The 132,926-nt window shown below is 47.0% G+C and overlaps 2 protein-coding genes and 1 long non-coding RNA gene across 4 annotated transcripts; all 3 read right to left on the bottom strand.

Moving 5' to 3' along the window:
• Positions 1–26,095: 26,095 nt before the first annotated feature.
• On the bottom strand, positions 26,096–36,752 carry POLE4 (DNA polymerase epsilon 4, accessory subunit). 2 transcript variants are annotated; one of them, XM_059188168.1, is made up of 4 exons: positions 36,488–36,746; positions 35,869–35,953; positions 35,165–35,206; positions 26,096–26,418 (listed from the first exon to the last, which is right to left on the bottom strand). In XM_059188168.1, the coding sequence occupies exons 1-4, from the start codon at positions 36,695–36,697 to the stop codon at positions 26,405–26,407; spliced, it is 351 nt and encodes a 116-aa protein (XP_059044151.1). In that variant the 5' UTR covers positions 36,698–36,746; the 3' UTR covers positions 26,096–26,404. The 2 variants fall into 2 exon arrangements, with proteins under 2 accessions (XP_059044151.1, XP_059044150.1); XM_059188167.1 differs by lacking the exon at positions 26,096–26,418 and having other exon boundaries at positions 35,164–35,206; positions 36,421–36,752.
• Positions 36,753–62,681: 25,929 nt separating this feature from the next.
• LOC131840347 (uncharacterized) lies at positions 62,682–68,535 on the bottom strand. Its single transcript, XR_009357319.1, has 4 exons — positions 68,438–68,535; positions 67,494–67,588; positions 63,452–63,540; positions 62,682–62,742 (listed from the first exon to the last, which is right to left on the bottom strand). It is a non-coding gene; the product is annotated as an uncharacterized LOC131840347 (long non-coding RNA).
• A 6-nt stretch (positions 68,536–68,541) lies between these two features.
• HK2 (hexokinase 2) lies at positions 68,542–129,201 on the bottom strand. The gene is made up of 18 exons (XM_059188165.1): positions 128,589–129,201; positions 110,275–110,437; positions 94,318–94,466; positions 89,256–89,375; positions 88,328–88,423; positions 87,366–87,465; positions 86,866–87,049; positions 84,357–84,512; positions 82,816–83,049; positions 81,340–81,644; positions 79,576–79,724; positions 79,195–79,314; positions 75,615–75,710; positions 75,068–75,167; positions 74,801–74,984; positions 74,341–74,496; positions 72,913–73,146; positions 68,542–70,787 (listed from the first exon to the last, which is right to left on the bottom strand). The coding sequence occupies exons 1-18, from the start codon at positions 128,649–128,651 to the stop codon at positions 70,643–70,645; spliced, it is 2,754 nt and encodes a 917-aa protein (XP_059044148.1). The 5' UTR covers positions 128,652–129,201; the 3' UTR covers positions 68,542–70,642.
• Between the last annotated feature and the right edge of the window lie 3,725 nt (positions 129,202–132,926).

The following is a 132,926-nucleotide window of genomic DNA, read 5'->3' as shown; positions in this document are numbered from 1 at the left end:
TGCCTCTGTGAGTTTCCTCATCCTCAAAATGGGATAATGCTAGTACAACCAGCATGGGACCATTCAGAGGATCAAACAAGATGACATCTATATAGAACCTGGATTAGGGCTGACACATAGTAAGTATTCAGTAGGTGTTAGGTACTAATGTTAGCATCCTAGATCTGCCAGCAGAGTGAAAAACTTTCTTTCCATTTTCTTTTTAAAGATATCTTTTATCAAGTTAAAGAAGTTCCCTTGTATTGAAAATTGAGAGTTTTTATCACAAATGAGTGTTGATTTTTGTCAAATGCTTTTCTCCATCTACTGAAATGGTCCTTTGATGCTTCTCTTTTATTCTGTTAATGTGATTATGGCATTGACTTCTTGAATGTTAAGTCAAACTTGCATTCTCAGAATTAAATCCTACTTGGTCATGATATATTAACCCTTTTTATGTTGTTGGATTTGATTTGCTAATTGTCAAGAATTTTTGTGGCTATATTCAGGGGGTTATTGACCTGCAGTTTTTTTCTTGTAATGTCTGTCTAGTTTGGGTATCAGAGTAATGCTAGTCTCATAAAATGGATTGGAAAATATTCCCTCCTAAATTCTGAGAGAGATACACAATTGATTTTATTTCTTCCTTAAATATTTGCTAGAAATCACCATTTAGGCATGGATTTTTCTGTGTAGAAATATTTGTAATTATATGTTCAATTTACTGAGATGTGTAGGACTAGTGATTTTATTCCACTAGAAATAAAAATCTCTGGGGTGCCTGGGTGGCTTCGTCGGTTAGGCATCAGACTTTTGATTTCAGGTCGTGATCTTGGGGTACCGAGATTGAGTCCCACATCAGGCTCCTCACTCAGTGGGGAGTCTTCTTGTCCCTCTTCCCCGCCCCCCACCCACTCAAGCACTCTCTCTCTCTCTCAAATAAATAAATAAAAACTTGGAAGTAAGAGAAATAAAAATCTTAGCATCTGTGAAGTCCTACCTTCACTCTTCCTTGTCAGGGACACTCACAGTTACCTGAACCACCTGGCCAAGACTTGCTCTGTGGAAACACACTGCCTGCTGCAATACTGTTCACTGGAATCCAGGTCCTCTGTTCAGAGTCCAGATAAGGAGAAACCCCAGCCAGGTATGGGCTTGAATGCAGCCTCCCTACCAGCATAGTTCATATGGGGAAAAGATGAACCAGGAGGCTGAAAGTAGGTTTACTTGGGCCCCAGCTAGAGCCACAGATGCTACTGAGACACTGAATATTGCACAATTCTAAGGGGCCCCACTTGCCTTTGATATATTATAATTTGCATATTCTCTACAATGGTTTCCCAGTGGATGGCAGAGAAGGATCTCCTCTAACCGGTGAGGCCTACAGCAGCCTTGAAGAGGCTTCTGTGGCTGAGGCTGCACACAGGGTCAACCAACACATTCCATCATTCAACGAATACTTATCATGTGTCTCCTATGTGTCATACACTGTTCTAGGAGGTGGTGTTTTCCTGCTGCATGTGTTAGGAAAATAATTCATCTCAAAATAAACCCAGATATATTACTGAGTCAAAGCACAAGTCAAAAAACTTTCAAGATAAAACAGAAGTCTTCAAAAATGGTTATGTTCCCCCCTCCCCAACCTTGGGCCTCCAGACCCCTAAGAGGCAACAAATCCTTCTTTGTTTGAAGGTGTCTGTAAAGGAAAATTTCCCTAAGGGAATAATCATCTACAACAACAACATCAAAAGTTTATGGAAATCAGCCATCAACTGTAGTATGAATATTTTATCTAGTACACATGGAACATTTGCCAAAGTTGAAAATTTACTAGGCCATAAAATAAGTCCCAATCAATCTCAAATGTCTGAAATCATAAAGAATATATCTTCTAGCCTCAGGAAAATAAAACAAAAAGAATTAATTAAAAGGTAATGAGGAAAAAAATACAAATTAAGCAATATATTTCCAAAAAAAAAAAAAAGAATAAAAACACTAGGTCAAGAAAGAAATCACAGTGGAAATTAGAAATCATTAGAAATCAGTGGGTTAAAGCCTCTGCCTTCAGCTCAGGTCATGATCTCAGGCTCCTGGGATCGAGCCCCACATCGGGCTCTCTGCTTGGTGGCGAGCCTGCTTTCTCCTCTCTCCCTCTCTGCCTGCCTCTCTGCCTACTTGTGATCTCTGTCTGTCAAATAAATAAAATCTTTTAAAAAATTATTCTGAATGAAATGATAATTATAATATAACATATCAAAATTTTTAGGCTGCAGCTAAAATAGTACTTAAAAGAAAATAGCTTTAAATACTTGATTTTTAAAAGGCTGATTAACTAAGTATATATTAACCATTGAACTAAGTATATATTTCAAAAGTTAAAAAAATTAGCAAATTAAAACATATTCAAAGCAGGATTTGCCTGGTACACAGTAAGTACTATACATGTGCTAGCTGTTATTATTATTATCTAGCTTAGGAGGGAAAAATGGGTGCAACATATGTTACATGGTCTATCGAAACTTACCAGACTCTCTGCATTGGAATTTGGGTTGAAAGCTCTATATAGCAATAAAAAAACAAGTGTATTTTTTTTTTAAATTCAGTGAAGCCAGGAGCAATGGCTAAGATGTACAACAAAGCTAAACTGCCTGGGTTGGACCCCAGGATCTACCATTGATAAATTACATGACTGTTTCAATTATCTATCGCTGCATAACCAACTATCCCAACACTCAGCAGCTTAAAACAACACCACTTCATTTGCTCACATTTTGCAGGCTGGGCATTTAGGCAGTGCTCCACAACCAAAGCTCTGCTCTGTGTGGTGTTACCGTGGCTCCGACAAGATGACCTTCCCCACAGGACCCAACTTAGGTAGGGCTGTTGGCTGGCACACTGTGGGTCTCCTCCTCGTGGCTTCTCTCTCCACATGGCCCATTACTGTATGGCCTCTGTCTCCAGCAGGAGAGCCTGGACCTCTCGACACAGGAGTCAGGGTACTAGGAGAATAAAAACCGACACTGCAAGGCATCCTAAGGCCTTCATCAGAAGGTGCGCCATATGCTTTCACTGCATGCTATTGGTTAAGGCAAGTCAGAGACCAGTTCAGTTCAAGAAAAGAAACAGACTCCACTTTAGAAGTGACAAAGTCCTATTGGAAAAGTATGAAGAGATTGTGGTCAACATCTTTGAAAATAATACACCCCGGGACCTTGAGCAATTTACTCATACTTTCTGTACCTCGGCTCCCCATTTGTTTGAGGAGATAACACTAGGAGATAATTGCTAGGTTAGGGGTTGTAACAAAAATTAGAAGTGAGAAAAAATACGAAGCACCTAGAGGTGTCTAGTACAGTGACTCTCAAAACTTGGTGTGTGCAAGAATCACCAAAGTGGGGAGGGGACACTTATTAAAAAGAGATTCTTGGATCCCATTTCTGGAATTTCTGACTGAGGTGGTCTGGGGTAGGACCCTCAAATTTGCACTTTTACCAAATTTTCAGGTGATGCTGATACTGCTGGTGGTAGACCATACATTAAATAGCACTCGGGTATATATAGTAGGCACTCAAAAACTGTTAGCTATTTTAATTTTTTTTTAAGATTTTATTTATTTGACACATAGAGCGCAGCAGGGGGAATAGCAAGCAGAGGGAGAGGGAGAAGCAAGCTTTCTACTGAGCAGGGAGCCCAACGTGGGGCTCCATCCCAGGAGCCAGGGACCATGACCTGAATCCCAGGAGCCAGGGACCATGACCTGAGGCAGATATTCAAATGACTGAGCCAGCTATTTTTATTTTAAAAAGAAAGAGGAGAAAAAAGATTAGAGACAGCTTTGCTATTTAGACTCTGAAGGCACTTTCTCCAGGCTCCAGGAGATACTTTCTGAGTTATAAACAAACACTTGAGGAATCTCCACACTGTTCTCCAAAGTGGCTACACCAACTTGCATTCCCACCAACAGTGTAAGAGGGTTCCCCTTTCTCCAGGAAAACTGGAAGGGGAGGTAAACCATGAGAGACTATATGGACTCTGAAAAACAACCTGAGGGTTTTGAAGGGGGAGTGGGGTGGGAGGTTGGGGGAGCCAGGTGGTGGGTATTAAGGAGGGCATGTATTGCATGGAGCATTGGGTGTGGTGCAAAAACAATGAATACTGTTATGCTGAAGAGAAGAAAGAAAGAAAGAAAGAAAAAGAAAGAGGGACTTAGAAGCAATTCAAAAGGCCTGGGGGCGTGCCTTGCAGGGCTGGGGCTGGGGCTGGGGCTGGGGCAATCCAGGAGGAAGGCCGTCCTCAGAAAGCAGGCTGAGAGGGTTGAAACTAAACAAAGTGGAGGGCCTTCGTAAAGGGAACATGCGATTAGGTGTTCATCAATCACAGTCACTGTGCAAACTGTTTAATTTAATGGATTATTTTTTTTTAATCAGGCAGTGTGGCAGAACTATGCAGGAATAAAAGAATATTCATTCTGACCCAACTCCAGGCCTCCAAAGCCCCATTTTTCTCATCTAGAATCAGGATGCCAAGCTTTGTCAGATCTCGGTATCATCCACCAGCCTGGGCCTCTTCAGGTTGCCATGGTAACAGAATACCCTCATCCTTCTGTTTTTTTCTCACAAAGTATTCAAAAGAATGAAATGCCATGACACCAGGATTTCTCCCATTTCTCGGCTGAATTTCTTTAGAGCCTGCATATTCTCAAGAGCAGATTCACAAGTTATCAGGGGTTGGGCCCCCTTTGGCAGGTAACCCTTATCAAAAACCCACCATTGTATTCTGAAGGAATGTTTGACATTGCATTTCAGCTCTGGGAGGCCTTGACTTTTGCAGACTGAGTCCCATGTTCCCTGTGGCTTTGAATGTATCTTGGTTTTCTCAATAAGAAAGAAGTATATGCAGTTTTACACCAAATTTATTCCAGCCCTATGCCGTATCACCCTGCTCAGTAAAAATCCCAAACAACGAAAAGGAAAACACAATTTGCCTTAATTTCTGACACTGTAAAAATTGTTTGTTTTTAAGAACCAGTCTTCATGTTTAATTCTATTCTAAGAGAATCCTCAAAGTTGTGTTATTTAGATCCCCTATGCTGGTAGCTCTCACATTTGAGCCTACAGCAGAATCACCGGAAAACTGGCTAAAACCCTGCCAGGATGGGTGAGGAGGATTTCTATTTCTAACAGGTTTCCAGGGGACGTGGATGCTGCTGGTGTGGAGACCACACTTTGAGAACCATTGACAGTCACTGAGGCTGGTTAGGAAGGCTCTGAGTAACCAACGATGGGCAAACTCCTGGACTGTGCCTCTGGAAAAGCACGAGCAGGCGGGGAAAGGGCTCTCACAGTTATTATGTGCAGGTAGAAGACACTGGCTGCACGTCTGCACTCCCTCCTCCCCGACTACATAATAGGTCACCTGAGGCAAGTCAGGGAAGTTCTCTAAGCCTCAATTTGACTTTAAAAAAATAATAGTAATATCCCCTTACTTAACCTTGCAAAGTTATTATTCCAATTAAGTAAGATAAACTGTGTGAGGCTGCTCAGTCAGCGGGAATAGCCATACAAATACAAATCGTTAAGAGCTTTGCTGCCAAGACTGATTATTTTTATAAGAGCTAAAGTGAAATTCTAGTCATCCTTCAAGGCTCAAAGGTTATCTTCCAGGGGCGCCAGGGTGGCTCAGTCGGTTAAGCGTCTGCCTTCAGCTCAGGTCATGATCAAGCCCCACACTGGGCTCTCTGCTCAGCAGGGAGCCTGCCTCTCCTCCCTCTGCCTGCCTCTCCCCCTACTTGTGCTCTCTCTCTCTCTCTCTCTGTCAAATAAATAAATAAAATCTTTAAAAAAAAAAAAAAAAAAGGTTATCTCCTCAGGCACATGGTCCCTAACGCCCATGGAGAGAACTGATATCCTTTCCTCATCAAAACGCTCATGTTACCTGATTTATAACTCCCTTTTGATGATTTTTGTCAGGTGTAAAATGCAATGTTAAATGCCTGTCTCTCCCATATAAATTCCGAGCTCCCTGAAGATGTGGCACTTGGTATTTTTTACCTTTCTGTGCCCCAGACTCCAACTTCCTTCTTAGTACAGTGTTGTACACTCTTAAGCATTTAATATACTTGTTTGAACTAATAAATAAATGAGTGAAAAGCTTAAGATTACATATCCCTGATTTCAGATGAGATTGTGTCCACCTACATTCATCCAAACTCACCATCCAAATATATATATAAAATATATGTGCTAGATACAAAATTATGTGTGTGTACGTGTGTGTGTGTGTACATACACATATACACAAATACTAGAGTGAGCTCAAGAAACAGAAAACTGTGGGCATCATGGCTGGCCTGACCTGGGCTTCCAGATCCAGCATGGCTCCTCTCCTAGTTGCCACAGCTCAGGCACCCTCAAGGTAGACTTTTTGGAAGATGGAAGCAAGCTTGATAGTAAGCAACTCCTGTCCCCAAACCAGGTGATTGACCTCAACCAGGACCAGCTCTGGGCATTGGCCTTGCTATGCCGTGGGCATTGGCCTTGACCATGCATGCCTAAGTGGGGTCAGAGAAACTAGAATTAGTGAGGACTCTGGTTTTCAGCTGTCTTAGCCACTAGAATTCTGCAAATGCAGAACTCCACCCCACCCTCTTCTTGAGGATCTTGGTTATAAGAGAAGATTGAGTGGAAAGTGAAGATCAAAACACTGTAATTAACATGAAGCCCATCCAGGAGTTACCAGACGCCTCTGACTAAATCAGGAAGCTCCCACATCTTGTCAGCATATTGGCTTATAGAGAAGAAAAGCCTGATGAGGCCCTCCCATGAGCAAGTGTAGATGACTTGCCAATAACCTTGGCCTCAAGCTCATTAGAGAACACCAGCTCAATTACACAGTCCTGACATAATAGGGGTTGCTTCTTTCTCTCCATTTCTGGAAACATCTTCCCCTAGGCAGCATGTTTATCTGGAATGTTTGGCCTGGGGTTCAGAGGTTAGAGTCTGATGAAAACCTAGGCAATGCTGACCACAGAAGTTTGAGAAATAGGGGAGATAAGTCCTTCCAATGGCCCAATCAGGAACCTTACCTGAAGGAAGCCACGGGTAGACCAAGAGGGGTAGACCAAGGGCCATAACAGTGGACAACAGAAGCACCTGCTCCTTATCCTTGCCCACAGAATTATGCAGGGGTAACCTCCGCAGTCCTCCCTTCCACAAGGCTATGAACTATCCATATGCATAAGTCTTCTGTGGATTTGTTTTTTATGAGACTGTCTCTGACTTTTCAGCACACAAAGACCTAGCCATGGACAGCAGGGCCTAACACCTCTGGGACCCTGACCTGAGGACCTAGATGGCCTTCCTCCCTCTCACTCCCACTGCCATCCTGTTTAATGGCAACAATGAACAGAAACTACTTAAACAAAATTTACAAATCTGATTTACATTTTTTTATATTTTAATTAACCCCATTTATATCACCTAAAGTTGAGCACTGCTGTGTTACTATTGTATAAATATTCCCAGAAATACATTTCCACATTTAAAAGACCAGAAAATTGAATACCAAGGAGGTAGCTAGGAGGGCTGTCATTTGTAACTGTCACTCGACCCTTCTAAATCCAGCAAGATAAATGAGTTATGGAGAATTTTCTTTATGTTCTGTACTTTCAGTATCTGTTCACCTAAAATAATTCTTGCTCTGTGCTGTAAAATATGAAGAAAGAAAATGTTCTGGTTATTTTTTTTTAATTTAAATTTTGTTAGTTACCATACAGTATGTTCTAGTTATTTTTTCAAGTACATTTCTGGTAATATTTAGTATAAAAATCTCTATAAGATTCTCTCCCAAAAAAATGTGTTGACTGGGGCCCTGAGGGATTTTTTCAATCATCCTCAGTGTCCTGGGTCCTCTGACACTTGTCCAACTTTGGTAGATGCATTCCCTGCCGCCTTGTCTGCCATCTTACAGCCTTTAAGGAACTGGCCAGAGGGATGCACAAAGCCTTGTGGGTTGTCAGAGCCTTGATTTTTTTATTCTATGAAGTAATTTGAAAGTTGTTTCTTCAAACCAGCTAGAAAGCTATTTCTGAATGTGACCCAAATAAAAGAAGATGAAAGAGAGCACTTTGATGGTATCCATGAGAAGAAAACTCATCCAGTCCAAGGCACTTTTGATCAGCTACACCCTACTTGGCCCAGAAGAAATAAGGAAGAGAAATAAAATCATTAGGGATAGATAAAATGCGCAGCATTTTCTGGCATTTTGCCTGAGAGGAAAGCAAGCATTAGATAGCTACTTGATACTTTAACTGTTAGAGCATTTCTGGCTTTCCAAAGTCATTTTACATGTCTTATTTCTTTGTATTCTTCTAGGAAGAATGATTGTTATCATCCATGTTATTGTTGTCCAAATTGTTATTTCTGTTTCATGGAGACCAAGGTCGAGACCAGAAGAATCTGGTAAATTACCTAGCGCACCTCAGAGCAAGTGGCTTCATCCTCAAGGACTCTTCTATTTGATGCTTCTGTTTTACACATTATGAAGTACGATTTTCCCCAGGTCCCTCTTAGTGAGCTCAACTAAAGATGGAACATGATTGGAAAGGGAGGAACATAAAGGACTGGGCAAGAAATGGGGTGTAAGGAGAGCAGAACAATGGTTCAGCATGCGGGCTATGAACAGAAGTGACCCAAGCATGGCAGAGGCCATCACGTGGAGCCAGATCAGCCCATGAACCTCACAGCCAGCTGGACAGGGGATGGTCAGGTTGTCTAGATCTAGCCAGGAGATTCTAAGAAACATGGGGTTTGCTGGGAAATGGTGATATACCACTCACTGTGCATCCATTTGTGGTCCCCCACCCAGACTAGGGTATATTAGCGAAAACTCTTTTGGTGGCAGACAGAAATTTTTCATCATTATAGAACATTTTGGACAGTGCTGGTTTAGACCATGTTTGCAATTATCTAGGCAGTAGATGATAACAGGGCTTGAAGGCAGTAGGGTGACTCGGAGCTAAGTCATAGCACTTGCTCATAAGAGAGTAAGTAGCTAAAAAGAAACTACCTAGTGAACACTGGAGGGACATCTTTCCCTTTTGCAGACAGTGCAATTCTAATTCAAAAGTCCTTTTACAATCTCTGCATTGCTGGTGCCCATCCACTCCTAAAGATCTTAGAAGGTCATCTGGCCATCCTGACAGGGAGGGAGAAGGGATAAGGGGCTCCTCAAGGAAGGAGAAGGAAGGAAGACCCTGCTCTTGCACCTGCCTCAGGATGTGAACCTTTCCCCCCAAAGCCTTGCGTTTTCTTCTCTCAGAATGAGGGTGAATGGTAGAAAGGCTCCATTACCCACTTACTGGGAGTCTGGTTTGGAGACCACAAAAAGGTGCTTGCTGGCTTAGCACCAGCCTTTTTTTTTTTTTCCTCATGAAACCCTATATTTCTTAGACTCTTCTGGCTAGATCTTCACAACCCAACCATCCTGTGGAATATAACATCTCTCCTTAAATCCTAGTTGCCTTTCCCATATGATTTTAACTCAGCTCAGGAAACTCTTTGGCCTACGAGATCTAAGCAAGTGCCAAGACACCAGAGCCAAAACCCATGATGGTCTGTGACATGACTATGAAGGCTGGAGTCAGAAGGAAGCAGGATGGTACTGAAATAAATAACTAAATAAAAATACATAGCTATCCAGGTGTGAATGATTAGAAACAGAAGATTCAGTCAAGAAATCAGAGTCCAGGACCAAGCATGGAACATGGGAAAAAACCGGTATGGGCAGCCTAGATGCAAGGTGGGCAACCAAACAGAGAGCCCAGCACCCCTACACAACAGGGCTAGGGTCCAGTATGTCAGGGTGGTCATCTGCCCACAGTGCCTCTTCTATGTCTGTGGCCACACTGCCCTTTGGCCATAACAACTGATCACCTCCTGGGCCCAGTACAACCAGTCAGTGATACCAGAAACTACATCGGGGGTTTCTCTTTGCTCCCCGCATCTCCTCTCTGATTCCACCATAGCCATGTTCCTTCACGAGTACATAGCCCAAACTCCTAGATTATTTGGCCACCTCATCTACTTGGAATATAGCTGAAAGTCAAGTCTGAGAAAATATAACCACACACAACCAAAATAATAAACAACCAAAATAATAGTGTTAACATTAGCTCACTCTACTTATGGGACTAGTCTTCAATCTCTCACTCAGAGTTCATCAATCTTACTCTACACCGTACAGTAACAAGCTCACCTGTCTGAATTACCAGTCCAGAGCAAACAGAAGCAAAACATCAGGAGAGAAAATCCAGCGTTATAAAAAGCCAACAGGAGGTTAACTCGAAAAACGCAAGTTGAGGCCATTAGCCGATCATTAAACTGTTCCACTTCACAACAGTAGCTCCTGGTAATTAATGCACAAAATGACAAAACTACCTCCAGTTTTTCTGCCCACATCACAGATTTGGCATACATAGTCATTCAGAGATTACAGACACTGGCTTATAGGCTAAGCTATATCTCTGTTTTGTTTTCTGTTTGGTTCTTTATGTTAATCTCGAAGACAGGAAGAACAAGCTGCTTGGTTCCATCAAGATCTAGAGGGGACGGAAGCTCCAACACTGCATATGGAGACGTCCTGAGCTACATTCTGTGAAACGAGGCCCCAGCCACAGAGAGCGGGATCCACAGCACCTGGGGGCCGCGGGGAGGGAGGTGTGGGCAGTTACTGTTTAATAGGTGTAGAATTCTACACAAGATGATGAAAAAATTCTGGAAATGGATAGCAGTGATGGTTGCACAGCATTAGAATATAATTAATGCCACCAAATTTTATACTTAGAATAGTCAAAGTGGTAAATTTAATGCTATGCATATTTTACCACAATAAAATTAATTAATTAAAGATAAAATAGTGGCCCGGCCAATGGGCTAGAGACGGAGGTGGGGGAAGAAAGAAACCTCCAGGGAGGAGACCTGCAAGGCACGATCTCTACCATGCAGTTTGAATGCTCCTTTGAATGCTACCTAAGAGGCAGGTAATTACTGCCTCTTCTCACTACATTTCCAGTGAAAGACTGCCCTAAGCTGGGGAGCAAAAGTGGGCCGCTCTGGGGCTGTCACGTAACAGAGTACAGTGGTCACCTGGGGAAACCGTAAAGAGATCCTGACCAGCAGAGCCTCTTTGCACAGGGGCCAGAACACAGGCTGAAGCTGCAGGTAGGAACAAAGGGCTGCGGAGGACACACGGGATTCCCTGGAACCTCATGGGAATGTTAAGGGAAAGGATTATTTCAGAGGCTACACCCCCAGAGCCCCACAGGCCATGAGCCAGGGACCGAAACCTGCACACACTGGCTAACATCCTAACCTCGTCCCTGGCTCCAGCATCTTCTCAGATCTTACCAGCTGGGGCCCCACTACCCGCCTCACTTGCAGTCTCTTGGAGATGCCCTGAACTTAAATCCAACGTTGCCCAGTTCTCCTGCAGCTGAAACATTCTGGTAACCTCCCTCCCCCAGCCATGCCCTCCCACTCATTCCCCAGCCCTTCTTGGGTCCTTACTTCCCTCACTCCTGGCATAGCCCCCAGAGCCAGCTTTGCTTGAGCCCTAAGAAGGGCCACAATGCTGCACAGTGGCTGTCACCTCTTCCTCAAACACTGAACACCTTTTGGTCCAGAACTCCATTTGATACGACCCTCTCAGCTCCGTTGCTCACCAAGGGCTCATGTGCACACTGGAGCGTCCCGTGGCCCAGGTGTCACAGCCTTTCTCCGCTTGGTCCTGGAAGCTCTCTGGGACAGCATGGAGCTGACTGGTCCCTGGTACTACTCTCTGTGACCCCTCCTGGGTGTGGCTGAAGCCTCTAACACAGCCCTAGGTGCTGTTCCATCACTTTTCTTCCGACTTAGGTCCTAATGGATGCAGCCAACCACAAGGTGCCTGCATCAGTCGGGGTCCCTAAACTGAGAGGACACTTCCAACTTCAGACACTCTGTGAGCTGTTTGTTAGGACTATTTATGAAGGTGTAGGTGAGGGGTAGGCAACTCACAAGGAATAGAGTGATATCCCAAAGTCACCAACAGCCTCTGTCTTGCCCCTAGGCCTGGAAGGGTGAGGGAAGATGTGGTTAAAGGAACCCAAAGATGGGGTGGCTGAGTTGCAAGGGGGGCTGCCAAGAGTGAAGACATTTGGCAGCCGATGGCAACCCCACATGGAGAGAAGAAATGTATACTGGCTTCCCTGTTCTTCCGCTCTCCTGTGGGGCTCCTCACCAACTGAACCCAATCAGTAGCTGGAGGGCAAGCAGCCCAGTGAGGTGGGACATGAAGGCTGGCTTCCCAGGGCACAGGCGAGTTGGGGGGGAAGGGTCCTGCCCGGTGCCCCTCCACTGGCACCTGACCACTACTTACCTGCATGGTTCTGGCTCCTATGGACCCAGAGGGCTTAGTGCCAGGTAGGAGGGGGACAGAAAAGTAGGGAAATCAATGCTTTGCAGAATCTCAAACCCAGATGTCTAGATACAAACCCAAAGGACAAAGGAAGGAAAGAAAGCAGATTAAAGATCCTGGCCACATTCCAATGTCCCCTCGTGGGCTTCAGCTCACTCTCTCATTCCTCACCCACTTACTCACTGGCTGACTCAAAAACCTAGCTGGCAACACATTTTTTAAAAATTAATCTATAAAGACATATATATGCAGTTTCTAGAAAAAGAAATACAAATGACTTACAAACCTGTGAATAGATGCTCAATCTCATTTATTATTTATGAATCGCCAAGGTACTTTTTTTTTTAACCTCTCATACTGGCAAAGATTAACACATTTGATGATACACAATAGCTGCATGGTTATGAGGAAACCGTTGGAAGCAATACAAATTGGTGCAATTTCTTTGGAGGATCATAAATTTAAGATTTACATAGTGGTTAATTCAGTCATCTTACTTCCAGAAATGTATTCAATAGATACCCTCCCCCATGCAAGCAAAAAAATGAACAAAGATATTCACTGCAACATTGTATGAAAAGCAAGGGTTGGAAAATCCTCATTGTTTACCAATATAGGAATGGCTAAATAAATATGTTTGTACAGACAGTTGGACACCACATAACAGACTTAAAAATAGGCACATGGGTGTGCTGGGAGGGAAGGGAAGATCTCTAAGACAGAGTACTAGGTAAAAAGTAAAGGGCATAATTGTGGGTATGATATGGCCCTATCTGTGGAGGCTTTTGGGATTTGGGGGGATAGGGGTTGTTTTTTGGATGGAGCCAGAGTCAGTTGAAATAGGGTGCATGAAGAAAGTAAGTTAATTCTTTCCCACCACTTCTGCCTAAACTCACACAGTGGATTTCTTCTTACTCTGCTCTTCTCGAGCCACTGCTAGATCATCGAAAAGCCACCAGTCACATTCACTTCTCAGGAAAACCTCATTTTGAAAATTTAACAATCCATTCAGTGTAAAACTTCTTCTTTGTCGGGCCCAGCTGGTTGTCTGCAGGTGGGTGCTATTGGGAGTGGGGGTGAATTTGATTATTTCCCTTCCCCCCATCTCACCTCTCCAAACCACCACTGGCTACAATTACTGCATCCCAGCCTGGGATGCAGGGGAAGAGGGTCTAGAGTGAGAGGGTGGTTTCCACAGCCGGTACAGAGGCTCAGGAGCCAGTTTCTCTGAGTGTGACAGAGACAGAGCTTCCAGATGCTGGTTTTATAGAAAGCTGTTATGGGTTTTGATTTTTCTTTTTGGAGCATCTCTCACCGGGGACCCATGGGTGTGGAGCCCTTGAACAGGAGCTGCATCTTGTCTGGCTCCGGACAACCCTTCCCTCTCACAGACTCGTTCTGTTGGGATCACAGAGTCCCACCAGAAAAGCCTCCAGGGTGGGACCCAAACCACCCCAGGCTGCTCCCCAAACACAGCTGTACCCCCAAAACATGCACTTTTGTCCCACAGCTACTGAAAATGCATCTCAACTGGAGCATAGCTACCCCTCTTCACTCAATGCCCTGGTAGACAGTTTCAAATTAGCCTTTGCACCATCTCCAGGGAGAAATAGGTACTACCTTTCTTTCTAATAAATGGTAGGCAATGGGTCCGGCTCCCTGGGAGATGGTCTTGAAGCCGTGCTCACTTGACCAAGCACACTGACAATACTCTCCAAAGAAATCTCTCAGCCTCTACACCTTATTGTCCAGAGGGAGAGTTGCTGAAGCAGCCAGTGTTCTCTTATGATCTCTTAGCATGACCTACGAAGGCAGTTAAATCACTGCAAACACAAGGCATCTATGGTGCTGTTGCAGGCTTTAAGGATCTCACTCAAAAGGGAGAAAGAGAGCCATTTCAAGATCTTTTTGCATGTGCATATACCCATGCATTTTTTTTAAATGTTCTGAAAGGATTATACAATAAATAATCCACAGTAATTATTTATTATACAATAAATAATCCACAGTAGTACCAGTAGGGGACCAGGATGAGAGGGAAATTTACATTTCATTGTATCTGCTTTTATATTTTTAATAATTTTTATGTTATTAAAAATTTAATAAATTTTATGCTGTTAAATATTACTTTTCAAACTAAACAAAAATCTAGTTGATACATTTTAAAATATGAAGGAGATTTATACACATCAAGGTCAAAAACACTCCTGTGATAAAATGGTAAGTGAAACACCAAACAGTTACAAAGTATATAGAAGAAATGATCTCATTTATAATAGCAGTCAAAGAGACAATATAAGACATGAGCAAAATCTGAAGGAAGCAGACTTTCAAATTCTAGTGAGGGATATAAAAGAATAATTGAATAAATGGAAAAGTATATTCTGTTCTCAAAAGACTCAATAATTTAAAGATGTCAGTTCTTCCTAAATTAAACTATAAATTTATATGATCTCAGTAAAAATGCCAATGGCTTTTGGGCTCAGACAAGCTGATTATAAAGTTCATATAAAAAATAACAGTGAAAGACAGACTAGGAAAACTCTTTTAGACCCAGCAGATAGCAGAACGTTTGATAGTGTCCTGGTAATTAAATCATTTGGGAGACTCCTGAGCAAATACAGCCATTGAAACACCACCAAAGGACAGTGAAATAGTAAACAAATGTGTAAACTGAAAATCCAAAGAGAATGGTAGGAACAAGGGAAACTATAACCTGGGTAGGCCTTTATGGAGTAGAGGGAGTTAAAAATGAGAAGGGTTTGCCCCTACAGACCCTGGTAAAGCCTCAGGACACAGAGGAACAATTCCTGAGGAAAACAGAAATCAGGCAAAGGGCTGAAAACATGCAGCTTGGTTGAAAGTCTATTTACAGGAAGGTTAGCATCCCCTGGGTCCCTTCCCCAAGCCTGCCAAGATAAGGAATGTCCCTAATCTCCCACCAGATGCCATTGATTTATTCTCTAGGAAAACTGAAGTTAAAAATGAAAATGATTTTCATCTAGCTGAGCATCTAGTCTATACCCAGCAAAACTATCAAGTCAACATGAGGCTAGAATAAAGATATTTTAAGACATCCAAGGACTCAGGGAACTGAGGAAGTGCCCGTGATATTGTGATTTATGAGAAAATATGTGTTTTGTTTTTATCTCTGTTCCTGGCACAGCGTTCCTAAGACCCTTAGAATTTCCTGAATGAAAGCAGGATCTTTGTTCTAGTGAGGGCACTCTTGGTGAGCTGCTGCATGGGAGCTGGTCACCAGAAAGACCAAGCCATGATTAGAAGCTTGGAATTTTCAGCCCCATCCTCCTTCTCCAGAGGTGGGGGAGCTGGAAATAGAGTTAATAATTGATCAGGCCTATGTGAGAAGCCTGTATAAAATCTCAATAGTAGGGGTTCTGAGACCTTCCAGGCAGGTAAACACACCGACATACAGGAGGGTGACACACAGGACCCTCCCAGACCGTGTCCCATGCATCTTTTCATCTAGCTGTTCATCTGCATACTTTATCATATCCTTTAATAAACGGGCAAACATAAGTGTTTCCCTGAGTTCTGTGAGCCACTCTAGCAACTTAGTCAGACCTGAGGACGGGTCATGGGGACCTCAGATTTATAGCTGATCATCGTCAGAAGCACAAGACCTGGGCTTGTGATTGGCATCTGAAGTAGGAGGCAGTTTGGTGGGACTGAGCCCCCAACCTGTGGGATTTGATATGATTTCATGGTAGATAGTGTCAGAATAGGAGGACACCCACCTGGTGCTGGAGAATTTCTTGACAGTACCTCACACACACCTCCCCGTGTGGGACGTGAGAAGGGCTCTGAGTGTGCTAGTGTGTGAGAGGGAAGAAGACACATGCAGGGGGAAGGACTGAGGATTTTCCTCAAACAGGGCCTCTCAGGCTTTCCTGAGCATGGAAACTACCTGATCATCTTATTAAACTGTACATTCTGATTCAGAAGGTCTAAGAGTCCACATTCTTATCAGATCCTGGTGATATTGGTGCTGCGGGTCCCTGGACCATATTTTAACAAGAGACCACAGTAGCAGTAGTACCAAAATGTGGCCAAGGGACTTCAGGGATCCCTCAGAGCATTTTAGGAATCACTGAGGTCTTTGTTTTTCCAGCTACATCTGTGTTGAGACCAGATTTTCTTCATATGCTTCAACTATGAGCATCTAGCTGTCTTCTACCAAGCCAGACATCAAAGAAATTTTCAAAAACTATAAAACAAGGGCTCTCTTCTCAGTAATCGTTGTTTTTTAAAAAACTATATTTTCATAAAGAATGTTCTTATATTAGTTATGCAGTGTTTTTTATCACTGTTATTTTGAAATGAACTAATGAACATTTTAAAGATCTCTCTGTGGGCACCTGAATGGCTCAGTTGTTAAGTATCTGCCTTTGGCTCAGGTCACAATCCCGGGGTTTTGGCTTAGGTCATGATCCCTGGGTCCTGGGATCAAGTCCTGCAATGGCCTCCTTGATCAACAGGGAGCCCGATTCTCCCTCTGTCTATGGCTCCCCCTGCTTGTGCGCTCTCTCTCTCTTTCTCTGACAAATAAAATCTTTTTTAAAAATAAAAATAAAGATCTCTCAGCTTTAGCTTCTAACATGGTAAATATTGATAGATATAACCACACTGATGAATGTTCTTTTGGGTCCCCAATAAGTTTTAAGAGTATCAAAGTCTCCTGAGACCATTACATTTGAGAACAGCTACACTAGAGAATACGTTCTAGGAGGAAGACAAGAGCTCTAGGAAATGGGGACCCCAACACAAGGAAGACAAGAGGAAGCCCATGGCATTTTTTACATGATGAGAGCTGTACTACATTTTTCTTGCTGATGTACCAAATTACAACTTTCATGGCTTAAAGTAACACAAGTTCGTTATCGCCCAGTTCTTACAGAAGTCCGAGCACAGTGTGGCTTAGCTGGCTCTCTGCTCAGATCCTCATAGGCCAAAACCAAAACATTGCAGAATGAATTTCTTTCTGGAGGGACTCTGCTTCCAAGCTTACTGAAGCTGTTGGCAGAATTCAGTTCCATCTGGTTGCAGAACTGAGGCCCCTGGCTCCTTAGGTTCAGTCTCAGCTTCCAGACCACCCTCCAGAGACCATTCCTTGGCTCGTGGCTTCCCTCCCTCACCTTGAGAGCCTGCAACAGCAAGGCAAATCCGTCACACTTCTAATCTCTTTGACCTCCCTGTGGCCCATCTTTCCTGCCACATCTCTTTCTCTGCCCCCCTCTTCCATTTTTTTTTTTTAAGATTTTATTTATTTGCCAGCCAGAGAGAGGGGGGGAGAGAGAGAGAACAAGCGGGGGAAACAGCAGGCAGAGGGAAAGGTAGAAACCGACTCTCCACTGAGCAGGGAACCCGATGCAGGATCCTGACTTGAGCTGAAGGCAGATGCTTACCCAACTAAGCCACCCAAGTGGCTTTTAAGGGCTCATGTGGCTACATTGGGCCCACCAGGATAATCTCCTTATGTTAAGGTCAGCCGATTAGTGACCTTAATAATACCTGCGAAGTCTCCCAAAGTAATACCTTGAGTTGTATTTGCCTGAATAACCTGTGCATGGGAATCTTGGGGACCGTCTTTACAGTTCTGCCTACCACAACAGTGAAGGGAAAGTTCCACATGACATCAGGTAGCTGGTCTAGGCCCCAACGTTTCCAGATTGGAACGGGAAGACAGAGAAATATAAAATAAAGAAGCAGATATGTTTGAGCATATGAAAAATTTTAAAGAAAGTCATGGTACATAGATGTTACAGTGTCTGGATAAACTTAGTAAGAAACTTGCAGATAGCTAGGCAAATGAAAAACCAAAATGCTTATTACTACAAAAGAAAATGAGGAATTCAAAAAGAAAAGAGGCTCAAGCATCACAAACCTCTTGGCATGGCAGTGAACAATTTTTGCACACTCATAATACTATAAGCACTGTCTATTGACTTAACAACAACAAAAATATATAATTATGATGGGAGAGAAAGAAGGGGAAAAGGTAGAAAGAACATCAATTGATACATTTTTAAAAATTGTTTAGAAATATGGAAATAAATACTAAAGAGAGAAACTAGAATCACTGTGGGTGGCTGTCTCTGAGGAACAGAGCTGGAAGGGCGTGGATGGGCATGGCTGCTTCTCATTAGAAGTTTATCCCTACCCTCCACTCTTCACCCTACTCTGAGACCTACTCTGAGCCCCAGGAAGCTGGCCTTGCTGTTCTTTGCCCCTAATTCTGCTTGAACTCAGCCAGTGGGAGTAACTGCAGAGATAAAAGTGTGGAAGGAGGGCAGAGGATCCTGCAAACTCCCCGCTCTGAAGGGTGTTTCTGAGCAAAGGATGCAATTTCTCCGCCAAGCTTTGGCTCTCACCAGCTCTCATGAAATGTCCCCTCCCCTACCCCCTTCAGGCCTAGGGATGGTGAGAGTTTCTCAAAGACCCTTGTGTCATTTAATCCTGCCCATACCTCTGAAAACTGTCCCTTTACTAAAGTCTCTTGAACTTCCTGAGGGCCTTTGTTTTCCACCAGGACCTGACTGATATGAACACTATATTATGTGACTTTTTAAAATTTTGTACATGACCACATAATATTCTAAAAAAAAAAAAAAAAAAAAAAAAAGGGCCATTTTTTTTTTAAAATGCCAAAGTCATGAATAACAAATCTGAAGATCTGACACAGATCGAAAAAGACAAAAGAGGCATGAAAACTAGATAAAAGGAATGATCCTGGATTGCATCTGGATGAGAAAAAATGATGATGAAAATTACCTTACAGGACATTACTAAGACGACTGACAGAATTTAAATAAATCCATAGATCAGATAATACCATTGCAGCAATGTTAAATTTCCTGATGTTTGTCATTGTCTCATGGGAGGTATCGTGTCTGCAATCTACTCTTGAATGGCTCCCAATAAAAATTATACAGTACTAATATGTAATAAAGAGAGTGATAAAGCAAATGCGAGTCCAGATGAAGGGAATATAGTTCTTTGTACTAACCTTGCAACTCGAGTCTGAAGTCACTTCAGAATGTAAACTTCCCAAAACATAGATGGGTTCTTTTCACAAAAGTTTTAAATACACAATTTGGAACTAGTACACAAATAGATGGGTCAGTGGAACAGCACAGAGAATCCGCAAATACACCTATCTATCCAAACACGTATGAGAGGTCACACATTTAAAGGGTGGCGTTTCAAAACACCATGTGCTGAGGGTGGTGATGGGGATGGATAATTTTTTACATGGCATCTGGAAAACCGAGTAGCCATCCCGAAAAAAAGTAATGATGGCTCCCAAGTCCCTTGATGGACCAAATGCCAGATGGATCAAAAACTCAGGCACTAAAAGAAGACAGAAACTACTAGAAGAAAAACCACGAGAGGAGAAGACGAAGCGGGAGGCAGAGGCCACCTTCCTAGGAGACAGCGTGCAGACGCCTGCAGGTCCCGTGCCTTCGCAGCCGGCAGCCAGCTCCCACCAAGCCACAGTCAGTGCCCTGTCAGGGCGTCTGCACAGAGAATGAGGGAGTGGAAGAGCAGAGAGAGGCAGCATTTCGTGGTAGGGGCAGCTCCAGCAGCAGTGAGAGGCGCTGATGGAGGCGGTAGGGCCCAGTGGAGGAGTCGTGGCTCAGGGGACAGCCACTTGTCCCCAACAGATCTGCCCTGTGGGGGTCTCTGACTGTGATGCTAGTCATCCAGCTTCACATTCTTCCCACTTTTCCATGCTTGCTTCTTCAGCCTCTCATCAATTCTATGAGCTACTGGACATTAAATTCCTTTTCTGTTTAAAATCACTCCGTTTTATTTCTGTTGCTTACAACTTAGAACGTTAATGGCACACACACACACATAAACACTTATAAATGGGGTGTGTGTCCATATATATATCCTATAGATCACAGCTGTACTATATTATATGGTTTGTTTTTTCCCTTTTTCGCCTTAAGATTACATCTGCATGAATGAGCATGCATACAAAATTGACAGGCGAGCACAGCAAACTGGCCACAGTGGACCCCTACAGGGATGGGGAGCTCAGTGGTGGAGCTGGACTAAAGGGAATGAGACTTTTGAACTGATCTTCTGTGTTGTTAAGGGGTTTTTTGTTTTTTTTTTATCGTAATTATAGATTTACATACGCTTTTTTAAACTATAAATATTTTAACACAATTTTTTCAACAAATCTTTTACCTATCTCACACCAGAGCCAGAGTGGGGGCACTGAGGCCAGAACAGAGTGGCAGGCAGACGCCATCCCCCCTCACAGAGCAGGCCGTCTAACGGGAACACAGACAGGGCACCAAGCACTGATTCCAACAGTGTGATGAGCTTTAGGATGGGGAGAGATGGGCCCTGTGAGAGCCATAGGGGAAGGGCACCCACTGTCACCTAGAGGGAAGCCAGGAAGTTTCCCAGCCATCCATGTTGGGCCAGCAAACAGAGAGAAGAGGATGAGCAGAAATGTACAGCAGGTAGAAGGAACAGCACCCACCGAGCCACAGAGACCACAGCTCCCTCAGGAAATGAGGTGGCTGGAGCCAAGGAGGGCAAGGAGGAGCACAGAGGGACAGGCAAGGTGGATCAGCACAAAAACCTCATGACGACCTTGTAAAGTCTACGTAAGCAGCTCGGACCCTACCCTGAGGGCCAATAGTCACAGAGGCTTCCGAGCAGAAGAGCTGGTCAGACCTGGCCTTTGGCATGATCAGCCCTAGGATTTCCCCTCCAGTTTACATCTGCCGTAACAATTCTTATTATCAGTGGAGCACACCTGCAGTTTCCTCTTGTCTACCAGAATACTGGGCAGGCTTTTCATTTTTTTCTTTTTTTTTAGATTTTATTTATTTAATTGACACACAGAGGTCACAAGCAGGCAGAGAGGCAGGCAGAGAGAGAGGAAGGGAAGCAGGCTCCCCACCGAGCAGAGCCCGACGCGGGGCTTGATCCCAGGACCCTGGGATCATGACCTGAGCCGAAGACAGAGGCTTTAACCCACTGAGCCACCCAGGTGCCCCTGGGCAGGCTTTTCTTAGTGTCACCTGGAGGAGGACAATGCAACCATCCCAGCCTGTAACCCCTGGCTCCCCCTGCCAGCCTCAACAGGCACCTGCCTCAGGGCTGATTATACCATCATTCCTGAACCACTAGCTATATAAAGTATTGAAATCAAACCTCAGATAAATCTAGGCCCTTTCCAGAAGCTTAACACAGAGGAAGCCCCTTGTGAAATCCTCTGAGGGGAGGACTGTTCGGCCACTCAGGGCCCCGTAGGCTACATTCCTGAACCTTAAGGCACACCACCATCAATACCTCACTCATCCTTTAAAAAAAAAAATACATGTATGTGTGTATATACACACATACATGTATTTTTATATATATATGTATTTTATATACATATACATATATACATGTATATATATGTGTCATGTATATATATGTGTATATGTATATATACATATATACATATATATATACATATATATATACATATACACATATATATACACATATATATATACACATATATATATATGTATATATATATACATATATATATGTATATACATATATACATATATACATATACACATATATATACACATATACATATATACATACATATACACACATATATATACATATATATGTGTGTGTGTGTGTGTATATATATATATATATATAATTTATCTTACAGAGTGAGAAAGAGATATCACGAGCAGGGGAGGAGAGGTAGGGGGAGAAGCGGTCTCCCCGCTGAGCAAGGGGCCCAATGCGGACTCAATCCCAGGACCCTAGGGGATCATGACCTGGGCTGAAGACAGACACTTGATGACTGAGCCACCTAGGCACCCTCACTCATCCTTATTAGCACAAATACTGATATGCTGGCACCTGCTGGCATATTTGCTCTCCTCTCCGATCTCCCAGTGCCACCCTGGCTTAGGGTTTCCTTTTGTCCTATGTCTAAGTGTCTACTAATAGGCCACAGTCTATGTCGTATGCTCTGAACTTGAGAGTTTCCCATGACAATGAGCTCTTCAGGATTTTCTCTCCCCAACTCAGTTATGTCTGGCATTTTTCTCTATTAGGACACACTTCTGACTTACAGACCTTTTCACATTTACAAAATGCTTCATGAAATAACTGTGATTCATGTCATTCACAGTTAAGGATGACAATTAGATGAAAAAACAATTTGGTTTCTTGCTTTTAGCTGCACCATACAGCAACAGTGGCATAAGGAGGAACCCCAAAATTATCCCTAAGATTTTCAGCCAGCAATCACCTGGTGAGTATTTTACTATTCCAAAGCACCAAAGGCTCAACGTTTCTTTTTGTAGATAAGGCAAATAAGCAATGCAATTTCCCATCATTTTGAAATACAGTTTCACAGTTACTTGCTCTGAAAGGGCACATTTCTTTAAAATGCACTGAGAGTCTTTAGTAAGTTCATTCGTTTTAGTGTAATTTAAAAAGTCAAATTTTGATCTCTGCTTTGTGTCACTCTGACATGACATCCCTGAGATGAGGACAGATGATTTCTACAACTCTCTCTGCCCAGAGGAGGCCTGGTCAGTCTCCATTTATCATCTCTAATAAGGTAGAGATGTGCTAATTAGCAGCGCCTCAAGAAAACACCATGAAATGATGGGCGCAGACACATTTGAAAAAGCATGTCTTTCTCCACTCACTGTACTAGACTCAATTAGGGAGCAGAAAGCAAAAGGAGCTTGTTGTCTGTCTTGGGTAACAGCTCCCTGGCATCTCCAAAGAGGTCCTTCACATTGACATTAATAAGTTCAGTGAAGATGTCTCAAGCTAAGAAACCTGGGATCGTCAGCACATCAAAATGAACCTTTTCCTCAGAAGCAGACTCTCATTAATGAAGCTTGATGGTGATATGGAGACACATCTGTTTATGGTATTTCCCTCACGTGTGCTTGATGGAGCCCTCATTTCTTATTTAGAGCTTTTGTTACCATAGGTGAGCGACGTTCAGAATAAAAACGGCTTCACTGCTCAGTAGCATTGCTGAAGACGCTAGTTGGCGAAAGCTTTTTTAACAATGTCTAGTGTTGACTTAGTACTATGTGCCCCACAGTGCTGAGGGCTTTACCGCAACAATTCTGTGACCCTCCTTACGGAATAGTGACTGTTATTGTCACTGAGGCTTAAAAACGTTATTGCGCCCACAGTTCCACAGTTTAGAGTTCCAAGGAGAAGATGCTGTGGCTGAGACTTCTGGCTATTTACATGAAGTAAAATATAAAATTTATACTCCTAAAGCCAATATTACGCTATGTGTTAACCAACTATAATTTAAACAAAAACTTGAAACAAAATAAATTTTTAAAGTAAAAAAATTACAATTAGGTTTAGCTCCACATTTCAACTGCTCAGTGGCTACTGTGGCAGGTGGCTACATTACAACCACCTGGATGGACAGAGAACATTTCCATCACCACAGCAAGTTCTCTTGGACAGTACAACATAGAAGGCAATACAAAACAGTAAGATGGAAGGAGCCCAGATCCCACAGTGACCCCACAGACAATGGGAGTTGGATGGGACTACAGTGCTGAAAGGCACCTGATGGGACAGGCTGACACAACTTATCAGTGGGACCGTAGGACTCTGAGCACTGGCTAAGTTTCCAGCTAACCCTACCTAGCAACTGGTCTCTGGAACTCCTTCCTCTCTCCCATAACTAACCACTGCCCTCTGCTGACTGGTACACTATTCTTCATATATTTGATCAGATCTAGTTGAGTTTTGGAGCGATTCAGCCTCTGAAATGTTTGACTTAGAGGTTCTACTTTCAAGGGGCAATGTTCCTAGTTTATGTCCAAATTCCTGGGGCGATCTACCATCGCTCACATACTGGAGCTTATCATTATGAGAAAAGGGCTTTGATCTTACACTTCTATGCAGAGCCTCACACTTGTTTCCATCACATTTCACCAGATCTTGCAAACAGGAACAACATGTTTCTGAGGTTCAAGCAACCTGCAGTCAAAGAGCAGCGAGAATTCTGTATTGCGATGGATACACTGCTTAGAAAGAGTCTGGAGGCTTCTGGGCCAGAATCCATAGGAAAAGTGGATTCATTTCTTAGGAAACTCAGTTAATCCCTAAAATTGTCACAGCCTCAACCTGATCTAGCAGAACAGAACATATCCAGGAAGTCGTGGTCTAAGGGTGGCTGCCTTCACCAAGGGTTCGGGGAGTCAGCCTCCCCCTGCTGCTTACGGCCCAGGAATGCAGGAGCCTCTGAACTCCTAGGCCACCTGAAGGCTTTATGACAGCATTCCAAACCACTTTTTACCAGACATGGCTACTTTATAAATGATGAATCAGTTCAACCATGAGAGGCCCATGAACCAGGCACCAAGCATTATGAGGATTGTACAGACAAGGAATGTTGATATACTACTAGAGATCACACTGAGTAGATTCAACCAACAGCTTTGCTGACAGTTATCACTGAGGTCCTCCTTTGGTTTTGAATCTTTCTCCACACCATTGTGTCCAGTCCTTTCCTTGATGACCTTCACCAGATGACCTACAAAATCTGGTACTCCCCTTACTTCTTAAAGAGTGGTGGTTGTTATTTTCCTTGACTTCCTTTCTAATCCAGACTTTCTACATTCATACTTTATTGCCCTCTGCCCTCCTGTAGATCTGTGGACAAGTGGTAGGAAGGAAATTACTTGGGGAAATTTATTTGAAAAAACTAAGAGATTCTTGGGGCTCCACCCTCTGAGATTCTAATTTATTAGCCTGGAGGAGCAAGGTCCAGAAATGGGCATTTCAAACAATGGCCACAGATGAATCTGAAAAATGGTCAAGTGTTTCAGTTGGTTTCCTGGTGCTCTCCTTAACCACTACTTTGCAAGTACTTTGCCTCCCTCTTGCTAGATCACCCAGACCTTCCCTTAAAAACCAAAATTTAGCCAGGATCTAAGTGGGGGAGGCTGGGAGTTATTGTTTAATGGCTACAGTTGCAGTTTCAGAAGATGAAAAATGTTCTGGAGATGGATGACAGTGATGATTGCACAATAATGTGAATGTACTTGACGCCATAGAACTGTACACTTAAAAATAATTTAAAAAGCAAATGTTAGGTTATGTATGTTTTACCATAATTTAAAAGATAAAAGGAATGGGTACTTCTACATGCTATAACATAAACAACCCCTGAAAACATTACCTAAGTGAAAGACACCAGATACATAATACGACAGATCTTATGATTCCATTAATATGGAGATATTTTCAAATTAACTGTGGTAGTAGTTGCACATATCTGTGAATACACTAAAATACACTAAAAACTATTGAAATGTATACTTTAAATGGGTGAACTGTATAGTATGTGCATTATATCTCAATAAAGCTATTAAAATTTAACTGATTTTAATCTAGGATCACATTTATTTGAACTTCTGAAAACCTTAAGTGACATCCCATAAATTCTGAAATCACATTCTGGTGACATATTGGGAAAAAGCATATAAATCAAAGGACTGGGGTTTAGAACAGCTGGCAAGAAAGATCAGATGGTCTGTGGGCATGGTGGCTCTCCAGTCATCATGGCAAGGACAAAGGCAAGATTATAAAACACACTAGGTTGAAACTGATCAGAGACCTTTATTATGGTCCTCATCATTCATTAGGCAACCTACACAAATCATTTTCTTTTCCTCTGCCTCAAAAGAGGCTGCATCCAAGCCTGAAATGGAAGACATAGTAGTGGAAGACCGTGTAAAGAAAAGCTAACAGGTGAGACCTCTGTTTATCCCAGTTTAGATGATGGTAGAACAGGAAAAGCATGTAAGTACAATATTCCAAACAGTCTGTTCTTCAAGGCAGAGGCCTGCAGGAGAGGGGCTGGCCAGAGGATGCAGGTGAAAGCTCACAAAACTGCCGAGCTCAGCCATCAATCCAAAGTTCCTAAAAAAAAAACAAAAACAAAGAAAACAAAGAGCAACAAATAAAGCAAGGTACCTCAAGAACTGGATAAGTTTAACAGACTGGGCAAAGTTCAAGGGGAAACTGCATTGGTACTGGCAGTTCTCTAAGACCAAAATACTCATTTTGAGGAAGAGCCATTCAAAAGATCTCAGAGGATAAACATGTCACTATGGAAATTGGGCAGCTGGGAATTAAGCATACTGGTCCAGAGTTAGAATTAGAGGTGGGGAAAGGGCAAAGAAGTTGCCATGTTAGTTAATGAGCACTTGAGAATTTCATACAAAGCATGATACAAAATAAAAATGAGATTAAGTTTTCTAAGCCAAAAGTTTATAATCTTCTGAGAAAGTTCCAGATCAAGATGGGAGACTGAGCCCACAAGTTTGTATGTCCTCCCATCTAAGATTCCATTCAAAAGAAAATAAGGTTTTAAAAAGTATAAATAATAATGGGGTCTATCAGCAATTAAGAGATTTCATCAAAAAGCTGAATAACAGAAATCTGATTGAAGTATGTTTATAAATAGAGCAGGGAAAAAACATAAGCCTAGAATGAATAGAAGGAGCAGCAGAGGTGGGAGCCCATCTGCCCAAGAGACTCATGGACAGTCTCCAGGCAGACACAGACACCAGGAACGACAGAAAGCAGCACAGGCTAGAAAGGATTAATGACTTGAGGGTCGACATGAGAAATAGTTGGCCCCACTTCCCTACATCCCTTCCAGCCTGTAGCATTACCAAAAGGACAAACATTTAAAGCTAAATGGAAAAAAAAATCAGATGGCTCTCTTCCAATAAACTAAATAAATTATCTGCAGAACTGTCGAAGCCTCTGAAATGCTACTGTCCCATAGTAAGGCATTCAGGGCCCCAGCATAACATCTGGTCCCACCTCTGCCCACACTCAAGTCCCATTGCCAAGCAAAAAAAAAAAACCACCTTCCCATGTATATACAGCTTCCAAACAGCCTTCTTACTCCCTCAATCCTAAACAGTATGAAAATTACTGGGCAAACTGCAAAATGAAAGGAAAAACTAAAATTCATTTAAAAAAAACACCTAGAATAAAACAGATAATGCAGAGAAAAGAACATATAAGAAAACAAAGCAAAAATACCTCTAAGTTAAAAAAAAAAAAAAAAGAAACAGCTTCTTCTTGTGATAAAGGCCAAGTTCCCGCTAAAATCGAATGATAAAGCTGACTGAAATAAGAAAATCCTTCAAGCACTGAAAGCATCAATGAAAGTAAAATCCAAGATCTAGAGAAAGCAAGAACACAAAGTAAACCCAGCCTCCAAATCTGCTTTTACCCTGAGGTCATTTGCCAGTCCAAAAGACAGAGCTGAGAAATGTTAGCTGAGTCAAATCTAAGATTCTGCCCAAGTGGGAAGGTCAGATTTTTTAAAAAGTGCAGTCCCAAAAGGTTATACCCCCAGAGTAAAGCTAGATTAGAATTAAATCAGCCCCCTCACAGACTTACAGTCAGGGTTCACATGTATTTATTAACACAGTGAACCAAGAATCCTCAAGTCTTGGATTAGGATTAAAGAGATCCTGAATTTGGATTAAGGAGATCCTGAATTTACAAACTCCCCTAGGTGCCTTGCAGCAGCAACTGAAAATCTTTGGAGAAACATTTCATCATACAGGCCTCAAACTAGCCAACAAATAATTTTTTCAATTACAATGACCAACACACCAAGATAACTAAGTATAAAGAGGAAAAAAGACCATGAAGCAATATCAAAAGGAACAAGTCAGGAAAAAAAAAAAATAAGCAGCCTCAAAAGACTGTGGATATTAGACTGGACAGAGACTATAAAACAATTGCATTTACTTTGCTTAAAGAAAAAAAAAGACAAGCTTCAAAACATCTGGAGCAAATACAGTAACAAGAGACAAAATAGATTTGAAAAAAAAGCAAATGGAATTCACAGAACTGAAGATACAAAAACAAAAGCAAACTAAGAAATCAACAGGAAAATTTAAAGGAGACAAGACCATGAGAGAAAGAATTAAGCTAGATCAGAAAAAAAAACTACACAGAATGCAGCATGGAGAGGCAAAATTATGACTGTGCTTTAATATACATTCAATGGGAATCCTAATGAGAAAGAAGAAAGAACAAAGCAGAGCCATTATCTGAAAAGATACTAGCTGACACTTCTCCAAAACAGATAAAAGATATTAATCTATAGATTTAAGAAGCCTAAGCAGACCAGAAAGGGTAATATGCACATAGCTACATCCAAGAGAAACTACAGAGAAATCAAAGACAAATACAAAATCTTCAAAGTAACCAAAAAATGGGGCGCCTGGGTGGCTCAGTCGGTTAAGCATCTGCCTTCAGCTCAGGTCATGATCCTGGAGACCCAGGATTGAGAAGTCTGCTTCTCCCTCTGACCTTCTCCCCTCTCCTCTCATGCTCTCTCTGTCTCTCTCACACACACTCTCTCTCTCAAATAAATAAATAAAATCTTTAAAAGTTACAAAAAAGGACAAATTAGCTTCAAAAGATTAACAGATTAACAGTGATTTCTCAACAGAAACAATGGAAGCCAAAAAACAGAATGAGAGCTTCAACATGATAAATAACTTTCCACCTAAAATTCTATATTCAGCAAGACACCTTTTTTAAAGACTTTATTTAATTAATTTATTTATTTGACAGAGAGATCACAAGTAGGCAGAGAGGCAGGCAGAGGGAGGGGGGAAGCAGGCTCCCCACCTGACCAACTGAGCCACTCAGGCACCCCAGCAAGATGCCTTTAACAATGAAAAAAAAAAAGGCTTTTTTATACCAACCCCCCACAAAAACACAGACTCATACTAAAGGAGTTCTAAAGGATTTACTTCAGAAAGAAAGAAAACTATCACAAAGGGAGAAACAGAAATATAAAAGGGGCAAAGATAGTATAAATATGTGGATAAATTCATATATCCTTGCCTGTATAATACAGCAGTAACAGTGCCTTATGTGGATTGACAAAAACAAAACAAAAATGCATGACAATAATAGCAAGTATGGGGAAGAAGGCCTTGTATAGAGTTAATAGTTCTAAGATCCTGTTTTCTTGAGGACAAGTATAAAGGTACTACCTTTGGGCTCTGATAAAATAAGAATGCATACAGTAACTGATAAAGTAACAATTAAAATAAAGTATATAATTTCCTGAGGGAGGAAAAAAATGAAATAATAAACTACACTTAAAAAGGGCAAAAATTTGGAAGAAAAAATGAAACATATACGAGGACAAATAGGAAGACAAAATAATATGGTAGATTTAAACCTATATATATTAAAAAAAAAACATATATATTGCTAATTACATTAAACATAAATGAACAAAGTGCTCCTGTTAAAGAAAAAAAGACTGTAAGCCTAAATTCTAAAAAATAACCCCATTATCTTCTGTTTACAAACATGGACAGGTAAAAATAGAAAGATTAAAAAAAAATACATACTATGCAAATACTAACAAAGAAAGCTGGTAAGTTTTAAAAGTATTAGACAAGGTGCCTCAGTGGAGTAGGTAGCGTGTCAGTCTCATAAAAGTATTAGAAAAAGTACTCTTTAAGGCAAAAAGCACCATCAGAAGTAACAATGGTTAACTTACAAAAAGTCTCAAACACTTAACTACTAATAGCCTACTGTTGACCAGAAGTCTTACCAATAACATAGCCAATTACACATATCTTATATATTATATGTACTACATACTGTACTATTACAATAAAGTAACCTAGAAAAAAGAAAATATTAAGAAAATATGGGGAAAAATACATTTACAGTGCTATACTGTAAAAAAATCCCCACATATCCACACAGTTCAAACCTGTGCTCTTTGGGACACCTGGTTGGCTCAGTCAGTAGGGTATATGACTTTCTTCCTTTCTTCCTTCATTTTTTTAAAGCATTTTATTTAGAGAAAGAGTGGGCAAGTGAGTGGGGGCGTGGGGGGAGTGGGATCTCAAGCCCCATGCAGGGCTCAGATCTTACAGCCCTGAGATCATGACCTGAATTGAAATCAAGAGTTGGACACTTAATAGACTGAGCCACCCAGGTGCCCCAAACATGCGACTTAGCCCAACACTGGGCAAGGAGCCTACTTGAAAGAAAAAAAAAAAAAAAAAAAAACAGTCCACTTGGGGCGCCTGGCTAGCTCAATCAAAAGAGCATGCACTTCTGAACTTGAGCTCATGAGTCTGAGTCCCATAGTGGGTATAGAGATTACTATAAAAAATAATAAAATTTAAAAAACAAAAAACCTATGCTGTTCAAGGGTCAGCTATATTATGAAGAACTTTATGCCAACAAATTTGAAAATTTAGATAAATGTAAAATCCCTAGAAAAACCATAACTCAAGTGGGGGGAAACAGGACAGGACTGCCTCAAAAAATAAAATAAAATAAAATCAGAAAGATCCCAGTATCATCCAAAAAAATTTAATCAATCATAAATCTTCCCACAAGGAAAATTCTACCCCAGATGACTTCACTGGTGAATTCTACCATTCAAATAAGAAATAATGGGGTGCCTGAGTAGCTCAGCCAGTTAAGCATCTGCCTTCAGCTTAGGTCATGATCCCTGAGTCCTGGAAGCTAGCAGGCATCAGGCTCAGCAGGGAGTCTGATACACAGAAAACTCAACTGTAGTTTTACGAAAGACAAGAAAACTAAAAAAATTTTAGCATATAGGAGAATGACTTCATGATCTTGGGGCAGGGAAAAAAGTCTTAAACAGGAAACAAACAGCATTACCTATAAAGAAAAAATTAATACATTTGACTATGTTTAACTGAGAACTGATTTATCAACAGATACCCTAAAGGGTGAAAAGACAAGTCATAAACCTGGAAAAGATATTTGCTTCCCATATGATGAAAAAGATTCACATTCAGAAAAAATAAAAAACAAAAAGCATACACACATACACACACACATATAATCACAGATACAGTTATAAATCAGTAAGGAAAAAGACAAAATATCCAAGATAAAAATAAGACACCACCCTACCTCAGAAAAAGGACATGCATATGAAAAGATGTCACCAGTAATCAGGGCAATGGGAAATAAAAGTACTATGCAATTATCATTAACATCCCTACCAGACCGGAAAAACTAAATACCAAGTGTTGGTGAGAATGAGGAGTAATGAGAATTATCATATACTCTAGGTAGAAATGTGAATCAGGTATGCAGGAAGTTCAGCAATATCTACAAAAGAGGGAGATATACATATACTATGTCCCAGCAATTTTATCCACACACACATGCACACTCCCCTAAAGAAATATGTGTAAGAATGTTCATAGTCATGAGGGAGGAGAAGGCAAGCTGAGGACAAAGCATTAATAGTGCATTGTTAGTAACAGAAAAAAAAAGTTATCCAAATATCCACATTAAAGTGGTTCAACTGTAATACTGTCACACAATAGTATGTCACACAGCACAGAAAACAAGAGATATGTGCAACCACACAGATGATCTCATAAATGCATTAACCTAAAGAAAACAGCCCCAGGACAGAAGATGATCAATGAATACATACAGTGGTCTGGTTACATTTTTAGGAAGTTCAAAAAAATATTAAACCAAATCAACTGTTTAAGGATGCATGCATATGTGGTGAAACTATAAAGAAAATCAAGTAATTACCAAAAAGTCAGGAAACTGTTATGTCAGGAAAGGGGATGGAAAGATCTGCCATGAAAAAAGAATATATATGGAGTTTCTGGGGGCTGACACTATTCTATCTCTTGACCTAGCTAGCGGTTGCAATGGTGTTCGTTTTGTTATTTATTGACTTTACATTTGTCATCTGTGTTCATAAGGAAAGGCTTAGGAAAAAATATACACATAGGGGCGCCTGGGTGGCTCAGTGGGTTAAGCCGCTGCCTTCGGCTCGGGTTGTGATCTCAGGGTCCTGGGATCGAGTCCCGCGTCAGGCTCTCTGCTCAGCGGGGAGCCTGCCTCCTCCTCTCTCTCTCTGCCTGCCTCTCTGCCTACTTGTGATCTCTCTCTGTCAAATAAATAAATAAAATCTTTTTTAAAAAAAAGAAAAAAATATACACACATAAACTCATCTGCATAAAATATCTGGAAACTTACACAAGAGACTAATAACAGTTGCCTGCAGGGAAGGCACCTCTATGAGAGATGAAAGGATAGAAGAGGTAAAGGAAGTTTCCCATGTTCGGAGAACTGTTCACAGTACTGGTTTTCAACTACCACACTCAACTGATATGTAAAGCATGGGAGATTTAGCTAGGATAACACGGTACATTTCAGTCTTCACGATGTCAAAGTATAGTATAGATGACACCAAGTAAAAGCTACAAGTTGGCTAAAAAATGTGAAAGGAAAGGATGGGTCCACTAATAGTCATACCTTCCAAAGTGGGGAGTTAACAACAACAACAAAAAAAAAGAAGATATTTTAGTATGTTATGTAAACTGTAAAAGTAATAAAGGAACTAAAAATAATGATAGAACTTCCAAAAATCAGAAAGGAAGGATTTATGGAGCAGTATAGGTTACCTAAATCTTCATTTATCACAGCAAGAAGTTAATATATAACATCTGGAGTTGAAAAATCAAGGATGAATCGTATTATTTAGAAATTTAAGTCACCACCTGAAAGCTAAAAACAAAACAACAAGAGTGTGGAGCAGCAGCTGTCTTTCATTATAAGCCATTAGATAACTGATTTTCAAGCATGGATATATACTGCCTTGATAAAAAAAGAAAAAAATAATTTTCTACTTAGAGCATATACATCTAAGGACATGAGAACATTTACTTTACCAAGTACAAAATATAATACTGACTGAATCTGCAATGGCTAAAATGGCCAAAATTCAGATCTACTAATGTAGGCAGAGCAGATGAATGTAATTACTGAGATTATTGGATCAAAAGATGAATGAATACATCTACCACTCAATAAGTAACCATTTATTAAAAATCCAAGCTAAGTACTATGCCATAGTAGAGACCAGAGTAGAAAACTACTTGAGATCTCTCCACTTCTATGCCTGGCACCTTCCAATTCATTATCCAGAGGTCTGCAGTGTTAAGTCTTTAAAATGCAAATCTGATTGTATATCCTTTGAAAAGCTGGTAATTAAAAATGAGGAGGTACAGTAGACTCTGAACAAGTTTGGAGAACTGATGGGAAGTCAGTCACAAGAAGCTGCCTTCCTCAGGGAGGCAATTAACAAGTTCTTTTTAAGAAAAATGAGTAAGTAGGGACGCCCAGGTGGCTCAGTTGGTTAAGCAGCTGCCTTTGGCTCAGGTCAGGATCCCAGTGTCCTGGGATCGAGTCCCACATTGGGCTCCTTGCTCAGCAGGGAGCCTGCTTCTCCCTCTGCCTCTGCCTGTGCTCATTCTCTCTGACAAATAAATAAATAAAATCTTAAAAAAAAAAAAAGAAAGAAAGAAAGAAAAATGAGTAAGCAGAAAAGTGTTAAGAAAGATCTACAAATTGGGGCGCCTGGGTGGCTCAGTGGGTTAAGCCGCTGCCTTCGGCTCAGGTCATGATCTCAGAGTCCTGGGATCGAGTCCCGCATCGGGCTCTCTGCTCAGCAGGGAGCCTGCTTCCCTCTCTCTCTCTGCCTGCCTCTCCATCTACTTGTGATTTCTCTCTGTCAAATAAATAAATAAAATCTTAAAAAAAAAAAAAAAAAAAAAGAAAGATCTACAAATTAAGGGCGCCTGGGTGGCTCAGTAGGTTAAGCCTCTACCTTCGGCTCAGGTCATGATCTCAGGGTTCCGGGATCAAGTCCCGCTTCCTCCTCTCTCTCTCTGCCTACTTGTGATCTCTCTGTCAAATAAATAAAATTTGTTTAAAAAAAAAAAAATCTACAAATTGAAAGAATACTCAATAATCTAGACTTAAAGCTAGCCATGGGAATGTATCTTCAAACACATTTAAAAGAAATGTAACAAAAGAGTGAGAGGCCCAGGCTGATATACAAAACAAACGAGGAGAAATAGTGAAATAAATATATCCAGAAAGGATTCCTGAAGGTAATGAGGCTTTAAGGAGATAATGAGAATGCCCCGGTATTGTAAAGGTGAGAACGAACTGAAAGTGCATGGCTCTCTCATATTCAATCAGAAAATGTGCCAGGAAAAATAAGCTGATCAGATTTAGGAATTATCAGAGAAACAGATATCCATCTGAGAAAAGATAGCTAAAATAAAGTATCTCAAATATTTTTTACTTCAATGACAAGACGTAGTACATGAGTTAACCCAAAGTTCTTTAGACAGAAGGCAATTACAATCTCCAGTGGCAAAATAATGACTTTATACAGATCGCTGAAGAAGAAAAAAGAGCAAGAAGCAACCCTTTAAATGTTGGCAATTGTTTCTGATCTCTAGCATTATGGTGAAGGGAAGATTATATATAGCATTACATGAGGGGAATGGTGATCAAAGTAAGAATCTTCTTAATCCACCTAACCCCACCAGGATCTTTATATACCCTCTCATTTTTTATAATTAGCAATTTTCAGGGAAAAGTTCTAGCTACCCATGAGAATCAGAATTGCTAAGTCTCACTAGATTCAACATTAGTTTTTCCCAACTTAATAGAAAATAGACAGAAAGAATTATCCCTAAGAAGAACCAGGTAGCAGTTTTATAAGGTTTTGAACTCAGATCATGGGGCATGAAAGAGACAGGTGGAAATGGTTACCAACTGACAAAGAACTCACCTTCCAGAAAAGCAAATTCATCCACAGCCTCTATTGCATTATCTGAAACACACAGTAAAAGGACACTTGACTAATTCTGGTCATTTGGACATCAACCCCTTTAAAAAGCCACAACCCACATAAAAAAAGGGCATGACGCTTTATGCAAATAAGGGCATTTATAAACTTTGTCCCTTGCTGCCATGAGGTCCATTTCTACTCCACCACCAAATCTTACATATCAGCTGTCTCTCTATAAAAGTAGGAAAACTCTAGGTAAACCCTGTTGCGTGGGGGGAACCTTTTTGCTCTGAAAGCCATCAAAGAAGAATCTAGCAAAATAGAAGGGAAAGCAGGATTAAGGTATACGAAAGCTTACACAGGCACAGGGGTTACCAACTAAAGAGACAGAAATCAAACTCCCGGCTTCTAGGGGAAAAAGAAGTGCCCAGCCTGGTACAACATGGCAAAAGGTACAAAGCGGTCTAGTTAGCTTTAGCAACACTTAGACTCCCTTCATTACCTACCCCACCACCTCTCCTGCCACTCAAAAGCATAGGGACTCTAAAAGCTAGGTCTTTCTCTCACTGTGGCAGTCCAACAGAAGACATCATAGGGAGAGACCTCTGACCTTACAGTGATGGCTTCTCCAGCAGTGAGAGGGAAACCTGCCCCAGCCCTCCCTTCTTTGCCCCCAGATACTGAATACTGCAGTGACACTCTACCCAAATCTCTCCTCTGGAGGGTTTTCCTTTTTCCTTGTTGAGCACAGCAGTAGGCATCTTTTGCAATGGTCTCCACAAACAGTTCCTATGAGGGGAACAAGGAGAATTGAATCAATGGGTTCTAGCACAATTCTGGTGAGCACTTCTATTTGAGTGGTGGGAAGGGAGTAAGGGCGGCTCTGGAGAGGTTTTCTGTCCCGGACTTCATGAGCGTCTATTATTCCCTTTCCCCCTAACGTGGTAGCCCAAGACACGTTCCCCCCTCGCCTATAGATCCCCACTCCTTCACTTGACACTCTTACAAGTTAAGTCAGACACTCAAAATGCAACTTGAAGTCGTTGTGCAAACCCCTTATGACGAGGCAGGTCTGTTACGTCTTTCTCCTAGTCTTCCCTCCGACGCTTCCTCTCGGCACCTTCCTCACTTCCTCACCTCCTGACCCGCACCTTCCTCACCTCCTCACCCCCAGTCCAGACCCTCTCCTACTTCCTCGCTTCCCCGCCTCCCCAAGTCGCTCCAGTCGCCGCTACGCCCCGCCCCCCGAAAGCTACTCGAGGCCCCGCCCCTGGCCTCCACTCCGCTCGGCAACCCCGTGTGGCCCCGACGCTCCCGCCGCACCGCGGCTCGTGCCAGAATGAAGATGGCTTCCTGTCCCGCGAGGGTTACGTCGGGGTCGGCCTTCACCAAAGCCTTCACTCGCGCTAAAGGCAGCCTCGAGAGACGAGCCCCGGGCGCGCTCGTCGGAGCTTGGGGCTGCGGAGCAGCCGCCTCCCCGCTGGGCCCCTCCTCCTCCCGGGGCGTCCCGCTCCCAGCCGCCGCCGCCGCCATCCGGGCCCCGAGCGTGCTGCGCGCGGCCGCCGACTGTGCGCGCGCAAGCGACGCCAGCCCCTTTCCCGCGCGCGCTGGGAGCCACGCCCCCAATGGGCGCGTGGCTCCGCCCTTTACGTGGCTGGACGCTCCCGGGACTCCCGGAGGGCGGAGACCGGCTCAAGGCGTGGTGGCTCTGAGTGTACTGTGCCTTTAGGCTCGCGTGTACACTTCTTCTCGGTCCTGGTGAGCGCGGTCAGGCCTAGTTGACCCCGGGCACCGTCCTTTAGTGATTGAATGTGATTGAGCCGAGCTAGTGCCTGGAGGAGCTCGTCGGTCTGGAGAAACCCAAGACCCGACCTTCAAGAGAGTCTCAGTCAAGTGATAAGCGAGTGACAGAGAGGACTGAGAAGGTCAGGGGCGCGTGCGAGGCCCGGGTGTCCCCGGGAGGTCCAGCGGGCGGAAAACAGGGTACCGAGAGGGGCGTGAAATCTGGACCAGTGCTGAAGAGAACAAGATGCCCTCGAAGGAGGTAGGACCTTGGCAAGCAGAGATCGAAGAATTTCAGTCCTGACAGGAAACCACAAATAAAAATCGTCGAGGTCACAAGCCGTCCACGCTTGTTCAGTCACGAGTTGCACCAGAGCGTTGGCTCTCAAACTTTGGGTTCGCAGGCTCCCTTTACGGTCTTAGAAATTACTGAGGACCCCGAAGAGCTTTGGTTTCTGTGGTTTAATTCTGAAATTAAAAGTTTCAGAATTCAATTTACGATAACTAATATACGTTAACATAAATAACGTTTTAAAACAGGCTTCCCCCCACCCCCAAAAAAAGTCTTTTATAGAAGACCACTGGTTTCTCCAGCTGCTTCTGTATGTTAACGTTAGCACTTATCCCATAGATCTGGAAATTCCTCTGCCTGTTCTTGAGAAATGAGAATGAAAAGGGCAAATAACCTCTTAGAATTGTTAGGAAAATAGGTGTGACTTCACAGACACCTGAAAAGGGCCTTTAGAATACACTCCACCCCTGATTAGTCCCCACACCAAAGTCTGAACCGGACATAGAGGAACATTCATATTTGCAGTAACAGTTTTAATCTAAGTCAGTTCTAGTAGCTCACATTTTTTAGCATTTTCTGTGTGCATGATTCATTCTTTTTCATGTGCTCCTACATTTATGTATTTATGTACTGAGTAACATTCTCTTAATACCCTTTTTGGAGTAGGTAATATTTTTTTTTAATATTTTACTTATTTATTTGACAGAGAGAGTGACAGAGAGACAGAGCACAAGCAGGGGGAGTGGGAAAGGGAGAAGCAGGCTCCCCACTGAGCAGTGAGCCCCATGTGGGGCTTGATTCCAGAGCTCTGGGATTGTGACCCGAGCTGAAAGCAGACACTTAACTGACCTAGCCATTCAGGTGCCCCTGGAGTAGGTAATATTTTAACTTTGCAGTTGAGGAAGTTAAAAGACACACGAGGTGGTTAATTTACGCACAACAGAATGCAGTCAAGCCAAAACGAGGTTGGATTAGATCATCTCTATCTCCACTCATCAATAATGTAGTAAACTCTACATGACTAGATTAGCAGAGGCTCCCCTAGAACAGAACAAGAGGCTTGGCCAAGATTAAAATATTCAGAAATGAGGTTGTGTCACTGAAAATTGCACCACAACCTCCTTTAGGACCTCAGTCCTGAGTCCCCCTTCAGATAACATTTGTGGACACTCCTGCACAGGGAAAGCTCCACACAAAATTCCTAAAGGCACCACAGACAGATTCTTGTGTCCCCTTGCAGTGGAACACTAAATGGAGCAAAAGTCTAACAGGGTCAAAGTAGTTAAGTACTAATGGCTGTCTAAATTCCGAATTAACACAAAACACGAACACTGTGGGGACAGGAATTTGTTCAGAAGGATTGAGTCAAACTGGCTTTCTGGGAGGATTCTCTTTAACCTCTTTTTCTTCCCAGTTTTCCCTGTTATCCATTTATTCCCTACCTTTCTTCCACTGCTCCTCTTCCTCTCACTTCTCTCCCCCAGTTCCTACTTTTTTTTTCCTCAGTAGTTGTGTATTTTACCACTTGGCCCAGCTCCATCTTCCTTTCCCTGGTTTTACTATGACTAATAAACAGAGGTTTATTTAGACCACACAGGAGTTCTTGACTATGAGCCGTGAAAGGGACTAAGTCATGTTAAAAGGGGGAATCATGGGGCGCCTGGGTGGCCCAGTTGGGTAAGTGTCTGCCTTGGGCTCAGATCATGATCCCAGGATCACTTCCCTTTAGGAGATGGCAGTGATCTATCAGGCATATTACTTAACTAATTGATCAGGCAATTCCTGACTGACTAGTTTAAGATTCCATTTCAGGGAGAGCCAGAAGTGTCTTGGTCTGATGATGTAGGGCTTAGCAATAGTGACTCCATTTGGGGCCTGTTGTCTTGTTTTAAAAACAAGTGTGTTAAAGACCCAAGATTCAGCTGAGTAAATATAAAGGTCTTACTGGCTTTATTCAACAGTTCATGAATTGGGTAGCATCCAACCCAGCAGATAGACAGAAAGCTGCTCTGAAGAGCTGTACAAGTCAAGAGATTTTTATAGACCAAAGTGAGCAGGAATAAGGAAGTTTTACTGGACATCTGCTAATTGGTTAAAGCGGGGTTAGTTTCCCTATATGGAGCAAAGGGAAGTTTTAGAGCCTGGTTAGATAACTTATACTGATCAGGCAAGCATTGACTGGTTGACCTAAGTCTTCCTTTTCCAGAAGAACCAAGCATGGAAACTAAGTTTTGATTTGCTGACATGGGGTTTATCATGAGGAACTCCATCTTGGGCCTAATCTGGTTGCTTTAACAAATGTACATATACATATCTATATATATTTATGTGTGTCTGTGTACGCATTACACACACACACACACACACACACACACACACACACATATTTATAGGGTCAAATGTTAAATAAGCCATAGGGAAAACATAGGGAATGCTAAGGTAAATTTAAAAACAAAAAAACCATCGGACTGTTTAAAAGGGGAAAAAAGTGTCATGAACTGGGCCGTAGACACCTCAGGATGCAGGAATTGCTTAAGTACTTAAAAGTCAGAAAGAGAAAAGCATTCATTCTCTTTCTCAGAAACAGAAAGCATATGGAGAAATAAAAGGAAAAGATTTTTTTTAGTCTTAAAAAAATACAAAGAAAATTTTACCCTTAATTTGGTATTTAAAGAAATTGTTTCGGCAGTGGTTCTCAATCTTTCCCCTCCAACTTTGACTGAAATGATAAGAACCCATGCAGTCTATAAAACACTCCATAAGTGGGCTCCTTTTAACCTCTCCAGGCCCATTTCATACCACATCCCCTCCTGTTGTGTACCCAAGCCACAGATTTTGTTTCCAGCTCTACAGCACTTCTGCCATGAAAGCTTTATCTTACCTTCCTTCAGATTGCAAAAGCCTTCCATCACTAACTCACCCTCCCAGAGAAGAGGCTAAGTTGCTCAGACCACTGAGCACCTGTCTTTCATAGTATTGATCACAGGTTGCAATCCTGCATTTACCTTTATAATTATTTGATCAGTGTTTGGCTCTTCTCTTCCCCCCACACTCCTTAGACTGTAAGCTCATTAGGGGAGTGCCTCTGTCTACTTTTGTTCATTGACTTTATGGTACAGTGCCTGGCACTTAGTAGGTACTCAACAGGTATTTCATGAATGAATGAATCATTAACTGTAGCTCATCTGGAATTGCTATCCCCTAATGAAGCATGTCAGAACCTGGAGAGAGAATTGTTATTTGAAAGTATCTACCAAGAGTTTCTAGAACAGTTGACCCTTGAACAATGTGGGGCTTAGACGCACCAACACCCCTGCACAATTGAAAATCTACGCAAACAGCACCTGTACACAACAGTGCTAAACTTGCCACCTACATCTATATGTTTGCCTCAGCTCGACTAGAGATTGTGAACCCATGTGCCTTCCTGGGCCAAGCTGATAATACAAATCAGAGCCCAGCAAGCTATAGACTGGAGGCCACTTTTTTAAGCCTGCTACTTTTTTTTTTTTTTTTTAAGTAAATAAAGGTGCTTGGAAATAGACCATAACCGCATGTATTTTCTGTATAACCTAAAGGTGACTGTAGCAGGGATTTAGCATTATGGAAAGAAAGGCACTCTGTCTCAGGATTGCCCTTACTGCCATTTATACTATTTTTATGTAATCTTGTGACCAAGAAGAATCAATCAATGAGCCAATTAATAACATGTGGCAATAAGATGAAAATTACAAATGAAGAAAGTAAGTAATTTAGCATAGTACAAAGATGGGATAAAGGGTCCCTGATAAGTTGCCCTCAAATACATATTTTGAACAAAGTAGGGTAAAACTACAAGAATAGAAGATAACGTGTGTGGCTATTGAGAAACTTGGTGGGACCTCAAGTATGTGTAAACTAAAGAAATAAAGTTATGCTCTTTGAGAGTTAAGTTCTACAGCTACATAGAACAGAACAGGTATAAAGTCATCTTAAGGAGAAAGAATAAGTCTGAAAATGTAAGCAAAGAAAAAGATAAAAAGGGCCATCAAAGCAAGGCTGGCTGGCCATGAAAGCATAGAAAAAGGAGCATCGCAGTGGTGGACCTCAGCAGAGCCTTTTAAGAAATGCCCACTAGAGATGGGCCCTCAACTAATGTCTGTGAATATTCTGGTGTCATTGGTATGGCCATTCTTATAGTCAAAAATGGCAGTGTCAGGCTTTCCCAGCTTAATGCCATTATAAATTTGAATCATCTAACCTGCTCCCCTTGTTCAGATTCCATGCTCACTCACTAAGCAGCTTTCTGATAATTTGCCTTTCTCAGAGGTCTGTCTTCAGTGAAAGAATGTGCTAGCCAGGGCGCCTGGGTGGCTCAGTGGGTTAAGCCTCTGCCTTTGGCTCAGGTCATGATCTCAGGGTCCTGGGATCGAGGCCCGAGTCGGGCTCTCTGCTCAGTGGGGAGCCTGCTTCCTCTTCTCTCTCTCTGCTGCCTTTCTGCCTACTTGTGATCTCTCTCTCTCTCTCTCTCTCTGTCAGATAAATAAATAAAATCTGGAATCAAAAAAAAAAGAATGTGCTAGCCATGTGGCAAGACAAGTAATCCAGACACACAAGTGGTTCTGATCCTCTTGTGAATTGGTAAGTAGACATTCTGGCTTCATGCATCTGCTCTCTGAGCTTATTTAAGAAGAAAGCAATGAGATGGATCCCCATTCATGGTATGCTGACAGATCCAGTTTCTAAACATACAGGATGGAGACCAGACTCTTGGCAGAGGGAATGCCACCATGTGAAGTACGGGGAGACGCCAAATCCTCATCCTTTTTTTTTTTTTAAGGCACCTAGGAATGTGCATTTTTAAAAGATTTTATTCATTTATGTGACAGAGAGAGAGATCACAAGTAGCCAGAGAGGCAGGCAGAGAGAGAGAGAAGCAGGCTCCGCTGAGCAGAGAGTCCGATTCGGGGCTAGATCCCAGGACCCTGGAGATCATGACCTGAGCCAAAGGCAGAGGCTCAACCCACTGAGCCACCTAGGCGCCCCCAAATCCTCAACCTCTGATATCCCTTGACTGCCTTTCCAGTGAAATTCCACTAAGTTTTCTATCTGTCTGCTAACTCTGAGAGCATTGATTTATAGGGAAAGAACTAAATGCAGATTGGCAAATCTCTGATCCAGGTTAGAGAAAGGATGATAGGTGAATTCAAAGCATATATGACCGTTTTCAATAACCAGCTACACTAACTCCTAATACAGTTGGCACCGGAAGATGTTTTTTATCTTGGCCCATTTTTAGTTAATTTTGGTTAGTAAAATGCCATTTGTGTCTCTGGGTTGTGATTACTAAATATCTTTTCATATCTTTTAATTTTCTCCACCATATAATGACGACACTAACACTTCTCATCTCATTGATTTACTAATCATTCATTCAACAAATATTTATTGAGTGCCCACCATGTGAGAGGCACCATGCCAGGCACTGGTAATATTGGGGAAATAGAGGTGATGTTGGGGAAATCAATTTCTAATGGGGAAGACATAATTTAAATCAGTTGGGTTGGTCTGCTTGGGCTGCTATAACCAAATATTGTAGATTGGTGGCTTTAACAACAGAAATTTACTTCTGGAGGCTGAGAAATTCAAAATCAAGGTGTCAGTTGATTTGATTCCTAGGGAAAACTCTCTGCCTGGCTTGTAGACAACCACCTTTTTCACTGTGTGTGATCTCTTCTTTGTGCATGCACACAGAGGGAGAGCTCTTTGGTATTTTGTCTTACCTATCAGATCAGGGCCCCACTCTTATGACTACAGTTTGTCCTTAATTATTTCTGTTAAAGACCCTATCTCCAAATATAGTCACCTCTCTAAAGACTCTCCTTCCAAAGAAGGTCACATTTTGAGGTACTAGGCTTTAGGGCTTCAGCATATAAGTTTGAGGAGGACACACATCATTAATGGCAACTGAATCAACCATGGCAACACCTTGAATTTTGATTTCAGATGTCTAGCCTTCAGACCCAGTTTATGGTACTTTGTTATGGCACAAAACTAATACACTAGTGTTCTAGAGTCCAACCGCAGTATCAATATCCTCTCTACCAATTTTACTCAAGTAAACAGAACTCCCAAAGGCCTGCTGATACACCAGCACTCTCAAAGTCCTCATGTGGATCAGCCTTCCTCTCCACCATGGCTGTTACTTCTTTGTTAATGCATTCCCCTTAATATCTATATGATAAACATCTCCTTGGGAACTAGGGATTAAATAAGACCCAAAGTTTTGAAAATTTAATGAAATCTTGGAGTATTTTTTTTGTTCTTTATTTCTGAAGCTAAGATGGTACCAAGGAAAAAAGTAGAAATGAAAGCTTAATATAAAAAATTACTGATTATAATGGGCATTGACTATTAAGGAGTAAAGACAACTAAAGAAGAGAAGAATTACAAGTATAGGGAGCAGCCACTACCCCCCAGAGCTGGGGCAGAAAACCCAATGATGGAATGAACATAGGAGAGCACCCTTACCACCAGAGCTGAAAATCAAAACCTTGGTGAAGAGGGTATAGCACTCGCTGAGCAGTGAAGTCACCGAAGTGCCTGCTGGCAGGACTTACTGGCAAGTCACTGTCCGGGTGCTCTGAGAAGATGCTTTTGAAGAGGTGTTGCACACTGCCTGCCACTATGCCCTACAAAAGCCTGCTCTGGAAAAAGCACACTGGAACCAGGAAATGCCACCTTTTCCCTCCAGTGCCCTCTACTGATGAAGCACAGCATCATGTCATCTGTCCACAGAGAAATATCCCAACATCACCAGCAAGCAATGAAGTTGGATTTCATTACCAAGAGGCAATGGACTGATAACAGCATGTTAACCCCGGTGAAATCGAATCCTATGCCTGTTCTACACTGACAGCCACCCACGCAGCTATGCGTGACAAGAGAAAACCCCACCACCAACAAAAACCAAACTGACAGGTCTCACTAGTCTTGTCAGTCTCAAGTGGGTATCAGAGCAGCCAGCAATCCTACCACATTTCCCTGGCCTGCTCACCCACGCAGTGCTTCCTGTCTCCCACCTCTTCAAACACACATCACCTCACTGTCCACGTGCTCTCTCTGCTGATGATCTCACTTCCTATTTTATGGAGAAAATAGAAACACTGAGAAGAGAGCTTCTGCCCACTCACCACCACACACCTACACACCTGGCCACCCCTGCACCCACATACTTTGCCTTCCTACCCACTACTATGCTAAGATGCCCAAGTCCCTCTTCACGGCCAACCCCATGACCTCTCTCCATAGGTTGCCATCCCTTCTTGCCCACTCAAGGAAACTGCTCTTGCTCCTACAGCATCGACTTTTCCTCCTTCTGCTGAACCATGCCCATCAGCATACACCTAAAAAAAAAGGCATATTCCTCACCCCATGCACCCCTCTAACTTCTGCCTCATTTATTTGCCTCTTATTTACAGCAAAAGTCTTCTTAAAACTTAGTCTATATTCATTGTCTCCAATTTTTCTCTTCTCAGTCCCTCTTGCACTTACTGCAATGAGATACTTAACACCACCAGTCCACTGAGACCATTTTCAAGATCACCAATGACCCAGGACACCCCTGGTGGGCAGAACCCTGGAAAGATATTTTTTTCAGGGTTCTTGTCCACCTTAACAATTTGATTTTAAAATGCATTTCCAAAAAAAATGTGTTTCAGAATTTGTGGGCCCATGTGAGATGTTGACATTTATCAATGAAGATTTAGAATCATCAGTAGCAAAGAGGGGCTTACGTGTTTATTGTTCTATCACTCCACATGAAGATTCTTTATAGAGTCCAGGCACCAAGTACTTCTATTCAGATGCAGGAAGCATCTCTTCTTGCTCTTTGGGCTAACATTCTATCTCTTGCAGCAAGACCTATTCACAAGGTCATGCTTTGAAACCTATTTGTATTGAAACAAGATGGTTTGGGGGTTGGGTTTTTTGGTTTGGGGTGGGGTTTTTTTGGTGTGTGTGTGTGTGTGTGTGTGTGTTTTTGGTGCCTCTGCAGTTCTCTAGTACTATTAATTTAGTGCTGATCGCATCATTAGTTATGACATTGCGCCATCCATCACAGCAACCATGCATGCTGGCCTCCAAAAACTCTATTGAAGGTTGTCTCTGTGCTTCACTGATGATGACCAAGAATGTAAGTCTTACCCAGAATGTGCAGAAAAATATGAATGATAATCCATTTTCTGATTATGTTAAATTTTCTGGTTGGAGTGTTATAGTGTTAGGAAAAAAACATGTCTTCAAACATGTATTCTCTAATTCTAGGCAATAATCATATTACATGTTCAGAATATTATTACTTCTAGTCGTTGCCTGTATCCCTGCTTTCACACACCACTACCAACAGGGAGGAAAGGCAAGAAGACATGGAACGAGCAAGAAAAACAAGTCTCACTCAAGTAAGGAATGTCCATTCCTTATTCAGCATAGCCTCAAGACAGACTTGGGAAAGCACAGCATGACCATATCAGTTGAAGGCAAGAGAGGACATCGTTTGGAAGAACCTATAGGTGTGGCAAAGCAACAGTCAGTATCCCTCAGAGGAGCTAATGCATAGCCACCCCTGAAGGCCTTCCTCAAAGGTGGTGTGAAGCCTGTAGGGGGTGACAACCTCAAGAGGCAAGGGAGTACACAGAGTAAAGGAAGCCTGCCGCTATCCCACACCTTTGGGTGACATAAATCAGAGATAGCACTTAAACACAGACTTGTGTAAGCTGAGGCATGGGCCCACACACACGGCTCAAGTGCACATGTTGGACTTGAATTCGCTCTGTGTCTTATGTGAGAGTCACCCTCAATCGGTGTGTCGGTGCCATTCTGGTGACCCACTCTCACACAATCCCACACCAGCGAGCAGAAGGAATCCTAGTGCCAGACTATCCTCCCAGACCAGGGTCTAGCTGAGAACCCTCTGATGACTCCACTGACACAAACCTGGAGTGCCTTGCCTAACAAGTTAACCCTGCACATAGAGTGCAGATTCAGAGAGTGCTCCAAAGGGGAGAAAACAAGGGTTGGGGTCCACACAGGTCCCTATATAAAGACAAGGGCTGCCATTTGTCTCTAGTCACCTGTGGGGTCTGCTATGACTAAATCATCTCTCCTGGAATCAGATATCAGAAAACCCCACGTTATTTTTCCACTGCCATTTATGCCCTAGCTTCCTTCCAGGCATCTCCATTTTTGTTCTGGGCTTGACTGCACCCATGATTGCTTTAAGGCCCAGATACAGAATTTCTTATTGTCAAGAATTATTTTTTATGGTCTTTGGAGAGACATAAAAATTCACCAGGAAGTTTGTTTTTTCAAAGATGCAATACAGTCACAGAATTTCTTAGCTTTAGGGGATTTGAGACATTCATGAAATCATAGACATTCAGACCTGGAGGAGCCTTAGACCAAGTCTTTCTTTCTGAATTCACTCTTTCCAAGCCTCCTCTCATTGTTTCTGTAACATCCAGTGCTCTGATTTCCCTCTTATCTCTTTGACCACTCTTCACTCTTTTTCAGGCTACTCTTTCTAGGACTAAATCCTCATACCCTTGCTCACTCTAGATCCCCAAGTGATCTCATCCAGACCCATGGCTGTAAATACCATCTATACGCTGCTGATGATTCCCAAATTTGTATTTCCAACCCCATACTCTCCACTGAGTTTCAAGCTCACATACCCAGCTGTCTGTTCATTGTTACTGGTATATTTCACAAACATCTCAAACTTTAGTACTTAAAATTAGACTCGAAATTTTACCCATCACCCATATCAACAAGTCCCCCTGTCACTGCCCTGCAGTCTTCCAATCAAAGTCTCCATTACACACACAGATGCTCATGCCTGAAACCTGAGAGTCCTTCTTGCCTACTCTCCTTTCCCTCACTCTCACATCCAGTCTATTAAAAACATTCTTTCCACCTTTCCCACCTTTTCTCAAGTGCATCTACTTATCTTCATCTCTAGTGCCAGTGTTCTTAGTCCAAGCCATCATCCTCTCTCTGTTGGACCTCTCTAGCAATGTCCTAACTGGTTTTCCATATTCCTGTATCACTTCAATCCATTCTCCATGTAACAACTGGAGGATCCTTCCTTTCAGGATGTGAATTTAAATATTAAATCTTTCTGTTGCTCCCACTGCACTTAGAATAAAACCTAAACTCCTACAGCTGGTTAATGTGGTTCTTTCCCTCTAACCTCATCCCATACATCATTCCCCCTTGCTCACTTGCTGGCCTTTCATTGCCTTGAACTCAACAAGCTTTTTTCTACACCAGGACCTCCTTCAATGCTCTTCTTCTAATTTCTTCTTTTAGTCATAGCTTGCCATAGTTTTAAACATATCCACAAATTCTTAGACTTTAACCTGTCAGAAGGTAGAGTCCAATTCTCCTCCCCCTTGAATATGGACTGGCCTTAGCCACGTGCTTCTATGAATAAAATGCTGTAGAATTGACTCTGTGTAAGCGCTAACACTAGGTCAAAAAAGATGATACAGCTTCCAACCTAGTTCTCCCTTGGGAGGCTCCCTCTGGGAACTTGCCACCGTACTATGAAAAAGACAAGCAACCACATGGAGAGGTCACCTGCAGGTGTCTCAGTTGACAGCCCCAGCTGAGATCCCTGCCAACAGCCAGCATCAACTACTAGACATGTAAATGAGGATGCCTTCAGATGAGTCCCGTCCCTAGCTTCCAAGCTGCCCCAGCTGATACTGGGTTGAACAGAGACACATTGTCCCGACCAACCCCTGGCTAAATTGTAGATTCATGAGAAAATAATTGCAGTCATTGTTTGAGCCACTAAGTTTTGTGGCGGACACCTGAAACATACCTAAGAATGTCCCTTCCTCCGAACTGTCCTCTGACCATCCTAAGTGCCCTTTGGCTCCATCCATGACTAAAAAGTGATTATTAACCTCACTGCCTAGCCTGGGGCCAGACACACAGGAGGAGCTCAGTAAATATTTATGGTATGATTAGATGAGTGAGTAAATCCTCTTGTCACATTTGAAGTTATCTGTCATTGATAAGATAGAGGTTTGTTTAGTCTTTTGCAGGGTGGTGACAACAAATTTCAATTCAACTAGAGGAGAGGATCACCATGCATCATCATGCTGTTCCAGAACTGCTGTCCAGGACTGGGGGGCAGGTTCATGACCAGCACTCAGGGGCCTTAGATGACCACAAGTCATCTGGGTCTGGGGAGGTAGGTAGGGGTGTCCCAACGGTGCTAGTCTTGATGTCAGTGCTGCAGACAGGATGCCTTATCTTTGTTGAGGATACAAGGGACTATTCTTGTTTTCTGTCATGCCTGCCAGCACTTGTCTTTCTCAGAAGTGGGCCTATTATCAATTTGGGAGACAGAAGATGGGGGGAATGGAGGCAGAGAAGTTTCAGAGAATCATTCTTGCAGGAGAGGCTGCACTTCGGCAGAGCTGAAAATGACAACATGTCAGATGACTGAGTCTCATACTGGCTCCAGGGGGGCCCATTCATGGCTTTCTGCTCTGACGTGTGGTTTCCTTGGTGACAGGACGGCTGTCGGGCGATCGGCAGCTTCAGGGCCACCTGACTAGCTCTGATGCTAACAGGCTCTGACAGCTTTGATTGGGTTGAAAGGATTTAGGGTCCCTACTGGCTTTCTTAAATTAAACCCTCCCTCCTGGAGTGAGTTTGTTTATAAATGTTGCGTTGGATTAGGAGAATTTTCCTGCGAGCACAGAGCTCCTTTCCCATAGGGGTTGTCTTGTTGGGGCTGCTGGCAGTTCCTGAGGTCAGGCCCCTCAAAGCAGCCCAGCCAGGCAGGGATCTGCCCTGGTCAGCTTCCAGACCAGTGCCTCCAAGGGTGTGTACCAGGCACTCTCGGTTGGAGCCCAGGACCCACTCCAATCATTTTAACAGAGGGAATTTAATCTAGGCAATAGGTGAGGCTGGTATTGGAGGCTGAAAAGGCAAAAAGAGACTATCAAGGTAGAGAAGGGCTTCTCAAAGGCAAGAGATGGGGGTTCCGGTCACTTAGAGGCTTGGAACAGGGGCCTGCAGAGCTGAGACCCTCACCCCCGATGAGGGGCGACTGCCTGGTATCTCTGACACTGGTGCTGGACTTGTGGAAACAGCTAGAAATGGGGACACATTGCCATGAGAAGAAACGGTCCCAGCAAGGTGGAGGCTCATTGCTGGAGCGTTGCTCAGAGGACCAGAAAGCAGCAGGGAAGGAGCAGGCCCACTCACAGCCCCTCATGGACAGAGCCGCTTGCCACAGAGAACTGGTTTGCAGAGTCCCAGCCCTGGTGCCACAGAGTAGGGGATGGAAGGGTGAGTCTGAGCTGAGTGACATCAGCTTCATCACCAGCATGGACTGGCTGAAGAAGAGTCATGGTGGGGAGCCAGATGGAACACCTGGCCAGGAACATCCACGCCTCCCCATTCACTGTGAAAACCATCTAACGTTTACCTAGCTCCTTGCACAGTACAGGCAGCTTTTTACATTATCTTTTCAAAGCTAATGGCAACTGCCGGTGTCTTCTGGCCCCGAGGAGAATTGAGACTGTCCCGTGGCCAGCATAGGTCCCTTTCCTCTCAGCCTTGACCCAGAGCTCTGACTCCCAGGCCTGGAACAGCTTGATGCCCTCTGACCTGCGCTCCCCTCATCTAGTGCACTCCCCAGATCTAGAAGTTTCCACCTTGTTCCTCTGGAGCAGGTGGACGTCCCCAGCCAGGACTGTCACCTACCCCCTAGCCCTGTTTCAGCTGGACTAGCTCCACAGCATTTGCTCCTCACATTGGCTTTCCAAGCCAGCTGACATTTGAAGAGGAGATTTGGCAGGAAACAGCTTGGGAACCCTTACCCTAGAGGAGAATCCTTCAACTCACCAGCAAGACATACTTCCCATAGTCTCCTCTTCTGAGATGTTCTCTATCCCTACCAGCTTCAGGCATATGTCAGTTCCCATCTGTCCTCTATAGAGGCCAATTGTCCCCCCAAATCCCTTAAGAGTATTCTTTCAAAGGCATGTTGGTGGGTGGTCTGCTGAGTGCTCCATCTGAGCCCATGGGTTGTGCAGTTTGTGTGAAGTATAGTCTGAAGTACTGTTTTTTTGCTCATTTGTTGATTGGTGTGTTTTTCCTGAAGAAGCCTTTTAATCCACCCTAAAGGAAGAAAAGTGTAGGGAAGGGAGTTACTCAGTAAGAAGGAAGGAATAGTAATTTTCCTTTCCCTGACAGACCCCAGACCCACACCTGCCCCTAAAATTTGCAAAGCAATCTGCCTGCATTCCCATATTTTCCTCCTACCCCCAGCTCCACCCACATGCCTAAATTCTATCCAAAGCCTTGCTAAAACCAGCTGGCCTTGGTGGTCCCTGAGGCCCAGGTGAGCTCCCCACAGGCAGGACTGATGGGGAAGAGGCCCCTACAGTTCTGGAAGAGGCTGGGGCATTTGAGCAGAGAATTTTGGGTCCCAGGTACCCAAGAGATAGGACACTCAGAAAGGACTGACCCTGTTGGCATTGACTTGGCCCTTGGACTTTTCCTGTGGGGAGGGATTGGCCCCTGCCAGAGCCAAAACAGGGCTCCTGAAACAAAGGTCCAGGACTGCAGCCTGAGAAAACAAAAGAGGCTTCCCTGGACACAGTGGAGCCCAGGGGAGGGGGTGTCTGCTGTCAGCCTCCTTCCGAAGTCCCCACCCAAGCAAGCACTCCTCAGCCAGTGGGAGAAGCAACGGTCAAGGTATGGTCCAGAGCTCAGTCGCTCGGCAGAGGGGCAAGAGTAGCTGCAGCCATTTGCTGAGAAGCCTGGGGAAGCTCTCCTCGGGCCTGCACAGGCCCCCAGCATCCCAGGAACACATGTGAAGAAGGCGGGCTTACAGAGATGTTCACTGGGCCCTGCCCTGTCTTGGCTGATAATAGGGGCAGTGCGGGGCTAGAGGGTGGCAGAGAGGAAGGGAAAGAGATACCTGGTTGCATATTAATTCTAGAAAAGCCCAAATATGATATTTCTTCATTTCGGTACACTTGCCAATTTTAGGCATCTTCCCCACTCTGCCCAACATCCCCACTCACCTACACTCAAGAGTTCTGGGGTCTACTGCTCTTTATTTTAATGCCCTTTATTTTAATACATTTCTTTAAATCTTTTCCTATAGAGAAATTCAGACAAAGGCAGAAGCAGATGAAGAATACAGTGAACCCCAATGGGCCCTTCACCAAGGCTCAGTCACCAGCAGCTCGGAGTCAGTCTTGTTCGGTCCAAATTCCCACCTATGTTTCCCCTCCTGTATTATTATTTTTTAATATTCTTTTTTTTAAAGATTTTATTTGATGTGAGAGAGAGCACAAGCAGGCAGAGTGGTAGGCAGTGGAAGGCAGAGGTAGGCTCCCTAGCTGAGCAGAGAGGCCGATGTGGGGCTCAATCCCAGGACCCTGGGATCATGACTTGACCTGAAGGCAGCCGTTAAGATAACCGACTGAGCCACCCAGGTGCCCCCTCCTGTATTTTCAGGCCAGCCCAAGTATCCTTGATTTCATCAATTAATGCTTCAGTGTATGTCTCCTAAAACCAATTCTTTAAAAAAAAAAAAAAAAAGAACCTCAATGCCTTTAGCACACCTAGACAAAGAAAAAACCACCTTAACATCATCCACTATGCAGTCAGTGGTCTCATTTCCGTGTTTCCTATATACCGCTCATGGAGCTATGGGAAGGGCATGGCAGAGGACAATCCGTAATAGGACAGCAGTGGCCCCAGCTGTGGCCCAGACCAAGCAGGTGGCAAAGCCTCAAGTGGGGGAGGAGACGGTGAGAGATGTCCAGGGAGCGTGGGGACTATAGGCCACTGCGGAACAGAAGTGGACAGAGTCCTGCCCCGTTCCTTCCCAGCCCGATGGAAAGGAGAGGCTGGAAGAAGAGGGACGGGTCAAGAAGCCCTTGTGAGAGGTGAATTCTCCCTGACTGCTGGGGAGCGGTCATCATCAGTAAATGGAAGTGTACACCTATCACCTCAGCAGGCTCTGGGGAGGAAATCGAATTTCCTCAGGAGGTAATCACTGCGCTGCGGTGGAAGGAGGGGCAGGAAGAAGAGCTGGATTCAGTGTGTGTGTAAGTGTCAGACCTAATGCTGCCCCTTTGTAGAGGGACACAGAAAGCGAAAAAGCATGCAGACTTTGTCCTCCTACCAACCGAGGCTTAACGCCTGCAGCTGCCAGTTACTAGCTGTGTGACATGAAGCAAGATCGCAACCTTTCTGAGCCTATTCCCTCCTCTCTAAAGTGATAAAAAGGGGAACATAAAGGGCCCCTAAAGGGATAGATCCAGGAAGACATGTGAAATGCCTCATCAACACTTAGCCAGAGAGAGCCCAGCTGCTTGGTTCTTTCTCAGCTTCTTTCTTCCCTTGACGTCTGGATTCAGTCACACGGGCAGCCGAGGAGACCAGGCTCTGAGAGGGCTCACTGTGACAGAGATTCTCAGTCTTTGTCTCCCATGCCATGCGGTCCAAACGGCTCTCACCCTGGTGGGAACTCCAGCCTTTCTCCTCCACTCAAGAAAGCCTTCCAGAATGCAAGTGAGGCGGGAGAGAGGTTGTCTGGGACTGAAACATTATGGGATAGCTGAGGACGGCAGCAGTAGCCGGCCGATGGAGAGGGCAGGACAGATAGCAGCTCTGAGACACCGGGGGGGACCAGTCAGCCCTGCAAGCTCTGTGAAGGGGGAATCATGTTTATGACCTAGTATCAGGGCTCCAAGACTGTGTGACTTGTGCAGTCCCACAGAGTCCCATGCTTGGAAGGGCTGGTACTTCATTTAATGCCTTGGTGTCACCATCTTGAACTTGTTAGAATTTTTTTTTTTTAAGATTTTATTAATTTGACAGAGATCACAAGTAGGCAAAGGCAGGCAGAGAGAGAGGGGAAAGCAGGCTCCCCACTGAGCAGAGAGCCCGATGTGGGTCTCAATCCCAGGACCCCAAGACCATGACCCGAGCCGAAGGCAGAGGCTTTAACCCACTGAGCCACCCAGGCACCCCTGTTAGAATTTTTAACAAAGATTTAACAAACATTTTGCAGTGGGTCCCACAAATCATGCAGCCAGCCGTACCAGGCACCAACCTGCCAACTGTGTGGATTCCTGCAGCTCCCCAGTGAGGCAGAGAAAGCCGATCCCAGCTGAAGCAGCCTGGTGGACTTCGAGAGCAGGTGTTTACATGGAGACAGAAAAGTTGAGGGACCATCACAGGGTTCCAGTGACCACCTGTGGTGTGTCTAGGATGGGCAAGCAGCGGACTGATGCATTCAAAGAAAAGGAGAGACTAGAGTCTGCAGGTCTCACAGGCAACACTAGCTGGGGTAGAAGTAGAAGTGTGATTGAGCCACAACAAGTGATTTTATTATTTACTGATAATAAAAACTATCCAGCTCTCAAGCTGGGGCATGAGGACTTCACAGGTGGAGCTCATGGCGTGGCTGGGCTGGGGCCTTGGAAACTGAGCTCAGCGGAGGCTGGGCAAGCCGCAGCTGTAGGTGATGGAGTCAGGATGGCAATGGGAAAATGTGAGGACAATGGAGGCAGTGGAGGTCCTTTGCAAGTTTTCCAGGATGAAACTGGAGAGGGGGCTGCCTGAGCCCCAACAGGTTTCTAGTACCAAGACTGGTGGAAAAAAAAAAGAGGAAGACCAATATAGGAATGGGACACCAGAAAAAAAAAGCAGTTGGGCTGCCTGGGAATACAGTGAGAAGGCTGGCATCTCCATTCCCGCCACTGTCCTGGGCATCTAGTTGGCACACACACACACACACACACCCCAACACTTTGGTCTCCCTTGACAGCCTGAGGCTCCTGAAAGGCAGATGCTTTCTCTCTTTCACCTGCTTATCCCCAAGGCAAGGGCAGGTACTTGGCATACGGCAGGTGCTAAATGAATGTAGCCTTGTTGGCTGGGCGCTAGATGGTTGGGCAGTTGGCTACACAGCTCAGGAGCCAGAGGGAAGCCATGTTGCAGAGTGGAAAGCCTGCACACATCCTGGCACCAGACGGCCTGGGGTCTATCCCTATCTCTGCTACTGGTTAAATGAGCAATCTTGGCTGAGTTCTTTAACCTCAGCACCTGAGTTTCCTCGCTATAAAATGTCAATTTTATTTTTTCTAATCTTATAATGTGCCTTTGAATTAATATATGTAAAGCACTTAGAACAGTGCTTGACACCTAGTAAGTGTGCTGGACAAGTCATGCACTTGCTTTTATCACCATTATGACCGATAAATAACATTTTGTGTGTATGCGTGTGGCAGCTGGCAGCCAGCCGCCAGCAGAGATGGGACTCCTTCGCCTGCCAGCACCAGAGACTTAAACATCACTCAAGAGGCACCGGAAGGCGGCAGCCCTCCTCAACCCTCCCTAGTTAACAGTTTCTAAAATATTTGCCAGGTCCAACTGCGTAGGCAGACAACGCACCTCTGACTCAGAAAAAGAAGTGGTGCGTCCACGCGGCCAAGGGCACCTGGCCCTGCGCCGCCGCGATACCCCGCCCCCCAACCCCACCCCAAGCGTCACCACCTCTGAGCGGCGGGCGCCACCTGGAGGCCACCTCATGATCTGCGGGGAACCCGCGGGCACTTGAGAATGTGCGGAATCCTTTCATTCTATTTTATCCTTTATTGAGCCACTCCTGTGTGTTATTCTGTGGTGACACGGGTAGAAATAAAGCTAACGTCTGGTCTTCCATGACATTTATGGATTGATGGAGACGACAGATCCTTGATAAATAATCCAGTGTGGAAAGTTAGGGCTGGGAAAGAAATGGATACAAAGGAGGGAATAACCAGAGCGCCTGGGTGGCTCAGTCCGTGAAGCCGAACTCTTGATTTCCACTCAGGTTTGATTTCAGGGTCCTGGGATCAAGTACCAAGGTAGGGCTCCACACTGGAGGTGGAGTCTGCTTAAGATTTTCTCTCTGACCCCCCTTTCCCTGCTCAGGGTCTGTCGATGTCACTCTCAAAAAAAAAAAAAAAAAAAAAAAAAAAAGGAGTAACCAACCACCCAAGATATTTATTGGTGCCAGGTGCCTTTAAAGGCACTAAAAATAAAGAAAGAAACAAAACAGCTCCTACTCTTGAGGAGTTCATCACAGGTAGGACAGCCAGACAAACTTAGAGGGAGGGGACAGAATTAAGAATGAGCCAGCCTGGGATCAGAGGTGTCCAGAAGGAGGTCAGGGACATCCTCTAGGAAAACCCATTACTTAAGTTGAATTTTAAAGAACGGGCAGGATTTCTCCAGGTTGGTAGGTGGGGGCGGGGTATCTTTTGTGAAATAATGGAAGAAAAAAAAAAAAAAGACATAGGTTGGAGAGTGGCAAGTTCTGTGTCTGAAATACAAGGAACATGGAAGCTGGGACACCGGGCTGGAGAAGGAGTTGGAGTCAGATGGTGAAGGACTCCATTTGACGAGTGAAGAAATCTAGACCAGATCTGGAGGACAGCAGGGAGTCTCCCAGCATCCACAATAGAGACCTGTGCTTGCCCCAAGATGCAGAAGTGAGGGCAGATGAGAATACTAGCAGCTCAAACTTTTAGGTGTCGGAGACAAGCTGAGTTCTTGGCACCCTCTACATGAGCCTGTGGGCTCAGTACTAACATTCCAATTTAACCAATGGAAAAAACGGGCAGCCCTTGAGCGCCAGCTACAGTGAAGCTGGGTTTAAACTCCTGGGCCAGCTGCAGACCTGGGCAACTCCGTGGACAGCAGGGCCAGCCACACCAGTGGGGCGAGGGCCAGAGCCAAGACCTGCTTCATGGGGGCCATCAGCAGTACAAAATGATTTGCAAGATGGAAAATAGGAAAGCGCTGTGAACCAGATTGTTAGGAAAAGTTTAGTTTTGAGATGATCAATTGTCAGACCTGAAAAAAACCTTATGGCTCATCCAGAACAACCCTATTCTGCCTCCAGTTTGGGCCCAGATTCAAGCCCCACGAAGTCCATACCAGATCTCTGCCTCCTACCCCCAAGTCGCGCCCCTCAGAAAGCACAAGCCCTGCAGGTTCCCAAGTGCAGGCCTCTGCCGGATCTCAGCCTTGTGTCTACTTCATCCAATGGCCCCTCTCAACTACATGAACACTTTTTTTTTTTTGAGAGAGAGAGTGAGCATCTGCATGTGAGGGGGCACTCAGTGTGGAGCCAGTTGGGGGCTCAGTCCCACCACCTTGAGGTCATGCCCGGAGCCAAAATCAAGAATTGGTTGCTTAACTGACTGAGCTACCCAGGTGCCCCCCAAAATTATTTTTTTTTAATCTTTCTACTGAAGGAAACATGCATGTGTTCCCAAAACATGCAGAGGTACTGTAATGTCTTCCATCTAAAATGTTCTTTTAATTTTAAAGATCCCATTGACCCCAGATCTCTCCCACGGCCACCATTCTATAACATCAATCCTCTTCAAAGGAGTTAATTATTCTCCGACTGCACTTTCTCTCAAGCCTTTCTTGAACCCACTTCAATCAGTTTCATTCCTGTAATGTCCCCAAAATTGCTCTCGCAGAGGTCACTAATCTCTCCCCGGCGCACTCTCAAGTCAGTGGAGAGTTCTCATCTTAGCGAACTGTCAGCAGCATTCAACACTGCTCTATGTCTTTACTCGGTGCCTTCAAGCTGTCTACGCTTTTCTCCACCTGCACCCACTTCCTAGGGATCTGACCTGGCCTCCTGCTTACAACCCCCAAGTGTGTATTTCCAGCCTGACTTCTTCATGGAAATCAGACCCACGTTTCCAGCTGCTGATTTAACATCTGCACTTGGATGCCTGATGCCTGATATGATCTCAAACTGAGTGTGTCCAAAAACAAGCTCAGAATCCTTCCCCCCAAATCCATTCCTCCCACACTCCCTCCCATCTCAAGAAATGAAAGGCCTAATATTCCAGTTGCTCAGAACAAACCCTTCCCTCCTGTGATCTGAATCAGGATAAATTAGGTTGTGCTGCAGTGGCACAGAAGCCCCAGATCTCAGAGGCATCACATACAGATCTTTATTTTGTTGTTCGTGTCCAGCCTGAGCTGGTAGGAGCTCTACCCATCATGATCACTTAGGGACCTGACCAAATAGCTCCACGTGATCTGAGGCAGGAGAAGGCATGTTGCAAGGTCTTGTTCTCACACTTACATGCCACACACATTCCTCTGCTCATATTCTGTTGTCCAAAGCAAGTATGGCCACCCCTAACTTAAAGGAGGGTGGAAAATGCAAACCTACTATGTGCCCCCCCAAAAAGAAAGAAAACAACTGAAATCTCATGCACAGCTCCCACCATCCTCGACCTCTCTGTTTCCCCACCCCATCTTTCACTTGGGTCATTGCAATAGCTTCTTTACTGGACTTTCTGCTTCTGCCCTTGGCCCCCTTGGCTGATTCTCCACATAGCATCTTAGTGATTCTTTTAACTGTGTCACCCCTCTTCTCAGACCCTCCCAATGTTTCCCATCTGAGGGAGGGTAACAGAGTCCTTACCATGAGTCATGAGGCTATATGTAAGCTGCCTGCCCTGTTCCCACTTCTCAAACCTAACCTCCCACAGCCTCCTCCTTTGATCGCTCTTTGGCCCCGTTGGGCCTGGGGGCTTCTGGGATACCGACCAAGCTCATCCTTAAGACCTTCACACCTGCTTGCTCCTTGCACGTAAAATGCGCTCACCAGGTAACTGTGTGTCTTTCTCCTTCAGATCTCTGCTCCAATGTCGCCTATTCATAGAGGCCTTCCCTGATCACCCTTAAAATCACAACCACACACACACAAACACCAGCAACACTCCCCATGCCCCACCCCAACGCTGCTTTATTTCTCTTCAAAGAACTTGTCACTGCCTGGCATGCTATGTATTTGGTTTAATCTGCTTAACATCTGTCTCCCCAAAGAGAATATATGTTTTATACAAGCAACAATTCTGTTTGATCACCGCTGCATCTCCAGTGCCTGCAACATAAAACGTGTTGAGCTTGAGGACACGAGGCCCAAAGCTGACCACCGCAGAGCTTGAAATAAACTGTCCCTCTCCAGACCTTCTACCCACAGCTCTTCCCAGTATACCACGAAGTCTCTTGAAAAGCCATAGTTGGGCCCAAATTCCCTGGGAAAATGAAGAGCTGCTCGTTCACCTGAATCAGAAGCCAGACCAGGACATGGGAAATCTCACTGTGCATGGAGAGCCCCTCCCCACGGGAAGTGTGTGTGAGCAGAGGCTGGTGGAGGCCACTCTGCTCCACCACATGTGGTGAGCCTTTTGTTTAGGGAGCCACGTGCGGACACCCAGAAGGCAGACTCAACCAGCGGTGATAGAACATTCATGATTGGCCCCTAAGGGTCTACCAGACCTATTATTATTCACATAATGGAAATAAAAGGAGACTCAATACAAGAACCCATAAGGGCCAGAGTTCCTCCAGTGTCCTCATCCCCAGCACCTGCCCTGGTCCCAGCTCCAACCCCAGCCTTCCCCCTGGCCGCCTCTTTAGCCCCAGAAGCAGCATGTGGACCTCCTGCACCCGCACAGCCCCGCTCTCCTGGCTCCTTCTGTAACACGGGGCCTGGCCAGGTCTCATCCTGGTGTCCTCCACCGCAGACAACAAGGAGCCTCACTGTAGGGGCACAGCCAGATTCATCTGGCTGCTGCTGGGAAACCGTGCACACACGCTTGTGTCGGACTCAGAAGAAAGTGCTTTGCAGTGCCACCCAGTTCATGCAAGGAGAGGACTTGGCTAAGAATGCGTACACGTTACCCAAGAACATATCCCCAGATGCACCCAACCTGGGCGGATGCTCTGCGCTGATCCGTGAGCCCTACGCTCAGTGGGGGTGTTGGGGGGGTGGGCAGGGCAGGGAGCTGCATCCTCATGTCCTCACTGTGGATTCAACTCCAGAATGGCCGGGGGAGCATCAAGGCTACATCAGCACTGTTGCGGAGCCCCTGGGAAGGCCACAGACTGATACTCAGGCTTCAGCCCGTGGAAGGTGTGTGTCCTAACACCCAATGCATCCGAGTCAGCCTGCTCAGGGGTGACCCCGAGCATCCTCCTGGTAATCGCCCTTCTCCCCCCATCATTACTGATTCCCTCTGCATGATTCTCTGCTGCATGATTCCCATCAGAACAGAAACATGCCGAAATTCCTCCTGCCTTGAAAACTCAACTGCCCACTGTTCCCTTGCAAAACTCTTCTAAAGAGTCAAGCATGTTCACTGCCTCTGGTGCCCTCTGCCTTCTGGAATCCTCCCCACCCTCCCCTCAGCTGCTCTGGTCCAGGTCAGGGATGGCCTCCTTAGGCCAAATGACATGATCAGCAGCCACACCTGCTTTTCTGCCTCAGCATCCAGACCGCTCAGTTTTGGAAATCCTCAAGATTTAGTCGGTAACATCTTTTTTTTTTTTTTTTTTTTTAAGATTTTATTTATTTATTTGACAGACAGAGATCACAAGCAGGCAGAGAGGCAGGCAGAGAGAGAGGAGGAAGTAGGCTCCCTGCCAAGAAGAAAGCCCGATGAAGGGCTCCATCCCAGGACCCTGAGATTATGACCTGGGCCGAAGGCAGAGGCTTTAACCGACTGAGCCACCCAGGCGCCCCTGTAACATCTCTTTTCCCTTATTTATATTCACTTTTAAAGTGATCTTACCTAGTTTTGTGATTTTAATACACATATAAATTTAGGACTCCTTGATTTTTGTTTCCAACCTTAACACTCTGCTGAACTTCAGGCTCCCATACGCAATGCTTCCACATGCCTTCCTACCTCCCCCCTCACACTCACCCCTCGCGCACCCCACGGGTCACACTGGCCCCTCTGTGGCTCCTCCGTAGCCCTTCCCCCACAGAGGCACGTGGCTCCCCTCTATTTGAAGCACTTTTTTTCCCTTCCCTATGTAGAATAGCCACACTGCCCCCACACCATCATTCCGTCTCCCCTAACCCTACTGTATTTTTCTTCACAGCACTAACCACATGTGACATCCTAGATGTTAGGTGCTCGCTCTCTCGCTACAAGGATGGAAGGTAGGAGTCAGTTTATTTTGTCCACCGTTGTCTCCTCAGCATCAAAACAACAGTCCTCATGATCATTCAACCAGTATTGGATGAATGAGTGAATTAAGGCAAGGGAGAGGAGGAAACATCCATGGGGGCAAGGTTGAGCCTCTGAGGTAACTGGCTGGTTGCGGAGTTCCAGGGCTCTAGGAGAAGGGTTGAGAGGTGGAAGGAGTGAAAGGTTAGACCAGAGAAAGAACCCGCAAACCTGATGGAGCTGCTGGAGAGGGAAAGCCTCCAAGGAGAGAACACTAGCTACAGCCATGACAGATGAAATCTGGGACGTCCCATGAGGGATACTTTCCCACTGACCCTAAGCAGAGAAGATGCTGGAGCTAATAGGTAGAAAATCTGGGCGGTCTGCAGTGGTCTCTGCCCAGCCGCAGTGAGCTTGTTCAGGGAAGGGCCTGGGGACCTCTCTTTTAGCCTTTGGTGGCAGGGGTGTCATCCCTGATCTCACTCTGCCTGGTGAGGTGTTGCTAGTGAAAAAGAACACACAGCTCTCAACTGTCCCAGACTCTCTAATTAAAACATCCCTTCCTGGTCTTCCACAAAAATATCCCTCATTTGACCTCGAGACAAATCACGATTCAGCCCTGAGCCCTAAGCAAGAAAAGTTATCCCAGAGAACTGGAAGAAACAGTATTAGAAAGACAAAAGAAACAGTGTGAGCCAGAGAAAAATAAGCACTCCCCTGTTCCCATAAACACAAGAGAACAAGAAAACCCAGAAAACTCTGTGTTAGCGACAGGTCAAACAGAGCTGGCTTGGCCCTTGGAAGCAACCCAGCGAGAGGCCCAGGGCCACGCGGATGCGAATTTCTCCCAGTGCGTTTCTCCACAGCCAGCCTGCTCACTGCTCCCACCACAGCCTTCAGGTGGGAAATTTAAAGTATTGACTTACAAGGAACTTAACTGACTTTTGATTTATTAAATTGTTGATTTACTGTAAAGAACTGACTCTCAGACTGTCCAGGGTTGACCACTTGCCTTGGGAAGTCTGACTGTCTCTTTAAGATGACCATCTCTCTTCTGAGGCTACCTCTGCAGGGTGAGGACCTGCGGGATGGGGACCCAGAGGTACTGGGGTAATGGTGGAGCAAGGTGGAGATGGACAGAGCCCTGAATGCTCACACCAGACAAAGCCCTCTGCCAATCCTCCCTACAGCTCACTACCCTCATCCCTGCCTTCCTGACCATTCTCTGGAATGTTCAAGCCTTCTTAGCAATCTCTCCCTCCTTTTCTCTTTTCCTTCCCCTCCTCCTTTGAAATATTATCCATAAGGAAACAAAGAAAGCACGCACTATTTTAAAATAATCTGCTTATCTGGGGGGGGGGGGGTGGGGAACTACATGAAAAATACCCATCCAGTGTCTGAGGCTGGAGCAGCCTCCAGTCTTTAAGGTGAATTGCAGACCCAGAGCGGGGTTTGGGGACCAGGAGGACCAGGACCCAAACGCTGGGGCGGGCCCTTGGGCCCTTTGGGGGTGAAGGGTGTCGCCGTTCCCATACGTGACCACACGAGGGCGCTTCTGAGTCGGAGCTGCTGACAGCGCAGGGCTGGGCATTTGCCCAATGGGATGTAGGTGCCGCTTCCAGGGGCGCCAAAGCAGGGTCTGGACCAGCGTCTGCTGCTGAGTTTGAGATGGGTACTTGCTCAGGGGCCCCGGCAGGCTGGCAGGCACCAGTGCTTCTCCAACAGGTCACCTGGGCTTGGAAAGATGGGGGTCCCCTGGGTGCCCAGAACTGAAGGCCCTTTCTCAGGTGCTTGCGGGACTGTGTTGTCCCCAGGGACTGGGTAGGGGAAGGGCACCCCAATAATACCGGATATTGGCCATTTCATCCTCTCGGTGAGGGAGAGTTCAGAGCTAACTTCAAGTGCTGTACCATTTCTTGCATTCGAGCAATGGGAAGCAAATTCATACTTGCTTCATGTATAATGTACATAAACTGGATAATACACAGGCGCACACACGCCTCCCCACCCCCACCCCACCCCCACACCTCCACTCTCTGGACCATGGGAAAATGGACTGGGGGCAGCACCTGGGGCTTTGAGATGTGTAGAAACTGGCCGAAGAGAGGGTCACTTGATTTTACCAAAAGAAGGAGAAGCTGGTCCCGTGGGACCAAGATGAGGCATCCCAAGGTGAAGGCATTCCGGGCATAGCTGAGTAGAACAAGAAAATAGAAGCTCAGATGCCTACCAGTACACCCTCCCCAGTCCCCAGCGTCGGCAGACGGCCGCGGACCGTTCTGGCATGCCCCACTGTTTATTAAAAAGGAAAACATTTAATAAAACAGAGAGCACGCGTTTGTCCCTCAGCAGGCCTGAAGCCCTGGGCCTGCCATTATTTCCGCATTCCAAGCAGCGTCCTTCATGTCTGCTCTCCCTGGAAATGGGCTTGCAGCCTGGAAAACAGAGAACATGACGCAGAAAGCAATATGTTTATCACTAAGTAGAAGAAGGGGAAAGGCCACATCATCCCCTGATGTTGCGGTAAGGAAGGCCTCATCCCCCATGTGTGGGTGGGAGCATGCTTGCCCTGGAGGGCCCGGGTTTGTGAGGCTTCCAGCCATGCTGGCATCGGAGCCTAGCCCGTGGTGCCAGGATTGTCAGCTAACCACGCCAACAGCAGATGGAGCTTACAAATAACAGCACATAAACGTTTGAGCTGGGCAGGAGCTTAAATCCCCTCATTTCACAGAGCAAGATGGCTGGCCAGGAAGGAGGAGTGAGTCTTCCACCTGGTCTGCAGTGGCAAATGTCACCTGCTGGCCAGAGCAGTGCCCTTATCCACCAGGGAAGGGAGGGGTGCGTGTTAAACCTCTGACACCAATTTCAAGAACATTTGGAAATACAAACAAAAGCAACTGTTGTTGGGGCACCTGGGTGGCTCAGTGGGTTAAGCCTCTGCCTTCGGCTCAGGTCATGATCTCAGGGTCCTGGGATCGAGTCCCATATTGGGCTCTCTGCTCAGCGGGGAGCCTGCTTCCCCCCTTCTCTCTCTCTGCCTCTCTGCCTACTTGTGATCTCTCTCTCTGTTAAATGAATAAATAAAATCTTTAAAAAAAAAAAAAAAAAGCAACTGTTGTCCAAGAAGAAGCAAATAAAGGTCACCTGGGCTTCCACTGTCAACAGCTCAGAAAATCTGTAGAATATGTCCACTCTGGCTCAGTGTTTATCTTCCCGTCTCTCTCTGTCCAGTTCTGTGTCCAACACCAGAGAAGACGGACTTTTCAGACACACATAGAAGGGTTACAGCACTGTCCACGTAGTATGTCACAAAGGACGACTTAATAATTCTGAAGATTCATTATCAAACAGACCATATTCTCAGACCATCATCCCCCCCAAATCAGAAATGAGTAACAGAGTGACGGTGTCAAAAACATACTACTGGAAACTAATATTGAATTTTTAAAAGGGAATAAAAAGAAAACTTTTGCCAAATTGCTAATTACTTAGAATTCCAGTGCTTCAAAATATGCGGGTCTTAACATAGTAGATAGAGGGAAACGTAATTTCAAAGACAAGCCAAACAACTCACTGAAAAAGTTGGAACAGGAGCAGCAAAGCAAGGTCAAGAAACAAGAAAGGAAGAAACATACAAGGGCAAACACTAATGAAGAGGAGAAGAAAAAAGAACAAAAGTTAACAGAACTCATAAGCTAATTCTTTAATGAAATAAAATTCTGACAAGACTGATCAAGAAAAGGGATGAGAAAGAGAAATGATACATTGAAATATACAAATATACAACGAAGGGGAGGACCAAGCACAGACACAACACAATATGTAAATAATGGAAGGACCCCTTTGAAGTAGTCCTGCTAAAATAGCAAATGTGCAAGGCGCCTGGGAGTCTCAGTCAGTTAAGAGCCTGACTTTTGATTTTGGCTCAGGTCATGATCCCAGGGTCATGAAATAGAGCCCCTCACTGGGTTCTGCATTCAGCAAGGAATCTACTTGAGAATCTCTTTCTCTCTCTCCCTCTACCCTTTGCCCCACTCAAGCTGTCTCTCTAATTAAATAAAATCTTTTTTAAAAATATCAAATGTATATCTGATCAAGAGTGGAGACTACACAGAGGTACCTGGATAGCTCAGTCGGTTAAGTGCCTGCCTTCGGCTCAGGTCATGATCCCCAGGGTCCTGGGGTCGAACTCCGTCCACATGGGGCTCCCTCTCCCTTTGGTGGCCACTCTGCCTAATTGTGCTTTCTCTCTCAAATAAGTAAATAAAAATCTTAAAAGAAAAAAAAAAACAAACAGAATAAAGCCTACCATAATTAATAATGTTTCTCTGCACCAATGGTTCTCAACTAGGACCGACTATTCCTCCCTGGTAAGGTTGATAAATTTAACAAAATTTAAAAGGACCATCCATTAAATCTGAATTTCAGATAAGCAATAAATAGTATGTGGTCAAACACGTCCCACAGAATATTGGGGATAAAATACTAGGTCAGTATTTTATATTAGGCCAGTATTTTATGGGACAACCCCACTCCCGGAGGACATTTGGCAATGTCTGAAGCCATTTTGTCACAACTGGGGAAGGGGATGCTACTGGAGTCTGATGGGTATAGGCCAGGGATGCTGTAAACATCCCACAGGGCACAGGACAGCCCTCACAACGAAGGATCGCCAGCCCTAAATGTCAGTAGCATTGAGGCTGAAACACTCTGGGAAAACCAACCAGAAAATATAATAAAAATCAAGGACACTGCATAGCAAGTATAAACTGTCTGGGGATTAATTTAACAAAAGAATTCACAGAATCTCTATAGAGAAAACTCTTAAACTCTGAGAAAAGGCAGAAAAGATTACATGAATACACAGAGACGTTCTATGCCCTTGTGAACATGCAAAATGTCATTCTACTCTGAAAATCGCTACAGTCATTGTAACTCTAATCAAACGAAGCTGATTTTTCTTCAGAGATTTGGTAGACTTTTTCTAAAATTTACACGGAGTAATAATGGACCATGACTCACTAGAGTCTGAAAAAGAAGAGACTTGCTTTGTTAGACACTAAGGCACCCTAGAAAGTCATGGTGTTAGAAAGTCAGTTACTGGCTCAAGAACAAACAAGGGAGATCAGGGCAGAAAAAAGCAGAGCCAGACCGTGGCAAACTTCGTATGTTTCTGAAACGCTGCTACAAAACAATGGGGAAGGACAGACTAACTCACCTGACCACATAAAAAAACCAAACCCATCCTCTCTCTCTGCCTGCCTCTCTGCCTAGTTGTGATTTCTGTCAAATAAAATATTAAAAAAAAAAAAAAGGAAAGAAAGAAAGAAAGAAAGAGAAGGAAAAAAAAAAAAAGAAAAAGAAAGGGGCACCTGGGTGGCTCAGTGGGTTAGGGCCTCTGCCTTTGGCTCAGGTCATGATCCCAGGATCCTGGGATCGAGCCCCGCATCCGGCTCTCTGCTCCTCGGGGAGCCTGCTTCCTCCTCTCTCTCTGCCTGCCTCTCTGCCTTTCTGTCAAATAAATATTAAAAAAACAAACAAACAAAACTGGACCTTACCCATTATATGGAAGGTGCACACGCACAGAGTTTACATTATCCCTTTTAAGTGAAAAGTTAACACTATAAAAAAAAAAGTAACACTATACCTAACAGTAACAAGACAATGTCAGTGGGCTAAGGATGAGAAGGGTCAAGCCATGTGAGTGGATTTGCTTACACCAAAAGAAAGGACTCCTAGTCAAGAAAGGATGCCCGTGGCCCGAATAACAGACTAGGAGAAGCTAGTCATACCTAAGGCAACAACAGATTGAGTCCTACATCCAACAAGTGACTCTGGTCAATCAGCAAGGAAAAAGAACCCTGCTTACAAAGTCAGCAAAGAATGTCCACGGGCAGTGAACTGAAGACCTTAAAAGCTAAGAAACATCCAAAGAGATGCTCAAGCGTCTTATAGAGAAATGTAAATTGGACCAACCATGCAATCTCACTTTACGCTCAGCACTTTAATAAAAATTAGGAAGCTGAATAATGCCCAGGGGTGCCAGAGATTCCCCGTTGGCGCCTGGGGGCAGCCTTTCAGGAGAGTCTGAAATGGGTCAGATGAAGGAAATGAAGGATCTGTGATCTCGCTCTCCCGTTCCGCATACATGCCATGAGAGATCATCCAAAGATGATTAAGGGGACGTGTGCAAAGACACTTGCCGCACGGATGTTCGTTCAGCCAGAGCGGGCCGAGCCACAACGCCACAACGTCCGTGCATCGCTGGGAGCGCGGGTGGGAACACGGCGCATGCGCACATGGGAGGTTGCGCTGTAGTGGGAAGGAATGGGTTAGAGGACCGCACAGCCGCAGCTGTGGGTCTTTAAATAAAATATTTATTTAAAAAAAAGCGTGATGCTTAGCTTGAGGGAAAAAAAGACTTTCAGCCAGTAACATCTGTAAATTAAAAAGCATGCCCACAAAGCAATATACGCTTCAGACACACAAATAAGTTGCACATCACATCGATGCAGTAACAGGATTGCTGATCTTGAGTGGAGAAGGGGATAGAGAAAGGAGGGTGAAGGAGAATAAGATAAAAAAGCAAGAAGGATCCTTGCAAAGATTAAAAAATAAATGCGCTGAACTGAGGAGCGTGAGTAATTCAGCTCTTGCACCTGGGGCCTAAGGAAAACAAAGTAACAGAAAAAAAGGCGCAATGGGCTTGACGGAAGCTGGAAAAGCTATTTCCCAGCTCCAAGGAACTTGGGTACAGACCATCCAATTGCGTGAAGGAAGTGGTCTTCCTAGTGGTGAGGGGTTCCCCCTCAACCCCCCCATCAGGAGGCGGCTTCGGGAGCTGAGCAGAGCCCAAGGAAGGGGAACCGGCGAGCGCAGGTGTGCAATGCAGAGGGTCTCCCATGGCGATGCCCGAATCCCAGAGGTGTGGGGGTCCGCTGTGGGGGTGCTGCGGCCATTACCACAGATAGAGGCCTCATTCTAGCCCGCTGTCCAGCCAGGCAGAGGGGACATTCAGGGAAACATGATAATCCTCACAGGCCATATAATCTCTTTAACAAAACCAGGATGATAATGTGTTGTATAACATACTTTCAGCATGAAGCAGCATGCTGTCAACACTCCCAAATTAAATGTTCTTCTAGAACATTGTCATGGTTTTAAGGGGTCCGTGCAAGTTACTTACTGCTCGCAGCCAGGGCTCACCTCCTCTGCTCTGCTCGGTCTCCCTTTTCCAGCTGGTTCCCTGCCAGGTTTGGCCAAGAGAGACGCTGCAGAAAACTAGAGGGGAGGGTTGTTTCTAACCACCCTTTTCCCCTGCTCTGTGGTTCCACCCTCTCCCCAGCTTTTGGCCTCTGGCCCAGCCACTGGGATAGAAAGACTGATTCTTTGGTGTTGTTACTCTCTGGCTTCTCAGCTCTTTCATCACCTGTATAACCAAGCCCCTGTAGCAAAATCTGAAATAACAGGCATGGATTGTCTTCCTGACTGGACTCTAACACAGGATGGGCAGACCCACTGGATGGGGTGCTCCTTTTTTGTTATAAAGCACGTAACAGTCAATACCCTCAAAGCTGATTCTTCATCTCCATCTGTTTCCTCTGTACAAATTTCTAGAAAACTACACAAAACATGCCTTTGATGCCTGTTGCCTCTTTTCCCCCCATCTAAATGGTTGTACCAGCTTGCACCCCACCAGTGCAGGAGATACTTCCATAATCTCATTGTCCCATGGGGCCATGACCGTGGGGGTCAGTAGGGTCTCATGTGGAAGGGATTGCCCAGGTTTGTATTATGTTTATTGGAGAGAGGGGAAAGGCAAGGAGAGGACAGAGGTACGTGCTCTTCAGATGTTCTAAGCAGTGGCTTTCCATCCTGAATTTGAGTCACGTACCTACAGAGACCAGCCAGAGCCCCGGAGGCCTCTGCTAACTTAGCTCAGCCAGACTCCTTCAATGATAGTCTCCTGTGCCTGCCACACTTCTTCCTGATGCTTGAAAGCTAGGGGCTCAAAAACGGCCTAGGAAAGGTCATCTATCCTCCAGTTCCACTGGAACTGAGTTCCTGGGAAGAGAAGTATCTGGGGTCAGGACAAGTCTTTGCCACATGCCTATCAAGCAAGCTTATTACCATTATCGAGACAGTCATCCATCGTTCAGACCAGGCAGGGAGTACTAATGGGCCCACACTCTTAAAAAAAAAAAAAAAAAAATCCTCATGAACCACACGCTGGGTATTTTGAAAAATGTTAAAATTTATTAATAGTTAACATCACATAGTTAATTCAACTAGCTCTTTACTATACATGACAACACGTTTATTAGACTGAGTGCTCAAAGATTTGAGATTCAACACATCCCAACTAAAGACTGAGACTGTGTTTACACCAGGCAAAGCAGCATCAGCAAGGAACGGTCACCTAACTGTGGGAACACAGACGTTCAAAATGCATTTTCCATTTTGGAAACCAACAACATATTTTGAATAGCCACACGCACACACACACAGCTCTACCTTTAAAAAAAAAAAAAGGTGCAATTTCACAGACAGAGCCTAATTTTCAAGTTTAAAAGTTAAAATTCATCTCTACTTCTTGGGCGTTCTTTAGTGATACTCGGATCTAGACATTCTTAGTACAAGTATGATAAATGTGCAAAGTCGGGTGCTACTCAGCCCTGTTTTTGCTTCCTTGTTGTGATCCTTGACTCCTACTCAATAGTGTTCTAGGGCTATTCCCTCTTTACCGTGTAGTTGCAGTGTGAGGGTGTGCGTATTTTAGGGAGGAAGTGGCCTTTGGGTTCAGAATTAACTGTACCCCTGAAAGGTAGAGCATGGAAGATCTCAGGCCACCCCACTCCCCTCACCCCCATCAACAGTTGGAAATAAATACTGTGTACAAAAACAGCTCAGCCTCCAGAAGTCCTTGGACAACGCTTCTTAAAAAAACATTTACAAAACACATCAGTTTTGCCGGGAGGGCACAAATCCGCCTTTAAAGGTGTTGTCCCTGAGGTTTTCTGCATTTGATTGTTTCATTGTTTGGTTTTGGTTTGCTATTAACAGGGAGACAGAATTTTTTAAGAAATGCTCTTGGTGGCTTCCTTTATCTTCTCAGAGAGCTTAAAAATACTGACTGACCTAAGAATAAACAATTCTTAAGCGAGCCTGTCTGAAAGGATTCCTGTCTGCTTTGGTTAAGAGCCCGTGTTCTGGTGCCCCAGGAAGGTCTACAGAGAGCAGCCAGTTGCTGCAGTTTCTTCCATCCATAGACCCAGCTTCCCTCACTGTGCCCTGCCATCCATGGTTTCCGGTCTGCAGGTTAAAAAGGAGCCGGGAAGGAGCTACTTGGCCATTCACTCACCCTGAAGGGGCTTCCCTTCTCTTCTCGCAGGCGAATGAGGTATTTCTAGTAACCTGTCAGTATCTTCACCTTCCATCCTCTAGTGACGCTCGTCTACTCCAGAGGCCAAGTCTGGAAAGACTCTGTGTTTATGTACATCACACACTGACATATAAATACATTACATATAACAAATCATTACATACAGTGTCAAGGTAAAGGAACGGATGTACTTCATGAACTAAATAAATTTCAAACATAAATTAAAATGAAAGTAAGAGTTGTTTCCATTTCTGCAGGAAATATTTTTAAAAACAGACAAAAAGTCTCCCTGCCCCCAAAGGTCCATTGCTCATGGATGACTCAGGAACCCACGTGTGGCCTTGGTGTTGCTTTCTCGGATTCAGGATGCTGTAATTCCAGAGATAAGCCTCTCCTGGAACTCACCAGGCACGTAAAGGAGGTTAAAGAGGGGGTGCCACGTGGCTATCCATGGATCCCCCATTGCTGGTCTTCTCTTACCCCTGCCCCTTCTGCCTGTGGGAGAATCAGGCTCAAGTGAGTGGCGGTCCCTCCAGATCTCAGAGGAGAAACATTATCAGCCTCTGAGCGGGGACTGCTCTTCACCTAGAAATACTGTGCTCAGAGTCCATGGGGAGGCCACCGTATCTTCTCATTAGTGTCCCCATCCTGCAGGATTAAGCAGGGACGTGGAATTTGGCCAGGGGGAGGACTAAAAGTTAAAATCTGTCTTGAGTTTTCAAAGAACCAGTAGGAACAGTTGTGACAAGTATAAACAAGTCCTTATTTCAAAACATACGGATCTTGGGAGGGCCAAGACTTGGGCACTAAACTCAACAGTGAGTATCTAGAGAGACCACACCCAGTCCCCTCTCTGCCAAGGAGATGCCCAGGGGCCCATCTATGACACACGGGGTGACATTTTATAATTTAAAGCAGGGAAGACGGGGAACCAGAGTAAGTCCCTTCCGCCTCTACCGCTGGCCAGCATCGCGGATGCGGCAGGCCACAGCAGTGATGAGCGCTGCCCCCTTCCCGCTGCCGTCCTCTGACTCCAGGAAGGACACGTCACATTTCGGAGCCAGGTCCTTTACCGTCTCGTGCATCACTTGGGCAAAGCTGCAAACATGGGGAGGAAGACACAGGGGGAGAAAAGAACACCTCAGTCGTGATTGATGTATGTCCCCCAAGGTGAGATCCTAGGAAGTGATCCTGGAATTACTGAGGTGAGCAAAAGGATAGCTATCACGTATTAAACGCTATTATTGTGTGTATCAGAAAACCACGGCTTCGAGCGGCTGGCAACATGCCCCAAGTCTATGTCACAGTGGGCCAAGTGGGAGCAGAGAGCCGCTGGGAGGCAACTGTCTGAGATTCTGGGGTTGTGTTCTTAAAATTCACCAGTGGAAGACAGGGTCAAGGGTCATGGGCACCACAGGTGTGCCCTGTGGAAGTACATAGCCTATTCACGAACTCTGGAAGACCAAGCCTCATGCATGTAATACTTGATTTTCCAGGAGTATGGACTCAAGCAGACCCACATCTAATCCAAAATGCCATTAAAGATGAAAGGAGCAGGCTCAGGAGCTTGCTGTTGGCACATTATGGTGATCATCGAGCTTTCAGTATGGGATCAGAGAAAGAGACAGTCACCATGTCCCCAACACAGCAGGATACCATACTGTTTGGTTTTCTTTCGATTTGAACCTGTCGTGAGGAGAATTCCTGCCCTCTCTCCTTTCGGGACTGGCTTCTCCCCACAGCATATAAGTTTTGAGATGCATCCACATGCAAGTATGGGATTGCAGTTTGTGAATTTTCCAGGCTGTGGAGCGTATCTTTGAATGAGTATGCTGCAGTTTTATTGTAAAGCTAATGGGTATTGGTTACGGCGATGCCCTCGTCATCTATGGAACACACCTAGCATCAGGAGCTTGACTTCTGTCCCCCTCCCCAACTCTCATCTGGGACGAAGATTCCCACTTACGAGGCACCGATCAACAAGAGAATGGGCTTGGAAAAGCAAGCTTCTCTCTGAGGCAACATTTCCATCAAGGAGTCTCTCTGTCCTCACTCCTTTCCACCTACTGCCCAGACCAGGGTAACAGCTCTATTTTTTTTTTTTTTTAAAGATTTTATTTATTTGACAGAGAGAAATCACAAGCAGGCAGAGAGGCAGGCAGAGAGAGAGAGGAGGAAGCAGGCTCCCTGCTGAGCAGAGAGCCCAATGCGGGACTCGATCCCAGGATCCTAAGATCACGACCTGAGCTGAAGGCAGCAGCTTAACCCACTGAGCCATCCAGGCGTCCACAGCTCTATTCTTTTAACTTTGAGCAGGGAAGCTTGGGGGGGGGGGGGGGATTGGTGCAATTCTTGAATTCAGGATGATTTACTCAAAACATATGCAAATGAGTGAAAAAGGGAGACGGAAAGACAGGGGTAAGTGTAGAAAGAAAAGGGAATTCGGTGCTTCCACACTGGGGCTGGGAGGTTCAAGGAACACACTTTCTATCAAGAGCCAGACAGTAGATACTTTCCGCCTTGTGGGTGACTACTCTGTCACCGTGGCGTGAAAGCAGCCAGAGACAACATGAACGTGAGTAGGCAGGGCCGAATTCCAATAAAACTTTATTTACAAAAAGTGTCATGGCTCTAGTCAGCCAGCCCCCATGCAAGACTGCAGAAAATACCCCACTCTGGAACTCCAGCATACCTTCCCAGAATGTTCTCAGGAGCACTGTTTTTAACAGACACAATCTAGAAATAACCCAATATCCATTAGCAGTAGTATACTCGTTCAAAGATATGCTCCACAGCCTGGAAAATTCACAAACTACGATCCCACCCCTCCAGGTGGATGCATCTCAAAACTATACATTCTGTGTCGGAGAAGCCAGTCCCGAAAGGAGAGATGCCCAGGGGGATTCCCCTCACAACTGGTTCAAATTTAAGGAAAACCAAACAGTACGGTGCAAACAGACATACAGGGAAAGGCAGCTAGGGACCGAGTCACCAGAGGACCTTCCCCCAGCAGGGGTCAGGGGTGTGATACTGAGTTCTACAGGCTGAGTGGTCAAACACAGGCCTACTTCTGGTTATTAACCTTTAAACTCAAGCGTCTATGCTACGAACACTCACTTGAACATTAGACGGTTTGCTGTAAAATGGCGGGGGGGGGGGTGGGTAAGGAAAGAGCTGGACAGAGCGAGAGATGGGAGAGCGTGGCGTGAGGTCAGGTACTCACTGGGGATGCAGCTTGTACAGGGTCCCATCCACGCCTACGGTCACTTTGAGGGTGTCCAGCCCCCGGTTTTCTCGTATCTTGTCTACCACAGCGGCCATGCCTGCGCCACAGAGCTGGGCTGCCCGCCGCGCCACCACGATGCACACCTCCTTGACAATGATGCTGTCGTCACAGGTGCTCTCAAGCCCCAGGTGATGCAGGATGGCACGGACCTGCAGCAGCGCCAGGCAGTCACTGCGGAGTAGGGGGGGGGAGTACAGCGAGCGGTCAGTCACATACATGAGTGGCTGGCAGCCCACACGCCAGGGGTCTTGCCTGGCAGCGGCCCCCACCAGGTGCCTCCTGTTCTTGAAGTTGGTCCAGAAACCAACGCTCATCCCACTGGATCCCCTGGGTGTGACAGCAATGCCAAGACACAGCTCCTATTTCCACCTGGCCCACGTGAGGCACGGCACTGCTCTCCACAGCTGGTACTCAAGAGAACAGTCTAGGGAAAGTCACCGTCTAGTGTTCCACTTGTTCGGCAAGAATAAAGGTAGTGCGGATGCCGGCAGTTGGTATTTTCAGCTGCAAAGCTCTTTCCTACCCATCTCCTCCACGTTGTTCCCGGGTCAAGAGGACAGGCACCCCCTACCTCCCAGCACAGATCCTCACTCCAGCTCTACTCCCCCTCCCAGGGGGGGGTCTGATGGCAACTCGCACACACTCTTCATGAAACAAGACATGAATCAAATTGTAAGAATATACTTGTTATTCTATCAAGGGAACTGTCTTGGGAATCGGCCCCCTGCACGCAAACGGACACACAGACGTGAACATATGCCTTCTCTTCACTGGTGCAGAAGCACTATGGTCCCCAACCCGGCCGCCCGCCTGCCTCCTGCTTTCCCACGCACCAGAGAGTGATGCACAGCAGTCATATGTGAAGGGCTCCGAGAGGCCCTGTTCTAATTTGCAGTGGACCTGCTGCCATTACTGGCCGCGAGGAGGGAGCCTATGTTCTAAAAAGCCACCGCACAGCCTGATTTCTGACCGCCAGGCGCGCCAGCCCTCACTCGGCCCTGCTTCTCCCATCACCGAGGCCATGGTCAGAAGCACCCTCCTGCCAGGCACGAACAGGCCACATCCTCTGTGCATTCCCAATTTATTGCCAGTGCACAGGTTATCTTCCCACCTTTGAGAGTTGGCCTAAAACCCAACAATACTACTTTGCAAGGACTCCTGGCAACTCAGCAGGATTTCTCATGCTTAAAATGCCAACTATCCATGCGTTACTCAATAAACAGTACAGTATGGCTGTCTGCAACCAAACTGACCTGTAATAGAAGCCATATCCCTGGTCTTACTTGGGGTCTGGAAACCCTTCGGCTTGCTGTCCCAGGAAAGGGAGGACAGAGGTCCCACCCAACCCTGAGCCCTAATTCTCACCTCTCAATCTGAGACAGGAACTTGGTCTCAAAGATCCCTCTTGTCTTGAGTCGTTCTGAGATGCGGCCACGGAAGAGGAGCCCACGCTTGGTGAAGTCGATGAGGATGTTTCGGACGATCTCACCCAGGTACATTCCGCTGATCATTTTCTCGAACCTGCAATGCCAGTAACATTCACGGAGGTTACGGAGGGGAGAGGGAGGCGCCCTGGGCATTAGCAAGGAGAAGGCATGCTGGATCCCTTGGGCGGGAAAGGACGTGCTGCTTGATTGGCTTGGGCAGGACAGCTGCTGTCTGCACACCCTGACCCGTGGCCTTTGGCAACACTGGCCACAGCGCCTGCCTGAGGCCCGTGGGGTTCCCTGGGATCGTTCCCATCTTCTGGGCTCACTACCTTCCAGTGCTTACTCGCAGCCCCTCACAGACATGTACCAGGACCCACACGCCCTGGGGCACCCACCTCTGTCTGCCGGGGTTGAGGGAGAGCTCATCCACGGCCACATCAAATTCCGTGCGGAAGTCGTCGAGGCATCCGTTGTCCCCGAAGGCCCCCCACTCCATGTTGACACACATGCGGCCCTCTTCCCCCTCCACCAGCTCCACGTTCCGCATCTCCTCCATGTAGCAGGCGTTGCTGCCCGTGCCTGCCGATCACAAACGCGTCAGCCCCTCAGCCGGCCCCGTCCTCCTTCCACGCGAGCCTGTGGGTCCCGAGCCAGGTCCTTACCTACGATGAGGCCGACTTCGCAGTGAGGGTCCTCATAGCCACAGGTCATCATCGTGCCAACCGTGTCATTCACCACAGCAACCACGTCCAGGTCAAACTCCTGAGGGGGCAAACGAACCCCAACATTTTCCTTCAGACGCTCGCAAGGGAAATTGGTGTGTATATGAAGTGTACCTTATACAGCATGGCTCGTTCTCTCTTTTCATTCGTGCCCCCTAGGGGCTCAAGTGTCACCTCCTCAGGGAGGTTCCCCGGTTGTGCTATTAAGAGTGCCCTTCTCCAGACCACTACCCTGTCCTCACCCGACTTCCTTTCTTGTCCCGGTGCGACAGCACCTGACATTAGCTCATGGGTTTGTTTATAGCTCAAGAGTTTGTTGTGGTCATTCCTGAGTCCCCAGTGCCAAGAGCAAGGCCTGACACACAGGGGACACTCAATCATCACTGAAGGATCACGTTCACTCTCCCCCTAACCCACACGCCTGCTCCCAGCGTCTCCCCGCTTTCTGAACAAGGTCATTCGGGGCCTCGTCCTGCGCCTGTCCCACCTCTCGCCGGTGGATGGCCTCCTTCAGCAGCGTGACCACGTCCTCACCCTCGCAGCCCGATGCCTTGAAGCCTTTAGTCCACTTGAGGAGGATGCTCTAAAAAAAAAAAAAAGAAAGAAAGAAAATCACACAGGACCATAGAGGAGGCTATCAGAGGACATGTGAGCCTTCCCCGCAGCCTGGCTGTGTCCCCGGTTCCCAACCTCACCACCAAGTAGTACGGTCCCCCCTTCAGTGACCAACGGTCACCCCACACGCAACGGCGCACCTGCCAGGCACGCATTCCATCATTTACTCCTCACAGCAAAGTGGTGAAATGTCATCATGAGGCCTCTTTTCTAGGCAACTACAGCTCTGGGGTAAGCTGCCCAAGGCCCAAAGCCAAGGGGAAGGCCCAGGTACCCCAATTCCATGAGCCCTAAGCACCACACCACTGCCCCAGCCATGGAGCCAAGCTCTATACCTGTTTCTTTCACTGGAAAAGCAGTTTGCTCTGTCATTGTCCTATACTTACATCAGAAGTCAGAGTATGTTTCTTAATTGTCAAACTCCCCGGGCATGAATGAGTGCCCTGACCCTAGCTGAGTGACAGCCAGGCTTCACACCACCCCAGGGAGGGACGTGCTCTCCTCTCCTCACAGACCACGGTAAGCCACTCATCTCTAATGTGGCCGTCCGCTGTGTCGCAGGGCCCTCTGGGGAACAGATGGATACGTGGTGGTTTTACATGTGGGAGAACTGACTTGTGTATTGTCCCCTGGTCCCTCTCTACCGCTGCAGCCCATCAGGAAAGAGGCACTCAGGGTTCCTGGGGCCCTTCCTGCAAGGCCAGAATCCATAAGCGGGCTGGAGGCTCACTATCCACCCACATCTGGGTTTCTCCAAGCCTTGCCTGGCCTCACCACGACCTTGGCATTTTACAGCCCAGGCGAGTTTGGAACCACAAGTCAGCCTGGCTGTGTCACACTGTGCTCCAATCCCAGGACTTTTGGAAAACAAGCTAACGTCCGGCTTTGCATACCTACACCCTAGTGACTGTGTGCTCATCTCCACCTGACTGTCTTGCCCACAGGTTAGCTCCGTGTCCCTAATTAAATTCTGTATTTGGCACTTTCAAGTTTACAGAATGATCAAATGACATTATGTCAGGTGGTCCTTTATAGTAACACACGCAGAGGCCTCTGCTGCAGGGAGACACGCCCCAGGCCACCAGGTGGTTAAGGCAGCTTGAGGTCTCTGGGCCGTGGCACCTGCTGATTTCCCACTCAACAGGGTATCTTAGCAGAGCAGAACCCAGCTTACAGACAGATGGAATGACAGAGAGAACCCAGCTCCCACTTTATCTGCTCTTAATTTTTATAATGTTAAAATATATACATGCTCCCTACAGAAACTTAGAACATATGGAATGAAACCTGATACAATGACCCAGAATCTTATCATTCGGGTAAAACAGTGAAGGTGTTCTTGGGTCACCTGATAAATACTTCAAAATACATACATGTTAGCATGAAAAGGAAGGCATGTTTATTTAAAAATATTTCAGTAGGAAAAGTTTTATGAATTGCAGTTTCTGTGGGTTTTTATATTGTAGAGACCAACTTATTCTTAAAAAATTTGGGTCTTACCATCAATTTTTTTCCCCCATCATTGAAATTTCTTTTTTTTTTTTTTTTTTTAAGATTTTATTTATTTATTTGGCAGAGAGAGATCACAAGTAGGCAGAGAGGCAGGCAGAGAGAGAGGAGGAAGCAGGCTCCCTGCTGGGCAGAGAGCCCAATGTGGGACTCGATCCCAAGACCCTGAGATCATGACCTGAGCCCAAGGCAGAGGCTTAACCCACTGAACCACCCAGGCGCCCCCATCATTGAAATTTCTTAAAAAAAAAACAACAACAACAAAAAACTAGTTATTGATACGAGACAGTGGATGGCTTGGAATTTGTTAACTATTTCCCAAGTGTCGAACAACTGGGTTTGTTCCTAATGTTTTCATTATAATAAGCAATGTTTCACTAAGTATCACGTAAGTATGTATCTCTATGTTCCCTTTGGTAAATTGAGGCAAACAGAAACATTCCTATACAATATATTTGAAAACTGTGAAAGAGAAGATCCTTAAAGTTCTTATAAGAAAAAAAAAAAAGGCCCACTTTTTAATTCTTTTTTTTTTTCTTGTTTTGTCTCTATAGGGGATGGCAGATGCTAACTAAACTTTTTGTGGTGCTGGACTCCTTAAACCTCTATGGCATGCATGTTACCAGCTCAATAAAACCAGTCAAGAACAAGAAAGTGAAAACCAACACTGCCTTAGGGACAGCAGACACACGATGACACAGGTGTTGGGAAATACTACATTAGGCAAGATTTTTCATTGTCGGACACCCCCAAAGCCTTCAGCAGATGGGGCACACGATGAATTCAGCTGAGGGGAAGAGGAGGAAGCACTTACAAAACTCAGCTGAGCAACATGGAGGCCCTATTCTAAAACCCTACACCAAATGCTGGCCTTTCTTCTCCACCGGACCAAGCTCCCTGTACCTGGGACCTTTCCCACCTCTGTCCTCTCCTGCACATGGCCAGGCCTACCTGCCCTTCTTCCCCATCCACTCCTTTGGACTTGGAAGACGATCCAAGTCTCCATGCTCACCGGGTATGTGCTCACGTTAACATCACAATGCGTATCCTCGGAGCTCTGGCCCCCTGTCGCTGCCCCATTCCCACCAGCAGCTCACGCCTTCCCACCCTTGCTTACTTGCCGTCAGCACAGTTCGTGCCTCAGCCCCTAAAGCAGGGACCAGGCCTTGTGGACCCTGGCCACTCTGTGCATGTGTAAACATGTGTGCACGCTCCTGTTCTACAGGACCAATCGAGAAGGGAAACAACTGCTTAGACAACAGTATCCTAACATCTCGTACACCGACTGTCCGCCCAGAACAAGCCCAAGCACAGGACTCAGCTCCCCTCTGTTCACAACACACCGTGACCAGAACAGCAGAGCGCACAGCTCTCAGCCTGCCTGCTTCACTCACGCAAGGCTGGCGGAAAAGGCATGAAAAGCAAAGCTACGACAAGAGAAACACCGGGGCATCTGAACGCCAGGAGGTGAATGAAAATATCTTGCAGGAGCTGGTGAGCTTCCCTGAGAACACAGACTCGGGGATCAGGAACCAGAACTGAAATCCTGGCTTGGCCACTCCCAAGCCTTCTGATCTAGGGCAAGACACCTGGCATCTCTGTAGACTGTTTTCCTTCCTGCAAGATGGGCATGCAAACACCTACCTACCTTATATGGTTGCCGTGAGCGTTAAATGAGGTGACACACATAGGGAGCCTAGTACCATGCCTGGCGTCAAATGCTGTAAAAACGTTTGTCCTCTGTATTTTGGTAAGCACCATCTTCATTTCCCCGAAGACTGTGCCCTAAGTAATCTCCAAGCCCACCATGAGGCCGGCTACCATGACTGCTGGCTCATGCCCGTCTTTGCCTCCTCTCAACTCAACCTTCTCCCCAGTTCCAAACCCAGGCTGGGCTAGAGTCAATAAAGCCCAGAGGCCGGCGCCCCGGGAGACTCTGTTACCTCATCCAGGCTGTTCTGCTGGCAGGGGAAGGAGAAGGTGAAACCCAGAGGCAAGGACACGCCCTTCATGCCCATGTATTCCAGGAAGTCGGCGATGCACTGGACAATGTGGTCGAAGAGCTGCAGGGACAAGTGAGGCAGTGAGGGAGGGGCCCCAGCCAGGGTAGGCTGGCCCCCCCACAGCGCCTGGCCGCGAGCCCGGGGCTCCAATGGGGACAAACTCACGCTCAGGCACAAACCTAGGGGCGGGGGAGACCAGGCCAGAGCCCCAGGCCCCCTGCCCTTCCCTGGGACCATGGCTGAGAGGAAGCACCGTCCTCCCGGGCGAGAATGGGTATCCACTGGGGTCCCCTCCCCGAGGGGACACACGCCTAGTCTCACCTCGTCCCCTGTGCCGTGCATGACCTCCTGCGGGATAGAGTAGATCTTGTTGTGCATCTCCACGCCGCGCCGCTTTCCATTCCTCACACGCACCAGCAGGACCCGGAAATTGGTGCCCCCGAGGTCCAAAGCCAGGAAGTCACCTTTCTCTGAAAAATAAACAAACCCAGGAGGGTGACGGGCTGGAGCGTCAGTATGTCAACACCACAGAAAGGGATGGTCTAAGGCCCTTTTCCCTAACACAGACCTCTCCTGTCAGCCCCAACCCACTCAGGGGAGATGGACTGTGTGTTCCACCGAACAGGAAAGAAAATAAGATCCCTGGGATGAGATCCTGCTGCCTCCGTAGTGATCCTCAGATGAGGTCAGGTGGCCCCAGAAGTCACAGTGAGCTAGCTCCACAGGACACTGGAGATTGTGATCTGTGATACAGTACACTCAAAAAAATATCTAGGGGCACCTGGGTGGCTCAGTTGATTAAGTGTCTGCCTTCGGCTCGGGTCATGGTCCCAGGGTCCTGAGATCAAGCCCCGCGGGTCCTGAGATCAAGCCCCGCATCAAGCTCCCTGCTCAGCGGAGTCTGCTTCTCCCTCTCTCTCAGCCCCTCCTCCCTGTTTGTGTTCTCTCTCATGCACATGCTCTCTCTCTCTCTCTCTCTAATAACCTTGGGGAAAAAAATCTAAATGTGTCATTCATGCTAAATCAAAAGCCACCTCCTCTTAGCTTCTAGAATAGAGAAGAAACAGCAGAAGCCAACTCTTCAAAGGAAACAGAAGGGAATTCTTTTCACACAAGAAAACCCTCCTCTGTTGGGCAATCATAGGTAACGAGCTGCGTGCCTCACGCACACTCCTCCAGCAACCCTGAGGCAGCCCTGAGGAGGAGACACTGCCTTTTCCTCAAACGGAGGAGGGAGACCTGGCTGAGCTAAGCTGAGTCACTCTCTCAAGCCCACGGGGTCAAGAGAGGGTAGAGCAGGCACCGTGGCCTGGTCTCTGCCTGTCACCTGCACCAGCTGTGTGATGCTGGCCTGCCCAATGTTAGCTCTCGTTGCACTGGGAAAAGACCACCATTTCTTAATGTGCAGACCCAGACCATGGGTGAGCAGTATTTTCCTGTGAAGTGTTGGGCTGTAAACCTTTTAGGTATTGTGAGGCACAGTCCCTGCTGTAACCACATGTTGTCACAGTAGCGCAGAGTGGTCATAACAGTATGTGAACAAACCAGCACAGCTGTATATTGGTCAAACTTTATTTAAAAACAAAACAAACAAACAAACAAACAAACAAAAAAACTGGCAGTGGACCCAATTGAGCTCATGGGCCAACTGGCCCTGGAACCAAAATTCCTGGGTTCAAATCCCAGCTCTGCTGTTTTCCAGCCGTGGGAAACTATCAGGTTTCTTCATTTCTCTGTACCTCAGTTTTATGACAAATGTTATTAGTTTGTTAACAAAAATTAATTACGAGTCTGCTAACAGTTAAAGATGAAATAAATTACTTATGTGTGTAAAATGCTCACAGAAGCGTTTGACCCACTGTAGGCATTTAGTAAGTGTTTATCATTATTAAGTATTTTTCAGTTTGTAGCAGAGGAACGCCTGGGCTGAAATTCTTGAACACTGGAATTTTCTAATACTGCAGCTAAAGAAACATATTCTGGTCCCAATACCCAGAGCTACGGCAAAGGGAGCCCTCCCGGGGAATCAACACCAACCAGGACGAATGCCACCGCAATGGGCTGGGTGGCAGCCCCGTAACCTACCTGTGCCGTCAGGCGTGGCACACACGTATGTGGGCAGCATCTTGACGGGAGCAAGGGCATGCGTCTCCTTGCTCAGACCGCGCTGCATTTCCACGTTCATCCTCCTCTTGACCTCCAGCAGCTGCTCACAGCTCAGCTTCAGAGCCTCCAGCGTTTTCTGGCGGGCTCGGTGCTGGTCAGCCAGCCGGTAGGCCACCGCCGTCACCATGGCTGCCCCCTTGCCGCTACCATCCTCCGAACGCAGGAAGCGGACATCGCAGTCTGGCACCAGGCGCCGCACTGCCTTGTGAAGACGCTTGGCGAAGCTGAGGGGAAGAGATGGGGGAGGAGGGAGGTCCGCCGTGAGGGTCAAGGGTACATACAAAGGGCTCACCGCCTCAGCCCCAAGGCCGGGAGGCACCCGCAGAAGCAGAGGTGGCCCTGAATATCCTCTCCCCACTTGCCCAAGTTCGCACTCAACACCGCTCAAGCTCAGATAGCCATATAGGGCCACTGTGGCTGAGGGAAGGGGAACAGCCCAGTGCACACAGTCACACAAGGACCTCCCATCCCACACACCACGGCCCCTCCACCCAACACATCAGCCTCTGAAATCAGGGGATTCTGAGACCAGCTACAATTCATGCTCTAGTGCTCCTTTCATTAGATGCTGCCTGGGAGAACCCCAGAACAGAAAAAGGAGAAAAGAAACTTTGGTCTCTTCGGGCAGTTTCTGCCGACAATCCCCAAGGTGTCTGAACAGCTCAAGACAACAAGTGTGTCCAGCAAGAAATTCTCAGGTCATGGCTGTGCTGAGCCACGGTCTCTGGGGCTTCACATTCCCAGGGTGGTCTGTGGGCAGCAGCACCCCCTACAGGCCCAGATACAGGGTCCCAGGCTGGACACTCCTGAATCAGAATCTGCCTCTTGACAAGAGCCCCAGGTGATTCACATGCACATTCAAGTCTCTGAAGCCCTGGACTAGAAGACCACGTGAGACCTTTGGCATCAACCAATTCAGATAATGCAGGCACATGAACTGGTGCTCATATCCGGTGAAAAAGAGATAGTAAGTGGGCGCAAAAGAGAGATCAAATCAATACCCAGGTCAGCCAGAAAGGCTTAGCCAAAGTGCCCTCTAGCAAAGAACACAGCACCTGAACTGCCCACCCAGAAACTGAGGAGTCAAACAAGTAAGGAAACAAGTAAGAGAAACCTGAACTCCTCAGCAAGAGGGTGGCAGACAGAGCCCCATGGCCAGGAGAGCCCTGGTTAGAGCACCAGTCATCGGGAGCCCTCAGAAATCACCCCTGCCCAGGAAACTACCCTCGCAACCCCACACACCCAGCTGGGAGCTTATTCTGCAAAGCCCCTCAGTGCCATGGCCCATCTCCTCGGCCCCAAAAGGCCAAATGGAGCTGGCCACGGCGTCCCTGGGGTCTCTCGCAGGCCTGTTGGGGTCCCGGTGTGCTCTGGGGCCAGGGCACGCTGACTCACTGCGGGTGCTTCTTGTAGACGGAGCCATCCACCCCAATGGTGGAGCGCAGCCGCTCCTCGCCCTTGTTCTCCTTGATGCGCCGCAGCACGGCCGCCAGGGTCGCGGCACACAGGCTGGCCGAGCGCGTGGACACGATCTGGCAGATCCGGTGAGTGGCCACACAGTCCTCCTGTGTCGGGTCTAGGCCCAGCCGCACCAGCACCTCACGGGCCTTCCGGGTGCCATCCTTCTCCCTGGGAAAGAAAAGGACAGTGCATGGGCTCAAGTCCGACCCACTGGGGCCAGCGGGAGGGGGTCTATGAGCCGACAAGGAAACTGCTCAGCTCCAGCAAACACCACCGCCCGGAGAGGACAGACATCCCGTTCGTGGCTCCGCCCACTGATGGGGAGGCAGAACAAGGGGAAAACACAACAGAACCAACAGGAGGCTCTTCTCCCAGACACACAGACACATACACACACACAGTGCTCAGGAGCTTCTTTTTCCCAATGGGAAAAGCATTATTTTTTATGTATATACTATGTAAGGACAATGTAAGGACAAGGCACTGTTCTTATGGCTTCACACACCAAGCTGTGTGTGTGTGTGTGTGTTTGTGTGTGTGTGTGTGTGTTGAGAGAGAGAGAGAAAGAGAGAGGAAGAAAGAGAGAGAGAGACATGAAGAACGAGCTATATTTGTTCGTCTAGGGATAGAGCAAACACTGTCCCTGCTACCAGCCACGCCACTGGGGATCCCACCCCGTTCTCTCACTATGAAGCAGTCAGCTCACCGCCTCTCCCCACAGAGCAGGCACTGCTTTAACCTACTCTATAGACTGTGCTAGTGTCTGCTGCCGTGAACTCTGCAATCTTCTCAGGGGAGCTAAATGCCTCACAAGTATGCACTGTTCCATTCCAGGCACAATTCCCTTAAGAGTTTCCACTTGAGGTCGCTGGAACAGTTTCACTGCTCTCTTTAGCACCAAAGTCCCCTCCTCTCCACCATCTGGTCCCTGAAACAAGGAGGCCTCCTCAAGCGACAAGTGGAATTCTCAAGAACAGGAAACCAGGCCCAACTCTTTGGATACTGTTAACTGAGAAACAGGGTTCAAGGCTATCCTTACTCCCACCCGTGCCACTCTGTGAAATGCAGGCCTCTGCTCTACCTACTGGAACTAAATGGGTAGATCTCAGGGCCATCCGAAGACCTATTCTTCTGTTAGAGAAGGAGGGGTCAGGACAGAGCCCTTTTGGAGAATCATCAACAGAGAAAGAAATGTCAGCGCTTCAGAAGAAAGTAGATGTGTCATCAAGGGACCCGCTGGGAGCCTCTGGCATCAAGCCAAGCCCCACCCATGCAGCACCAGGAGCCACTTGGGTAGCAGAGAAGGGTAGAGACTATCTGAAAAGTTTAAGTCAAGCCAGAGGCCTGCCATGACCCATGTTGCACAAGACCCTCTTGCTACCCAAATCTGAAGGGTCAAGGGCCAGTTCTTGTTCCTCATTCCCCAACGGCCCATCCGCCCTTCCAGAGACCCAGTGAACAGAGAGGGAGCTTACCCTTCAATATCTGAAACGTCTTTGGTCTCAAACTGGCCAGTGGCAAGAAGCCCTGGGCTGAGCTTCCCCCCGAAAAGCAGCTCTTCCTTGGCCATCTTTACCAGGATAAGCCTCACCAGTTCCCCCATGTACATCCCACTGATCATCTTCTCAAATCTGCAAGGATACAGACCAAACAATAAGGAATAGTCCTTGCTGTCAGTGAACTCCCAACTTCCCCATGAAGGCAACAGGCACACAAGGGAAGCTGGGGCACAGTGCAGTGCTAACTTGGGTGGCATTGCGGGGAGCCTCAATATTTATATCCAAGAGAAAAGGGCCAATATGGCCCAATTAGCAGCATGGGCCCAGCAACATCTCACACTGGCCTCCCTTTGCAAGGTCATTTGTGGATTTTTAGAAAAGCAGGTGCAAATGACCCAGGGATGGGGTGATGGGCAAGATTAGAAGGGCAGCCTGGGACAGACGAGAAGAAGTTCTGAACATCAGATGGTCCTGGGAATCTGAGAGTGGGACACGTTGGCAGTTTCTGAGCAGGCAGGTGACAAGAGAAAGGCATTAGTTCTAGAAAGGCTGTCCCCAGGCTGAGAGCTATCTGTATCAGTTAATTTATTTTTTCAACACTAGGTGATGCTGTTTTCTTTAGAAGCCAGTCTTTTTGGCTCAAAGGGTGTGATCCGAGAACCGAATCTTCACCATTCTTTGTGGCCAAGAGGGCCCTTTCTTGGTACCTAAGGATATGGGGCCTAGAAAGGAGGCTCCCCCAGGGCCAGTGGACACTACCTAGGCTGGGCTTCAGCAAAGAAACCCAGGGGGATGGGGTGAAGGGATTACGATGTCGGCTGGTACACTCTATGAGAGAGGAAGCCAGGCCCTCCAGAAGAGACTCGTTCAAGACCTAAGGCCAGGTATGTCAGGACTGGAGCTCAGGGTAGAGCTGGCCAACTTGCTTGAGCAGAGGGTGCATGTAAAATGTCCAAGCACCAGCACAGGCAGGTGGTGCGGGGGGGGTCACCGGGCTTTACCCAGTAAGCAACTCGTGTGTCTGCCTCTCCTCTCCACCTTCTCCCAAACAGCCAGGGGACGGGTCCCGTGGGGCTTGGAAGTGCGGGTGGTTACAAAAGCTTCTATTCCCCAGTTTCTTAACCAAAACTTCGTTTCAGTCACCATTTAGGAAAATATTTATCTAGAAATACATCCAGAGGGGGGTTAAGGTTTCTCCTGGAGCCCAACAGTGACTCCAGGGCTACCATGGCTGACACGTCACAGTCTATGTCCTCTCAGCCCTTGATCTGCCTCAGGCTGAGCCAGCGGTGTGTTGCCAAGGCTGGGCTGGCAATTCTGTCTGCAGACACTTCGAAGGGCGTACAGCTCCTCTGAATGGCTTGGGGGTGCCTCCTTCTTGGAGTCAGACATTGAGTGAATGACTTTTCAGCCCATAAATTTTCACCAGCCATGGCGGACACAGCCAGTGTGTTCTCTGAAAGTTACAAGTAAGGGGACTTGTGCTTCGGCATGTGGGAGAAGCTATTGACTTAAATAAACCATGCCTAGAAGAAGCAAGGACTCTCCCTGTAAAGAAAAAGACAGCCCATTGCTGAGCTGGCTTACAGAGTTGGGTTTTCCTCTCTGAGCAGAGATCAATGCCAGAAGCTTTCCTGCAATAGTCATAGCAACGAGAAGACCAGAGGGGCCTGAATTGCTCAAAACATTTTGTAATTCGGAGCTTACAGCAATCCCTGTTTCAAGATCTTTGATAGGGACATTGGGCCAACGTTGATGTGTAATAATGACAGCGAAATAATGTTTTGTAACCATCAAAAGTACCTAAAGTCAAGTCTGGCCAGGCTGGAGAGTATAACATTCAGGGTGCAAAACACTGGAGGCCCTCCTGGTCCAGTCCGTCCAGGAACCCTGGCTGGGCCACAGGTCCAGGGAAGCAGCCGAGGAGGCTCCTAAACCAGCTTTTCCAGAGGCCTTGAGTCTGCCTACAGCTGGGTCCAGCTCAGCTCACAGGCGGCTCTTCTAGAGTCAGAGCCTCAGCCCGTGTGGAGGAGGCCAAGTGTCACAGCCTAGTCCCTAGCCGGGGGAGGGGCAGCAGCTAGGGAGACAGCTTTCCGGGACCCTAAGCTGGGCCATCCCAAGATGACTTCTCTTCTGTCTCTCACAAACTATTTCTAGAGACACATTGAGGGTGGAGGAGAGAGCAGGGCCAACACTTAGGAAATGACCTTCTAAAATGATGGCTCTGAAGGACAGAACCAAATTATTACCTATAATCTGGTTTGCCCACTTGTTTACTGGATTATAGATCCCTCTCAGCAATTTATAGTGAGGACACATGTGAGGAACGCCACTCAAGGCACCAGGGGGTGCCTTGGCAACCTTTTGGGGACATAAAACTATAAAGCAATAGTGATAGCCACACCCGCCCCCACCCTGGTCAGCCCCCTGCTTGGTTCCTGAGCCCACCCCGACGAGCCCACCGCACACAGGGGTTGCTGCTCACAGTTGCTTCCCGGGGTTCAGGGAGCCCATGTCGATCTCCTGATCAAACTCAGTGCGGAAGTCATCAAGTGCGCCGTCGTCCCCAAAGGCCCCCCATTCCATGTTGATACACATCCGCCCCTCGTCGCCCTCCACCATGTCAATGTGGCGCATCTCTTCCATGTAGCAGGCATTGCTGCCCGTGCCTGGCCGAGACAAGGGACTGCTAAGCACCCACCTGCACTGGCCTCTCCCCAGCCCCCATCTCCCTCTTATTCCAGCACCCTGAGCCTGCCTCGAGAGACTGGGATTCCTCAGTGCAGGCTCCTGAGGCACCCCAACATGATCCCATCCACAAGTACCCCCACCCACAGGTTCTGGCTCACCTCCACAGTGACTGTACCATCATCTTCTAACACGAAGTACAAAGAATCATGCAGTCTATGGAGCCCTCCTCCCTCTCCAGCCCACATCCCCATCCGTCAGGCAGCACCAGCCCCCACACCCAGTGTGCTCACTCACCTACAATGAGACCTATCTCGCAATTCTGGTCATCGTAACCACAGGTCATCATGGTCCCAACTGTATCGTTCACCACGGCCACGATGTCAATATCAAAGTCCTGCAGGGATGCAAGAGGGGCTCTGGTCTCTACCATCACAGAAAGGTCCCAGTTATGAAGATGCAGAGAAAGAGCAGCAAGACACACAGCTCAGGGCTACCCCTTCCTAACCCTACTTGGCGCCAAAGAAGGTTAGAGCTGGGAATCGGGTCCAGATCCCAGTCTGACAGCAGTGACTCACTCCCTACCCTGCCTGTCCTCTCCACGGAGGCCACCGGCCCTGCGGTCAAGTCTATTGACATCACTGCGTGCACAAGAGCCCCTCTTGCCCCTGCTGTCCCCTTCTCCCTCTTTCTCTTCTTCTTCTTCTTTTCTTTCTCTCCCTCCTTCCCTGTGTCCAGGCCATGATCCTGCCTCATTCCATCCTAATGCCAACATTATGCCAACATTCTTACTTGAAAATGATAATCAGGTCTTCTTCAGGTTTAAACCTGAAGGGTTTTTTGCTTGTACCAAGGCTGAGATTATTTATCCACCATGCTAATCTGAAGACCCCAAAGGCAAAAGGCAACTGGTTATTATCCATCATGATAATCTGAAGACCCCAGAGGCATCTCCTTACATATTAAGATCAGCAGTGTGTGTGGCAATCATTTCACAGTGTATGGATGCCAAGTCATTATGAGGCATGCCTTAAATTTTGCCATATGTCAACTGTATCTCAGTAAAGCTGGGAAAAAGTTATTATTATTGGGTAAACCTAGCAGGGAAGGAAAAGAAAATCTCTCCTTAACGACTACAAAAAAGTTTTTATGTTCATTTGAGGACAGACTGGGAAAGATTTCAGAGTAGACCCAAAAGAATATAAAGAGCCTCCAGACTCCATGCTCCTGTCTCCCCACCCCTGCCCTCCCCTACTCACCCCTCTCCTCTGGATGGCCTTCCGGATCAGAGTAACCACGTCTTTGCCTTCCACACCACTGGACTTGAACCCCTTGGTCCAGGAGACCAGGAAACTCTGAAAAAAGGACCCAGGAATGAATACTGATTCCTCACCAAACTCTGACCATACAACTCAAACAACCGTTAGTAAGTGGAGACCTCAATCACGGAGCTCAGCTAACCTACAACCATGCTTAAAAATATTTATACTGCAGGACACCTGGATGGCTCAGTTGGTTAAGCTGCTGCCTTCAGCTCAGGTCATGATCCCAGGGTGCTGGGATCGAGTCCCACATTGGGCTCCTTGCTCAGCGGGGAGCCTGCTTCCCCCTCTCTCTGCTTCTGCCTGCCACCCTGCCTGCTTGTCTCTGACAAATAAATAAATAAAATCTTTAAAAAAAAATTTTTTTTTAAATTCATATTGCCTCCTGACTAGCCTAGGAAAGAGAAATTGGGGCCCCATCGAAGCCCCAGAAAGATTAAATGAATGACTCCTTCATGATCTACTGCCTCCAAGAAGTGAGGAAAAGAACAGTCTTTAGAAACGCCACAATAAGAGACTCTCATCATGAACTCCCCAGTCATCGCTCTTCCAAGGAGCTGTATCATGATATTCTCCAACAAAGGAGTTCCTACTTTCCTATTCACTGTCCCCTACAAGGGATATGGATAGCATACATACTGTCCTTTGAGGACGGGTGATAAAGACCCTCCCCAATACTTCTTCACCACACCCCCCACACCTGCACACACTCACCCACAAGACACAACTCCCAATACTCAGACCTTGTCCATGCAACTATCAGAGTCGCCTCTAAAAACCACAGAAGCAGCTGGCTCAAAGTTCATCCCAGACCTCCCAGCCCAGACAATGAAGCAACAGAAGCGTCTGAAGAACTCAATCTTACCTCATCTAGTTTCGTTTGGACGCAGGGGAATGAGAAAGTAAAACCCAAGGGGAGCTTCTTGTCTTTGATTTGTAGCTTATCCATGAAGTTAGCCAGGCATTCCGCAATGTGGTCAAACAGCTAAGAGCACACGACACAGCAAGGTGAGTGAGAAGGGAGAACAGCATGGAGATTAAGAGCATACCTAGACTTTAAGCTCAGAAAGGAATTAGTTGAATGTGTATAAGATATTTACCCCCTCAGAAGTCTTAATTTGCTCATCTGTAAAATGGGGGTAGATAACTGCACCTGCCCTCAGAGTTACCAAAGGATTAAATGAGTCAATGCATAGAAGGGCTTAACACTAGTTAGTGCTTATTAAATACGGTCTTCGACTCAAACCGTTTATCCAAACCACTGTCAAAGTAACTCTGAGAGAGGCAGGGGAAATCATACGTAAAGCTGATCAGAAGTCGTCACATACTCTGGAACAGAACAGAACCCCATTGACATGAGTACACTGCTGACGGGGGGCAGCCCATCTCACTGCCAAGAAGGATTCCAGCAGCCCTGTTAGCGTTCTATGAATGAACTTGTAAGTAACTCTTATATTTTTCCTCCATGCTGGAAAAGTAATTTCCCATGAACACTTCAAAGAAGTTATCTTTTGTTTTCTAACTTCAAAATGAAACATCAAGTGAGTCCCTGAAGAGCACTAAGAATAAACAGCGTTTTGTGGATGGGCAGCCTTACAACTGTGACCATGCCAAGCAGGACCCACAGCTCCTAAGAAAAAGCTGTATTTACAATTATCCCAGCCTTTCAATCAGCCCCAAGGCCTCCAGTCCCATGGCTTCCTTCTTGCCTACTCAGCATTCTCAAAGAGAGGCAATGACCCCCCCCCCCCCCAGATGCTTACAGGGTGAGGCAAAGGGCATTCTGGTACAAAAAGTAAGCAGAGGCCAAAGAGACCAAGTAGATGCCAAGAGCCAGGTTGACCAGTTGGCAAAAATTAAAAGCCAAGGAAGGGGTGGAAGGTGGATGAGAACATACCTTTTCCTCTCCAGACAGAAGCAAGAAGATTTCACTAAACCATGGGTTCCCAGGGGACAACAAACATCACCACCATCATGTTACAAATGTAAATTCTAGGGCCAAACCCAAACCCACCGAATCAGAAGCTGTAGGGGTGGGGCCCTCCGGGTGATCCTGAAGCAGTGCTTTGAGAGCCACTGCACTAACTATGAAAGTATTTGCATTTACAAAGGAACTGAGAGGTTGGGGATGATAGAGTAGACTGAGAGGCCCATTGGCTCCCCAGATGTCTGAGATATGCTTCCTGGGAGCAATCCAGGAAGACAAGGCCACCTCCACCTAGAAGGGGGCCAGCTCTAACAATTTCCTGCACTGATCATATCCCTGTCTGGTCACGTGCAAAATTAACCTCAGAAGATGCTGAAACTCTCCATCTCTGAACCAAAACATTCTCAAGAGCGAAGACTGGGGCAACCCAAAGGCTCTTCTCGCCAACAGGATCACCAATGCATAAGGGCCAACTACCCTGAGCAGAAGCCACGTATTTTAATATGTACATAAGGTTTCTAGACAGATACTCAGCAAGTTCTGTCCTTGGAAAGCAGACCAGAGACAAAATTTACAATACAACCCAATTCCCAGCACTTCCTTCTTGGTAGTCATGTCAAAATGATCTTTAGTAAAAATAGTGTAAAATAGTAAAAATAGGAAGAAATAGTAAAAACAGGAAGTTGCAGAAGCTCTGCAAAGAGAGGAGGCCAGTCATCAGAGATGAAGGGAGGAAGAGCTTAAGAAGGGGGAAAGGCAAAATGGTTTCCCTCCTCCAGCCCCGATGCACTGCTCCCTTTCCAGCTGTGCTGCCAACAAGGAGAGGCAGTGAAGTACCACCAACTTACACAGTAGCCACTAGCCACCTGTGGGGATCTTAATCACTCAGAATCTTAAAAATGTAAGAGTCACTTCCTCAGTCACACCAGCCATATTTCAAGGGCTCAACGCCACCACTATCTAGCTAGTGGCTAACATATTTGCAAGGGGAAGATACACTGTAAGAAGTTCTCCGGGACAGTGCTCAATTAGAAGAACCTACAGCTCTTTAAAAGCAGGGAAGAGGTGACCATCTGCTCCCTTAACTGGAAGATTATCTTCTCCTGTACTAGCTGATGATCTGAGGATAAGATACCAGGACAAAGAGCTAACACCTTCCTGTCATAAAAAGGCTCAAAGGGCACCATTTCATGAGGTTAGAAAAGGTTTCCTTTTCCTTATTGGTCTGAGAATGCTCACTCCCTTTCCCACAAGATACACTTTAAACATCCAAAGTGGCTGCTATTATGATTTGAAATTCACTGCTCTCAAGCGGAAGTTCGTTTGCTAGAAGACAGATTTTATCCTGGGACCCACACTGCCCAAGTTCACAGATCTTCAGAAATCTCTGCAAGTTTAGGGCTTGGTGATTTGGTCTTGGTCTTAACTACATGTTATGTTTAAAATCCATTTGTTTTCCACCAATTAAAAGATTGATACCTATGATCCAAAAGAAAAGGAAAATATGGGGGGGAAAGCACCAGTAACTCCACCATTAAAACCACCACCATAGGGGCGCCTGAGAGGCTGTCAGTAGATCATCTGCCTTCGGCTCAGGTCATGATCTCCGGGTCCTGGGACCGAGCCCCGCATCAGGCATCCTGCTCAACAGAGTCTGCTTCTCCCTCTCCCTCTGCCCCTACAACCCGCTCATGCTCTCTCTAATAAATAAAATCTTTTAAAAAATAAAATAAAATAAAACGGCCACTATGAATTTCTTCCAGTTTTTTGACCGTTTTCTGCTTTTAAGCAGAGTATGCTTTCAATTCTTTCGAGTGAAATAAACACCTATATTTTCTTCTAGTTTTTTTTTTAAATATTATTTATTTATTTGAAAAAGAGAGAGAATGAGAGCGAGCACAAGTAGGTAGAAGAGCAAAGGGAGAGGGAGAAGCAGACTCCCTGCTGAGCAGAGAGCCCAAAGTGGGGCTTGATCCCAGGAACCTAGGCATCCCTTTTCTTCTAGTTTCATGTTTCATTTTTATATAGCATTTTTCCATTTATTCAAAGTCTTTGAACCATCACAATAGCTTTAGTTTCCTCCAAGTGGGTCTTTTTTTTTTTTTTTTAATTTGTACTAAAGCATTGTTTGTGGATACTGGAGCTAAGTTACCAACCCCATAGAGCTAAAATTTGTCCAGCCCCAGCATGAAAACAAGGAAAGCAGGTTTCCCCTCAGACCTGTCCCCTGGGACAAATAAAGAGTCTAACAGCAGTTTCTCCCTCAACAAATTCTCTTCATTGTCTGAAATTCCCTTCTGTGGGCACCTGGGTGGCTCAGTGGGTTAAAGCCTCTGCCTTCAGCTCACGTCATGATCTCAGGGTCCTCGGATCGAGCCCTGCATCGGGCTCTCTGCTCAGCAGAGGGTCTGCTTCCTCCTCTCTCTCTCTCACTCTCTGCCTGCCTCTCTGCCTACATGTGATCTCTGTCTGTCAAATAAATAAATAGAATCTTTAAAAAAAAAAAAAAAAGATTTATGAAATTCCCTTCTGAAGTGGGGATCTAGTAGAGTGGGAAGAACAGTAGACCGGGAATAAGAAGGCTCTGCTCCTTCTACACCCGAAGGCCTAAAAGATAACCACCCTGGGAAGGCATCTTACTGGATTTCATGTTCTCTATTCACTCTTCCATTGAGTATATGCTGGAAAGAAAATCAGCAGGGGGGGATCCAGGACTCCCATACTGCCTAATTCCAGGAAGTACCACTCTCGTGGACCACATACATCACACAGCCTACCAACAGGACGGAGCCCCGGAGAATTGGGACAACACCTCAGTGTGGCTTTGTGTTGTGACTCTGCCCTTCCCACCCCTATGATCTAATGCCAAGTCATTCACTCAGGGTTTCAAAACCTAATTCGACATCTTTAAAGTATGTTAACAGAGGCACTCAGCTTCATAGGGCCGGGGGGGGGGGGGGGGGTGCAGGTAAGAAGAAGAAATGCACACATAGCTTTTGCTCAGCCTGTCACACAACAGGGCATCACGGTCAGCTCCTGACGGTCCCTCATCCACTCCAATGCGTGAATTACTTTCTGCGCAGGGTGGGCTGTGTCCCCTGCGGTCCAACTGCGCTGTAAGCCCAGGAGGGAAAAGGCTGGGGAACTCTGATTCCCAGTAAGGGTCACTGCCCCACGCACAGGAAGAGCTCAATACATGTTTGGAGATTATCACAGTCCAATTCCATCCTTTCTCCTTTTTCTCCTCGCTATTACTGAGAGGATTCTCAGTATGTGGATTTCACATTTCTTCTCTTATCCACTCCTTTCACTGTTTAGATGCTCCAGAAGCCACAGGACACGAGGATGACGAAATACGATTCAGAGCAATGTGGAAGCATGCGGTGCCCACTCCAGTACCAGCTGGGGCGGATACCCCAAAGCCAGATTTTGATGTTTTCTCAAGAGGCTTCCATCCCTGTGCGCAAAACCTCTTTTGTCGTAGACAGGCAAGAAGAGAGAGCAAATAACCATAAAGATAAAGGGCCAAGTTCCATCGCCCTGTGATGCGATGGTAACAAGTGTGAGACCAAGAGGGCTACAGAATGACCACAGGGGCAGACCTGACTCTGTGTGTTCTGCCTCGCTACTCGATGGCACCAATAACAACCACAAGTGTCCAGTAGGGTGCGTCGGGCCTCCCGACAGCAGGCTTTCATCAATTACCAGCCCATGCAAGCAGACCTCCAAAGTCATGGCAATCAAAACACCACCCACCGCGGCCCATCCAGACTCTGGGGTCTCACACGCATGCTCTCCGCGCTTTAGTCTGTGTGCACCTCTCCTGATGCAGGTGCCTCACTCCACCTCCAGGCACAGAAAGGGATCACCAGACAGAGAGAGGACAGGACAGAGAATCTGGGCCTCAGACAGGGTCTCCTCCTTCCAGACCAGAGAAAGAGCAGCGTCTGCGCCTGTGGGGCCCAGAGCCCAAGCAGCCACTCTGGGGGTAGGGTCCTACCTGGGTGCCACTGCCTCGCATGAGGTCCTCGGGGATGGCATAGATCTGGTTCTCCATCTCGACCTTCTGGAGCCCATTGTCTGTTACTCTTACCCGAAGCACACGGAAGTTTGTCCCTCCGAGGTCCAGAGCCAGGAACTCTCCGTGTTCTGCAGAGAGACGAGGGGCCACTGTGAGTTCAGGAAAGAGAAGATCCTCACAGAGCCCAAGACTAAAAACCCACGAGCCCCTCCATAAACACTGGTCATCTCCCAGTGATAGGTAGCCAGTGGGTCTTACTTTTTATCACAGACATTTAGGTATGGTCTGATCCTTTTTCTTCATGCTGAGCACTTTTATATTACTTTTAGAATTCACACAATAATGACACAGTCTTACACCCAAGTATGGGGTACCCAGCCTCTCACAAAACTACTATTTCAGGGGCTTTCAGCCAAGTCCCCATCAAGCTCAAGAGGCCTACCAGGCCCTATCCCAGGAGGTCACACCTCAGCTTTGTTCTTCATGCTCCCAGGACACCCAGCACACTGTTAAAGGCCTGTGGGCCTCTGGGCTTTCAGCCAAATCGGGGTCCCCATATAAAATATACTTTTTTTTTTCTTCTGAAGATTTTATTTATTTGTTTGACAGACACAGCGAGACAGAGAACACAAGCAAAGGGAGTGGGAGAGGGAGAACCAGGCTTCCTGCAGAGTGGGGAGCCTGATGCGGAGCTCGATCCAGGATCCCGGGATCATGACCTGAGCCAAAGGCAGAAGTTTAACAACTAAGCCACCCAGGTACCCCCAAAATTTACTTTTAATGTCTGCATACAGTGATTGCAATGTCCTATGGCAGGATAAGAGGGTCACGTGATAAAGTGAATGAATACAAAGAGCTGTAACTTAGGAGGCCTAGCAAATCGGCCAACCAGGTGCCCCCCCAAAAGATCCCAGGCTTATTAGAATGTGAGAGAATGCTGACCCAAAAGTATGCAAGAGTCAGGCCACTCAGCTGTTCCACTCAGACAGGCCCCAGAGCTGGGGTACAGGGGGTACAGGGAGACTCCACAAACACAAGTGGGTCAGGATCTTCAGGTGTCCACCAGGAAGGCACAGTCCCTTCTCCCCAGGAAACAAGCAGCGTAGACAGAAAACGTCCAGATTCTACACAATAATACAGCTGGCTGCAGGGACGTGCTCCACTGTATGGCACAGAATAGAAATGCTGAAGAGATGCAGGGGCCGGCGACAGCTCGGGGAGGTGGGCGCACCATCTCGGCAGCCTCCCTCTGCCAGCAGGGGCTCCACCCTCTTCAACGGCCCTGATGCACACGTTCTTGAAAAATACAGTGTTACTTTCTGGGGAATTCACGTACAGGCATGTTTGCCAACCCTCAGCCCATTTCCCACCGGGTGACCGGCCACTGAAGTGAGGCAGCATGGGCTAGTGGGGCAGCGGTGCGCTCTGACCGGAATGAGCCAACAGGGGTCCCTTCTGCGCCCAGGCCCTGAGAGGAGCAGGAACTGCTCGGCCCTGAGAAAAAAATACTCCTACCCAGCTCCCTGAGGGCACTACCCACAGCCTCTACAGTCCGAAGGGGCAGCCTGGGGGAGAGGGATGTCATTCAACCAAGATTCCATGGGACTTGCCTCTACACATGTGCCCATCTGGCAGGAGCCAACACACACAGCCTGGGTCTGGAGCCCACGTTACCTTGTCAGCTATCCGGCCACGTTCTGGCCGTGGCAAGTTCCTGAGGCTCGGCCACCTCACCTCTGAAGTGGGGGCATCATGACTCAAGTGGTTGTGGGGAGGCAAAAAGCTACAGAATGTGTCCCAACTACCCAACACAGTCCCGAGAACTTAGTTTGGGGCATACTCGGTAGGTTCAGGAAACGTTCCATCCAGGCATCCACACATGGCCCAGTGCCACACTGAAGTCCTCTGGGCTCTCTGTTAGGGCTGCCTCTCGGGCTGAAAAGCAACATCACCCTCACCAGCGGGGACTGAAGAGACCTAAGAAAAGCCATTGGCATCTGCCCCCCCACCCCCACCCCGTGAGTGCAGCATTTCCCCCTCAGGGGCACTAATTTCCTGTCCCCTCCCTGGCGTCTGGAAAGTCTCCAAACCCCACTGTGCTCGACAGCCGGGACACCCTCAACCCCTCCGGGGGTGATTCTGCCCTTCTCGTGGCCATGGGCGACTTTTCCAGGCACTCCAGTTCCGAGCCTCCCCTGGTGGTGGGAACCCAGCCAGACTGCAGGAAAAGCTATGTGGTGGTTGTCATGGAGGATGAAAAGGTAAATCAAAGACTAACTGCCTGCATCAGCACTCTGGGGCCTAGGACGCAAGCGATGCGCTGAATCGGCGGCCACGGGGGTCATGACTCAAGGCCAGCCCAGCCTCCGTTCCCAGGAAGGAATGTCATCCCTTGCTTTCTTTTCAGACTCTGCCGGAACAGACATTCCTCTTGGCGTGCCTCCTCCCCAGCACCCAACCCCCCACCCCCCACCCCCCGTTCTGCAATCACACACGATCACAATTACCACAGCCTAGGGCTGGATTCCTTCCAGGTCTAGTATCTCTGAGGCAGACCCAGCACCATGACTTCTAGAGCAAATATGAAGGTGACCCCCCCCCTTCCCCCACCCCGGACACTGGACAGATCCTTCTAGTGCCCAGCCCCACACCGTGCACGAGAGGCCCCTGCAGAGCCGGGGTGAAGAGCTGGGCCTTCAGCAACAGGCAGACAGGCTTTGATCTGAATTCCAGCTCAGCTGCTTCACTACTTATGCGGCCTTGGAGCACGTCACCTCCCCTGTAGAACAGGGCCCATAGTACGGACGTCTCCCAGGGGTCATGAGGCTGGCACAAAATACAGAACATGCTATGTGTGAATATGAAGGCTCACAGTAAGCCGTCAGTAAACGGCTGCTGTCATCACTCTTCCTATGCCCCTTTGGTTGATCGTGTAGTTCTCCTCAGCCCCTCCAATCCCCACTTACACCTACTCATGGCACAAGTCCCACATCTACTATGAACTTTCCAGAACATTCCAGAAGCCCAGGGCAGACAGCATGGGTGTGTGTGATGGGGCGTGAAGGAACATCACATTTATGGGCCTGGGACTACCAAACTGGACAGGTGGGAGCAAGGCTCTGGGGCAGAAAAACGTGCTTATGGTAGGTTTCTTAAGAAAGTGCACAGGCCATGTGACATGGCCATGAGGACCCAGGAAGATCCAGAGAGATCATTCTGCTTAATGATGGCTGTTATCTGAGGCAACACATTAAGAAAACATCTATTGCATTTGCTCACTGATGGTTCATTTGTTAAGCAAAATGTCTGAGTACCAACTGATTAATAACATGAGACCATCAGGCCAGAGGCAAGGTCTCCTTCACTGCTGAGTATGTCTGGAAAGCAATTAAACTTTCTAAAAGTAGCCTCTGGCTACAAACCACCTGCTACAAACATCTGATTTCTTAAGAAGCTCAAACAATACAAAAGTGGGGAAAATTAAAAGCAAATATCCCTTTTCTCCATACCCCAAAAGTAATCATTATTAATGCTTCTCAGGTGTGCTTAGGTACATTTATTTTATAAAGACACAGAGGCTGTTAACAGATACCCTCAGAGAAAAGGGATTGGAATTGCTGGTTCTTAGGATGTATGCTTTTAATTTGAAGACACTGCCTAAAAGTTCATGCCTAAAAGTGCTCAACGATTTCCACACAAACCAACGTCTGGGTTTTGTTCTCACCAAGGTCTCTTGTTATGTGGCAATTAATCTTGGCCAACCTCCTTGGTCAACGTGGTATCTCATTTTTTAAACTGGGTTTCCTTCTACTGTGTAAGGTTATATATTTTGAATTATCTGTTGTTGACTGGCCTTTTTGAATTCCTTGTTCTGTGAAATTTCCTATTCACATCTTTTGCCTTTTTAAAAAATACGTTCAGGGACACCTGGGTGGCTCAGTTGGTTAAGCGTCTGCCTTAGGCTTGGTGGGGAGCCTACTTCTTCGCTTGTGCTCTCTCACTCTGGCAAATAAATAAAATCCTTAAAATATATATATATTCATTATTTTCTTAATAACCTAAAAGAACTCTTTGCATATTAAAGAAACTAGTTTTATTGGTGGTATAATTACAATTATTTTTTCCAATCCAATGTCTGTCTTTTCACTTTATTTGTGGTATTTTTGCCATGCAGAGAAACACTTAATTTTTATGTTGTCAAAATATTTATGGTTTCTGGGTTTTATGTTAAATCTGTACAACTTCTAAGGATTACATGAGCTTGCCACCTTTCCTAACTCTCCCCAGTTCCTCCTGAAGGTAGCTACCACCACTGCTAAAGTGAAGGAAGCAAAGTTTGAAAGTGTACTGGAAAGACCAAATTCATCTTCTATTTTCTTTTTTGTTGTTTAAGCCCCCACTCCCGCCCTGCCTCTCCCTTGGGGAAGGTACCCCACTAGGGACACCCAGCTGCTCACTGCACAGCTGCCATTTTGGGCAAATTGACCCAGATAGGCGGCCAGCTTCTCCCTTCATAAAATTCAGCTGCAGAGGATGCAGGCATCCGTCCGGCTACCTCTCACATGCCAAGCAAGTACTCTACCAGCTCCCATTTTCTACTTTTTAATGGGACTTCTTTGGAAAACAAAGCCCAGCACCCTGTCTTCATCTCTCTCATCCCTGGGACAGAACTCAGACTTCATCACTGGCATCTGGATTACTGTGGTGATAAAACAATGGAAAGACAGAGGCAGGTGTGAGGGAGGTTTAGTTTTTGAGGGCCCGACATGTAGGGGATTTTAACGGAAGAAAAACATTTGTTAAGTGATGGTCACTTTGTTTATAAGCTTTATCTCATCAATCTTCAGGAGCCCTATGGGGCATCATAATAGCCATTTTCCAGACGAGAAAACCGAGACTCAGGTCAAGTAACTGAACCCAAGATCCAAGTTCAGGTCTGGTTCTCCAGCAAAGTTTTCTCCTTGACGAGCAAGGAGGCTCCTCATGGGAAAGTTGTAAATCCTCAAATAAGGAATTCTTCATGAATAACTCCAAGAGCATAAAGCCCAGAGGTCACCAGCAGCCTCCAAGCTGGCCTGGGTGGCAGAGGAAGTGACACTGTGGTTTAAAGTTCAGTCATTTGGTTTAAGGTCACAAAGGGGTAAGTGACTGCTGGGTTTCATGAACACACGTCCATCTGACCCCAAAGCCCGTGCCTGTCCCACCGCACCACACCCATCTCTCTTGTTCCTGGAAGCTGAGGAGGGCCTGGCACAGAATGAGGCACATAAGCAATAAAGTGGTGAAAAGGAAAGCCAAGACGCCCTAATCTTTATCAGTAACTGCAGTCCGTCCCTCCCTCCCCCAGGTCTACGGGAGGGTGAAGGGCTCTCCAACGTGAGTGGGTGGTAGCAGACACACACCCGCTGCATGGAGGTGACATTCCCCCCCGTCCCCCCGGAGCCCAGGACCCTCTAAAGCTTGTTGATACAGTCTTTACTGATGGCCACAAATCGCTGCCATCTCTCAATCACATGGGACCTCTGTTCCCACCAAGCCCTCTCTGGCAAAGGTCCTCCTCATTAAAAGCATCCCCACCAAAACCAGGTAAGAGAAGGGGTACCGACGCTCTTCCACAAGAAAGCAAGGACTCGAGCCAGCACTGCCAGCCCACGGTGATGAGAACTGGCAACGGGAGCATCTGGTCGTGCCGCCCTCCATCCAATTGCCCAACAGTCAAGATCCAAGTTGCTCATCTGGCGGAGTGTGTGCGCTGACTCATTCTGCCCACTTTCAGTGAGGCTCTTATCAAACACTTAAGGTCAGCAAGATAAAAGGGTTTCAGTTTCCCCTGGGAACTCACCTGTCTGGGTGGGGGGTGGGGGGGAGGCTGTGGAGGACTAGTAATGCATCAGACCGGCTGCCTGAACAGGACAGTCACCATCATGTTCTTGGATGAGACCTCAGGAATGGGTCCCGAGCAGGCCATAACTTCAGCATTGTTAGTAACACAGAGGTGGCCTGCACCTGGCAAGGTCTGCACAATTTTTGAGGAAGGAGAGGCGAGGGCCAGCTGGATTTTCCAACAGGATCTATTTTACATCATTAGGTACTTGTCACTAATTAAAATAGCTCACCACCTGTTCCTCCCATCAGGCCCTTGGAGCACTGTGTCTACGAGGGCTGGACTTACAAACAGGTTGCATCTGGTTTTGTATTTTTAAGCAGCAGTGCCCTTTGTCAAAGGCAACTATGTTCAGAAGGGGCAGCACACTGCCCGTCCAGGGTTGGAGCCAGAGCTTTTTCAGAACATATTCTAGAAGCCCCTCTTTGAACAAGAGGCTTTTAGGCAGTGTTCCCAGGGTTCTCGGGACCAGTGCAGGTGGCAAGGTCTGATCTTTGTGGGTTAAGGAAGGCCAGTTAAGGCACAACCTTACCTCCCACCTCCACATTTCGAAGTTTGTATCTTTCCCTTACTGTTATCGTCTTAGATATGGGGTTCCATATAAGATTTCATTTTGTTTACAGTTGGGAATGGGGTGAAAAAAAAAAAAGTTTTAAAAGTCACTATTTTAAGAGTCAGACCCAGAATCTATTCTAGGACCTGCCAACAAAATACTTCCCATTCTGCAATCAGCTATTTCAACAGTGAGCAGCACTTGAACACGGTACTAAAAGCTTCTCCACTATCGGGTGCTATACGCAAACCCAGTCCCTGACCAGAAGGTGAGAAAGGGGGCAGTGAGATGCACTGTGGCAAGCCCGTGACTTGCTCTGCTGGGACAAGCAAAAGTTCTAGCCAGGTCCGAATGATGGTATGAAGTTGCTGGACAGGGAAAAGGGGACACAGGTAAGGGTGTGGAAGTTCACAGAGTGTTCAGGGAATGACACATCAGAGTGGCTACAGTGTAAGGCTCCTACCACATGTAGCAAATACCAATGCCAAGGACTCTGGATTTTAAGCACAGGATCAGCTTTGTTTTCGAGAGGGCTTTGATAGCCCTGCGGACCACGGGTCTAGCACTAGGGACACCAGTGAGGAGGATGCTGCAAGATAGTCGGGCCAAGCAGGGTTCTGGGGCCATGTACAAGTGGTCAGTCACCCAAGTCTGCCCAAGACTGACATGCGGCTTCCAGTGCTAAAACTGAGAAAATCCCAGGCATACCAGGATGGCTGGTCACCCCAGGACCTTGCTAGATCCAGCCATAAAGGACATCACCTCTTATCACCTCAAGCCAGAGGCATGCAGCCTTGAACTTTGAGGTAGGTCAAAGACCCAAGTCCCATACTGTCACATCCAGTTCCTAAGTGGCCCTTTAATAATTCAATGCCCCCAAAGGGACTAGCTCCTGCCTGCTGTACCACAGCAGGAACATTTCCAGGGGCCCCAGATGACTCCACTGAACATTCCAATCCTCCCGCCGTAGCTCTAGGTTGGAAAGCTTGTTTATGCTCTGCTTTTCAAGTGCCTGCCAGGCTAGCACGCAGCCAAGAGAATGCTTGCTCTAAGACTTTATGGCACAGACTCCAATTAAGAGGACTCAAAAGAGCAATTTGCAGGTCCTGGACAGGTAAGCCAGCAAAACTACCTTTGGCAGGCCCAGGTTTTGAGGCCCATATTTCCCATGTACCTGGAACCACCACAGCTACTACCACACCTGGTGGCCTCTTTTTAAGCTCTAGGATCCCAGCTACTCCATTAGAAGGCAAAGCAAGCAGGTCTCCACTCAGTAGCTCAGAAATAAAGTCACTCCATGTCATTAAAGGTATCAAATCACAGTGAATGTGGGTGTCTAGTACAGTCAAAGAACAGGGTAATCGGCTCTTCTACAATCTTCTACGACATTGGTCTCCTAATCATCTTAAGCGATAGGATACCAAATGCCAAAATGGAAAACTAGAGAAAAACAGAGGCTGCTCCAATCGAAGGAGGGAGCTGGAACACAACCAACACATTACGTACCCCCAAAGCTCCCAACACACACACCATTGGAAAGCATCCTGCTGGGGTTCTGATACTGAAGAAGTGTTTCTTAAGCTCAAAAACGCTCCAGTCACAGAAGTGTTACATTCCCCCCACAGTTGCGAAACCACTCTTCAAAGGATTAAAACATGTTTTAATCCGCTGGGTGTGTTCAGATTTTCAGGCAGGCCCACCAGGAGTTCAAGTCCTGTTTCAGGATGTATTAGCCGTACAATGTCAGGTAAATTACTAGAAATGTCGGGTTTCATCATCTGTTTAGAGGAGATAGTAATGACCTCTCTAGCCAGTACCTCCCCTCCACTGCCCACCAAATAGTCCCTTTGGGGGCATGCGTGTGTGTGTTTGGCCAAGAGTCAATGCAATGAATATGTAAGGTGTTTGGCACAATGCCTGCTACGTGTAAATGTTTAATAAACTACAGCTACTGCTCTATGGAAACCACTTATCGATACAATCTTTGGTTTATACTGTCGGCACCATATAAATCCACTAACTTGTTTGTGTGCTGGTTACTGATCAGTCCTCACTGCACGCCCGTTGATATAATGCTGAGCAACCAAGATAAGGGTTCCTTTCGGGTATACTCGCCTCTGTGCAACTTCCCGGCAGCCTTGTCTCTATCACATTGTGTGCTTACATTATATGACTGGGTACCATTCTGTCATCATTGGAACTGTGGAAGCCTTATCTCCCCAAGGACAATTTTCACTCTTTGAAGGTAGGGTACAAGGCAGTTTCAGCATACTGCTGCCTCAAAGGACCAGCCTTGGTGGGGACTCTACGGAACCAAACCCAAGAAACAGGCTTGAGTTACTGGCCGAAGAATGCATGCATTGTGCTAGCGGGCGGCAGGGGGCGAGGGGAGGGGGGCAGGAGGCAGAGAAGAATAAATCACTTAGCTAGTGGTGGGCATTGACACTCGGTGGGCGGGCTTAAAATCAAACACTTCCATTAGCTCACCATGTGACTCTGGGCAAGTTGCCTCATCAAACAAATCTAGTTTTTCTATAAAATGGGTTTCCTAGTGCCTACCACTGGGTCACGATCCAAATTAATGAGATTGCTCAAAGTCAGTGCTCAGCATGGCAGCTGGCCATTTGGTAAGCCTACAGCCTGTCATTGTCACCACCATCTCATCGCCCCCTGCTCTCTCGGCAGTTCAGTCTTGCTAGACGATATACTGACCTGGGAAAATAACTCCCAATTCAGAGAAGTGGGAAAGGATCAAATGATTGATACAGCAAAGCCTTCAACTCACTGGGCCTTACAAGGCATCTTTATAGCTAAACAATCTTAGTGCAACAAGAGGATGACAAAGACCGCACAAAGACACTTTACTTCTGGAACTTGCATCTGGGATATGAGCAGATTCTCAGCTGGGTTGTACTTGAGCTTCTTATTTTAATGGTACCAAGCCAACCCCTATCTGGGATGCATTTGAAAAGATGATAACCCAGGGGCGCCTGGGTGGCTCAGTGGGTTAAAGCCTATGCCTTCGGCTCAGGTCATGATCTCAGGGTCCTGGGATCGAGTCCCGCATGGGACTCTCTGCTCAGCAGGGAGCCTGCTTCCTCCTCTCTCTCTCTGCCTGCCTCTCTGCCTACTTGTGATCTTTCTCCGTCGAATAAGTAAATAAAATCTTTAAAAAAAGATGATAACCCAATCTGCTCTGGAAACTTTTTCAGCAATAGGAGTGGATGTAAATTATGAATCCTATGGCCAGAGTCAGGACGCCCCCTGCTTAAGGCCTAACCTCTTCACCTCTCCACCTCTGCCATTCACTGGCCATGTGTGACCTTGGCAGTCACCCACTGCCTTTGGCCTTGGTTGTCTTATTTTTAAATTGGAAGTCTCTCTTGGAGAGTTTGCATGGGGACTAAACAGATTATGTAAATCGCCTAGTAGACACTGTGGGTGCTCATTAAATGGTATCAATTATTCCCAAGTTTTTACTCTGCAGATAGAACAGTTCCATTCTCCGAAAGCCGGATGGGTCCCTGGGATGCATGTGGTAAGCCTGCTGACAGGACTGGGGCTAGCACCATGATCACACACCCAGCTATGGCTTAGGGCAGGACTGCCTATGGAGAGCCCAGAGATGGCAGGGTTCCTGGCAGATACAAACACATGCTTTCTTTATTCAACTCAGCACTGAAAACAAACAAACAAACAAACAAACAAAAAAGCAAAACAAAAAAAAACGAGAGAAGGTTGAGGAAGGGTACAGACAACAAATACTGGTGAGAATGAGGGGCAGGTGTCAGTCTCACACTGTTGGTAGGAGCATAAAATATAAAACAGAATGGTTTGATCACCTTGGGAAAAAAGCCTGGCAGTTTCTTGTAATAAAATACCCACCAAACTTTATGAGCCAGAAAGTCGACTCCTACTTGGTTTACCCCAGAAAACGAAGGCATGAGTCCACAAAGAGGCTTATGCAAAAATGGCTATGGCAGCTTTAGTCCTAATGGGCAAAAACTGGAAAGAGCCCAGGTGTCCCTCAATATGCACCCCACATAGGCTTCCAAACATACCATGAAATCAGCAACCAAAGGGAATGAACTACTGATAAACACAACCTAGATAAAGCCCATGGTATCATAGGTAGATGAAGACTTGCATAAAGAGTAAATACCAGATGACTAGATTTATGGAAAGCTGTTCAACAGGCAAGACTCATGCACATGGAAAAATTTAAAAGTGATTGCTTCTGGCAGTCAGGGTCAGGATTGCCTGGGGAAGGGGCACAAGGGAACTTTCTAGGCTGGTGGTAATGTCCTCTCTCTTGATGGGGGTTGTATTAAATATATACACTGTTATTAAAACTGTACGTATCTGTCAGCTCATTGGATGATACTTACAATTTGTCATCTCACTGTATGTAAATTTTATATTAAAAAGAAAACAAATATTGACATCTAGTGAGTAAAGTGCACACTGAAATTGTGGGGCTGAAATAAACTGATTTCTGTAATTTACTCTGCAGATGCACCAAATAAAACAAGACTGATGGGTAGAAGCGTGGATGAGAACGGTAAAGTAAATTTGGTAAAATATCAATGTAAGAGAATCTAGACAGTCTGTATATAGATGTCCGTTATACAATTCTTTCAACTTTTTAAAACTGGGGGGTGGGGGAGGCAGAGGAAGGGGGAGGATTTTTTTATATACCCTGACGGCCATCTGAGTAAGATATTCTTGGCCCATCTACATGTATTTCATTTTTCTCTGGGCCAATGACATTTCTGTACAAAGATGGTCCACACAATCTATGAAGTGTGGCTATTTTAGAATCAGCTCCTCTGGGCTTGGTGTCCACTTTCGTTCCTTTCCTTCTCCCACAGACCTCAAACCACTACATGGAGGTTCATTTCCCTTCAGTAGAATGGAGACCTGCATCATCAATGGCCAGCCTAAAGCTTCCTGAAGTCTCTCCCACACTTTCCACCAGGACTTTCATTACCATTGGCCAGCTGGGGCCCACAGAAATAAGAGTTAGAACCTGGTCCTCGCTCCCAAATGCAGGGGTTCTGGTGATAGGGATGAATCCTCCAAAAGGAAGGACCCAGAAGCCTTACCCACCCTGCCTCAGTGAACTTGGTGCTGGCCATGGCTCTTGCAAAGGTGAGTGATGGCTGCACAGGTCTTCATTTATAGAACACGTGGGAAGGTCACATATTTGCTTTTCCCTTAATTCTAGGTCCTCCAGTCCCCTAACGGTACAAATGAGGAAACTGAGGATCCAGGCATACATGAACTGCTTGAAGGCCCACAGCTTGACTTCAACCCCATTTAAAATAGAATTCAGATCCTCACCCCACTCAACACTGCCCTGGAAACACCTCCCCGCCCCTCACCCCCAGAGGAAGACAATTTTACAAACACCCACCTAGGACAAAAATGGGGGACAAGCTTTTAAGGCAGCATCGCTCACACTGCATGCCGGAAAAAAAAACCTCAGGGGCTCCTGACCAGCAGCTTTTTTAAAGGAATAGACAGCAATATCCGACTGCACCACATATAAGAATAGACATTGGTCCCTGCAACTTGTTTCAGCACTGTATAAATATTTATACATGGGTGCTGCTTGGTGTAAGCACGCAGTCCAGAAAAGCTAGGAAGGCACTGATTTAAAGATTAGGCCCCTCTAGATCAGAGATTTAGATCAGAATTTTAATTTCGCAGTTTCAAAAAGCGAACGCTGGAAAGGAATTCGCTGAGGAAGGCCATCATGGAAAAGGCATCACTTGAACGAAGACCCCCTTCCCCCCTCCTTCAATGGGAGAGACACATCACCACCAGTAGCAGCAACAGAACCCAGGCTGTGGCCTGGGCAGGGAAGCCGGTGATGCACCACAGACTGTCTGGGAAGAGGCAGAGATCCCTATACATGACTGACCCACGATCTCTCTTCCAGGCAATCTACTGCAGTGTCAATATCAAAGCCGAATTTTCATTTCAGATCGGCTTTATCTACTGAGGGGTGGATCCTTATCGCCACAGTCCGTAACTCAGAGCTACAACTCACAAAATATAGAACTGAAAGCCTTGACGTTGTCCATTCGAAATTACATCCCCTCATGTTCCCCTCCCCACGTTCAGTCTCCTTTCTTGATTTTCCAATGGCAATTCCTATCATTCATGTTGGATATATATTCCAGTTGAGATCCCAATAATTTTACGATGTGTGTGTCCATAAGCAATGCCCAGCATCGTTTGAGGGATCTGAAGTTACATCCAGCTACTAGGAGGTACCAGTCCTTCCTCCCCGGTGTATCCTTATTAATACCCACACATTTATGTAACACTGCTGCATTGTATCCCTTCACAAGGATAGTCCATAAACAGTTTCCAATATGCTGTCATTATAAGCAACAATGTTATAAGGCATGGAAAAGGCATCATTTGAGCAAAGACCACCCCCACCCCAGGCCAGACTGTTCCTTCTGAACATTCTTAAACATGCCTCGTAGGTTCATAAGGAATCTGTTCAAGTTACGATACAGCTGGAGATAGCATTCCTGAGTTAACATATATGCACACCTTCCACTTTACTAGTTACTGCCAACCTCACAGACCAGGAAAACTGCAACTAATAGTTCAGTGTGTGTCCCTGAGACTTTGTATTCCTTTATGCACATATAAATACATGAGTTTATACCGTATGAATATGCATAAATCGATCTCATGCTTTATAATGGGTTGCAGAGGACCATTTTCTGCACAAACTGACCAGTGCCAAGCTGATGGACATTAAGGGTTTTGCCCTCATCACAAAACGTCAAAGAATTTTTTTGGTGCATAAGTGAACAGCACGCTGGTTCCAGTACCCACGTACAGCAGACTGAGACTGTCAGATCCACCTCTTCATTGTACAGAGGAATAAATGCTGAGTCCCAGAGAGCCAGGGTGAGGAGCTGGCCCCAGGACCCCACCCAGCAGGAGAGAAACGACAGGGCTGAGCGCTGGAGTTCCTACACTTGGGGCACTTGCTCCACTTAAGGGAATAAAGCATTCCAGTACACATTCCTTTTACACACCATCCCCATTTACCCTGTCGAATTTGACATTAGCAAGAGCTACTCTGTGCATCACCAAAGTCAGGTAAAATCTCCTTGTGAAGGTCCAGCAGAAAGTCTTGCCCAGACCCTTCTGCCCGAGAATGCTGCAAGGGAGGGTCAGCCTCTGGCTCCCACCTCAGTCCCAGTGGCTCATGGGCACACAGGCTAAATGCCACTTTCATCTCCACCTTGGGACACAAGACAGGTTCCCAAGACTCCAGTCTGAGGTCACGGAAGAAGACCCCATGACATGGCACAGTAATCAGTGCAAACTCTTATAAGGCTCAGGCCAGTAAGTGTCCAGGTCTCCAATCTCAGGAAAGCAGTGAGAAGGTTCAAAGCTGGTCCCATACCTTTGTATTTGTATTTGTATTCACAAATGTATTCACCTGCTGAAGCCGGACATCTGGCCCCACATTTCAAACACTTTCAGCTGCGCTTGGGCCGTGTGACTGGCGCTGAGGCGCACAGCCTCACGCGTGCACGCACACACATAATGGACCGGCGGCAGTCCTGATGCCCGACCTTTGGCATATATGAGTCTGAATCCTGACTCAGCTTCTCATTAGCTGTGTGACCTTAGGCAAGTATCAGACCATCCAAGCTTCAAATTCCTCCTCTTAAAAAAATACAGATAAAATGTGTCCCTCTCTTACACGGTTTTACAAAAAGGAAATGAGTGACCATACATGGGTGCTCAGCAAAGTTCTTAGACAGTCAAAATGTAGTAGACACTTGAGGTACTTGCCTAGTGGTGGTGCCTGAAATAAAACAATGTCCCTGGCCCTAAAGAGCCAGTAAATTTATCAGAATGTCAAATAAAAACAATAGAAGCGGGTGTGGCCGCCAGTCAGAGGGAGCGGCTGGTACAGACAACAGTGCCGATCTGGAGGGCATATGAGGGATACCCAGGGATCGGGGCTGGCCGCTCACCTCAGGGAACTCAGTGCTGGGCTGACACACACACACACTCGGAGGAACCCCAAACCCGGCCACCCCTGCAGCGCTGGGTTCAGGCTGAGTCCCAAGGCAAACATATAATATTTTCCAAATTGTTGGAAGAACCAAAGTCTCATTAGACAAACCAGGTCCCTGGAGGCTCTCAGGTAGGTTAGCCTCAAGGAGCCTGGGCTTGCTGGCTCTCCCCTTGGGCTCTTTCCCTACAGTCCCCATGCGGGTGGCTATCCCACACTGCTCCCCCGTCGGGCTCCAGGTACCTCACATGTACCGATGAACAGGCACTGACACGGCCCCATTCTGTCCCTTGTTGGAGGATGCGGTCGCCTCCGGACAGCAGGACTCAGCATCCTAGCACCCACTCGAGCACATCCCTCGGGCCTCGCCCTGTCTCTACCAGCAGCCCCGTCACTCCGTCGCACATGGCAGATGCTGCCGCTGATGTTACCCAGACAGTTCTGCCCACACCCCTACACTGTTACTCCCCTGTGCCGACTGAAGAAAGACCCACTGTTCTAGGTGTGCGTGCAAGGCTCTCTGGCCCACTTCCAGCTCCACCACTCCCTTTACTCTGGTTTGATTAAACTACCTGCTGGGTGGCACTCCACAAAATACAGGGTCTGCATCCAGCCAAAGAAGGGGATGAAACCAAGCGTGACAGATTCTCGTGCACACCCTCAGAGCCCTTAATACCCAGAGAGGCACTGTGGCTCTTCATATTCTCCCAAGCGTATATGGGCTTCAAGTACTTTTTTTTTTCCCACAGAGTTCCAGAAACACATTAAGGACAATCTGTACCATACTGTTTTTCCAGCAAGGCTGTGGAATGTGCCACGTAGAATGAATGCCCTGGCCTCTGGCTGTGACCACCTCAGACATGCCTGATCTTCCTCACCATGACTGTGCAATCTCAGTGGGACTGCGAGCTCCCAAACTGAGCCGATCAGCCTGTCTCAGCATAGGGACAGGAGAAAAATGGGTGGCAGCAATGTCTTGGCAGGGCTGACAAAAACTTACTTCTACCCTGACTGCCACAGCTGCCTGCTTTCCAGTCTTCCTGATTACCTCTCCCCATCAACTTCATTAAATTTCCTGTATGCTTCAGGGGCACCTGGGTGGCTCAGTGGGTTAAGCCTCTGCCTTCAGCTCAGGTCATGATCTCAGTGTCCTGGGATCGAGCCCCGCATGGGGCTCTCTGCTTGGCGGTGAGCCTGCTTCCTCCTCTCTCTGCCTGCCTCTCTGCCTACTTGTGATCTCTCTCTCTGTCAAATAAATAAATAAAATCTTAAAAAAAAAAAAAAAAAAAATTCCTGTATGCTTCAACCAGCCAGGGCTGGTTTCTGAGGTATGAAACCAAAGAACCTTTGCTGATACATTGTTCTTTCAGTCCCAAAAGCCACCCAAATCTCCCCTAGGCGATGGAGTGCCCAAAGCCATCCCCCCAGGGGCAGCACCTGTCCCATCTGGAGTAGACCTCACAAAGGTGGGCAGCATTTTCACCGAAGCCGTGGGGTGGGTGGTGGCTCCAAGCCCTTTCTCCATCTCCTTGCGGAACCGCTTAGAGATCTCCAGAAGGTTCTCATCAGAAAGACGCATGTGGTAGAGATACTGGTCGACCTGCAAAGAGCGGGAGGGAGGAGGGGAACAAGAGTTAGAGATTGGGAGGTTCACTCAGTGTGGTGTGCATCTACGTCATGGAACATCCCTCAGCCCTTCAAAAGAATAAAACCTGTTATGCACAGAAGGTTATTATTCAAGACCACTTAATTGGAATCTATTTGACAAGGTATCTTTAAAAATAAGAAAGAACTAAACTGAAAGGTAAAATGAGAAAAATAGGTTTAACTTTACTTCTGAAGAGTGGTAAAGATGAGGGGAAAGGCACATGAGGGAAGAGGGAGAGTTCTTTCCAGAAAAGCTGAGTTTAAGGGTCTCTAACAATGTTCTAGGAACTGGCATTTATCTGACCCTCCTTGTTCTGCACACACCTCGAGGCCAGTCATGGCAATCCTATTATCCCCACCTTGGGCCCAACAGCCAGCTCCTCTTGCCTCACTTACACAATCCTCAAGTCTGCCGTTCCCTCTCCCAACCATTTTCCACCCCCAGCCAGACTCCAACCATTCCCCTGCTTTAAAAAAACCTTTCAGAGGCTTCCCATTAGAACCAAACCTGAAACCCTTCCAAGGCCCCACATGATCTCCGCAGCACCCCCACCCTCCTGGGGCTCACTGTATGTATTTCTTAGTGTCTAAATCATAAGCACAGAGGGTTAGAAGAACTGTGTGTTATCTGTTCACCCCTGCATCCCCAGCAGGTGAGGACCCAGACTAGAACTTCTACATAAATAACAACTCAAGCTCTCCTCTCCTCAGAGGCAGAGCCAACTCCCATAAATTTACATGAACTTTCCCCAGATTTACTACCACCAATCAAAGAAGCGCTAGAAGTCCCTCTCACACCATTTCCTTCTTGGAAGCTCCCATCTGCCTTGGCTGTGGACATTCCCAGTCTTTTCCTATCAGGAAGAAGTCTGACAGAATCCTTACCATGAGGCACGTAAGTTTCCACAACACCCGTTCTCGGCAGCGCTGTCAGGGACAGGTGACGCTGCTGGCCACAGCAGGGTAGGGGTCGACAATCAGGAACCTCGGCCCAGGCCCCAACTATCCCCTCAAGGCTAAGGGTCACAGTCCTCCCAGCTTCATCAGCAAACTGTGTGACTCCAAGCAACCCTGCTCTCCCCAGCCCTGAAACGGGGGTCCCCAGTGGCCAAGCTGGCTGAGGATCACTGCCTGGTATTGCTGTAGGAAACAAGGAAATTTCCTGCCTGCTCCCTGCCCCTGCTCAATTTTGACAAAAATGCACACATTTTTTATAATTAAGAGTTCCCAGACAAATGTGGTTGTTAGCAGTACAGCCTATTCTATTTTCCAGCCTTTTTGGTCAGAACTTCTTAAATTTCTTTCTTTTTTTTAAAACCAAACCTGCAGCCTAACATTTCCAGAGGAAGGGCACAAGGTGCTTAATCCTTTACGAAAAGAACCAACCCAGGGTGCCTGGGTGGCTCAGTGGGCTAAGCCTCTGCCTTCGGCTCAGGTCATGATCCCAGGGTCCTGGGATTGAGCCCCACATGGGCTTTCTGCTCAGCGGGGAGCCTACTTCCTCCTCTCTCTCTGCCTCTCTGACTACTTGTGATCTCTGTCTGTCAAATAAATAAAGAAAATCTTTAAAAAAAAAAAAAAGAAAAGAAAAAAGAAAGGAAAGAAAAAGAACCAACCAGTTTGGTCAACAGAGACAGTCCCCTTACACCTTCCTCTGTTCCAGGCTGTATCCTAACTCCCTAGGCAATCGAGGGTACATCCTTCTCTTGGGGCCTCTTTCTTCCCATGTGGAATAAGGAGATCAGCCCCTCTTGGGTCATTTCAAATATCCCGCTCAGGACTCATCTTTGATCACTCTTCTAAAATCCCAAAAGCTCAAAGATCAGAGTCTGGAGTAAAATGCTGAAAAGAGTAAAATGCAAGCGAGTCGAACGACAGTCCCTGGTGTGTCAGCCCAGCCTGCTCTACAATTACCACGTGGTTAAAATACCACACTGAGATGCGACCCTCGCATGCACACGGTGAAACAGAACAGGGCAGGCGTGGAGAATGGTATAGGTCTTCAGCCACTTCTCCTGTCCACCCCTCATCCCAGCCAACAGAAGGACCAGGTTTGTCATGCGGGGTTTCAAGTTTGCAGAAATGAGGAATTCCCAGAGCTCGTCTGTGGCCAGCATTTACTGCAAACCAGAGTGCCTAAGTCCATCAGTCTAAATCAGGAAGAACCCAATCATCCTTTCTGTTTCCTGACCTCACGCCTCGCGCAGCTCATTTGCCTTGAGTGCACCACCGTCTGCTGCAACCTCTCAGGGCTGTGTTGACACCAGCCATGGTGGGCAACAGTAGTAACAGTAAACCCTTATGTGGCACGGACACTGCTCTCAAGGCCTCACAGCCATTAATTCATCACATCCTCACAACAACCCTGGGAGAGGCAAGTAGTGTTATCTCCATTCTACTGAGAGTGGGGAGGCGACATGCCCAGTCAGAGCTGCAAAGGGGCAAGCTGGGAGTGGACTGGGCAGCCCGGTTTGTCCACTCTGCTAGTTGAATGCCCCCTTCCACTGGCCAACAGCGGGGTCTCCATAGGCCAAAGGGCACCGTGGTGCATTCAGGCTGGCCATCCCCAGGGAAAAGCCAGGTTCTATTCCAGTCATCCCCCGGGGTCAAAAGGAAGGGCCAACGGCAGAGCACAGTGTTCAGTGACAGAGGAAAGGAATAATGATGATTGTTACAGTAGCTAAACATGTACCGAGTATTTCTTACCTGCCAGACACCATCCTGTGACTTTACTCCATTGTCCTTTTGTAAAACTTCTATATCCCTGCTTACAAGCTACTCGATGTGAAGGGACAGAGCTAGGATGCAGACTGGGTGCTTGGGACCATCATCTTCCCTTCACCTGTCTCATGGGCCCTCCTGGTGTGGGTGTGTGGTGCCTTGTGATTTCTTAAGGGACCCCAGGGCCTTGATTTCCTCTCTAACACAGGAGACTAAGAGAAATGATATGGGACAGCTTTGAAAAATGCAACCAGAGCACCTTGGCCCAAATTTCCCTTCTTTCACAGCATGATGATGTGGCCACCCTGAGTTTATTAGGGAAGGGCTGCTTAATCGTGGAATGTCACAGCTTCCTTAAACACACCGTGGGGCCCACCCAGCCTTGGCAGGCACTGCGGTGTTGCACGAAGGGTGGCCAAAGGAAGCAGAAGCCGGAAACAAGCAGTAGTCTCCATACAAAGACAATTTTCCTAGACTGACTGGGAAGGAAATGAATATACTTTGCAGAACCCTGCCAACTTTCACCCACGGTGTAGCCAGAGGGAGGGAGCACCAGGCCCAAAGTCATGGGACAAAGTCATTCAAGAGATATCAAATACAGGCAAGGGTAGTACAACCACCACTAATAAATACTCACCTTTAAAAATGCCCTCGTCATGTTCAAAGAGTCCCACCGCAGAGAGCATTCGAGTATGTGTAGTTTGCCTCTCTCACCCCAACGGACCATCAGGCCTTGGTCTAAACACTTCTAAGCATGACACACTCAGTATTCATGAGTTGGTTAGCTACTACTATTGGTCAGCTCTAGTTGTTAGAAAATTTGTCCTCTAAGATGAGTCTGCTTTCTGGTAACTTCTGTCTAGTCTCCATTCTGCCATTTGGGTAAGAGTTCCTAAACCTGCCTGCACGCCAGCATTACTGACATGAGGACCTTTTTAGAAATATAAAGAAGCCCAAAGAACCCTTCTAGACTGACTAACTGAGCAACCTTTGGCCCTGCACACTCAAACACCTTCGCCTCTCCTGCAGCCCGTAGCCCCCAGGCCAGCCTCTCCTGCAGCTCGTAGCCCCCAGGCCAATCACATGATAACGGTGGGCTGGGCTCTGGACAAGCATGGCCTAAGGTCATTTTTACCACTTTTCTACCCAGAGTCTTTGAAAGTCAGCAGTGAAGACAGGAGGCTAAGTGTGAAATAAACCTGTGTTGATCCTGGGGGGCTGGGAATTGGAAAGAGTAAACCCTGTTCTTGTTGGAAACACTTAGGTCGCTGGAAACTATCAAAGCAGAATCAGTCAGGTCAGCCCTCATTTCACAGCTAGCATTCGTCAAGTGCAGGCTGGGCCATCAGGAAAACCAGTGTCCGAGTCCTGGCTGTGGCATCTGGACAGCTGTGTTAACACTGCACCAGTCACTCTGATGGAGATCCAGTCTCCTCCCTATAAAAGGGGATGACCGGCCCCACACAGCTGTCACTGGCATAAATGGGGAACACAGAGATCTATCTACTCCTTCTCTTTTTCTCCTACAGTCCCCCGCCTGGCAAGTGGCACCCTTAAACGGCCAATGACATTTCTTAACCCCATTCTAGTCACATCCAGGGTTAACAAAACCCCGTTTCCCCAAATTGTTCCTTCTCTTTCTGTGTTGAGTGTGCAGCCAACCACACTGAGCTGTTTCTCTTTAAATTCCCAACAGGGTGGGGCGCCTGGGTGGCTCAGTGGGTTAAGCCGCTGCCTTTGGCTCAGGTCATGATCTCAGGGTCCTGGGATGGAGTCCCGCATCGGGCTCTCTGCTCAGCAGGGAGCCTGCTTCCTCCTCTCTATCTCTGCCTGCCTCTCTGCCTACTTGTAATCTCTCTCTGTCAAATAAATAAATAAAATCTTTTAAAAAAAAAAACAAAACACTCTATTAAATTCCTAACAGGGAAAGACAAAAAAACAAAAAAAAACAATCCTATCAGGGAGAGGGAGGAAATGGGAGGGGCTTTCCAAGCTGGGGAAACAGAGGCATGCTGGAAGCAAGGCCCAGTTGAGGTATAGAAGGCCACATGCCTGCCTAAAGGAAAGCATGTGTGTGAAAGAGAAAGAGATAGTAGTTTTAAATGACAGCTCTTTAGCAATCTTGAGATTAGAACTTCCTCATTGGGCAATTTTGGTCTTTCTTCCCATATAACACGCCAGCCCAACACGCCCGTTTCCTCTAGAGAACTTGAGTAGAGATGGGGGAAGTTCGAAAGAGGAAATTAACCCCATCCTCTTTATGAAATAAAACAGCACCCGAAATGAGAAGTCTGTGTCCACACTTAAGTGTCCACAATTTCCCCCAGACTAGCACTAGAAGGAGGGGAACTTACGCAAAGAATGGAGAGAACAGGTCACCCTCACACAGATCGACTTAAAAGTGTGCAGTGGCTTGGGTGGGCAAGACACAGCCTGACCACATATGGATGGAGAGACCCTGAAAAGAAGGACCTGGAAGTAACCAGAAAGGGACCTCAGAAAAACAAGAGGCCTGGAGGCAGCCACCCAGTTGAGGTTACAATCTGGATCCCCCAGACACCTTCCTGTATTGTCAAGAACAAGAAAGGACAGTCTTCCTGCTGGTCTACAAGGACCCATGTAATCTTACAGGCCAATCCCAACTGAATGCCTGTGGCCACCACTGAGATCCTAAGGCCACCCTGTCTGGTCCCAGAGGGAAACTGGTCCTGACTGAGCTATTCTGAACCAGAAGAGAACAATATTCCAGTTTGGGTTTTTTTTTTTTAATATTTTATTTATTTATTTGACACAGAGAGACCACCAGTGGGCAGAGAGGCAGGCAGAGAGAAAGGAAGGGAAGCAGGCTCCCCGCTGAGTAGAGAGCCAGATGCAGGGCTCGATCCCAGGATCCTGAGATCATGACCCAAGCCGAAGGCAGAGGCTTAACCCGCTGAGCCACCTAGGCGCCCCGAACAATATTCCAGTTTTGACGGTTATATAAAGTACTGCAAATCCCACCTTGAATACCTTAAGAGGTTTCAAAGAAAAGGGTAGAAGAAACCTCAAATTTCAATACCTATAAGATCTGCAGCATTCAACCCCAGAATCTTTGGCCATTGCTGCAACCCCAGCTTCTCCCATTGAAAGCCAATTATATGCAAAGCACTACAGTGTACAGAGCAGGATTTTAAAAGAAATCAATTCTGGGGGCTCAGTCGGTTAAGCACTTAACTCCTGATTTGGGCTCAGGTCATGATCTCAGAGTCCTGAGATCAAGCACCCCCCGTCCGGTTCCATGCTGAGCATGGACTCTGCTTAAGAGTCTCTCTCTCCCTCTACCCCTCCCTCGCCTCCATTTGTGCTTTGCCTTTGCTCTTGCTCTCTCTTGCTCTCAAATAAATCAATCACTTCTGGAAATGGATGGATAATAATGATGTTGTATACAGTGTATATGTACTTAATGTCATTGAACTGTACATTTCTCTCTCTCTCTCTCACACACACACACACACAGAAATAATCTTTTTAAGAACTCTAGATTCCTGTTCTCTAGGACTTTACCAGGCAGTACAGAAATCAACTCATATTGTAGACCCCATGAATGTCTCTGAATTGAACGGAGGGATGGATCTCAGTAGATTACAAAAGCAAACACCCTGCGCAGGGGTCCATGGAAGTGTTAGGTGTACATGGCCCATGAGACCAGCAGGCAGGGGAGACCATATGTTCTGGGCTAAGAACATACATATCCAATGTACATGTCAGCTAGAGTGTAGAGGTATCATGTGAAAGGGCTCAGAAGATGTGGGCCAAGATCATGAAAGGGTATTGTGAATTCCAGGACCAGAATTCAGAAGACTCTAATGTCCTCGGATGAGTCTTATTTCAACCGACCGTTTATCATCACTGGGTCATGGGAAGGAAGGAGCATGAAGATCACCTCACTATGTAAAGTCGCTGTGCTGTTTACCCACCAGTTAATTCCCTGTAGGGTTTGGTACCAGGAGAGAGTCTGACCACCCAGAGTCACCGCTTCCTGCAAAATTCAAACCCCTGACTCTAGGAGAGCTGTCCTTTTGCCTGGACTGTCAGGGAGCTCTGAGCTTGGTTCTCAGCTCCAGTGACCTATACCTAGTCTAAGTGCATTGGTTGTCCCTCCTGCCAGTCCCTTTTACAGAAAGCTGAGCTCCATCACCTAATCCTTTTAGAAAGGTGAGGAAAGAACTAATACGGGATCAAGCAACTGCCCATCAGTCATCCCCTACAGGACACATCCTCTTGAACAGAAGATGGAATTCCAGCGAACAAACAGCTAAGAAAGCAACGCCACAAGCACGTAAGCATCAGGGCCAAGGTCACAAGGACACCCTGAAGTGCTACTGGACTCTCCCCATGCTTTGTGTATTTCTCACAGAAGACCTAGAACCTTCTCTCCAGAAGGTGCTGGATGCAGCAGATAATTTCTACCTTTTAGCTTCTTCCTGACCCCGCACAGACTGTCTGAATTTCAGCTTCCCTAGCACATGGGTCCTGCCCCAAAGATATAATCAGGTCATGTATACAGACAGGAGACAAAGGCTCCAGGGCTCCAACCCAACTTCCTCCTAAGAAATTTAGGAAAGACCACACCCTCTTGTAGGGCTTTCACTGGTCTGTGTATGCTTTACTAGGACCAGTCAAAACAGGGGAGTGAGGGGGGGGGGGCAGGGATACTCTACCACAGCAATTAGGAAGACACCACCTAGGGGCGCCTGGGTGACTCAGTCAGTTGAGCCTCCACCTTCTGCTCAGGTCATGATCCCGGGGGTTCTGGGATCGCGTCCTGCATTGGGCTCCCAGCTCAGCAGGAATCCTGCTTCTCCCTCTGTTTGCTGCTCCCCCAGCTTGTTCTCTCTCTCTCACACACACAAATAAATAAAATCTTAAAAAAAAAAAAAAAAACAGGCACCACCTACCATCACATACAGCCACATACAACAGATGACTCTCACAATATATAGCTGGGCAAAAGCAGTCGGACACAAGAGGAGACGCATCTTACGAGTCCGTTCATACGAAGCAGAAACAGACCCCTGCTGACAGAAGGTAGGATAGTGGTTCCACTTTGCGCCGCTAATGTTCTGTTACTGGATCTGGGTGGTGGTTACCTGGTGTTTTCAGTTTCCTGTGTAGATTGTAGTTCCATTTTAAAACATAAGAAGGAAAAAGGGCAAAGCCCTAACTAGGCCCTGGTCTACCCACTCCACATGGTCAGAGTGGCCAAGGAGCTCAAAGAAGTGTATAAGAGGTCAAACCAGAGGGAAGACCCATGATCTAAATAAGCACATCCATACACAACCTTCCAGTGACTCTATCCGATGACACGGGCTGACAACTTCGTTTTCAGAAAAATTTCTTATTTTTGCATTATTCCTTTGCCAGCGTCACCTCAAAATCTTTGACGAGGACACCAAGCCTTGGAGAAGCTTCCCCAAACCACAGGCTAAGTCCCCGGCATGACCCCCTACATCCGGGGGTGAGCTGAGCGCCCGAACCTGGGACACAGGTGTGCCCGAACTGGGAAAGCCAGGTAACTACCATCGGTGACCTCATTAATAATACCGCCTTCACAGACTTCTGGGAGGACCAAGGCTGAGCAAAGAGCAGCAAGTTTATCCTGTCATGGTGCCAAGCCAAGGCCAGATGTTTCTGATTTAAAAAAAAAAAAGGAAAAGAAAGTGAAAGAAAAGAAAAAGATAAACTGAGGAGGGCAAGACACAGCAGATCCTCGATTCTGTAAGGCTCTTTCCTCTGAAAGGCAGCTGCCCAAAAGTAACAGATCTGCCACAACACTCTCCTCAGATGGGACCAGGAAGGAAGGAGCCCGCCGGGGCCACCAGGCTACCTCAAGGAGATTCAAGCTGCAAGCTGACGCACCCTGCGCTCACCAGCCCCAGTGAGCCTGGGGCGCCTGGGAAGTGTGAAGCTGACCTAGGAGGCCGACAGGCCACTCCCCCAGGATCCTGTAGCACCTTGGTGAGTCATAGGCTTTCCAGTTCTTCCAGTTCTTGCCTCAGCTGCCTGGAGTTGCAGCCAGACCGACCTCAGGCAGCAGCACCCGCCAGGGGTCCAGAAGATGGGCATGTGGGACATGGGTCTTGGGAGCCTCTTATACTCAGACATTCTGGGCCGGCTAGGGGGCAGCTGTGCAATCCTATGCCTCAGACGTATATGACCCCGGCACAGTTCACTGACCCAAAATGGACTTGAGTGCTAAACGGAGTGGGCCCAGGCCAGGGGCTGAGGGCATCAGGGGAAAGGAGAGCCCAGTCTTTGTCTGCAAGGGGCACAGTCTACTGGTAGGAGGTAAATACGTCAGCAAGTAATTACAAACTTGAGGGGAAGGGCAGAGAGGCAGTTTCTTTCACAGTAATAAAATACAGATTTATAATGACTGAAATCACGCAGGCATCAATACAATTCTCAGGAGCGTCTCAGAAAGGTTGCATGTGCGTGTATGCTAACCCCACACCTACAGTGTTATCCTCTGGCCTAACAAACTCCCACTTTGCCCTTCAGGGGCCAGCACAAATGGCCTCTCCCAAATTCCCAGCTGCCAACATACTTTTGACACCTTCTGTCTCCCGCCCTCACTGGTCCCAGAGGACTAAAGACACCAACTACGTACATGCTCCCAAATTTACGTCTGTGGTGTCAGCAGTTATCTCAGTAATGAGAGTAGGTGCTCAAGGCCTAGGTCATGGTCACTTATAAGGGGCTATGGGTGTGCCGAAGGGGTGGGAGAGTAACCGGGGTGAAGGGGAGAGCTGGCCATTCCAGAATGCCCAGGAGCTCAGAGCCTGACCCTGTTCTTCAGGCCTGAGCCCTCACTGCACATGACCTTGGTGGCAGCAGGGTTTTCTCTCCAGCTGTATGACTGTCCTATTTGGTCACCCAGGTCCCCTAAGGGTGTGACTCTGCCTCCCCGAACAGCCCCATGCCAGGGGACCAGAGTCTACCCCCTGAGCCTCCTGAGCCTCCAGCACAGGGATAGCTGATTTCCCCACTCCCGCCTGCTGCCAAGCATCCACCCGCCATACCAAACCCCCGCACATCTGGCACTCGGCCCCACATCAGCCCCAGACCTTCCCAGTCGGCCCCCCCACCCCACCACCACCCCACCAGAAGCAGGACAGCCCATACATCCCAATTTGCCCAGGACAATCTCAGTTTACGCTGAGGTAGCAGCCCAAGTATTAAGAGTGTCCCCTTTTATTCTCAAAAAAGTGGCCCAGTTTGGACAAATTACAGGGTTACTCTAGGTTCAGACCACAAAGCAAATCCTGCCTTTGTTCTTAGGGAGCCCACACCTGACTGATGAGAAGAGCTCATGCCGCACAGTTGGTGCCAAAAGGGAAATAGGGACCAAGAAACTGGGTTCCTGCTCTGGGGCTTGCCCTATATAAACCTGGGCTGGTCACTTAGTACACAGCACCTGGTTTCCTCATCTATAAAATGGAAGGACTGGAATTAGATAATCCAAAGGTCCCTTCCCAAATGACACCTGACTCACAGCCCCATGAAAATGAAATACAAGTGGCCTGTCTCTAGTTGTTGCAGGCAGCCCCATGCTGGGATTAAGGACCTGGGTTCTGGGGTCAGACTGAATTCAGGCTTGCCTTTGACCAAGGTACTGTCCCTTTCTATGCCTTAGTGTCTTCATCTGAATAATAGCTAATAATGTCTACCAGGGAGGGCTGCTGAAGGATGGCCTGAGTTAGAGAGTATACACGGAGCCCAGCACTTAGTAGTGCTGGTTATTTTAAGTATACATGGAGCCCAGCACTTAGTAGTGTTGGTTATTTTAAGAGCTTGAGAAATTGCAGAATGGGGGATGGAACTGATGAGACATGGCTAGAAGGCTTCATGGCAAGGGGTTGAGAAAAATGTGGAAGGAAGCAGGAAGCAGGAGAAGGTAGTCTCTCAAATGGGAAAAAGGAAAAGTGGCAGATTCGTGTGCCCTCATTTAACTCTGATGGCCTATCTGGCTCCGTTCCTTTATCAGACAGTATGGAGATGCCAGAAGGAAGAGTCTAGGAGTAAGGTCTTTCAAGAACAACAGGGACCGACCACACCTCTCAGGTAGAACCACTGAGCTAAGGGGAGGAGAGTCAGGAAGGCCGGCTGGGAGGCACCAAGGGCCAGATTCTCGGCCCTGACTCACTCTTAAGTTAACTCCAAGGTTTTAACAAGGTCCTTCCAAGTAAGGAACGTCAGGCTATTGCTTAGAGACCCACAGACAAAGAGCAAAAAGTACAGCCACCCTAACAGAGGGCTGCATCTCAGGGAAACAAGGCTTCCCAACTGGGTTTGGACGAGGCAAAGCCTATACAGGGATGGGGGAAGGGAAGTGTCGGAGGGGCCACACTGGACAGCCTGGAGTCTGTATGAGGGGCAAAGAGCTCTCTGCTGATACCCAAGACAGCCAGGGCCCCTTCTTCTGATCTGCCGAAAACTGTGGGAATTATGGTTTCCTTCAAACTCCAGGGGTCAGTGAGACCAAAACCTACCATGACCTGGTCCTAGGACTCAACAGCCCAGGATATCCCCCACCCCCAGTTGCCCCAGTGGAAAGGCAGAATCTGGGGCAGATGTGAGGAAGGCTAAGCAGGCATCTCACTGGCCAAATGCAGCATAAGTGGCCTCAGCAATGCCCTGGGCGCCTTTGGTCTGTGGGAGAGGGACTGAAGAGGAGGGAGGACTAGGTTTCTACAGTGAAAAGGGCAGAACTACTGCTGTGATCAGTCACGCCTTCCACAGAGGATGCTTCAGCCTCTGGTACAATGATCGTGGCATCCCAGAGACACCCACCCCTCCCACCTCCAGTGGGGAGGCTACTTCCCACGGGACCCAAAGGAAAGCAAGTCAGAGAAAGAACTCAAGGATGGCCCTCCCAAGCCTAGGAAAAGAAACAGTTTCAGAAGACAGGGAGGGCAGTGAGGATGCTTCCTTACTCCTCAGCTTCAGGAACTTTCCATCCTTCTGCCCTCCCTGTCTTCTCCTCTAATGCGACATCAGACAGATGGAGACAATGTTCCAGAACCCATTATGTCCTACAAGCCCTTGGGGAAAAAGCAGGGCCCCTTTCATCTAAGAGTATGGTTACTATACGGATGTAGTTCTCCATGTACTAATATTTAATACATAAAGAGTTGACGACTACGTGTCAGGCAATGCTGTAAGAGCTTCACATATATTTACTCTTTAATCCCTACAGTAACCCTATTAAGGTGTTATCCAAAAACTCTCCAAGGCCTAGAAAGGTTAAATTAACTGACCCAAGTTCACAAAGCCGGTTATATAAGCCAGGATTCAAGGCCGGGAGACTGGCTCTCTCACTCATACAACCTCTCCCAATGTGACCGCTGGACTGGCCCTCAGTGAGGATCACAGGCCCCTGTCCTCTGTCCCCAGCGCCAGTGGCTCCTGGACCCACATTCTGCCAGCTCCCCCGCCTGCGGTGTTCAGAAATCTGACGGAGGCCTGGCCTCCATGGCAATCCTAGCAACAACCAGGGGACAGATTCTCCTGGGGACAGCTGAGCCAACTTCCCTCCCACTCACTACCTGCCCTGGTAACCCAGGTACCCCACCCTTCGGCCAGGGGGCACAGACATCTGCTGACTGCAGTGGTCTGCGACTTCATCTCAAATGCATCTTTTGTTCAAGAACACGTGCTACCGTGACTGTCCCAGGACCTGGCACGCTGTGAGCTGAGAGCCAAGGTCCTAGTTACAGCTACTATTAACTAGCTGGGTGAGCAGGAACAATGCACCATAAAACTGAAGGGCGGGATGAACTGTGTTCTTTCTTCTGATGCAGTTTCTCAACCTACAGATACTTGGGGCCAAAAAAGTCTTTGCTGCACGGTGGCTGTCCTGGGCACTGTAAGACGGCGTATCTCCTTTGCCTCTACCTACTTGAGGCAGCAACCTAACATCCACACCCACCCAAATGGTGACAGACAGAAAGTTCTCCAGACATTACCAAATCCACTGGAGGGCAAAATTGCTAGCAGTTGAAAACTACAGCTCAAAAGTAGTAGCAACCAAAACAAACAAAACAAAACAGAATACAGGTTTTGCCCCTACAGACTGAGATAGGGTGGGAATTCTGGCTCTTTATTATAGGGTTGGGCTACAGACAGCCCCTCATAAAGGATCACAGGGCCCAAGATGCCAAGAGTGGTGAGGCTGGAAGACCTGCTTCAGGAGTGAGCAGCAACAGCCCCTCCAGCGCAAGGAAGCAAGGCCTATGACCCCTGACCTGCGATATTAAGACGCAGGCAAAGAACTCTGGGATCTAATCTGCTCTCCACCCCCACCCCTCCCCACCCCGCCCCCCCACTGCTTTGGAAAGGGAAAGCCAGACAACACAGTGCTGGAAAACAAACCAAACTTGCTGACTTCACAACTCAACAATGATAATGAGGAACCGTTATCAGGAGTCGTCTTTGAAAGAAATATCTGAACAAAGGAAGTCAGTTTTCTGGGGTTCCTGAGATCTTTTAGTGTATCAGATCTCCTTAGTCTGACTGCCAGGTTTTGAGAAAACGGTTGTGGTTTGTGTTGTTTTGATTTCCCCTGGAAAAGGGCCCCTAACTGCCCTCCAACTCCTCAGGGTGCTGGAAATGGTCATCTTTGAAAAGTGATGTTTAAAAAAAAAGAAAGAAAGAAAGAGAAAAAAGTTGGCTCTGAGGAGCCTCAGAGGGAATTTTAATTAATTTGATGGTAAAGAAAAGTACTTCCCTAGCACTCTCTGAAATCGAAATTTGGTGATTCAAAAAAAAAAAAAGATGGTTAACAAAAGCTACAAAATATTCCTACTACCATCAGCTGCTTCTGGGCAGGGAAGGGAGAGTATTAGGATGCTAAGTATTATGTACACATTGAACAAATGAGAAACTGTACATGTCCATGTCCACTGAGTGGGTCAAAAATAATCTTAGTAAGGTTGTGATCAGTAGCTAACTCTTGGTACTTTAACCCTTACCAGAAGATTCATGGCACATCACAGGTACTCAAGGCATACCAAGCACGGCTCCCTTAAGGTCTGCCACTCCTCACTGTCTCTTGACTACTTACTGCCTTATCTCACCAGACAACTGGAAGGTGTCTTGGTTTCAGTTTCCCACATCATAGCCAGAGGACCTGGTACCCACACTAAGCTCTCAAAAAACATTAAAACTCTTATCTTTCTTGACTCTCGGGGGCTTTGCTGAATTTTTGGCTTCCAAGATACTCCCTGCCCCCTCCCAAGTCCAGAGTTGAAATCCACCCCTCACTGAACAGGGACAGGAGCCCAAGCAAGCTATCTCTGTTCCATAACCGGAGTGAGAATATGTCACCAGTCCATGCATGTTAAAAAAAAATTGGCCAATGGCTAAAGGAAGGCATGCATACCTATTTGACTTTTATGGTTAGAACAGATTAAAAAACAAAAAACAAAAAAAAACAAAAACCACTATCTCTCCACCCAGAGGAGAGCCTTGATTGCTGGAAGAGAGGAAACTCCCTCACCCTCCCTATGTCGCCCGAAACCCTCCCTCCCTTGCTCCTCAGAATCAGCCTCAGGATCAGGATCAGCTTCCAGCCTTTATGAAAGTAGAGGCTAAGGCCTTTCTTTATGCCTCTCTATCCACCCATCCCCTTCAGCCCTGTCCTAGCATTCCCCAATGTGCCTTTCACTCCCCTCCCCTTCCTGCGGCCCTTGCTCAGCTTCTGCCTCGAGGAAGGATTCCTCCCTCATCCTCACACTCACTGAGCACCTCATCAGTGGCCAGAAACTGTGGCTACAAAGGTGAGCAGCCAGAACTCTCCCTGCCCCGAGGAAGGAACCGGAACTGAAAACTACCAAGTCTGATGTAGGGTGGGACTACAAAAATGCCATGATAGGGCACCTGGGTGGCTCAGTCGGTTAAGCACCTGCCTTTGGCTCAGGTCATGGTCTCAGGGTCCTGGGATCAAGCCCTGCGTGGGGTTAGTTCCCTGCTCAGTGGAGAGTCTGCTTCTCCCTCTGCCTCTTCCCCTCCCCCTACTCATGCTGTTGTTTCTCTCAAATCTTGAAAAAGAAAAACAAGAAAAAAAAATTGATCATGAGAACTCCCATTTAAAAAAAAAAGCCATGATAGGGCAAAGGTGCTTTGTGTGAAGAGCATGGCATTTAACGAATGGTGATGCAAGTCCTCAGGGAATGAGGTAGAGAACATGGAGGGGTCAACAGGCCTTCAGCATGCAGTGTTAAAAAAGGGTTCTGAAATGTTCTAGTCTCGTTCCAGAAAGAGACTGGAAACAGAGAAATCCTAGGAGGCCTCTGAATTAAGCCAGACAGGTTGACAAATGTGTAGCGATCAGAAAGGAAAGTCAATGAAATGAGTCCAGAGCTCCCAGCCAGAAGAGCCAGAGAGTACTGGTGCCATTAATGTAAGCAAGAGAAGAGCTAGTTGCATTTCTGGGCATGCTGGGTGACGGTGCTGCCAGCATCCAGAGTGAATGCAGACAGGGGCCAGGATGGAGTCCACTTTTGTTCCCAGAAGCAGGTGAGCGTGGTCAAGAGCATGGGGCTCTCGAGCCTGACAGCAAGACTTCAATTCCCAGCTCTTACAACAAGAGCCAGTGACCTTGGACAAGTTACTGTGCCTTTGTTCCTACCAGTAAGACAGCAATGCTGATAATAACTGCTTCTGCTTTGTCAAACTGTTGCGAACATAAGCTAACAAACATAAAGAACTTAAACCAGGGCCTGGCACACAGTAAATGCCGATGTGTTTGCTCTCAAGTTTCAAAGTGTCAATCAGCAAATGTGAGCAAATAACTCTTACTCTCCTGCTAATGGTACAAAACACTGGACTTGTGCATCAGAAGACAAGTTGGGGGGAGTGAGGGGGCTAGTTGTGGCTAAGTGCATCTAAGTTTTCCATGCCTCAGACTACAACCCAGAATAGGCAAGATAATGGGGATTTCAGAAGAGTCCAAATCCAGACCTTTTCAAAAGACTCTCTAAAATTAAACTCAAACTTCACCCTTCTCTAATTCATCCTTGTAGCAGAACTGGAAAAGAGGCTTCCAGGGATACTGGGATGTCTCACTCAGCTGAGAGTCTTCATCTCAGGGTCATGAGTTCAAACCCCACATTGGGTTTCACACTGGGTATGCAGTGGAGTCTACTTAAAAAGAAGAAAAGATACTTCCAAAATATTCTCTGATTCTCTTCCTACTTGCTACAGAATGGTAGGTGGAATCAAACCCCTTTGCTCACCTAAGCCTGGAGGCCAAGTCCCAGGTTCTGACACCAGGTAAATTAAAGGCCTGACTCTATTCTGCCCCCATCGGTGATTTAGAGGAAATACACCCAGAGTCCACCCAGACCTTCACAGGCTAAAATGAAGCTGTAAGTGTATGTAAGGGCCGCCTACAAAAAAGACAAGGCTACATTACCCGGCTTTATCCTCAGAACTCCCTAAAGTGGACAAGGCTGCTGCTGTCACTCCTGTTTTACAAAAAGAAACCAACAGTCCAAAGAGGCAAAGTGACTTGTTCAGGGTCCTGTGGTTAATAAATCACAAAACAGATTAGAACTCATTTCCAGATACCCTGGCTTATGCTCTCTCCACCCTGGGACCAAAGTGATGACTCCCAACCATACCTAGACAGTCCGAGTCTTAGCCTCCTTCCTCTGGATTAGGGGAGAGTAAATTAGTAAAGGAATTAAAATGTCCTGGAGTGATACACAACCAAGACCTCCCCTGGATTAATAATCCTACAATTTTCTACTTTAGGATTTGCCAAGGGATGACTCTTCCCCAAGGGTTAACTCACTTCTTGGGCAGAGAAGCCTAAAGAAGTTGCCAAGATCCTGCCGGCTCACAGACACATTCTTAAACTGAATTCAAGCGCAGAGCCGAGCCACATCCCAGGAATGAGAGAGCAACAGTCCTTTATACGCAGAGTAAATGAACTCAAAACCAGCGGCCCTCTCCTCCCTCCTCCAGTCTGAGGCTAAGTACTGCCACGTTTTATTGGGGGGTTCATCTGCTACGGCTCTGAAAAACACCACGAAGGTAACCCACCACCCTCTCCTTTGCTCTCAGAATCCCCAGAAGGGGAGGGGAGTACGAGCAGGTCGCATCACCCAACAATTATGTCAAGACACTATCCCAAATGTGTTCCCTCTAAGACACAGAAATTTCAAGTATGTAATTAAGCAACGCTGCCACTGCCTCACAGCTCTGGACACCCCCACTCTCCCTCAACCCCTCCCTTCTTCTCAAGTCCTAGCTGAGGTCCAGGGTCAGGTGCCAACCCTGAAATCCCGTCTATTTCAGAAACCAGTGCTCGGCAGAGTGATAGCGCCTCAGGCCCAGCCCCACCCCCACCCCATACCCGGAGGCACCTAGAGCTTGGCTCCCGGCGGGGCCCGAAGCTCTTTCTTATGTAAATGACCTAGCCCGAGAGCACTGACGGGGGCGGGGGGCTGCCCACAGCGAGGTGAGCAGACCTGTCGGAGTCTCGGACAGGAAAAAGCTCGTTTGCCTACCGAAAACTTTTCAAAGAAGACAGCAAAGCGGGAAGCGGGGGTAGACTGGGGGATCCTTCGTGTAACTTTTAGGAGCACCAGAAGTATTAACCAAAGTTCGCCCCCTACTTGGAGGCTGGCGCGGGGTACTCAGGGCCCGGCCGCCCCGGGGCACGTCTGTGGGTAAATGTACGCCCCTCGCGGGGCCTCAGTTCCGGGCGCCTCAGTTCCGGGGAGGGGGCACGGCGGGCGGAGTTTCTCGGCTACTGTCCCGGATCCTTCCCCGATAGGCCTCTCCCCAAGCGCACCTCCGCGAGGCCCTGAGGAACGCCGAGGGGAACCGCACGTCCCCAGAACGCCATCCTTTGGCACAGGAGACCCCGCGCAGTCCCACGTGGCAGCAGAGCCTCTCCCCACCAGCCACGATTCTCCCCCCACGTGCTCTGGCCGGAACTCCAGCAGCGAGAGAGGGGTTCCTCCCACGTGGGACCCGCAGTCTCAGACTACGTGCCGGGAGACCCGCCCCTCCAGTGGTAGGGAAAAAAAAAAAAAAAAAAAAGCGCGAGCGCGCGCAGGGTGGCTGGAAGGCAGAGAGCCGCGCGGTGCGCGAGCCCAGGCGCCTCGCACGCGCGCACACGCCTGCCCGTGCCTAGCGGACGTGGCTCCTCGCGCCCAGGAGTTTCCCGGCAGCCCTGACTTTTTCCGCGTCCTCGACCCCGAATGGAGAGGAAGTGGTTCCCCGCAGGGTCAAGGAGGAGAGTCCCGGCCGGCCGGGACCCCAGAGTGAGGGCCGGGGACCACACAACTTTGTCAAAGGCGAGCCAGCCGCCCCTGCAAGCGCTTACTTACCTTCTGCACCTGGTCATGGTTGAGCTCCGTGAAGAAGTAGGCGAGCAGATGCGAGGCGATCATCCTGCCGCGGCCCGACGGCGCCGAGTTGGGAAACCGAGGTTGGAGCGCGTGCGGGGGAGGAGGACAGCGCGGTCCGACCGCTTTGTATCTGGGCTTGGGGGCCCGGCCGGGAGCAGTGAATCCGGACGGCACAAAAAGAAGACGATGGCACGCCCAGCTAGAAAGTCTAGGGTCTCTGTAAACAGGTTTGGGGAGTCCTGATTGCTAGAAGGCGCCCAAAAATCACTGCTGGCGACGTGTTGGGTTGCCCCACCGCCAAGGCGCTAACTTCGCCAGAGGATCAGTAAAGGCTCAACTTGGGAAGAATCTCGGTCCAGTCTCACTTGGGCGAGCGGATCTCTACGGCTCACACGCGCGCTGCTCTGGCCCACGGAGCTTCTCCGCTTGATGACACCGCGGCGGTAGCGGCGGCCGGGGACTCCTGCTCTGGAGTTTCGTGCAACAATGTGGCTTATTGAGGGGCTGCCGGCTCGCGGGCCTCCCGGTCAGTGACGCGCGCACGCCCATTGGCTGCACGGGGAGGGTGTGTGTGCCCACGGGCCGCCCGCCGCCGCGGCGCAGCCAATCCGTGCGCACGGCCCGCGGGCGCGGCCCCTCCGACACCCGAGCCGGGAAACTGGAGGGGCGCGCCCGGGGCAGGGGGCGGGGCCGGGCGGCTGGGATGGGACGTGTGGTCCGTGGCTAGAGGCTGGGGCGGAAAGGCGCATGAGCCACCGCCGCGTCAGGCTTAGCTATGGGTGGGGGGCGCGTGATCACAGACCCGGCGTGTGGGACGACTGGAAAGACGGGTCACCCGACCGGCACGTGCCTTGTGCGGGGGACAGGGACACCGTCTGGTATCTCGGGGTCATGTGAGGGGCCCCCAATGCTGGGTCACATTTCTGAAACATCTTAGTCCTCACCTGTCGTGGCTCAGCGGGGTGCAGCGCTGAAGCAAAATTGAGGCGCCACGGCAGCTACTGTTTGCCCTATACCAGGCATCACAAAACGGATAGGGTGTGGGTTTTACTAACCTCGTTTTACAGATGAGGAACTCGAGGCACGGGCCGTTAAGAGACTTCCCCCGAGTCCCATAGCTATATGGCAGATGGGGGAAGGAATCCGCACACCCGTCTGACTTTAAGCCCAATTCTTTTTCCCTATTTTCCTATTGTACCGGACGCGTGGGTGAGACGGGCTGGGTGATAAGTGTATACTGGAATGATCCTGGACCTATGTGGGGTGAGGTGGTTTACAGATGCTGAGAGGAGGGGGAGGTCCCGCCACAGCTAATGTCTGGCACCAGACTGAGTTGGTATATGGGTGGCAGCTGGCAAGAATGAAATACAGACTGATGCAGGCAGGGGACTGGTGCTTATGGAAAGGAGCAAGCCTGGGGTTGGAGAGGTCACCGGGGAGGGAAGATGAAAGGCTTTGTGTTCTACTGAGGAGCTTCTCCTCTCATAAGCAGTCGGGTGCTATCTGCACTGTATACATTATTATAGTATTATGTAAGTAATATATGTTCATGTCTGGAATATACAGACAAAATAAAAAACATCCATGATCCAGCCTCTCAGCAAAACTTCTTGAAAGCTACGTACCCTTCCCAACTATACATTCACGCCTCTCTTTCCCTGTACTCCAGTCAGGCCTGCGTCCCAAACTGCATTTGCCACACTCACCATAATGTCTTAACCTGTGGCCAAATCCTGTGTTCTTATCCCCTTTCCACCCTTGTCTTACTCCACTTCTGGTGATGCCCACACACAGTTGACCACATCCTGCATCTGGAAACACCTTCCTCAGTGGGAACTGGGGAAGCTCCACCCTTCTGGTATCCCTAGGCTCCTCAGACCCTGTTTTCTTGACCTGCAAATGCGGGAGTACACCCGGGCTGTCCTCCACCCTCGGATCTGGTTATGCTCTCTCCCAAAGTGATCCCTCCCAGCCTCATGACTCCTTGCAGGTAATGCACAGATGGAAATCTACAGCAAGGACCTCTCTAGGAGCTCCAGACTCAATTCTCCAGCAACCATTTGTCATCGCCACTGAATGACTAGCGTCTCACACTCAACATGTCCAAAGCCAAACGCAACTTTTCTTCCCTAATCTATCCCTTCCCAGTTGTCTCAGCAAATGACATCACCACCCACCCTAAGTCATCCTTAATTCCTTCGGGCCACTCACCCTCATTACCAGTCAGTCCATCAGCAAGCCATCTATCTGACCCATAAAATAAATCCTGTAAGTGGCCACTTCTCTCCATGTCCTTGGACGGCTTGGACGCAAGCTGCCAGCAACTCGGCCAGAGCCAATACCACATCAGCCTACCTTGCCTCTGCTTCCATTCATGCCTTCTCGCCCTCCCTCACTCCAAGCCATCTATCTAATGGTTTCTAATCCTACCATAAAATTCAAAATCCTGACAATGATATGCTATAGCCTTTGCTGGCATTCATCCCGTCCCATACTACTTTCCCCAGTACCCTGCTTGGCATTCACACGGGCATGCTGTCCTCAAAAATGCCAAACTTGTTTCCCATCCAAGGGCCTTTACTCTTTGTTTTTCTTCTGTCTAGAATATCCTTCTCCAGATCTGTGTCCCGCTGACTCAGCTTAAATATCAACTCTTCTTCAGAGGACTTTCTTCTGATCAGTTTAATCTCAAGTGGTTCCTCTAGTCACTCTCCTGTGACCCTGATTGACTTCCTACTGACTTTCCTATTGTTCTTTCTCTCCATGCTAGAATGTGAGCTCTGAGAAGGTAAGATCTGTATCTGTTTTGTTCCCTCATACATGCAGCGCTTAGAATGGTGTCCAGCAAACAGTGGGCACACAATAAATATTTGTTGAATATCTAAATGAGTAGGAGAAATTTTAGAAATACCCATGGTTTGGGATGCTTGGGTGACTCGATTGGTTAAGCCTCTGCCTTTGGCTCAGGTTATTGATCCCAGGGGTCTGGGACTAAGTCCCGCATCGGGCTCCTCATTCAGTGGGGAGTCTGCTTCTCCCTCTGCCTGCTTGCTCCTGCTGCTTGTGCTCTCTCTCTCCCTCTAACAAGTAAAAATCTTTAAAAAAAAAAAAAAAAGAAATAATTATTGTTCGTGTTTTGTATAATCACACACACACACACACAGAAAGAGTTCATAGTTTCATGTAATATTTGTCTAATCTTATCCACCTCTAGATCTTTCCTAGTTCACACCCAACATCTCTCATCTGATTGAAAACAGCTGGGCTTCCCTCTTTAGATAAACACCATAGATATATAGGTTTAGATATCCAACAGAGCTTCTTAGAGAAGGGATGTGATCAGATTTGTTTTTTTAGGTCAATAGCTGTGCTCCAGGGTGGGGGTGGGGGGATTAGAGACCAGAGACAGAAAGAGGCCTAAGCTGTCAGGTAGGACCAAGGCCTGAACCAAGGTCGGGGTGAGACAAGGTGTCAGGCTACAGGTTACAGGTTTTAAAGTCAGGTAGAATTGACCCCCTGGGCTAGGAGGGAGCTGTCAAGAGGAGGTTGCCTGCTACCTGGAAATACTTGGAAGTCCAGCACTATAAAACCTGTTGGCCCCAAGGCTTAGTAGGTTAAGCATCTTTTAGCTCAAGTCATGATATCGGGGTCATGGGATCAAGTCCCACACTGGGCTCCCCACTCAGCAGGAAGCCTGCTTCTCCCTCTGCCTGCTCTCCCCGCTTATATGCATTCTCTCCTTCTCTCTCTCTTTCTCTCTCTCTCTGACAAATAAATAAATAAAATCTTTAAAAAAAAAAAAATTCCTGTTGGCCCTAGGAGGGTGGGACCAAACCCCATGGGTCATGTCGGCTATGATCCCTTTTCTGTACACTGACTTTAGAGCCTCTTCCCCACTCCCCTCTCTGGTCCCATTTCATATAAACCCCATAACAATCACAAAGTGACTTAAGTACACATAATGTCTTCTGTAGGCCCCAGTTCCAGGAAGTAGGGTAGATATTGTTATAAGCCCCAATTTATACATGACAAACTAAGGCTAAGTTACACACAAGGCTGAGACTTGTGTCTTGGGTCTTCTACTTTTCTAGCTCTAAATGCCATGCCTGGAGTGTATGACTTCTTGACTCTCAGATCTCTCTCTCTCTATTTCTTACACACACACACACACACACATTTAAGAATAACGAGACACCAGGCGCCTGGGTGGCTCAGTGGGTTAAGCCTCTGCTTTCGGCTCAGGTCATTGTCTCAGGGTCCTGGGAGCCAGCCCTGCATCAGGCTCTCTGCTCAGCAGGGAGCCTGCTTCCTCCTCTC

The sequence above is a fragment of the Mustela lutreola genome, chromosome 9, assembly GCF_030435805.1.
Source record: "Mustela lutreola isolate mMusLut2 chromosome 9, mMusLut2.pri, whole genome shotgun sequence".
Lineage (NCBI taxonomy): Eukaryota > Metazoa > Chordata > Mammalia > Carnivora > Mustelidae > Mustela > Mustela lutreola.
This window is presented reverse-complemented; position numbering and strand designations above follow the sequence as displayed.

What these genes read in the sequence shown, in the direction of transcription:
- POLE4 (XM_059188167.1), bottom strand. Translation starts at nt 36,697, where the DNA reads ATGGCGGCGGCGGCGGCTGGGAGCGGGACGCCCCGGGAGGAGGAGGGG. An exon ending in GGCCAGGGGCGGGGCCTCGA is followed by an intron (nt 35,954 to 36,420) that starts GTAGCTTTCGGG and finishes TTCCCCTCATAG; the next exon opens with GAACTGTTTGTGGAGACCAT.
- HK2 (XM_059188165.1), bottom strand. Translation starts at nt 128,651, where the DNA reads ATGATCGCCTCGCATCTGCTCGCCTACTTCTTCACGGAGCTCAACCAT. An exon ending in TCCAAACGAAACTAGATGAG is followed by an intron (nt 88,424 to 89,255) that starts GTAAGATTGAGT and finishes TCCTTTTTTCAG; the next exon opens with AGTTTCCTGGTCTCCTGGAC. An exon ending in CGAGATAGGTCTCATTGTAG is followed by an intron (nt 87,050 to 87,365) that starts GTGAGTGAGCAC and finishes TGTCTCGGCCAG; the next exon opens with GCACGGGCAGCAATGCCTGC.